Source organism: Xiphophorus maculatus, chromosome 22, assembly GCF_002775205.1.
Source record: "Xiphophorus maculatus strain JP 163 A chromosome 22, X_maculatus-5.0-male, whole genome shotgun sequence".
Classification (NCBI taxonomy): domain Eukaryota; kingdom Metazoa; phylum Chordata; class Actinopteri; order Cyprinodontiformes; family Poeciliidae; genus Xiphophorus; species Xiphophorus maculatus.
In genome coordinates this window covers 28,985,353-29,119,247 of record NC_036464.1, presented here as the reverse complement: position 1 = coordinate 29,119,247, position 133,895 = coordinate 28,985,353, and the positions used below count along the sequence as shown (strand labels likewise).

Sequence of the window (133,895 nt, the reverse complement as noted above, 5' to 3'; positions counted from 1 at the left end):
TGTTTAATACAGTTAATCTTACGACATGTGTAAAGGTATATTCAATACTCTTATTTGGAACAGGTTTCTTCTGAGCATGTGGGAGCTGAATAGCAGACATTCAAACAAAGCAGGGCCCTTTTCCTCCCCCGCTGACACACAAGGCAATAAAATTTACATTCTGATGGGGGAAGAGACTTTTTGGCGCCAGGGATCTTCCCGTATCAGACAGCGATGAGCACTAAGTGGTCCGCCCTTTTGCTTAGACAAAAACCAGACACCTTTGCCATAAATGAGGGGAGTTTCCAAGTTTCTCTGAGTCCCTACGGAGTTTCTAATAGGTCAAAGAACGGAACGCCTTGACTGCATATATTAAATAGGGAAACACCTCTTTAGTTTAAGATTCCGTGTTAGGAAAAAATCCAGGGAGAGAGACAGCGGCCGCTATTTTTTGCCTTTTTTGTCTTTGTTTTATGTTTGTCTGTCTTCCCCTTGTGTGTCTTTATTTTTATGAGAAAATGCATATCTCTGTACCTCTGCAGCTTTGTTAGTTGATTCATGCGTTACTTTGTGTGGGATTAAACTCTGTGATCTGTGACGTCAACACGCTTTGTTGTTGTTTCACTTTAGTACGACGCCGCCACTCGTCGAGGATCCTGGGAAAAATTAAAGAGGAAGAAGGAGCCAAAACGTTTTATCCAAAGCTAGCATTAAATGATCCTCTTTTTTAACAGTGTCAATAACCTTCTCAATTTTAAAAATAAAATTGTCTATTAGATCACTCAAAGATGCACAGGAGTGTATAGCAGTTGATGAAAAAGCCCGAATATATTGATCCGCAGTAGTTTCCGTAATGCATCTTTTTGAAATTACTTGTGTATAGTTGTCTTTTTGTGCAGGGAGTGTTGAGGAAAAATGATTATTTTTAGTGCTTAATACAGTTAATCTTACGGCATGTGTAAGAGGTATATTGAACACTCTTATTTTGAACAAATTTCTTTATTTTGAACAGGTTTGTGTTAAGGATTCAAAATTAAACCAGATGACCAAGCATTCAGACAACAGGGGCCAAATGCAGATCCCTCAAATGGGTCTCCCGCTGTGCTGCTAGAGCACAGGAGGCCATAAAATTAGCATATCCTGCAGGGCAGAATCACTGGAGCTTGGGGGAGAGAAGCCTGTTCTGTTCACAGCAGATCAAAAGCCTGCCAGAAACCAACATCTGGGATGGTGTGAAACTTAATACAACATAGAAGGTTGAAACCGCTAACATTTAATTTCTAAGACATTTTTCTAAGTATTAATACCATGTTTTTACTGAAGATTGTATTATCTCATTTTAAAACTACTAATCTAGCAAATGATGAATGTATTTGAAAATTGTACTATCTGTGACTATATCAGAATCAAATTGAAATTGTTTGAATGAAAATGTTTTGTTTAGTATTAGAAAATTGCTCAGGAATTATACCTCATTTTGTTCTGTTGATTTTATGTGTTATTTTTGGCAGGACTCAATCTTTTGAGGTGCTGACTGTAAAGGAGCAAAACTGGGGTTTGTAAAGATAACCTTTCCTTGAACCAAAATTACTGGATTTAAGAACCACAGGGGGTCAGGACGCAGCTGTTGGCTCTTTTGTTTTTACCAGAGAGCAAATGGTCTTTGATCTTTACCGTAAAATTAGGGGGAGTTTCTAAGTTTCTCTGAGTGTCCAAGGTAGCTTCCAGTTGGCCGACGAGAGCTACGCCTTAAGTGAATATATTAAAAAGACAAGACACACCTTTAGTATAAGACTTCGTGTCAGGAGTAAAAAATTCAGAGAGCTGCCATTATTTTTGCTTTTTTGCATCGGCTCTCTCCAAAGACGCGTCTTTGTTTTGTTTTTTGTTTGTCTTTGTCTTGCCTGTCTTTGTCTGTATAAGGTAAAGAATGCATATCTCTGTTCCTCTGCAGCTTTGTTGATTGATTCATGCGTTGCTTTGTATGGGATTAAACTCTGTGACGTCAACACGCTATGTTGTTGTTTCCTTGTTCCTGCACGCCGCCCGCTAGGAGGACCCGGAAGTTTAAGGAAGAGAGAGCCAAACGTTTTGTCCAAAGTTAATTTTAAATTATTCTTCCTTAATAGGAGAAAGCTGTCCCAAAAAATACAAAAGTGATCTGAAAATGAAATAATAAGGTCCAAAGTGTGTCCATGATTATGTGTGGGTTCCAAGACATGTTGGATCAGTCCGTAGTTATTCAGGATCTGGCGTAGCTCTTTACTGCCGCGATCCAATGGATTGTCGATATGAAAATTAAAATCACCAAGATATCCAAGATATTAAGACCAAGATGGCGGCGCATAAACAACGCGAGGCTCAGCGTCTCTCCAGAATCTGCTCTTTGGTGGGTTTTTTATCTATTCATGACTGGACTTTTTTTCAGAATTGCACAGCGTTGCTGCACTACAGCAGTCACGAACTTCTGGACCTTTGGAGCTACAATTTTGACTCTATGATCGCCGATCTCCGACTCATCCCAGAGATCTCCAGAACACCGGAGGCTGCTCGCTTCTCCCGGCTGGGTGGAAGTGTAAGCAGGCCGCGACGAGAACGTAAACAAAGGTGGGGTAAGCGTGAAGGGGTGCGAGCTAGGCTAAAGCTAACACCACATCGGCTCCCTTTACCCAGCATTTTCCTCGCCAATGTCCGTTCTCTGGCTAATAAAATGGATGAGTTACGACTATCCATCACGAGTGACAGACAGCTTATGGACTCAAATGTCATGTTTTTCACCGAAACATGGCTAAACAACAGCTGCCCAGACAATGCTATCCAGCTAAGTGGACGCCACACACACCGAGCCGACAGGGCAGCAGATGACTCCGGCAAGACCAGAGGCGGAGGTTTGTGCATTTATATTAACAAAGCTTGGTGCACAGACTCTGCTACTACCGAGAGTCACTGCTCACAGAATGTGGAGTTTTTAATGGTCAAATGCAGACCTTATTACCTCCCAAGGAAATTCACCTCGATCATCCTCACTGCCGTGTTCATCCCCCCGGATGCTAATGCCAAGCTAGCCATGAAAGAACTCTATGCGGCTATTAGCAAACACCAAACCAAATACCCCGAGGCTACTTATATTGTTGAAGGTGATTTCAATCACTCCAACTTGAAGACAGTTCTTCCCAGATTCCACCAACATGTCTCCTGCCACACCAGAGGAGACAAGACCCTGGACCATGTCTACTCCAATCTGGCTGGAGCCTACAATGTGACACCCCTCCCCAACATCGGACAATCAGACCATCTCTCCCTGTTCCTCAAACCTCGGTACTTACCACTCATCCAACTTGTGAAATCTACCGTGAGGACAATAAAGGTGTGGCCAGAGGGCTCAGACGCTGTGCTCCAGGACCGGTTCAGGAATACAGATTGGACTATTTTCCACCATACAGACTTGGATCAGTACTCCTCATCTGTACTGAACCATATTTCCACCACCATAGAATGTGTCGCCACCTGCAAACGCATTACCATGTACCCCAACCAGAAACCCTGGATGAACCGAGACATTCGTCTCCTGCTTAAGGCCCGCAACATCGCCTTCAGGTCAGGGGATGCACAGACTTACAGTGCAGCCAGGGCAAGAAGGCCAAACACCACTACAAAAGGAAGGTGGAGGATCATTTTTCTAACGCCAACCCCCAACGTATGTGGCAAGGCCTTCAGATTCTCACAGACTACAAGAACCCCAATACCACCCCCGCTTCTACTGATGTCTCCTTCCTCAACGAACTTAACAACGTCTATGCTCGTTTTGAGAGAGGGAATACCACAACTGCAACCAAAGCAGCTACCACCCCAGGCCAACAGCCACTGACTTTCCTCCCCACTGACGTAGGAGCGGCTCTGAGTAGGATTAAATCCCACAAGGCTGCGGGTCCTGATGGCATACTTGGACGTGTCCTCAGAACGTGCTCTGGGGAGCTGGCAGGAGTGCTGAGAGACATCTTCAACCTGTCCCTGGCTCGCGCTGTGGTACTGACCTGCTTCAAGTCTACCTCCATCATCCCAATCCAAGAATCCCAACCCAACCAGACTCAATGACTACCGCCCAGTAGCCCTTACCCCCATCATTACCAAGTGCTTGGAGCGGCTGGTCCTAGCACACCTCAGATCCTGTCTCCCCCCCACACTAGACCCCCACAGTTGGTGAGGATGCATACAGGCAGAACAGGAGCACAGAGGATGCAGTCTCTATAGCGCTGCACTCTGTCCTTTCTCACCTGGACAGTAAGAACACTTACGCCAGACTGCTGTTCTTAGATTTTAGTTCAGCATTCAACACTGTCATCCCATCACAACTCATTACCAAACTCACAGACCTCGGCATCAGTTCACTCATGTGTAACTGGTTGCTCGACTTCCTGACCAGTCGACCTCAACATGTCCGGCTGGACAACCACTTCTCATCCACCATCATCATAAACACCGGAGTGCCACAAGGCTGTGTGATGAGTCCCTTCCTCTACTCCCTCTTCACCTACGACTGCAGACCTGTCCATGGCTCTAACGCCATCATCAAGTTCGCAGATGACACCACGGTGATCGGCCTCATCAGAGATAATGACGAGGCCCTCAAGGAATGCTGTTTGAGACTACTGTTCTGACTGGAGGCTTAAGTTCATTACATTGACTCACTTCAACATAATAATAATTTCAGCTGATTGACAAAGCAGCAGAAGATCAGTATTCGTAGCATCAGTTTCATTATTACTGGTTAGTTTTCAGAGGACTTTAGATTAGGAAAATACAAAGACACATATTAGATCTCAGTTGCTGGGAGGCGTTTAATGAAGACTATTAAAATGTTTGTTTTGCTTTTATTGCCATGAAAAATAGACTGAGGATAAATCAGTAATAAATTCAAGAAACAGAGAATGTTTGAGAACAATCAGAAACTAAAAGATGATGTTGAAGGAATGGAGAGATTCCAGTTTGACTGGAAAGACTAAAGGAGAAGCAGAACCACAAACAACAGCTTAGATGCAGGAAATAAAAATATTTTAACAGAAAACAAAATCCAAATGGGATGTTCGGTTATATTAATCCTATAATTAAGATACAACACATTTTCTACTGTAGATTGTCCTACAGTAGAAAATGTAGACTAACAATTCTCTACATGAGTTCTTTGTGCTGAAATCAGAAGTGAACATGTTCTCCAAACATCAGAGAGCAGAGACAAACAGAAAGGCTCCTGAAGACAAAGTTCAAGTAGGAAATAAGCAAAACAAACTCACAGTTTGTTCAAATTATCCAAAGAGTTGACGGAGAACATCTGCATCACAGATTGAGACTCAGGTGATCTGCTTCATGGACGGAGGCGGAGCTTCACCCGTGATGGAGGTGGGACAGGTAGGAGGGAGGGCAATGGGAGCAGGAGGGGAGTTCCTGGAACAATGTGCCTTCAGGTTCCCGCATAATCAAATGTTCTTTTCCCTCCTTTTCCCATTTATTCTGTGGTTCTATTCTGATAGAGGACACATGGACATGTTTCTGCTTTCTGTGGCCTTGATTTGGACTCCAAACAGTCCCTTCATGTTTGTGTGAAGTCAGATGTGACTGATTTCTGATGGATCAGTTCTGACTCACAGTTCTTGTCCTGCTGAAAGCTCACGTCAGTTCCAGAGCATAATTTCTCCTGGATTTTAACTTCTTCACTAATCAGACTTGTAGACACTTCCCTGTTCCTTTTCATACTCACACATAAAACCCAGCAACATCTGGACTCTGAGTGTGACGAAGTCCTGCTTCTGTAGTGGAATCAAGAAACAGACTCAACCCGGTTTGTCTGTCAGCATGTTGCCACCAAAGACTGTAGAACCCATTATATACATGATCCATAACATAACCGTCCATGGTCGCTACTGACAACTAGAATCACCAGAATTCTGAGTTTATCACTGGTTCTGATGGCTCTAGAACACACTGAAAGGTCTGATATCAGACACGGTTTTGTGTGGTTTCACAGTCTTCTGGACCTTAACACAGTTAATTATCAATTAATTAAACCATCATAAATCTGCAGCACTCAGTAAAACTAAAGATTTTTTATTCACCCTAAATTAGTGAAAAAGGTCTTGGACTGAACCAGCCATCCCTGTTTCAGAGCACTTGTTGTGAACCGGAACTTCTGCTGTAAATAATACGTGAGTTTATTTGTCAGGAATTTGGTCCAGTTTAACAGAGGAAATAGAAAGGGACATTTGATGACCAGGAAGTAGAAAGTATGAGGCAGTTTGATAAATTCTTCATGAGAAAGGAGAGAAACTCTGATGAAAATGTTTCATAATTGTCTCATGAAGAGACATGCTGGTTGCTTCTTGGTGCAGCAACTAGTCAGACTGGACCAGTGGTGGAGAAAGTACTCATACAATGTACTTAAGTAAAAGTACAAATACACAGACAAAAATTTACTCAAGTAAAAGTCAAAGTACCACATTATTATTTTACTTAAGTAAAAGTAAGAAAGTACAAGCTTTTAAAACTACTTAAGTATTAAAAGTAAAAGTACTTGCCGACCATAATACCTAACGGCTTATATAATGTCATTAAGTGTACCTATCGTATTTAGTTTTAATAAATCAGTAATGTACCATTTTAATGAGCAATGCTGTTACTTGCAAGTTCATGCTAGCTTATAACAATATACAGTAATCGTATTTATTTACTGCAGTCGAGTTCAACAAAAAGCTTGCTAAGATTACATAAAACTTCACTAACACAAATTAATTTAACATCGATAGCATTTAGCAACTTAACTTACCTCAATATGTTTTTTCAAATTTGATGGTGAATTTTTGAAAGATAGAATTTCATGCTTTCGGGGAAGGCAAAGGCGGCATTGGAATCTCCAGGAAGCGTTTTTTGACCCAGTTATTTCAAAGAAATCTTTTTAAATAAGGCCATGGGTGGGGCAGGTCTTCTGGAGGATGACTATCCTTGGACTCCATTCTGGGAGTTAATGATTCTGCAGGTCCTGCGTACTGTGCTGCTCTTCTTGAGGGAGGGCCTAATGGTTATTTCCCGCTTTGGATTGGTTCAGCGGACTGATTCTGCTCTCGCCATTGGATACTTTCAAACTAACGAACAAATCAAAAAACTGAAATGCGTCTTGGATGTAACGTGTAACGAAACGCTATATAGAAATGTAGTGAAGTAGAAAGTACAGATACTTACTGTTAAATGTAGTGGAGTAAAAGTAGAAAGTATCCATTATTAAATCTACTTAAGTAAAGTACAGATACACGAAAATTGTACTTAAGTACAGTAACGAAGTACTTGTACTTCGTTACTTCCCACCACTGGACTGGACTGACTGCTCAGACTGAGTGAGAGTCAGAGCAAAGTTCACTTGCTGAGATTTGAAAACATGAGTCCTTCTCATGACTCCCAGTGTGAACACAAACACTTCTGCTTTTATTCTGCTGACCAGGTTCTATTCAGCTCTGATGGAGGCAGAGGCTGCTTTAACTGGTAAACAACAGGACTCTTCATTGGTGGGGATTTGTCTCCCTCTGGTAGTGAAACTATGAATTGTATGATGAACCCTAGAACTAGTTCTAGGGTTTCATTTATTGGGATATGAATAAAATTAAAATGAGCTCAGTACAAGAGCAGCTGAGATTACATTGAGTCATTATTTACTGAACAGAACCAGAAAAAAAACAACATTCCATCCTTGTAGATTCCTCAGCAGGTCAATGTTTAGCAATTGCAAGGAGTGACTAATCAGATGGAAATCTGCACTTCAACCATTTTTGTCCATGTAATACTACAAAACAATTAGTTTATGGTTTTATGGAATTATGGCAAAGAAATAAGAAACCACTAAAAACATAAACTAAAAGAAAATAATCTGGGAATTCAAAGTTCACGTTACATTGGAACTGCAGCAGCAGAGCAGAAATTAAAGAGGGTGTACTTACTTTTGACTATGACTGCAGTGATGACTGTTGGTTGTTGATGCAGTGCTGTCTGACATACCAGGGATCACTGCTTTCTGCTCCCTGAAACCCTGATAGGAAAATATTAGTAAATAAACTTTTAGACAACGTTAGGCAGAAACACTGAAACGATTTTGAAAGTGGTCGATGACTTACATCTTGAATCAACGTTAAGGTCTCAACCATAACTGACACTATATCAATGTTGCTCTGAATATGGATCTACATGTACATGCGCATTTAGATTGATTTTATATTGAATGACAGTTAAGGAATCAATATTGATTCATGTAAATTTTTTGGGGCCTGATAGGTCTACATCATATCATTAAACTTTTCTTCACTGGTGGTAAATACACAACTTTGTTGGCAGACAATGGGTATTATATCGTTCAAAATTATCTTACATTACCATATATCCCAAAATATGTGTAGACAAACTTAAAAAATGACAACGTGGCGTTAATATTACATTTTATTTAAAAAAAAAAACAGGCATAGATCTGTAAACATGTTTGATTTCTTTTTTGACTGTCAGAACAACAGTCTTCTGTCCACGGAAGAACAGCATCCATGAGGTTAAGCCTTGTACTGTATGAACCAGGGAAACAGAATGAGTTGGAGTAAGTTTGACTCTGGTTGGCATCATTTTGGTTCCTTGGGATGCTTTCCTTCTGCTCTGGTATACAGGGTCGGTCCAAGCCTCCATAGGGCCTTCTCTTTCTGCTCATAATGTGGATTGCTGAAATCAACAGTCAGATGATAAGAACATTCGCACAACTGCTGTAAACTTATTGCATTTCTGACAGTATTGTTTTCAATATATTCTATATGCATGTATAATATTTGTTACATTTATCGGTCCGCCGATTTCCTTAAATTTGGGAGATTGGTGATCGGCCGGCATATGAAGCTGATCTTATCCCCCGTTCTTATACACCTCAGCAAAGGTTTAGAAATCAGCCACTGTCCTCTTCTGTTCTACAGTTAAAAAGGTTTGACTGACAGACCAGCCCACCAGGTCATGTCTGCACGCTTAAAGTTAACAATAGTCACCTCACTGTTGCCAACTCAGTGACTTTCTTACTATATCTAGCAACATTTCAGACAAACAAAAATAGTATCAGCCAAAATCTTCAGGTAAGGCTTTTTAAAGCTAGGTAATCGGTAATCAGGCAGAAAACTACAATAGGTTTAGCCCTACCTAAGATAGAATACATACACACATATTCATGACATACTTTGACTGAAATAATTTCCCTTAGGCATAATTATGAATAGCTAAAAATGTTACCAGGTGAGAATGTGAACCGGTACTGGGCTGATTCTGAGCCTTCAAATAATTTTAATAAGAGAAGTTTCACATAATTTAGAAGTTGATGTAAAAATATTTGTTTTAGCCAAAGAAATGATCGTGCTCAGCAGCAAACAACATATTGCCTATTAGAGAAGCTCATTGATATATTAATGCAGTAGGCATGTATGCCTGATGTAAAATAATTTTGTCAAACATTGAGTAGTTTTAATTATTGTAATCAAACATTATCCAACACACCAACTGAACCGTATCAAGCTAAGTTTCTATTAGCGGCTCCATAAATCTTTCTGATAAATATTACATTATCAAAACACATGAAAACATACCTTTACCTTGGCTTTTTTTCTATTCTTCCTCTTTCTTTTCTCTGTCCCTCAAGGATAAATCCCTTTTTGCGACATTCTTTTGCTTAACTTCCATCGGTGCTTTGGAGGTTCGGGCTGCACTGCACGTTGCACTCCAGCTCATATTACCGGTGAAGCGTGACCTACTGCGGCCACTAGGGGGCCTCCCAAGAGCAATTTCTTTTTTCTTTTTGTCCCTATAAAGAAGGATTTCTACATACAGTATCAAATATATATTATTAAATAAAATAATCACATGTTTACAATGAAATCGTGTGTCTTTGTTATTAGAATCACATATAAATCATTATTTAGCATTATTCAGATTAGGGGGTGTTATGGATAAAATTATTATTGGGGCCTGCCCATAGCAATGCATAGGGATGTAATCCCTATGCATTGCATGGCAGGCACCTATTGTTCTACACCTCAAAATAACTGCCGCTTCCTACTACCGTTAATGCGGCTCGTACCGCTGCATGCCCCCTCACAATATATATATCAAAACGTGCGGCTCAATCCCGTGAGGGGAGCTATTACTTTTGTTGGCATTTCGAGTAACTGTGACGACATAATTAACAAAAAACGAGCCAAATTTAACTCAAAACAAAAGTCTAACTGACACAAAACAGTGTCAGTTAGACTCAAAATAGACATAGAATTTAGTCTGCCTCTCTGAACTGCTCTTTAGAACTACAATGACTGAAGGTTAGAACTACAACATGGCGGACACTGAGTGCCTACAAAAGAGGTCTGAGCTGAATGTCAGAACTACAAACATGGAGGAACTGTCAGTTACTACAGAGGAGGACTGAGCTGGCCTTTAGAACTACTTGTGTTTTGGGCATTATATAACTGATTTTACCCAACCATTGTTACACATGGGATTAGTGTGGCAATTTAAAATGAAGCTTACTAAAAATTTCAAAATAAAAGCCTTGAATATTTTTACATCATGTAGTTGCTCTTTTTGGCTTTATTTGACTTTTTCATCCAAAGCACTGTTACACATGATATTAGTTTAGCTCTTTGAAATGAAGCATACTGAAAATTTCAAAATAAAAGCCTTGAATATTTTTACATCAGATAATTGCTCTTTTTGGCTTTATGTGACTTTTTTATCCAAAGCACTGTTACACATGGGATTAGTGTGGCAATTTAAAATTAAGCTTAACAAAAATTTCAAAATAAAAGCCTTGACAATTTTTACATCAGATAATTGCTCTTTTGAGCATTATATAACTGATTTAACCCAGCAATTGTTACACATGGGATTAGTTTGGCACTTTGAAATGAAGCTTAACAAAAATTTCAAAATAAAAGCCTTGAGAAATCTTACATTAGGTAATTGCTCTTTTGAGCAATAAATAACTGATTTAACCCAATGACTATTAGACATGGGATTAGTTTGGACCTTTGAAATTAAGCTTAACAAAAATTTCAAAATAAAAGCCTCAACATGCCCCTGAGGTTAGTGCACCGCCACAGGCGGTGCAATAATATTATTCTGCATTATCTTTTTCTCTCAGGTCAGGGAACTGCCTTGGCAGCAAGGCAGTTCATTAGCATTAGCATTTTAGCTTATATAAGCTATTAGCTATTTATTTGACTTATTAGCCATGTTTAGTCTACTGAATGGAGTAATACCATTATAGAAAACATCCCAGTGATGTCCCACATGCTACTGACAGCAATCACGCTAACATTAGCATTTTTGCTAATTTTAGCTGATACACTTACTTTATCATACTGAATGGTGCAAGTCAATGTTAGTAAACATTCTTGTCATTGTATTCATATGATTGCAGCTTTCTTTAGCATTGATGCTAATTTCTAGCATCAGAACGCTGGGTCCAAACCGACGGGCACACTTTGGCAGGCCCCGGTTAAATTTCTTCAGGAATTTTCTAGTTCATAAATTATTATCCTACTAAAAAGAAGCTGTAGTGGCTGTGGGTGATTTGCTAATGGGGAAAGATTTTACTGTTCTTGTCTTTGTCTTGATTAACGTTTTTTATTATCTTAGCATATGTTTTTAGAACATATGCTAAGATTACATTGTCTTTTATTTGTCTTTTATCTGCTCATATGAACACGCTTACATAACCATAACATATATGGAAGCCCGTTTGCGCCACTCTGGTAAAACATAAATAAATAAATCATCTCATTATTTAGAGATCTCGAAATAATGAGAAAATGTATTTTAGATATAAAATAAAACCTGTATGTATGTATATATATATATATATATATATATATATATATATATATATATATATATATATATATATATATATATATATATACATATATATACATATATATATACATATATATATATAAAATGGTAATGGCGAACCAACCAGACATTGTCGTAGTGGATAAACAACAGAGGAAAGCCGTTGTGGTAGATGTAGCAATACCAAGCGACTGCAACATCAGGAAAAAGGAGAACGAGAAACTAGAGAAACACCAGGGCCTCAGGGAGGAACTGGAGAGGGCCTGGAAGGTGAAGACCACAGTGGTGCCTGTGGTCATCGGGGCCCTCGGGGCAGTCACCCCCAAACTGGACCAATGGCTACAACAGATCCCAGGAACAACATCAGACATCTCAGTCCAGGAATGTGCAGTCCTTGACACAGCCAAGATACTGTGCAGAACCCACAAGCTCCCAGGCCTCTGGTAGAGGACCTGAGCTCAGAGGATAAGAACCACCCGCGGTGGGTGAGAAGGGAATTGTTTTTTTTTAATATATATATATATATTTATTATTATTATTATTATTTTATTTTTTTTATATATATACAGTACAGACCAAAAGTTTGGACACACCTTTTAATTCAATGAGTTTCCTTTATTTTCATGACTATTGACATTGTAGATTCACACTGAAGGCATCAAAACTATGAATAACACATGTGGAAATATGCACTAAACAAAAAAGTGTAAAACAACTGAAAATACCCCTTATATTCTAGTTTCTTCAAAGTAGCAACCTTTTGCTGTGATTACTGCTTTGTACACACTCTGCATTTTCTTGATGAGCTTCAAGAAAATAAAGAAAATCCATTTTAATTAGAAGGTGTGTCCAAACTTTTGGTCTGTACTGTATATTGATTTCTACCACAACTGACATTAAAAATTAAAATATGTAACAAAATATTTTACATATACTGTATATTCACCCGCTTCAATTCAATATTAAATAGATTAGCTGGAAGAAATAAACATTCTCTGAAGTTCCTCGGCAGATGTAATCCTCAGGATTTTCCATTTCCATTTTGCTGCATTTACAGTATTTGACTTTTATAAGCCTTCCAGGGCCTACTGTTGAGAAGCATCCTCACATAATAATGCTGCCACCACCATGCTTCACAGCTTTCTTAATGGTCATCTTTTAAAACAACAGAAACTTCACGTTTACAAGAAAAGGAAACATAATTCTAAACGTTAGCAGCTTCCAGAAATGTCAAACATTAATTAAAAATTTTAATTCAGTTTTAAAACATGTGGAAGTTTTTTCGTTGCAGGTGGCACCAAAACTACCTTTTAGCTTTAAAAAAAAGATATGTTTAGAAAAATAGGAGCCAACACAAACAGGTAATGTCCAGTGATTGAGAAAAACTGCCCAACATTTAAATTAAATCTGAATCATGAATGAAAGGAAAACACCAAGAGAGAAACACAACATCCTGACATTCAGTGTAAAGCCTTGACTGGAAACAGAGAAACAACGTGTGGATCCTGGAATAATCCCAGCTTCTATCTTTAAAGGACTGGAAGAGGAAGAGGTTTCCAAGGAATTATTTAGGAGTTTAAAAAACAACAGAATCCATGAATCTGAAAAATGTGTTTCTGAGTGAAAGAGAAAGATAGAGACTGAACTATTTTTTCAAGAGTAACAATGTTTCTCTGACAGGAGGAGACTCTTTAGACTCAACTCAGCACAGAAACACTGAGGAATAAACCCTGAACCAAAATCCAGGATACAGAGGTTCAGTGAATGTGGTGTTGAAGGTGTGGAGGTGGGTCAGTGAGTCAGAGGAAACACTGTAGAAGGACAGAATGCCAGCAGGCCAGTCCAAATACACTGCTACTCTGTTAGAGACAGAGGAAGAGGGGGAGGAAATGTTTGTTGAATTGCTATTGTGACAGGCAGTATAACCACCTTTAAAGCATCTCAGACACCAAGACTGATCATTCCATCCAAACCAACAGTCTCCTTTCCTCTTGATTCTTCTGTAACTCACTGATATGTCAACATTTCCTCTCCTCTCAACTTCCCAGTAACATCGACCAGTCAGACCAGTTCTACACAGCAATTGTGCAGGATCAAATCTGTCTGGATGATCAGGATATGACTGAAACTCCTTCAAACGTGTCACCTCCCTGTTGTCTTCAGACAGTTTGAGGCTGTTGTTCACTGTGTTTGTGTCAATGGTGAGTTCACAGGAATCTGATGGAGAGAGCACACATGATCCAGCTGCAATTATTGATAATTTATTGACACTTTGATGATGAGAATAAGTGATGTGATGTTTGAAGATGGTTGCTGCTTTGTTGTCATGAATCAAATGAAACAAACACTTACACTTCCTCAGACCAGGTGTCAACCATTGGACTCCAGCAGGCTCCACCCTGAAAGGAAGAGGGAGATCAGGCAATCGGTCTCTTTCAGTATGTAGACATGGACATTACATGCCTCTCACACACACATTGTCCCACACTGAGGAAGAAACAATACAACATTTGAACACGTCCACTTGTAAAAATCCAAAGAAATAAAGAAGGTTTGAGAGCATACAGACATCTGGGCTATGATGATGAAAACATTTCAAACTGCAATGACTGTAGTTAGGGCAGTTGGTGCTGCTGTAGCACAAATCATTTCTCCAAACACAGGGAAAACCCCAACAGAGAGGAGAAAGGAAATCCCTCAGTAACAACCTGATGAAACACACTGACACCTAAAAATACATCAAGAAAGGAAATATTTTTGGAAACTCCAACTGATTTAATAATCACCATTGAAACACAATAAATCTAAACACTGGCACAATACTAGTCCATCCACATTCCCACAAAAATTCAACAAAGAGGTAACTTCTACATTTCTAGAGGACATAGAATATCTCAGCTCTGTTGAGGAGCTGGCCTGCCTTCAAACTGATTCAGTGTAAAAGAATTACTTTCAGATGAAGTCAGACTAAACTGTAGGATTGTTGCAATGTTGTAATCAGACAGACCAAAAAGAAAGCTTGAAGTTCTTCTCCTGTTCAGCTCTACGTACTAATGTTGGCCAAATTAAGCTTCATGAAGCAAGGAAGTTTTCGAGGTCCTTTTCTTTGCCCGAAGGTTCACTACTCACTAGTGACATCTGCTGCAGAAACTGACAGCCTTGTCACTCAGATCATATTTCCAAAAATTTGTAATTGCAATATTGTCACAACGTTTTTGTCAAACTTATGTTTAGTAAGAGTAGAGTCAATTGAATCCTATTTAACAGTAATGTTTTTAGTTATTAAAATTATTTGTAGCCAAACTAGTCCTGCTATATCTTGATTGTCAACAGTTGAGTTTTGTTTTCTTTTATGTCATAGACTGATTTGACAATAAAGACGTTTGATGTTTTAGTGTCTTAGGAGTGTAGTGCTTGTTTGTGTTTTGACTTTCTTTGCTAAGTTCTTTTTTCTTGGATTTCTAATTGGCTGTGATCACTTATATTTAGCTACGTGCAAAATTTTGCTCTTGGAACAACTTTAAGTGTGTTTCGGCTGTGCAAGACTGATGCATTTTTGCTTATCAAACTATAAATAATAGTGGAAATTTCCATAAGATGAGAAATTGGGAGGTGAAAGAGTTAATTATTTTTATTTAAGAAGAATCTTATTGTGAGCGGTCAACTCAAAGTATTCCCAGATGTCAAAAATTTTCCTCTTGCAAACAACCAAGTTTAATGCTGTTCAAAGCGCTTTGCATCACAAAATCACAAAAATATAAAGTTATTAAAAAACACAATAATCAACAATTGAGAAAACCAGTAATAAACATTACATTTTGATGAATGATCGATACACATCAAATATGTTGGTCAATGTTCCGTTTATTTCGGCCACTGCTGATGACAAATCAGATGCTCTGATGCTCGACCAAATTCCATACAACAACCCATGAAGCAGCCCGGTTCATCACACATTTATCTTGAAACTGACATGCAAAATGAAGCAGTCATGTGTCCCATGTAATGCGAGGCATCTTTTGTTGTCAGTCAAACGATTGACAACATTGGATCAGTACAACTCCGTTACTTTTCCATCAGCTTCAGAATCTCACAGGTACATATCAATGGTGACTCTCAAAGAGCTAAATTTGTGATCTTTGTGGTTCTCCAAGGTGTGTTCCTCCCTGCTAACAAGTTTCAGAAACCGCAACTAGCCTGCAACTCTCTGCAAGAAGCGATTCCAGTTTGTGGTTGAGCTCACGTAGCATTTGAGTCTGAGCATTCAGAGCTTCGCATACTAAATCAGATTGGTTCAGTTACTCTGTGATCCTTTTTTAGACTGAAGTTTCTGTCTGAGGTGAATTATGTTTATCTTTTAAACGCTTGCAACGGGTGCTTTTATTACATCCCTGTAGTATCACTGTAACTCTCTCTGCATTAGTGTTAGTCAGGTATGCCTTGATTGACTGCAGTTGGTCCGGAATGTTGCAGTTTGTCTTCTGACATGATCTCAAAGTTGTGAACAGACTCCTGGGTATATCTCTGACCTCCCAGCAGCTTTATGTGACCTCCACATCTCTTTAGATGTAGCAATATTTGCTTTTAGCTGAACCAAGTTCTAGGCTGGTTCACATATGTGATCGAATGTTTAGGGTTATAGACTCTAAATTGCTGAATTAACTACACCTACACAACAGGCAAGCTCTAACTGTTGAGGCTGAGATTTAGCTCTGTTTTACTTTGCTGTCACTTTTTTCTGTCCATAACTTTGAGAAATATTGCATCTGTTTTTAGTGCTTTAAATCAGATTAAACTCTAAATTGAACCATGGTCTTCTGTTTAAATCAACTCCCTACAGTAATGAGATACAATACAGTGATCATGTTAGTTATTTTTAACATGTTAAGTTATTATCAAATTCACTTTAAAGTTAGAAATTAATTCTTCCTCCTCTACCAGAGGCACTTGCAAGAGCTTCCTCCATACCTGAGAGTGTCCAGTTTCCACTGTGGATCCTTCAGCCCAGCTGACAGCAGCTTCACTCCTGAGTCTCCTGGATGATTGTAGCTCAGGTCCAACTCTTTCAGATGGGAGGGGTTAGAGGTCAGAGCAGAGGCCAGAGAAGCACAGCCTTCCTCTGAGATCAGGCAGCCTGACAAGCTGCAGAAACAAAAGATTTTGTATATATTTAGCTATTTTTTGCTGCTTGTGCTTATTACATGTCTGTGAGTTTTCTGCAGTTGACTTAAAATACTTTAACAAATTTTTCAGAAAACATTCAGCTTAAACAATCACACTGCATTTTCATAGGAAATTTTATTTTTCCTATTGAAAATAAACGTTGACATCTTTAATAGCTGATAATGAACAGAAACTGAGAACACTGTACCTGAGAGTTTCTAGTTTGCAATTTGGACTCTTCAGTCCAGCAGATAGAAGCTTCACTCCTGAATCCTTCAGGTTGTTGTTACTCAGGTCCAGTTGTCTGAGACTGGAGGACTGGGAGCTGAGAACTGAGGACAGAGCTTCACAGCTTCTCTCTGAAAGGTTACAGCCACTCAGTCTGAGGAGATAGAGAGAAAAATTGTCATTAAGTAATTCATCAAAAACCAATGTTCTCCTTGGAAAGATTGATGGAACTGCCTTATTTTACACATCTTTATGTTGTCTTTTGTTGTGAACTGGTTAATTCTAAAAGAATTGAAACAACAAAAATCAATATTTACCACTCCATTAGCAGATTTATCACTATCAAAAATAAATACAATAATAATTTGCATTCTTACAGAGCTTTGTTGGAGGCTTTAACCACTGGCAGCAGTCTCAGAAGAACCTCCTCTGAAGCAGAATATTTCTTCAGATCAAACACATCCAGATCTTCTCCTGATGAAACTAAGATGAAACCCAGAGCTGAGCACTGAGCAGGAGACAGTTCATCTGTGGAGAGACTCCCAGAAGTCAGTGATTGTTGGATCTTCTCTAATAGGGAACGATCATTCAGTTCATTCAGACAGTGGAACAAATTGATGCTTTTCTCTGCTGACACATTCTCACTAATCTTCTCCTTGATGTACTGAACTGTTTCCTGATTGGTTGGTGAGCTTCTTCCTGTCTGTGTCAGCAGACCTTGTAGGAGTCTCTGGTTGGTCTGCAGTGAAAGCCCCAAGAGGAAGCGTAGGAATAAGTCCAGGTGTCCATTTGGACTCTGTAAGGCCTGATCAACAGCTCTCTGATGGATGGACTTTGTTTCTAAAATCTTACATTTCAAAGACATTGTAGATGTTTGTGTTTCTTCCATCAGGTTGATCCCAGAGTTGTTAAAGGTCAGATGAACATGAAGAGCAGCCAGAAACTCCTGAACACTCAGATGGACGAAGCAGAACACCTTGTCCTGGTACAGACCTCTCTCCTCTTTAAAGATCTGTGTGAACACACCTGAGTACACTGAGGCTGTTCTGATATCAATGCCACACTCTGTCAGATCTGATTCATAGAAGATCAGGTTTCCTTTCTGCAGCTGATCAAAAGCCAGTTTTCCCAGAGACTCAATCATCTTCCTGCTCTCTGGATTCCAGTGTGGATCTGTTTCAGCTCCTCCCTCATACTTCACCACCTTCATTTTGGTCTGAACCACCAGGAAGTGGATGTACATCTCAGTAAGGGTGTTGGGCAACTCTCCTCCCTCACTGCTCTCCAACACGTCCTCCAGAACTGTAGCAGTGATCCAGCAGAAGATTGGGATGTGGCACATGATGTGGAGGCTTCGTGATGTTTCCATGTGGGAGATGATCCTCCTGGCCTGTTCCTCATCTCTGAATCTCTTCTTGAAGTACTCCTCCTTCTGTGGGTCACTGAACCCTCTGATCTCTGTCACCATGAAAACATTTTCAGAAGGGATCTGACTTGCTGCTGCAGGTCGTGTGGTTATCCAGAGGAGAGCAGAGGGAAGCAGTTTCCCCCTGATGAGGTTTGTCAGCAGAACATCCACTGAGGTGGACTCTGTAGCATCAGTCAGGATCTCCTTGTTGTTGAAGTCCAGAGGAAGTCGACTCTCATCCAAGCCATCAAAGATGAACAGAACCTGGAAGTTTTCAAAGCTGCAGATTTCTTTGGTTTCAGTAAAGAAGTGATGAACAAATTCCACCAAACTGAACTTTTTCTCTTTCAGTACATTCAGTTCTCTGAAAGTGAATGGAAATATGAACTGGATGTTCTGGTGGGCTTTGTCTTCAGCCCAATCCAGAGTGAACTTCTGTGTTAAGACTGTTTTCCCAATGCCAGCCACTCCCTTTGTCATCACTGTTCTGATTGGTTGATCTCTTCCATGTGGGACTTTAAAGATGTCTTCTTGTCTGATTGTTGTTTCTGCTCTTTGTGGTTTCCTGGATGCTGTTTCAATCTGTCTGATCTCATGTTCATCATTGACCTCTCCAGTTCCTCCCTCTGTGATGTAGAGCTCTGTGTAGATCTGGTTCAGAAGGGTTGGACTTCCTGCTTTAGCAATTCCCTCAAACACACACTGGAACTTCTTCTGCAGACTAGATTTAAGTTCTCGTTGACAAGGTGCAGGAATTGTTTCTGAATGAAGAATAAATAATTTTTATATATTTTAATTTAGAATGATTTTTCCATCAGATCCAATCTTTGCATAAATCCTCTTACTTCTTTGCAGATGGTCAGCCAGCTCCTCCTGCTTCATCGTCCTCAGGAAGTTCAGTGTGATCTTCATCACTGCCTCTCTGCTGCTCTTCCTCTGCTCGTCATCTTCACCTTCCACCTCCTCCTCTACATCTATTTGACAATCTGAGCATTCTGGGTCATCTTGACTCAAAACATTCTTGATCTTCTTCAGTTCATTCTTCACAAACACGACAATTTTTTCCTCCAGCAGCTGAAAGAAAATAACATATGAATGACACATCAGACTGAAATCATGGAACAAAACATCAAATCCATGTTAGACAGATTTGTCTGCAAGTTGTAGCATGGAGATGACTGTGAACAGAATCCATGGAAAAGCAGCAGTTGTACATGTGCAGACCATAAATATGGAGTCCAGCTGTGTTTGGTGCTGCTGGCTGGGAACTTCTGAGCTCTGCAGGTCCACTCTGTGGAGGAATCAGGAACAATTAGGAAGTCTGTAAATATTTACCTGACAGTTTTTACAGATGAAATCTCCAAGAGTGTCACAGTAAAACATCAGATGAACACATTACAAGGAAGTTAGAAAAGGAAGATGAAATGAAAAAATGAAAACCAGTAACACCAGAATTCACAATATATTTGTGAATATCTCAGTGCTAACTGGGAGGAAGCTGGATTTCTGTTCTTGGTTCCTGATCGTGGCCTGGCCTCTGTGAAACTAATAAAGCCAGGATGAACTGATGGCACAAGGGAAAGTTTGGCTTTATTTCTTATCTTGGATTTTTGAATCCTACTTAAGTAATTTAAGAACCTTGTGAAGCCAATAGGACCACATCATTTGCAAAAAGCAAAGATGCAATCCCAAGGCCACCAAAACGGATCCCCTCAACACCTTGGCAACTCCCAGAAATTCTGTCCATAAATGTTATGGACAGAATCGGTTACAACGGGCAACCTTAGCGGAATTTAACTCTCACTGGAAACTAGCCTGACTTACTGCCGGCAATGCGGACCAACCTTTTACACCAGTTATACAGAAACCTAACAGTCCACATCAAAGGGCCTGGTACCCCATACTCCCGGAGTACCACCGGGGTCCCCAAGGGACAAGTTCAACTACCTTCTCCAAGTCCTCAAAGCAGTGATTGTGCAAACTCCCTTACACCCTCCAGGACTCTCCACACAGAAATGTGGAAAAAAGAGCTGAGATCAGGTTAAACACATGTTAGAATGAAAACATTTCAGACCTACTCAGTTCACAGAGATACAGCAGTTAGATACAGCTCACCTCTCAGATGGTGGAGGTCCAGGAGATTTAAAGTTAATGAAGTCTTCCTTTGACGCATCACTCTTGAAGGACACACAGCTGGGTTCTGGTTTGAGTCTATGATAGATTATGACAGAAAAAAAAAACTAGGATTAAAACACACCAGCTTCTGTCCACATACTAGCCAATATTTACATTATAGACCCATAAGAGTAGGAACCTGGTTGAACAATGGGACAAATTGTCTCCAAGTTAAATAATGATTTCATGTTAATTGCCTCTTCAGGTTTGATGTAGGAGAACTCTGGGTAAAAACAGGGATCTACATAGATAACAGAGGTTCTGCTACATTTGATTGATTTTCACTAGATCCTGTCAGTACCTCCATAGAGTGAGTTGTCAGAAAATCAATATAAATATTATTCCATAAATGTCTGATCATTCATCATTCTTTCACTCATGAAAAATGTTGAACTCATGTTGGTCATCAAGATCCAGGAAATGTGTTGGAAGTTTTCCCAGATGTGTCCTGCTGTAACACAGAACTCTAACCAACAGGCTGGTGTCACTCAGCTGCTTCTGCATCACTGACTTGATGTTTGGAAGAACACACTGATACCATGCTGAGCTGCTCTGTTCATTCTGGATGAAGCACCAAAGAGGAACAGCAGCTGCTTCATCATCACGTCTGTTTTGGTTTGATATAGTGTGAATGTGTGTGAAAAGGGTTCTGGACACTTAGAGATGGTGATCTCACCTTTGACCTTTGCTCTGGCTCTCATCTTCATCTTCCCCACACAGAATGGTTTTCTCCTCTTTGAACTCACGCTGATCCATGTTGCTGAATTCACATCCACATCAGCTTGCACACACTTTCTACCTTCACCTGCACATGAAACACAAATCATTCATCTGCAGATCAACTCTGATCATCCTTTACATCAATAGCGCTGGAAAAAGATCAGCTGCTACTGAAGGCTCATTTTCCTGTCAATGACTTTGAAAAGACCCTCATCACGTCTGGCTGTGATCCTCTGGATGTTGGTCTGGATCATTTTTCCGCTTTTCTTTCTAAATTTCTAAAACCCAGCAGTTTATTGTTGAATTGATCTAATAATGTGAAGACATCACTTCAGCCTTGGTAGGTGTCCACTGTCCTCTGGGTTCCTGTATGTCTCCAGACTAACATGTGATTGACTGATTTCCTCAACATCCACAAACCTTCATGAACACAGAGTTCCTCCTCTGCCTGGAAGTCTAGAAAATAGCTCATTTGATTTCAGTTTATAAGAAACATAAATGGTGTTTTTCTTTCTTTCCTCCCTTGTGTCCTTGTTTCTGGTCTTCTTTCCTTACATTTGACTGTCTATCTTTCCTACTCTTCCTCCACTTTGTTTTAAGTTAATAATTCATTTACATTGATGAAAATGTACTTGTTCCACTGGCAGATTATTTCACTAATAACAAGACATTTTTTCCATTTTATAAGTGAAACAATCACCCAGAGAAGTCACTCTAGCCTTTTCTGGATCCAGACCATGGCCTCAGAGTTTGAGGCACTGATCCTCAGAAGATGAGTGTGTACCGCTCCAGTGAAAGCTGAAGATCATGATCTGATGAAGCCAATAGAACCACGTCTACAAAAAGCAGTGGCGAACCCATGGCCACCAAATTAGATTGATGGCCATGAGATCGCCACTAATCGACCTTAGGCAGTAACTAGAAATTCAGTTTTTATTTCTAATTCCTCTTGCACCTCATATAAGAATAAATGTACACTGTAAAAAATAAATTATTGAGCTGAAAAAGAAGATTTGCCCATATTTAACAGAATGGTGCCAAACCTTTTGGTTTTACATTTTTCAGCCCTTGTTAAAGGTCCAAACATCCAGAAGTACAGCAGGCTTTAATTAAATATTATTTATCCCTGTGAACTAAATTTATCTGATTGTTCTGCTGCTATTCATTCATTTCTACACTCAGCCATTCATCACTGATCAACAATCTGTTTCATTTCTTGGGTTCTGGTCCAAACTTTAGCCATTGAATCTGGAAGTTTTCTGCAGATGTTTCCAGAGCAACATCCCTGACTCCTAAAAAGATTTCTGGGTTTTCAAGAAGCTGCAACATTCTATAAGGTGGCCCAGTTCCTCCAAAATGAGTGATTTTCACCAACAAGGCCTATTGAAATCTTTAATTTCTCCATGTCTATCCCTTCCTGGGTTACTAACAACATTAAAAAGGAAACTCACTTATTTGACAGTTTTTTTATGCAGAAATCAAAGACATCAGAAGATCCCAGCTGGTGACAGATTTTTATAAGGTGGGTATCAAAGCCTGAGATTCTGAAACTGGAATCATGAAAATGAACTGACTCTAAACCGGTTGGAGGCTCTAGATTCTCTGTGTTTTCATGAACAAATGACTTTGTTTAAAAACATTTATTTGTTTTAAATGTGGATTTAAGGTAAAATATTCCCTACAAGATCTTTAAACTCCTCAGATTCTCTGTTTGGGAAATAAAATTCTAACTCATAATTCTCCCACAGTGGAACAAAAGACTGATCATTTTTAGGGGGGGGTTGGTCTTTAAATCTGACTATTGGAAATAATTATTGTTTTATTGATGGATTTATTAGATCTAATGTTAGCCTTTTGGATTACTTGTCTGTTTCATGCATTCCACTCTAAAATGTTGAATCTGAAGAGGTTTGAAGCTGTTAAAATTTCCTGGTCTGATTCAATTCACCTTCAGGTTTTCAACAGTTTTTTCAATCTTATCTCTGAGCTGCAGATATTTTACAGCTGCCATAAACAACAGGGTGGAGAAATATGTGGACAGATGAACCCGCAAATTATTTAATCACTTTCTACATTTATCAACTGGACCTTTGTTCTTAACCTGACAGAAACACGTGTTAATATGATCCATAAGGTTTAACTGGCTGTGAAACCTCTAAAGAGACAGTTCAGGTTTCAAGTTGACCTTTGAACATTTAGTAGAACGAAAGCAGGACCTCTAGAGCATGTTTTTGTCAGACTTTTTGGTTGGACATTTAAAATTGGTTTAACTGAACATGAAGGCCATTCCTGTCTTTAATCTAAATGTCTGTCTCCCAGACATTTAGATTTCAGACGGATCATTTGAAGCTATGAAACTTATTGGGTCAACAGAGTTCTAGTCATCTAAATATCACATCTAAACATCAGTTGTTCATCATGTTGTTTTTCTCCAGTTCAATAATCTGTAGATTAATTTTCAAACAGCAGAGATGAAACTTTGCGCTGAAATCAGAAACAAACATGTTCTCCAAACATCAGGGAGCAGAAAGAAACAGGAAAGTTCCTGAAGACAAAGTACAAGTAGAAAAAAAAGAAGCACACTTACAGTTAGTTCAAGTGGTCCAAAAAGTTGAAGAAGAAAATCTGAACTAAAGAATGAGACATAGGTAGGTTATCTGCTTTCTGGAAGGAGGCAGCGCTTCACCTGCGATGGAGGCGGGACATGTAGGAGGGTGGAGCAATGGGAGCAGCAGTGGAGTTCCTGGAAGCTTCAATGTTCAAAGTTTTTTTCTGATCCTCAAGGAGTCGTTTGGTTTCCAGCTGGCAGTCAGACATCAGAACAGAAAATAACACACACACACACTAAACACCAATTCCATTTCCTGGTTTCCCTATAAAAAGCTGAGAGCTGGTGGAATCAGCTCTCAGCTGATTCCCATGGCACAAGTTTTTGATCTCCACAAGGCTGCGCCTGGCAAGCATTTGAACCATCATGTCAATGTAAAAATAATAATAATAAAAAATAAATAAAACCATCCTGACTATGAGGAAAATGCGAAAGCTCCTCCACGGTCTGAACCACTGGCTCACTAACACACCGTTATTATTGACGTTCTTCTCAATAATCTTTATTGACCTTCCAGAAATGAAAGTCTTCTACGAGTGACTGAGTAGCTTGTTCCATGTTTACTCTGATATTTAGATGTTTTCTTTTTTCTTTGGTGATGATTTTTTTTTCTTTTTTTCCTCAAGTCTGGGAGGTTGTTGGAAGGCCTCTTTAACATCACCCTAATCTTCAGTTACTTCCACAGATTCAGATCATTACTCTGGTTATATTGCTGGTAATATTACTACCAGCCAGAAGAAATATGTTGATTCAATTCAATCTGCCAAGAGTATATATTTATATCTATATTTAGTTTGTTTCTTCCTCTGTGTTTTTGGTCATATCTCTGAGATTCTACTGTAGGAATGAATATTTAATATCCACATCTATGGGCTGTTTGAAGGTCTGTTAGTAATCAGCCCCAGCTGAATGGGAGCATACATATTTTTATTTCATAAAAACATTTTCGGCAATGATTAACACTATAATAATTGTGTAGGATTTCAGACATCACTAATAATTGTTGTGATGTCTCATAATAGCAATAAAGAATTAAAATATATACATTTGGTATTTTGTGAACAACTTCTACATATTTCAGACTGAACCAGATCCACTTTGTGCAATTTGTTGAGTTGTGCAGTGAATTGGATGGATTATTTTATACTGAATAAGCTGAAGATTAGAATTTTTTGTCATCCAAAACTCAGAATCTTGGTTAATGTTTTAAATATATTTGCCGTTTTGATGTAGGTGTGGATATTGTTGAATCAATCCTGTTTAACATTCAATATAATGACTGAACTTCCTTTCTGGTTGCAAGTTTAATTAGGCCAGCAAGTTGTAAAATACGTTCTGTATTAAGTGGTTCCATGTTCCATTTTATTCAATGATACTCTGGGTGCTGTGTGTTACTAGGTCTGTGTCGTTTAGTTAATTCTGGGAATAAGAAGAGTTTATTATGTCCAAAGATATGTTCAAAATGTGCAATGCGTTTAGAGATACATGAACTAAAATAGACGGGTTTACTCCAAAATGGTGTGTATGTTGAGGATGTAAAATTTGAATTAGTAATATTATTTAATTTCCACCAAGCTGACAGTGTTTCTTAATAGTTTAACTAATGATTGGAAAATGTGATGAAATCCTCCCACAAAATTATGGTTTTATTTTACATAAGCCATTACACTGCTGAGGTTGGGTCTATTTGATTAAGTACTGTAAATGATTTTGTATAAAATAATGAAAAACAATTGGTGTGCTGAGCCCTCCATGTTGTTTTGGGATTTGTAAGGTTGATAACTTTATTCTTGGTGGCTCATTTGTCCAACTAAATGTTGTAATTTACTATCTAAGGACATAAACCAGTCTGCAGTTGGTTGGATGGGTAACACGGAAAATAGTTTGTTCATTTGAGGAAGTATTTTCATTGTTATAGTTACTGCTCTACCAGAAAATGAAAGTGGTAAATTTAACCTCTGTTCCAAATGATTTTGTATTGATTGTAGAAGAGGTATGAAATGATGAGTAAGCAGTTCTGACAACCTGGGGGAAGATTTAATCTCCAGGTATATAATATGGCTTGTGCATAGTGTGATAAACATGCTTTGGGGTGTCTCATGAACTCTGGCTTTGTGATTTATGATCACTTTATGGTTTTGTGTACTTTTGGACTTTCATGTCCGGGTTCTAGTTCTGTTTTAAATTGTAGTCCCTGTTGTATTGTGGTTGTTCTCTTCCTTTTGTCTATCGTTAAACTTACTTCCTGTTGCTGAGTTCGTCATCTTTTTGCTCGGGTATTTTTAGTCATTATGTTAGCGTGATTTCTGTTTTCTGGAAGTCAGTGGTCTGTTCCTCAAATCAGATTAATCTCAGTTGTATCTGTCCTCAATTTGTATCTGTAATCATAATTGCCAGCATTTATTGCCACTCTCTATTTTGTCAGATTCTTCGTGGGAGGGGAAGTTGTTTTTTTTTCTTCTTGTTACCAGTCCCAGGATGTGCTGTAGTTTATCCGGTCCCAGCATTTCTGAAGCTTCCACTGGTTTCTCCCATCCAGCTGAACTCATGGAGTTAGTGGAAACATTTTAAGGTAGAATGGAATTGAACTGGATGAGATACACACAAAATGACTGGATTGTAAAATAGTTTTATTCAAAAGAATAAAAGTGGACCAAATTAATTTCCAGAACATTTTTTTAGACGCATAAGCAATACAGTGTGTTCTCAGTATAGAAGACATAAATCTAACAGACAGCATAGCAATGACAAAAAAATATGTTGAAATCAGATCAGGGAGGACTCATATGATACATAATGTGTTTCCCACGGTAACATAGTAGAGAAACAACAACAAAAAAACTTAGTAGAACAGTTTCGTGAAAAATATCAGTTTGGGGGTTTATCTTCAGAACATAAAACAAACAGTGACAATGAAAAGTCCAAAAGAGCTCAGGTTCTTGAGAGACTCCCATTTTTCTTCCGTCTTTACATAACAGCACAGTAATATTGCTTAGAATCTGAAGGAGGTTTTTATATCAAACGTAATGCCCCTTCATGGTCAACGGTTAATTATTAGCAGATTTCTGACAGGGTTATGACTAAAGTTTGTCATAGTGACATAAATGGAGAATCAATCATCACCCACATGAAGTAAAAAAAAAAACAAACAAAAAAACATACATTATTTTTTTCCAAAATCTAGAGCTTCTATAACCCTCAGCAGCAGCTTTACAAACATCTAGCCTGCAAGTGGCAACATAATGTACATAATGTGACCAAAATAAGAGATGTAAACTGAAATATTTAGAATACAAGCAGCATCCATCTGTCCATCGATAAAAACAGCTCCATCTTTCAACTTATCCACATCAGGTTATTGTGCTGATTAGGATTTACAAGACTTATGTGTAGCTCATATTCAGTACAGCATCTGTATGGCTGGGAAAAGACTGCCATCTACTGGCTAAACTGTAGCTGTGTATGAAACTGATGTATTAAATTTGGTAAGTATAGCAAAACTGTCTGTTCAGACAGACAGTCAAAATTACCTCTACATAATCAGACAGGAAGTGGGCTGTGTTTTTCTGTATTTACCCCCTGTAGGTTTCTAGAGATGATCTCACTGGGTCTGGCTCTGGTTTCTTCCTGTTAAAGGAGAGTTGGTCATTTCTGCCACATTAATGCAACATTAATGCTTGTTCAGTACCATTAATAATATTATTCCACAAGGAATGGCTCTTTGCCAATAGCCATGAGTCGGTCAGGCGTTAGCAATAACACCTGACCAACTAAATGGCATTAAAATTCAAATCATACTGTTTGGCGTCACAATTTTGATCAGATGGGACTGTCACTAAATCTAATCTGTCACTATGTTTGGATTGTATTTGGATAATTTAAATGAAATATTTCAAGATAATCAGAGGTGAATTGGAGCCGTGTGTCCTGCAGAAACCTTTCCCAGGACGCGAGTTGGGAATGATGCCACACCTACGTTACAATTCAACATATTTATTTTTGCTGCTAACTACCATTAGCTTTGTGAACAAATGTATATGTTTTAAAAAAAACTAAAATAACATGTTCACAAATAGAGGTTGCACAGACGTTAGGATGCACTTCTTACAGGCATAACCTGTAGGAAGTGCAAATAAAGGATTTACATTGGCCTCTCAACAGCACTACATCCCCCAGCAGCCACCTTGAATATTTAAAGTCACTGCTGCCTGGCAAGCCTCAACGTTCCCGTTGGAATTCTGACTCCAGGGGGCGCTCTTGTGGAAAACTGACATGTTTGCACCAAAAATGTTGGACACTATGGAGAGAACCTGATGGCAACGTGCCAAGAATGTCACTGGTGAGTAAAACTGGACGCAGTAATTACCTTAATGTAGACAATATAATGTGCTATTTTAGAGGTGTGTAAAGTTAATTGGTTTTTAAACATACATGGGATTAACACCTGACTGGAGTTTGTATCTGTACAGTCTTATATATAAATGACTGGAATCTGTATGTGGCACCACTTCAAACCAGTCTGGATTGCTAAGCCTTGTTAAACCTGTGACTCTTCCCGGGTTGGACGTTGTTATCCTTGTTGGCTATTACAGAAAACTCTGCCAGCTAACTCAGGATTACTTAATCTGAAACAATTTTCAAATCCTTTACAAAATCCGTTTTGTCTGACAACTTTTAGTTGTCACTGATTTTGATTTTTTTTCCTGATGCACTTTGGGACTTTTTGTACCTTTTTTAGTCTTTTATGTAACTGTTTTATAAGTACTAAATAAAACCCAGTATGCTGCAGTCGTGTGTTCATCTTCAACAGTGCAGCCGGATCTGCTGGAGATGAAGATGGAGCTTTGAAGTTTCCATCTCTTGATGTTGAGGAAGGAATGACAGCTGAGAGAACAAATGGCTCGGCTTCCAGTAGTTAGATGTTGCGTATAATGTTTGGGTTACTAAAGAAAACCTACTGAGCCAATGCTGATGTCCTCACAGTTACTTGCATCTAGAACACAGGTGTCAAACTCCAGTCCTCGAGGGCCGCTGTCCTGCAACTTTTAGATGTGCCTCTGCTGCACCACACCTGAATAGAATAATTAGGTCATTAGCAGAACTATGGAGAACTGATCTACACAAGGAGGAGGTAATTAAGCCATTTCATTCCAGTGTTTTGTACCTGTGGCACATCTACAAAACTGCAGGACAGCGGCCCTTGAGGACTGGAGTTTGAGACCTCTGATCTAGAACCTGGACCAAATAAGAGGTCCAGACCTACGCTGGTGACAGAGGGTATAAGTTGTGGCAGTTTACAGAAAATTGCTGGAGTGTCCAACAGTCAGCCTAAACAATGGATGAAAGCCACTCTACAGAACATACCACGTATGGACCTTTCCCCCCAAAATATTTGAGATTCCATCAAGACAAATTTGGCCCTGGTCCTAAAATAACTGCAACTAACTCACCACCAGTTTTCTGCTGGACGGCAGGGAAGAAACGACTAACACTGACTATTTCTTCCTGTGGTCAGCATTGGACAACGTAATGACAAACAGAGCAATGAAAATGGTTTTGCCCCGTTTATATATTTCATTTTGCTTTTCTGACACTCTTAAATGTTTCAGATCATCACACAAATTTCTATTTTGGATCAAGAGGATGAGCAAAAACAAACACCAGTGTAAGTCAGAGTTCGTGTTTCTACAGAATTAGAGAGAGACTGAACAAAAATGTCCTCCACTGGAGAGTTCAAAGGTCAGAACAACTGCTGATCCAAAAGAACATGAAGGTCTGTCTTACCAGAAAACATCTGGATGAAACCCAAGACTTTGTGGAAAATATTTTGTGAACTGATGAGACAAAAGTGGAACTTTTTGGAAGGTGTGAATCCAGTTACATCTGGTCTAAAACCAACAGCATTTCAGATTAAGAATATTGTAATGGCAGTTAAACACGGTAGGGGCAGTCCAAAGAATCTGGAGCTGGCCTGATTCCTCAAGACCTGGATGACTTTCCATAATTGATAGAATCAAGACTTTTAAGCTCTAATCCCACAGGAAAAATATCCAGGTATCAGTACGGGACCATAAGCCCAAGCACACTTCAGTTCTGCAGCCGAAAAATGATCCAAAGTACTGAAGCAAGGCAACCTCAGAAAGACATTAGGAAAACAAAAACAATGGAAGTTTTGGGGCGGCCTAGCCAAAGTCTGACCCCTTAAATCCAATTCAGATTCTGTAGTATGATTTTAAACACTTCAACATGGCTGAACGAAAATATTTCTGCAAAGTAGAGAGGGCTGCTATTCCTCAGTGGTGATGTTGAAGACTTATTACCAGTTATTATAAATACTTGAAGTTGATTCTGCCAAGCAGTCATTAGAATTAGAACCGGACCCGTTACTTCTCCACATGGGTCCAGGTTCAGTCATAAAGGAATTTCTTTCCTTTATGATTGAAATCAACATTTAAAACAGCTTTTTGAATTTACTCAGATTATCCGTGTCCAACATATTTTTATAATGATCTGGAACTTTTAATTGAGACAAAAAAGCAAAAACAGAAGAAATGTGTAACTGACTGCGAGGCCTCTGCCTCATAATCAAACCTGTAAAACTACTATCAGGTTAGTGTGGGGTGGTGGGTGCACTGATCACTGATCATGACCGTAAAGCATATTGTGGACAGCAACATGAATGGGCATTCCGTGGGATAAAATGCAAGTCTACTGAAATATTCTCACTTCCGAGCAACATAAAAAGTCCAGTTTTTGTGCAGCCTGACAATGCTGCTGAAGAATCACCTCCAGTGTTTTGTCTCTGAGGAGATGCGTGGATTTGTGCAGATGCTCGTTAGATCTTGCTGATGGGGCAGCCAAAGGTTCCGCCCTGGTCAGTGCAGAAGCAGAAGCTGAGGCCAGCTTACTCACAGTGTCTACCTTGGTGGATCGGTGCATGTGGTCGGGGAGCTGGACCACAGAGGAGGCCTTAAGAGTCAGCAGCAGGTTTCAACAAACAAACAGACTTTTTTTCTGAGGAGGTAGCCCTTCACGCTGCAGTGGCCCAAAGGGGATCTGATGAACTGCTTTCCAAACCGTAGATGGGGGGGCTTGCAACGGTCAAGGTGTCTGAGTTTTTCCTGGGTGGTAATTGGATCCACTCCGGACCTGCGGTCCAGCCCGTCCTCAAAAACGCTCAATTCATACGGCGCAGTGAGGATCGGATCGGTCACGCTGCTTTTGTTTTGGAATAAAATGAAGGTGCTCTGCTACACCAGGAAGAAGGAAAAAGAAGTGAGGTTATTATTTAAAGTTGGCTGCAATTTTATCATACAGTCGAGTCAGGTGCGTCCATGTGACGTCTGAGAGGTTCTGACCCGTGGAAGAACAGCAGAGGAGTGGAGAGGACAGAGCGGGGTCTGATGTCAGTTTTCAGCCAGTGACAGGGCCAGAGCCGCCTGAAGCGCTGCCTCTTCATCAATACTGTAATCCTGATGAAGGAAACAAACAACAGCCGTTAGCTGCTGCTGGGTACTTTGTTCAACATGAAACACTTTGTGTCATTTTCCTAAAACTAAAAGACTGTGGATTTCTGCCAATAACTCCCACAAAGACAGAAAACTTCAAAATTGCCAACTTGTGTGTGTGTGTTTTTATTTTTTTTAATTAGCAGAATATCAACAAAAGATTTGTGCACATTTATAATGGACACACAGCTGGTAAGTGACTATCTGGTGGGGAAGCCAAAGTGAGAAGTTCACATTGAATCATCATGAGTATAAATCTCATGTTCAGTGGTGATTTTTGATGCAGTCTGGAATGATTATATAACATATAATATGCAATGATGTTTAAAAGCAACAACTGGATGAACATGTTTGAATGGACAGATCAAGTCTGTTAACTACGGGGGGGCGATATGGACTTTGAATTTTATCCAGATACTTTGCGGTACTATTGTGATAACAATAAAAATTATGATAATAAAAAACAAACTTTTATGTCTTTCTTAGATAAATTTTTGGCACGGCCTTCACAGCGCCACAAACAAAAATGCTGTTCCTGAAAAACATTCCCATTAGAAATATGCTTCTTCAGGAGACTGCTTACTGATAAAAGTGAAATTTATATCACTGAATTACACACAGTAGCTGAATTTAATCATATTTTAGAATTTACTGATATTTATTGATACCCTTGTGGAACAAACAATGGAGAAAAAAAAGTAACATTTTTGTTTTGTTTTTTATTTAACACCAATAATTGGAATTTATCAAGACAACGACAAATCAAAATTCCAATCATGACGAGAAATTTTTCACGATAAGTAATAAACGACAACCAAACCTGCTGTTAATGTCATGACTCACTGTAGTGTGTAGTTTCTCTTTGTCAGCATATAAAGCATTTGTTCGACAGCTCTAATTGGACCAACCAATACTAAGTCAGAACCACAGAAAAATCCCAGGGACTCAGTGAAGATTAGAGATGCAGAATAGTAGATTTTCAGCCAAAAAACTCTTTTGAAAACCATAAATGTAAACAGTACAAGTATTAAGAGATTTTGTGGGGTTTTCCATAGAAATATTACAAATTGTGTAAGATTTCTTCAGGGAAGATAATAATTATGACCTTAACTGTAACTAATTTCATCACCAATTATGTCATTTTCTAGAATATGCTCATAGTCTACTGCAGTGTTTCTAAATTCTAGTCCTCTGGGGCCACTGTCCTGCATATTTTAGATGTGTCTTTGTTCCAGGACACCAGATTCAAATGACCTCCTCTGCATGTCATCAAGTGCTGCAGAACGGACCTGAAACATGCAGAAACACTGATCTACAGTAAAAACATGTGGCAGTGCAACAGCATATCCATAAAGCTGAGTTTAGAAAAAATATGCAGCAACCAAAAATAAATATTACATCAGGTAGGATAGAACTGGACTTACAACAAAGGTGTCGTATGAGAACTTGTGTCTGTGAAGAAGATGCTGCAGAAAGTTGGAGCTCTTATAGGTGGGGTCTTCCCATGGCATGGCTGAACACACTGGGCACACCTGTAGGGACAAAAACATGAGCGACCACCGGTCAGGTTGCTGGACCTGCTGATATAAAGTTCACAGCAGCATAACGTCATTTGGTTGGAACGAGTCGTCCAACACCGTTTAATGTCCAACATTTCTAACAGATTAGAAGAATCATCCTTTTTTTTGGAGGGGAATTTTTTTTGGAAACAGCCAATCAAATCCCATGTAGCGTATCTCCTCACCACTTTGTTGGGATCATTGCGGTGGTTTTCCATACAGTGCTTCACCAGTTCCTGCTGGTCCAAGTTTCTGGCCCCACAGAACGGGCATACGAATGTCGACCGGTTTGGAATATTGCTGCACGCCAAAAGACACGAATGCACAAAAAAAGTGTCAAATCATTCCTTAGAAGAACAGATGCTTCTTGAACCATCAAATGAACCATAAAACTGTGTGAGAACATGTGTGTACCTTGGTATAGGTTGGGATGTGGGGACCACAGGGACAAACTTGGGACAGTTGGCTATCTGCTCTTGTACTTTGGAACACGAGGAAATGTGGGACCTCATCTTTACCAGAGACACCTGTCAACAGACCCGATATTGTTACCTGCATGTCTGAAACGATGAGATCAGCTCCATGTCAGTCAGAGCAGATGGATAACAAAACATCATCAGTAATTCATGGGGAGATATACAGTGAATTAAGGACCAATGACATGACTTCTTTAACATGGAGGAGTTATTCTGGACCTTTTTGCTGCAGCCTCTGCAGGGGGCTTTGTAGGAGGCCAACTGTTTCTCCACATTGGAGGAGCGCTCCACTTTTTTGGGGTCAAAGGGCACACGACAAAGAGGGCAGAGGGGTGAGGCCACCTGAAGACATGGCTGCAGACATTCCCCACAGAACCTAAAAGACAAAGTCAAGAGACATCAGTTCATGGGCTTCACCCAGAGCTACTGTGTAGCACACTGGATTCAGTCCTATTGAAATATAATGATTTTACTGATGATCTCAGAGACATTTGCATTATTTAGATTTATTTTTATTCTATTTTCTCCACATTTAGTAAACGCTAGAATTAAACTGTCCTAAGATTCCTGTTTAGTTCTTCGATTTGCTTTATAACTAGACTCCTGTCGATTTATTTCTGTCTGTAGAGATCAGAACAACAAACTCTAATAGCAGAGTTATTAAGAGAAACAAAAGAGAGAAGAGAGAACCACTCAGAGACAGCGTCCAGAAATATTTTTTCTGCGACATACTAAATAAAAACATTCTCATACTTCCATTTTAACCTTTTAATTTAAAAAGTGTTTGTCAACCATTTACTGATCTTATAAAAGATTGTCACATTCCATGTAAAAGCATTTGCATTGTCTATCCTCACAAATACTAAGAAAGTACAGATGGAAGGTGATGATGGTGTTTCGGGGGTCAAAGTTCAACACTGACAGCAATTACAAGAACAAATCTCTGCTGTTAGCTTTGTACTTAGATAGTACTGTAATACAGAGGTTATAAAATCATCTGTATCACAGTAAAATCCTGCAGCACAGATTAATGCAAGAGCAAAAACCGTCTGTGTTCTGTGACTGTTGGTTTCATAAAAAAATATTAAAAACTTCAGTGACAAAAGGACATTATAAATAAATTTCCATGACAGCATCATTTTCCCCCCCCAACAAGCAATCTGAAGATTATGAGATGAAGGAAACCCGAAACTACAGCCACGGTTCTGAATATCCAGTCCCATCGAGAAGCTTCTCTCATCTTTATGAAGGCAGAATTAGATTAGAGCGAGCCGGAAAAGTATAAAAAGAAGAATACTGACACATAAAACATGAAGCTATATTGGTGGCGACATGAATGCAGGAGACATTTTTAGGTGATGTGGTTCATTGTGTCTATGTAACCTTTTTTTATTACTGCAGGTACAATGCCATATTGGGTATTATAATAATACTATAGCAAAATGCATACAACAAGGCATGTTAAATGAGGATACTTTACAATAATTCATATACAAAGCATCATATATGAATGCAGAGGTTTTCTCTATATCTTTCCTTGCTCCACAGACACAAATCATAGTAACAGAAACATAGTATTAATTCTAGCAAAGCTGAATATGAATTAAATTAGGCTTATTTAATCAAAAGGGGGGAAAGGGCGGTAATAATAAAAACAACAACAACAGCAATAACACAAGCAGGATGAGAATATCACACAAAATAAAAATAAAAACTTTTTTTAAACGATGACGAGGAGTAAAACTATATATTTATATTTATTGAGACATACTTATTTATTAGTATTTTATTTATGTATTTGACTTACCTTCGAGAGTTGCTATTTTTAAACTTCGTTATGCTTTCTTTCTTTAAAAAAAATCACAAAAAAAGAAATTTGGATTCTGAAAAGAGTATTCTGATGCTAAATAAAAAGATGATAAAAATTCTAATCACAATATTGAAAGTAAAATCCTCCAAAATCCTGAGTTAAAATTAGCTCTGGAATAAAACAGACAATAACTAATATCACCAATTAATAGCACCCACAATGACCGGACAAATTTACTTAAGTGGTGGCAGAATAACTTATTTAATCATAAGTGGTGACCAAACAGGCCTGTTGATAAATTGTCCGAGAGGTTATTGCGATAAACTATTGTTGTTTTGAGATCCTTTTAAAGTATTGTTATGGTATATGTGTTTTATTATGCAAGGACACATTCTGAAAGATCAATAAACTTCTAATGAACATTTAACACTGGAGCTGGGAGACATTTAAAATGACCAACATTTTAATAAAGCAACAGAAACAATAAATAAAATTAATGATGAAGTCTCTATAAGCAAAATTGTCTTTCAAAATAGGGCTAGTTGAGACCAAAGCACCAGACTGAAGACTTTTGTTATCCAATTTTTGGTAGAAAGAGAGAGAAAGTAGAAATTAAAATGATTGAATTTGTTTTATCATGCGGTTAATTGATTTATTGCGACAGACCTAATTCTAACATGACATTTCTTTTTTCAAAGTGGTTGAGCAGGTTTTTTCATGCAGAATCCCTAGTTTACCGGGTCACATTACAGCTTTGTTTTGGTGATAGTTAAACTCAGTAGAAGCTGCCTTCTGGTATTTTAATTGATGTTTTATTAAGCCATAATGTGAATTAAAGTCAGAGTTTAGTTTTTTATTTTTAATTTTTGGGCTGCAAATGTAAAATGTCAGGTTGATGTTTCAGACTCTTCTTTTTTGTTTTGTTTTTTTTTTTTTAAACCAGAGCTCATTGCTCAGTAAGAACAGTCAGTAAGAACAGTCAGTAAGAACAGTCAGGAGTCCCTGCTGTATTTGAGTGTTTGTCATCCTGTGCTCATCCCGGTTCTATCAGAACCTGGTCTGGGACTTGTTGAAGCCAAATGATGAAATGTTTGGACCACAAACAACACGGCGAGTAACCGTGGGAAACGACATCCGGCCTCAGACCGTGAAATAAGAGCAGGGTACTTTACGTGTGTCCGCAGCTGGCGATGCTGACGGGTTTGTGGTAAACCTCTAAGCAGATGGGACAGGAGAACTGGCTCTCTACGGCCTCAGGGGGGGCTGCTAGCGGGCCGGGGCCGCTGCTGGACTGCTGCTGCTGCTGCTGACGAAACTGGGTGCTCGCCGACACAAAGCTCCGAAACATCGCCATCATGGAGCCGAAGAGGAGCCGCAGTTGTCGACAAAAGCCTCACCAGGGGACTAACAGTTCAAACTAGCTAGTGCATATTCCGTACAGCGGATGGGGGGAAAAAAGGGTCCCTCTACTACGGCTTTTTCTAAAAAATAAATAAATAAATAAACGAGAGAAATGTCTCCTCTGTTGTTCAGCTTTACTTCCCCCTGGCTGGAGAAGACATGCCAGAGAAGTAAACATTGGGAGCAGCGCTCGCTGGCGACTGAAAGCACGACGCCGTGATGCTTGACCTCAATTAAAACCCTCGACCCATAAACGTGTGGAGCGCAGGGAAAGCTGCATCCAGATGGCTGTGAGATCCGCGCTGGCGGCTCCAGAGACGCGCTTGCTCGCGAGGCTTCGCCGTGGCGCTCCGCGCGCTCAGCTCCCTGGAAGATGAAGTCCCGCGGATCATCTGCTGGCAGCGGGAGGTGGATCCGAGGAACTGCAATCCCACAGAGCAGTTCACCCAGCAACAGAAACACCAGGCAGAAAACATCAGGGTCACTTCTGAGCTTCAGCCCCGTCCTCTGTCCAATATGTCCACTCTGTCTCATATAATAGTTTTAAATTACTGGCTCCAAACTAAGAGCCTTATCCTCTGTTTCCAACTTTAGCCAATACACATTGTAATCACAAAGTGCCAGATAAAACTGATATTTACAATTGTTGCTGACGGGGCAGAATTTTGGAAAATGTACCTTTTTTTAGCTTATATCATGTTATAATGTTATTCCCTTACCTCTGCTGTAACATAATGAAAAAGGTTCAAAGGGTAACAATATATTTATGAGGCTGTACCTGTTTAGGCAAGTAAGCTGTTTTATTTTGCTTCAAAACATCCCTCTGCCTTTACTAACAAAATAAAGGACCACTTAATACAGAAAAGGAACAAACATGACACTGATTTAAATACTTTTAGAAAAGACATATAAAAATCATGGTTGTGTATTAGCAGCGGGTGCATATGGAAAACAGGAGCATATGGTACGCCTTTATTTATATCCACCTCCTGCCTCACCCTGAAGTCCACTAGGTGGTGGTATTGCACCACGAGCTGGTTTACAATCTTGAGGAAAACTAACAGAAGAAGAAAGAGGAGAAGGTTAGTTGGAGCTGTGGTGGTTTGTAAACATCCCAACTAAAACAGAACGAGCTGCTCGGATCACTGGAGGAACTCACGGCTCGTTCTCCCGAGCTGGAAACACGTCCATCCGAGCTGCGATGTGTCAGGTGGAAGAAGAGTACCACGAGCAGCTGGAGCGCGTGGATACGCCCAGGTGAGCGGCATAAACCTCCACGCGCCTGGAGGACACCGCACAGAAAATGCTGGTATTTAAAGAAGCTGTTTGGCTTTTCAGCGAAGCAGCAGAACTTTATGAAATGAGTAAGATGTTTTCGAACGGACAGGAACTATAATGTGGTGAAAGGAGCTGCAACCATTTACTCTAAAAGGACCAACAGGAAAGTTTCTGGCAGTGACACTAATGTGTCTCCAGATTGTTGTGATGACAACGATATATTTGTTCAAGGGCTGGGAAAAAGTTGTTTACCCCCTGTGGATTTCTTCTTGTTTAGACTTCTGTCATGTCTTTTTGTTCCTAAACGAAATAAATATTGTTTATATTTTCTCAGGTCATCTTTGGCTGAAGTTAGAAATATTAGTATCAGACGTTGTAGTCAGGAGAGTAAAGTTATTAGGTAATTATGCCAAAACATTTAATTCAGGATCTCACAGGAACAAACCCTGGATGACTCAGTCTGATAACTGACTGCTAATCCACCTCATTTGCTTTTGCCGTGCCTCTTTAAATCTCTGTCTGATATATAATTTTCAGAAACTGTGACTGACATTACAAAGTGAATACAAAGACAAATGGTAAAAAGATGGATCATTAATTTGATGTATTATCTGTTCCACTCTGTATGGTATTTTAGCGTGTTTCTAAAGCATTTTATTATGTAACTTCTTTAACCAAACACAGTTTTTCTCTCCGCTGTTAGTGCTTCGAAAAAATGTGTCAAATGCAAAGAGGAGCTGGCAGCTGTGGTCATCAGAGCAGGAGATTCATACTGCAGGTAGGACATGACACTGATCAGGAGTCACTGCACACAGCAGCATCACTCAGCCACTGTAGTACAGTGAAAACCAGATTTATATAAGACTGGGAGTAAGTGATGCCGTTTGAATCACTGCAAATGATTTAATCTGCAGCCGTTTGTCATAATAATTAGAATCTATAAGACGGATGTTGCTCGTATCAATGAGAAAAGCTTTGAAATTGTTGTGCTTCCTGTCTTTTTCTCTCATTCTGTTTGTTTCCTAGGAACTGTTTCAGAGAGAGCTTCATCCACAAGTTCAGAGCCATGCTGGGCAAGACCCGGGTCATCTTCCCTGGAGAGAAAGTGAGGAGGTCACTGCATCCTGCTCATCTCGACTTGGATGGTTTTAAATCCAGCTCTTCTATTTAGTCAAGAAGATGTTATTATTATTATTATTATTATGATTAAAAACCAGAATTGTTATTCAGGCATTCCATCCACCAAAAGACTTTGGAAAAAGAAAATGGCACGAAGGCAGCGATTAGGTTTTAACTGGCTGAGGTCAGACCTGCTGAGTCAGGTTTTCTAACAACTATAACACACATATGCTAATTAGTTCCAATTTTATGTTTAGCTTCTATAAATATGCAACAACATCGAGGATGATGAGAGATATAGAAAATGTTCCCTAGTCATGCATAAAACTATAAGGCCTCCTCTCACATCTGGAGGTACCAGCAGAACCGAGTCGGTCCAAACTGAGCTGGAAACTGTTCTGGCAGCTGTAGTGGTGAGTTCAGTGGAAGTCGTGTCTCTGAGCGTCTCCTCTGTCTGCAGGTGCTGCTGGCGGTCTCCGGGGGTCCTTCTTCCTGCTCAATGCTCAGCCAAGTCCAAGAGGTGTGAACGTGTCATTCAGCCTTTTCCCCTCACATGGTCCTGGGTTTGTCTGGGTGAAACCTGGTCGTATCGTAGCATCCGGCCGCTCTTCACTGTCCTGTCAGCGCAGGGGTTTTAGGCTCTGACTGGATTAGTTTTTTATTATTATTATTATTCCAGGTTTGCATCGACATGAACCCAGCATTTTAGCGTCCCTGAAATGCTGTTTTCCAGAAACCAGTTCCAGAGTGAAAAGGTCGGCAGGAGGCGTTTGCAGACAGATCTCTTCATGTATAGTCCTGGCCCCATGCATGCTCCAGACTCAACATGAACCTGTCACTACACTGCAAAAACACTAAATCTTACCAAGAATCTTTATCTAGTTCTACTGCAAATATTTTAGCATACTTGAAATAAAACAAAGTCAGTAACTTTTCAGCAAGACATAGGAGTTTGTTTTAAGTCAATAATTATTAAATGTAGATTAAAAAAAATTGTTCCACTGGGAGATTTCTTCACTTAAAACGTTGAAACATTTTTCCTGTTTTAGGTGAAAAACTGAAGTGTGTAACCTGTGTGTTCATGTCATGCTGTGTCTCCCTCTCAGGGTGTGAGTCAGAACGCTCATAAAAAGCTGCGCTTCCTCCCTGGGATCGTTTACATCGATGGTAAATGAAATCATTTCTGTAACTCCGGTTATTTCCTCTCTGGCTGAAGGAAATCTGTTAGACTCATCTTCTTTGGGCGTGTGTGTGCGTGTGTGTGTGTGTGTGTGTGTGTGTGTGTGTGTGTGTGTGTTTTCAGAGGGTGGCGCTCTTGGCCAGCGTAAAGAGATGAGACAGAAAGCAACATCTGAGCTGTGTGATATGTTCAGGTCAACCGGTTTCCCCTTCTACATCCTTCCTTTGGAGCAGGTCAGAATGAGCGCAGGGACAGACCTGTTTCCACGGTTACAGATAGGCCTGTCACCATAACAAATTTTGCTGGACATTAAATTGCCCCAGTAGTTGCAATAAATGATGATATTGTTGTTTGGAGACCATTTTCAAGTAATATAATGGTAATGGCTTAATAATGCAGGAACACATTCTCAAAGATCAATAAACTTTAAATTCTAACGAACATTTAACAATGGAACTGGAGGACATTTTAAATATCCAAAATAAATAAACAAAGCAACAGAAACAACAAATAAAATAAATTGTGAAGTCTCTTTAGTTTCTGCGTTTTCATCCCTTCTTCCAGGTTCTGGATCTCCCTGGATCTGTCCTGACTCCCTCACCGCCGTCAGACCAACCAGGCTCCGGCTACAAAGCAGCTGTGGATCTCTTCCTGCAGAGTGGCGGCAGCGGCAGCGATGGAAAGGCTGAGGAGCAGGAGGGTGTGTCGCCGCCTGCTGTTCAGGAGTCACACACACGGCTGCTGCAGCAGCTGATTGGCTCGGCTCAAACCCTGACAGCCAAACAAGACCTGCTGAACACGCTCAGGTTGGATCACCTGGAATTCTCCTGGATTATTCTTAAAACATACATCAGCAAAGTGTAGCATGTTTATGTTAATTAAAATATTACTTGTTATAAGATGGCTTATTTTCCTAGAAAATGTTGTTATTGTCTTGACTGAATAATAACTGTCATTATTTAGTTCAAAGATTATAAGTCAGTGGGCAACTGGGATCAGGACAGACCCAAGACTTTTTGGGGCCCTAATCTGATTTTAATTCGAGGCCCCCATAGCAACATGTCAAAAGCAGATATTTCATTAGTCCTAGGCTATACTGTATACCTACTATTATTAGTAATTTGTAATTAGATGACATTATGTCTGTGTTATTATGGCTATTGATTTGAACCTTATGATGCTCTAATTAATTATCATTTTGAAATGCGGAGTGATATTTAACTGTGGCATACGAATTGAACTATTTGAAAGGAACATCTGCAGACAGACGGAATTTACAGTAAACAAGTTAGCAAGTTTAATATCTTTTGTTTTTCAAATTTGGAACATTTGTGTAAAATGTGCTAAACATTTGCAATCCATCACTGCAAAATAAAATGAAACGGTGAGTTTGGGGGCCGCTGGCTGGCTTTGTTAGCTGCAATTAATCGTACAGTTTTGGTTCCCAGTCAAACTGAGTCTACCAGACTATCAGGTGTGAAAACGGTCTAAATCCTTCATTATTTTTTACAATTAGTGGCATACAAAAATGTAAAAAAAACAATCAATAAAAATACCCCCTGGATGTATTTCTATTAGCTACTGCGCAGATTAGCTGATGTTGCGGATCGTGCAGCAACTCCACGTCCCGTTCTCTGTCCTCCATTTGTTGAAGCATCAATCATCCATCCTGACTGGCTGACTGACTGACTGACTTTCCTCCTAAAGGCAGCACCTGCTGGTGCACACGGCTCGGACCAGAGGCTACAGTAAGCTCATGCTGGGAGACAGCTGCACCAGACTGGCTGTGAAGCTGCTCACCAGTATCTCACTGGGCAGAGGAGCCCAGCTGGCCCAGGACACGGTGAGTACCGGACCACTATCGGACCACTTTAGATGGAACATATCTGATTTTGTTTTTTTTCCCAGGGCTTCTCTGACTGCAGATACGGTGATGTAACAGTAGTGAGACCCATGAGGGAATACTCAGCTAAAGAAATAGCTTACTACAATCATATGTTCAAGATTCCATCCGTTGTCGTTCCAAACCTGGACACAAAGGTGAGGTACCGTCTGATCACCGTCGCTCTCCTCTTTTTGCTTCAGAACAGGACGGCTCTGTTTCTGTCCCGATTATCTGAGGCAGACATGTTCTTCCCTCCCAGACGCCAGACAAGGCCAGCATCCAGCGCCTGACCCAGAGCTTCGTCACCAAGCTGCAGGCTGACTTCCCCTCCACTGTCAGCACAATCTACCGGTCAGTCTGGACGGAGGTCCAGCATCGCTGCACTGCGAAAACACTAAATCTCACCGAGTATTTCTGGTCTAGTTTCTAGTCCAAATATCTTCAAGTCAAACAAAACTAACTTACAAGTAACTTTTCAGCAAAGTTCAGGAGCATTTTTCAAATCTGTAATTTACTAATATTTCACTCATAACAGTGGAAAAAATGTCTTGTAACTAGTATTTCCTTAACCAGTGTTATGAAATCACGGACTAAAACAAGCGAATCACCTGTGGGCGTTGGAGGAGCTCTGAGGTTCGTACTTTTGGCAGTGAAGTGTGTGAAGAAGAGCAGAGAACGACAGACAGCTCAGCTGAAACGTCTCATTGCTGAGAGAACACAAACGGAGCAACATCTGGACTGGTTAAGGCGGCATCGCAGCTTGACCTTTTAACCCTTCGTGTTTTCAGGACCGGGGAGAAGCTGCAGACGGCAGGCGGGAGCTCCTCCGCCGCCGAGGACGCCGAGCGGTGTGTGCTGTGTGTGTGTGGCCTGGACACCGCTGCCGGTGAGTCACAGCAGCAGCATGTCTTCCGTTATCACTGTAACTTTTTACATCTTGCTCTGCAGAGCAGTGGCATGCTCAGACATTTTGGGGATCAGGTGCTCACATGGAACCACTGGCGGACTTGAGGCTCAGCTTGAACATCATGTCTATATACCTTTGTTCAAATCAATATCCATGCTGTCTGATGTAGATGTTTAATGTTCATCCCAGAGGAAAGAAATCAACTCAAAACAGCAGGATGAAAAGGCAGAAGTAATGACATGTCCACAAGTACTCAGCCTTTGCTTAATACTTTGGCAGCAACTCCAGCTTCTTCCGGCAGATCGTTTCATTCCTCTCTGCGGTTCTTCTGCCGCTCAGTGACATCCGCAGAGTGGTTCTGTAAATAAAAACAGAGGCTTTTGTTCCAAACAGATCCTTCTCTCACGTTGTTTCTGATAGGAAGTGATGGGTTTCACTGATGGCGCTGGTCACCACTGGCCGAATGAAAATTGTTCTACATCTAAATTTGTCTGTATGTGTAATTTTGAGCTTGGCCGTAACTCCTGGACTTGACGTTACACACACCTCATTTCTGTGCATTCAGAGCCACGTAACCAGATAAGAAACGTTCGTCTTTAACTTGAGAATGACGCTGTTTCCAGGTTCCATACGGAGCTCTGGCTCTCCGCTGACAATCAGTGAAGTTTGTGTTTTCTCCTGATTTTCAGAAGAGGCTTCAGCGCTCCAGGCCACGCTGATTTCAGAGCAGCTCTCTCGGAGCTCAGGTGCAGTAATCCATCAGGATCACCTTAGATCCTCTTACTGATTGTAGAGCAGGTGTCATTTCTGGTGTTGTGTGTCTTCTGGGGAGCAGTTAGATCAGTCCTATGACTAATATGAAAAATATACTCTATGACTAATAGAGTGTGTTTCCTTCTTTCCAACAGTTTCAGTGAAACCAGAACCACCTTCTACTGTTGGACAGTGTTGCTCCTCTGAAAGACCCTGTGGGGGGGCAGAAGGGGCTAGTGACTGCTGCAGGTCTTCAAGGTAAGAGTTGATTGTTATTTACTAAAATCTGACCACCAGGACAGGAGGAACACCTTGGATGCAGAACCAGGTCTCTGTCCCGTTCTCTCAGCCTGTCCAGGTTGTTGAAGGACAGGGACGAGGCAGTTTACGACACTTTAGGAGAACCAGAACAAGTTCTGTGCTGCCCTCCTCTGAGCTCTTTGTCTTCCAGGGACCATGAGGCCGCTGAGCTGAGGAGCCTGCTGTGCTACAGCTGCAGACGGACTGTCAGAGACATGGTGAGTGGAAACTGTCCCACAAGTGAAGGAACCTGATGGAAGTTCTGTTTGGTCCTCTCTGTCTCCTAATTGGTGAACCAAATGGGGATTGTACTTTTCCAAAGTTTCCCCCAGAAAACTTGCCAAGCCTGGTGGTAGAGGTGGTAGGGTCAGTAAGTATTAAGAAATGTTAAGTTACAAAAATTTGGAGGTGAATAATAACATTAAGGGGACGGGGCAATTGATTCTCACCATCTAAAGCCCAGTTGAAGGAGTCAACTGTGTAGTAAATGGTCTGAACTCAGACAGCACATTTTCAGTCATGTGCAGACTGGTAGACAACTTGGTGTTAAGTGCCTTGCCCAGGGGCAAGGCACTTAACTTGCCCCTGACTACAACCTTCCGATTACAAGACGACTACTCTACCCACTGAGCCACAGACACTACATAACTAGCTATAAGTTTAGCTTAATCCGTCTTTACTGTCACCGTTACTGGTGTATAAAAAAATCCTATTTAAAACAAACAAACGATGCTCAGCCTGGAGGCCCGCCAGGCTTATAATACAGTGTGCGCCACCCAGTGTGCTGTGGTGGCGCAGCGGGTTAGCACGCCCCACGTTTGGAGGCCTTAGACCCGCGGACGTCGCGGGTTCGACTCCCGGTCCCAACGACCTCTGCCGCATGTCCTCCTTCAAAAAATGGCGCCGGCTCAGCTGGCTGCCTGCAGACACAGCTCCTGTCGTGTGCTGTAACTGCGAAATAATTTCCCTGCTGGGATGAATAAAGTAAAAATTATTATTATTATTATTAATAACTAAAGATCCAGAAATATGCTGGTCTGGTCTCTGTTTCTCATTTCTATGCAGGAAGGAGGATTTTCATGAAGTACCAAGATTTTCAGAATGATACATTAATGTATAATGTATAATTAATGTAAAAGTGTTCCAGTCTTTTTTTCAGTCCATTTTCTTTTCTGTTTTCCTCACAGTCTTCAGTCACTCATCTCCCTCAGTATGTCCTGTCAGAGGTTCAGAGGAGACAAAACCGGTGAGACATTCAGCCTTCACACTTGGTACAAGATGATCAAATGTTTTATCTGGCCTACTTTAATCCCACACTTCAGTCACTCATCAGCAATCAGGCAAACTGTTCAGTATTCAGACTGTTTGATGGTGAACTGCAGGACTCAAAAAATGTTTTCAGTCCGGAATCTGATTGAAAGGAATCAACAGTCTCTCCAGATCTCAGGTTTGTTCCAGAGCGGAGAAGCAGAGAAACTAAAGGTTTAATTCTGGTTCTGGGAACACTGACTGTTCAGGTCTACATGGTTCATACCTGATAAACTGACTCGATGAATATAGAGGAGTCCTTTGGATGCACAGAGATCTAAACTCTGTGTCTCCTACCACATTGTGTGCTACTACATCAGCATACATGTGGTTTAAGATGTTATAGCACTTTATAATCTTAGTTAGTGGAATCATATCAATTGAATAAGTGGCCTGGGTAATACACCCTTGAGAAACCCCAGATTTATATTTAACTATTGACTCAAAAATAATTCCTGCCAAATTGGATTTAAACCAGTGTAGCATCAGACAACCTGAACCATTTTCCAGCCTTTTAATCAGTACATTGTGATCACTGAGATCCAGTAAGACCAAGACAGAAGTTCTAGTCCCAGGTTAGTTTTATTGACGATCTGGTAAGTGGAACATTATTTCAGCTAGTAATTACTAATATAGTAATTATTATAAAGTACACTTATTGAATTAATAATCCTTTTAACAAATAAATGAATATCCATCTGAACATTCTGCATAACAGTATCTTGGCTGCATTGTTATTGCTTTATTCTACACATCATTAGGAAATGTAATCCAGTTTATGAAGCTGCTAATGAACTAAGACCTTTAGCCGATTTACTTGTGTACACAGAACAGTTCTCACCTTCATCTTTTGCAGGTCTGCAATGAAAGAGCAGATCAGCGAGTTTCTGCTGGACGATGCTGATGAAAACGATTAGAGGGACAAGATGCTCAAACATGCGTTAATTTTTTATTTTTAATGGTGGAACTTCTTGTAACTAGAATTTCAACATTTGTATCAATAAAGAAAAAATATCTCTCTGAAATCAGCCTGTTTCCTAACTGCACTGCCTTGAATCACTCATAACTTTCAACGAAAAAGCAGTACACCATAGTTTTACACCTATTTTATATTTTATCACATTAAACCACAAACTTTGGTGTTTATGATTTCAACCCAAAATTATTCATACACTCGGCAGACTTTATTCTTTTCGCTGAATTGAGACATTTGATAGGAAACAGAATTGCTCAGAGGCTAAGGTACCAATTTAACAAAAATAAAAGGTTAATTATACAAAAATGCCATTTCTACCCCACTTAGAAGGGAAAAATTACATTATATCAATCAGCCTAACAGCAAATTCACTGATTTATCTTTGGCAATTGGCTGAAAAGCCTCTTTACAATCATCTAATCTGCTGACTCCAGATTCTCATCAGGATTCTGGCTGGGTCACTCAGACCCAGCCAGTTGCAAAAACTTCATTGCAAGTTTTTCCACTTGCAATGAAATCACAAGTTTATTTTCACTTTAAGTCAGTCAGTCAGGTATTAATCAGTTTTGGCTTAACTGAAGGAAATCTAACTTTAAGGGGAACAAAATCTGCTCTTTAACAAGCAGCATAAAAACAGTCTTGGATCATTTGGTGATTTTGCAGATATTCTAAAATAAATAAGAGTTCAAGTCAGAGTCAACTCAAGGTCAGGTATTTCCATAGACTCTGGTGGAGCCTAACAGAAGTACAATTTGACCCACAAGGGATTTTTTTTAAAGAACTATTTCAGTTATTAGACAAAAATAAAAACATTGGAGAAAATCACAGAAGGTGCATTTTTATTGAGATATTAGAAACTTTAGGTCTGCAACAAATCCCACACAAACATACAAGTATTTACAGGTTATTAGTTCACAGAGGGCATCAATGTGTTTCTATGGAGGCTCTACATGTTGCTGATGTTAGCAGCTGGCAGAGTGGATTTGTCCAGGTCATCGAAGTACGGATGGGTCAGGGCCTCCCGGGCAGAGATCCTCTTTGGTGGATTGTAGATCAACATTTTCTGTCAGAGGAGAAAACAGACATGGAGGGTAACATTAGGATTCAGGTAGATGAGGACAGCTGACAGCAGATACCTCACTGTGGACTTTGGCTTTATGTTCATTCCTCTCCCTAAACGAGTTTTTTCTTCTGTCTTTAACTGGATTCATGTTCTAACTGAACTTCGTACCACACAAACAGTGGATAACTGCTTGTCCAAGCACTCCAATGAGTTCATGTTACTTATGCTAAATTAGAACTGCGAGACTGTAGCAGCATCCAGAAGATTCTCTGCTGTAAACATTTGATTGTCCAGCTAACAACCGGACTGACCAACTTGGCCTGTCACAATAACAAATTTTGCTGGATGATAAATTATCCCAAAAGTTATCGCAATAAACAATAATATTGCTGCTTTGAGACCATTTTCAAGCAATGTAATGGTTTAACAATGCAAGAACACATCAAAGATCAATGAACTTTAAATTCTAATGAACATTTAACACGGTTTTAAATATCCAAAATAAATAAAAGAACAGAAACAATAAATACAATGAACTATGAAGCCTCTAAACAAAATTCTCCTTCAAAGAATGAGTCTAGTTGAGACCAAAGCACCAGACTCAAGACTTTTATCATCTAGTTTTTGGTAGAAAAGAGAAAAATAATAAATTATGCAAATGTGAATTGAGCTTGTTTAATTTATTATGCATTTAATTGATTTATTGTGACAGACCTATGAGCAACTACACTGCCACTGTCTGCAGACATGCTACTCTCTGGACAGGTGAGAGTGCAATAGAGCCCTTCACTGTGTGTACAATCATTAGGCAACTGAGTATTTTGACCACATAAGTTTTAGGCATTATATTTTCTAAGATGGAATGGAATCAAGTATCATCCAAGAGGAAACAGACGATGTGTTTATCAGAGAAGAAGCTCTGGGGAAAATCCTAAACAACTCTGATATCATTGAATCAGTACTGAACACCTCTAACTGCAGCTTGGCTTGTATTTCACTTGAATTATCCAGGATGCGTGTCGCACAAAAAGCACTGAAATCATTTATCATACTCTCATTTTTTTTTTTTAGAGGGAACAAGTTGAAATTTGAACAGGAGTGTGTGCAGTGTGTGTGTGTGTAGAGGATCCATTGCCCTCACCGCCAGCAGGTCCAGGCCGTTCTTATCCAGGTTCTTCACCATCGACGACAGGTTTCCTCCCTTCCATTTAGGGAAAGTGCTTTTGTAGTCAGGCAGGTTCTCCACATCAGGCCAAACATCATTATTCGGAGTACCCAGCGTTCTGAAGAGAAAATGCAACTGAAAATTGATCAATAATATCAAGAGTTGTTCATAATTTTACTCTAAAACACGCTTTCCAGCTGCTCGTGTGAGTTAGCATTTTATTTGACCTGCAGTCATTTCTAGGGCTTAAAAATAACATTGGATTTTTTTTCCCCCAGCTATTTTTTCCCTGAAAAAAAAAGAAGAGATAAATATATGTTAATAAATAAATAAATAGTAAATCCAAATGGCAGAAAATAGTTTCAAAAAGTGACTTGTTTCAGTCATTCCTTCTGGGAGTTGTACAATGAGACCCTTTGAGAAGTTTTGTTTAATTATGAGAATATAGTCATAACACTGACAGGAAAAAAGAGAGGCAATTTTACAAGAAAAAGTTGTTTTGACTTTTTTTGACTTCCTAAAGTCTAATGTCAGAAGATGCTTAACATTGCTCATTTTAATTTTCTGTTATTTTTTGTGTTGGAGTTCTCATAAAATTACTACTTTAGTCTTCTAGTATTATGACTTTATGCTCTTAATTTAAAAATAAATAAATAAATCTCAGCTTGGCCCTAATATTTTGTCGTAGAGTTGACCTGAATTCAAAGTCCAAATAAATAGCAGCTGTAAAACTCAAATCACTCAGAACTATGGGAACCCAAGAAAAGCATTTGTGTGGGAGAAAAAAAACAAACTTCCCAAAATTAAATCCTCAAAAAGATGAAAATTGAGTGAATCAATAAAATCAATGTATCACTCAGCTCTAGTTTGTTTGTTCAGTTTCCCTGTTGAATGACCTGAAGATCCTGAAGAGCTGGTCGATCTCAGAGTCTCCGTGGAAAAGCGGCTTCTTGGTGGCGAGCTCAGCGAAGATTGTTCCGGTGCTCCAAACATCCACAGGGGTGGAGTACCTGGGAGAGCCCAGCAGGACCTCTGGAGCCCGATACCAAAGGGTCACGACCTGGAAGCACACAGTTTACGATCAGAGAAAAACCCTCGGACAGGCAGAGTGGGTCCAGTTCGCTCGACGCGTCTCACCTCGTGGGTATAGACCCTGACCGGTACACCAAAGGCCCGGGCCAAGCCAAAGTCCGCCAGTTTGATCACGCCCTTGTTGTCGATCAGGAGGTTCTGGGGTTTCAGGTCCCGGTGGAGAACCCGGCGACAGTGGCAGAAGTAGATTCCCTCCAGGATCTGGTAAAGGTAGCTCTGGGGAAAACCCGACAGGGAGATGCAAACAATCAGGAAGACGCGTCACTGACAGCAGACTGTGGTCAGCCTGTCAGGACGTACCTTGACCAGCATGGGGTCCATGTACTGGCCAGACGGGATGGAGTCCAGGTACTTCTTCAGGTCCATGGACAAGAACTCAAAGATGAGGTAGAGACGAGACTCCTGCATCAGGACGTCCAGGAGTCTGTGTGTACACACACACAAAGTTGAACCTGGGTTTGTGCCAAACTTCAGCTCAGGAATTCTATTTGTTCTCATGTCAACAGTGAGATAATCAGAATTATTAAAAATCAACTTTTATACTTTTTTTTTTTTTTAAACAGAGGTTAAATAAACTAATACCTTTGAAGTTTAAATGTATTTTACTAAAGGTATTCCTCACTAATAAAACAGTTATGTGTAGGCCTGTCACAATAAATTCTCCCAGAAATTATTAGAATAATTCTATTATTAGAAATGAATTATTGAAATTATTGCAACAAACTATAATATTGCTGTTGGAGCCCATTTTCATGTAGTACAATACTAATGGCATATCAATGCAAGAACACATCCTCAAATATCAATAAACTTTCAATTCTAATGAACATTTAACACTGGAAGACATTTAAATATCCAAAATAAACAAACAGAAAACAACAAACAAAATGAATTATGATGTCTCTGTAAACAAAACAAATATCCAGAGCAGAAACCGTCTGTGGCCCTGTGGAAACTCTGCTCTGCTGGCAGGATGTCAGATTTGAACCTAGAACTCAGTGAACCAATAAAGCAGCTTTTTGCTGATGCTGAGCTTCATTGTGTACCAACCTCCTCTGGCAGAGTCTGTTAAGCTGCATAATTAACCTTATGAAGAATTTGTAGAAGACGCTGTAACTCCATTAACATTTGAGTGATGAATCTGAGCCATGTTGGCATCTGAAGAGGTGACCCAGTGACACCGCCCCACATCCCCCACAGCGGTCACATCCTCCCTCCACCCCGTCCAGCTGCAGGCGGCGTACCGTACAACGTTGGGGTGTCTGAGCTCCTGCAGCAGAGACACCTCTCTGACAGCGGTGCTGGGAACTCCCTCCTCCTCGCTCTCCAGACGGATTTTCTTCATAGCCACAACTTGTCCTGTGGACTTATGTCTGCCCTTATACACCACCCCATAGGTCCCTGGAAAACAAAAGACAAGAAACAGTCACACACAGGCCTGGTCTCTGATCGAAATTCAAATTCTATTGATCAAAACAAGTCAATTATTGCTTTTCCTGACAAGATCTGATTGCATGTTCAAGGTTTCCCCCAGTAACTTGCTAAGCCTGGTTGTTTGGTGCTAGGGCAGTCATTCATGGTGTTTTTGAGTTAATTTTTTTTTAATTGACAGGAAATTTGAAAATATCACTTGACAATTATGTGTTATTGAAAGATTAGAAGATTAATACCTGAATACCAACTAGAAAGTCTTAAAAAATGCTAACATTTTAAAAAGACTTAAATAAATAAGCAATGCTTAGCCTGGTGGGGGCACAAGTAAAGCCTGGTGGCCTGCCAGGCTTATAATACACTGGGGGAAACGCTGCATTGAGATTTTATGAAGCATATAAATCCAGTCGGATGAATCAGATGGAAACACTTTGTGTCACTTGCAACGAGGACAGTCGCAATGAATCAAATAATCGCATAATAAATTAAAACAGACAATTCCCATTTGCATGATATATTGCTTCTCTCTAATCTCTCTTTCTGCCAAAAATTAGATGACAAAAGTCATCACTCTGGTGCTTTGGTCTCAACTAGCCCTTTTTTTTTGAAGGTGACATTGTTTACACAGACTTCATGATTCATTTTAATTGTCGTTTCTGTTGTATTTATTTATTTTGGATATTTAAATGTTTCAATCAATCAAGTTTAATTGGACAACACATTTCAGCAATAAGGCAGATCAAATATCTTTATTTGTCACCAAATTATTTCCAAAGTTAGCAAAAACACTAATTTGCTCGGTTATTAGCAGAACTGTGCCCACCACAATGTCTGCCAGTTTCAGTGTGAAATGTTCTTTAGAAATGAAAGTTTATTGATCTTTGAGAATGTGTTCTTGCATTATTATGCAATTATATTACTTGAAAATGGTCTCAAAACAATATTGTTTATCCCAATAACTTCTAGGACAATTTATTGTCCAGCAAAATTTGTTAACATGACAGGCCTTAACAGAAGGTCCTTCTGATAAACCAGAGGGATTTTCTGCCCGACTTACCAACAGTGGTTAGTGATTTAACACCAGATAGTCTGACTGTCTTTAAGGACAGCAGTTCAACTCTGACACTCTGATATGACAAATGTAAACTTTTACTTTTTTTTTTTTTTTAGAAAAATAAGACATGTATACAAACCTTCTCCAATCTTCTCTATTTTCACATAATCCTCCATCACTGCATTGAAGAAAAGGGAAAATGTGTCATTTAGGCAAATACCAGTGATTTCAGGATGTCTCATCAGATACAAACCGTTTCAGTAGCTCAAAGGTTTAAATTAACTCATCCGACAACAACATTCTGACTTCACCGTCGACTACAAACATGTTCATCCATGCAGACATTTTTCACCTCCTTACCTACCGTTAGCTTACCCAAAGCTAAACCGTAACAAGAACAACCTTTCTCCGCTTTTAAAACCATTCTCGGACTTCTGACCTACTAACAACAAGTCCATGTCTAGCCTCCAACTGATAAACAAGGCAGTCACTCCTTTGTAAATATGACAAAACGAAGATAAAAACCTAGTTTCGTAGCGTTTTGTCGAGCAGCTCTGTCTTCATTAACCGACCGTCGCTACTGGAATGCTGACAAACCTTTTTGAATAAACCGCAGCGCAGGGACATTTTAAAACGCACCAATGAGCTCACTCGATACATTTGAAAACGACCAATCAGAGAGCGGAATACTTGCCTGTTGGTTGAGCGGGAGACGACGCGCCGACCTAAGAGCGTTTGAAGGGGTGGATGTGTTTACTGACTGTGAGATATTTATACTATTTAACAATTTTATCATAGAAAAACCTTATAAAGCTTAGAAATCCGAATAACGAAGTCAACTTAAAACTAAGTGACAAAGCAGGTCATTTCTTTAGAAGGTTCATAACAGTCTGGTAAATAGAGAACCCCAGCCACCCTGCTGGGAATCAATATTAAATGCTTATTTTGCCTGAACTCAACCTTGTATTGTTTCTTGTAGTGATGTGGCATACTGAATTAAAATGTCCAAAACTGAAGACGCCAGGCAAATGCATCAGTTTACTGATTTATTGACATCCAAACAGGCAGCCTACAAATCTGTCTTCATCATTATTTCCCGCTAACCATAAAGATGTCTAAAAACAAAAAGCCTGCGTTATAAAGTAAAACAGACCTGTGAAAAAAGTGCACCCTCTTACAATTTATAACATTACCCCAAACCAAAAAAGAAATATATATACTTCTCTGATTATAGTTAGCAAAACCTGAACTTAAACACAGAAGTAGTGTGTAAAAACTGAGAAACACCTTTTATTTTAATGTAGAGTTTAAAATGTCTTTATTGCCATTTCACAGTAGAAATCATCCCACGACACGATACAGAGAGGAAACGATAAACAGCATCTTAATCACTAACAGAACTCAGAGATCATCTCTAACTAGGCTGTGGAGGCCTTTGGCCACTGCTTCACAACATCCAGAAAGAGTCCAGTTAAAGTTTCTGGCTCACCACAAACTTTAACTGGTAAGCCAGTTAAAAGCTTGTCTGATTGATTGATTAATCAGCCCCTAATCACCCTCCTCCTTCTTGGAGCAGCAGAAAGAGTGGAAGCCATTTCTCAGACTGGTTCCTAGGTTTCAGAGGACGCTTCCTGTTCAAACCAATCCAACAGTGGCAAATTAATTTACTCTGGGTTTTTACTACACATTTCACTGATTGTAGTGATTTGTTAGTTGCTGAATCATAAAACAGAAATGTGTTGCCCTGTATAACAAATCAAAAAAAGATCCGACATCATGAATACCCAACTTTTTCTGCACTTTATGTAAACATGTCTTCATCTCTCCCAGGCAGCATCACCAAGGTGACGAGGAGGGAACTGGTAGATGCTGGGGTACTGCGAACTTGTATCCTGGCTCACTCTGCAACACCAATTAGCTCATCGCTAACACGATCTAATGTCAGGTCCAGATACTGACTAATAGCTTTCATTCCAACTTAAGAGTTCCCACCATCCAAGCAGCAGTGACCACTGATAGGATGAGGAACACTGAGAACATCCAACACAGGAAGGAAGTGGGATTTGCTGGATCGCGCTTCACCAAACATGGATGAAGCATTCGGCTTCTGTGCACCACAAACACTGCATTGCTTTAAATCAAGGCTAAAAACCCACCTGTTTTAGAGTTGTTTTTGAACCATAATAAATAAAACATTGACCAACACATGTGATGTGCATTGATGAATTCAACGATGACATTTGTCAAAATGTACTGTTACTGGTTTTCTCAATTGTTGACTATCGTGTTTTTATGACTTTGTACTTTTGTGTTTTTTGTTGTAAACGGCCCTGTTGCTGAAATGTGCTATGCAAATGAACTTGACTGATTGAGTGACAAACAGCTGACTGAGAACCTACCAAAGAGTTCCATCACCCAAACCCCTATCCCAGTTATAGTTATAGTTAGATTGTTCTGTTAAATGTTTTTATATATTATTTAATATTCTTTAAAGCACATCTATGAGTATTATACTTACAGCCATTAGAAAAACTGAGACAAAAACATATATATAATAATGCAATAACAATAAAAAATGGGGATCGGCTCAGAAATTCAGAAATACCCTTAAAAATAGTTTATATATATATATATATATATAAAGTAAATGTTGGCCACATCTACTGTCACAAAATTCATTTTGATGAAGTGAACACCTGACTGTTTACGTGTTAACACCCGAAGTATTTAATAAATGATTTTATCAATCATTTGATGTACATGAAGGCTAACGATGGCTAATTTTCAAACTGGCATGGAGGTGGAGCATCTGGACAGTAACTGTCCAGAGCTGCTGCTGAATGGACCGGATCCTGCATTACACTGTAAATATGTTTTATATGCTCCATATCCATGTTTGTATCGAAACACTTTATATTAATATAGAACGATCCTTTATTGGTCCTTCAGTAGAAACATTGATTTGCATCAACATGAAATCAACAGGCAAATGGAAGAACAATAAATATAAGCAATTATAATAAAATAAAATTAATTACATGACTGAGTCAGAGGTATATAACATGTCAACACTTATACTGTTATCTACAGTGTCACCAAAAAGGGAAGTGATACTTTTATGTGATATATGTTTGTAAATGCACTACAAAAAGACTAAATCTTATCAACAATTTGACTCATTTCTAGTGCATATATTTTAGTTCACTTGAATTAAAACAAGGCTAACTTACAAGTAACTTCTCAGCAAAATACATAAGCCTGTTTTAAGTCAATGATTCTTAAAGCAGGAGAAATGACTTATGTGAAATAATCTGCAAGTGGAACTAGTTCTGTTTTCTATCAAGAATTATTGACTTAAAACAAGCTTGTATATTTTGCTAAAAAGTTACTTTTAAATTAGTTTTGTCTAATTTCAAGATATTTGAACTATAAATTAGACCAAAAATACTTGCTAAGATTTTGTGTGTTTTTGCAGTGCGAGGGCTGCTGTCAAGAATTGTTCTTAGTATCTGTACTGCAATGGAAATCTTTGTGACACCCCAAGTACATACAGAGCATTTTAGAACCTCATCACATCCAGATAAAAGTATTGGATAACCTTCTTATAACCTCACGTCATTCTGCACCATGTTTAAAGTCAGGGTTAAGATCAGCTGGATCTGACAAGTGATAAACACCAAACCAACAACCTTTCAACACATGCAGCTGCATTTCATCTGAACACTCTCTCTGGGTGCAGAACTCCTTCCAGTAAGTGTGGATTTGAAGTATTAAAGGGAGACTTTAAAAATGTAAAAACCAAAACTTTTTTTATGACCCATTAGAGGGCGTAGCGCTGTATTGTTCTATTTATGTCAGGCAGCATGGGAGTTTAAATATGTTGCTGATGTGCAGAACAGTAACTGTGGCGACTAACAAATGAGGTTTCAGGCTTTAAAGGGGCAGCACTGTGTGGTTTCCAGGTATATAGTGCCATTTTATAGCACAACCAAATAACTATGTTACCTTCTGTTGTTATAAAAATGCTGCATCAAATATGACTGAGTTTGCAATTTAACGCCTTGAAATCGGCCCTCTGTCTCTCTCCTGCTCTTTCTGAAACACCGCCAACAGGAAATCATTACAAGGCACCTGTATTAACACTTCAACAATGTTTATACAAGCATTGTGCAGTTCTACCAGGTGTTTGCTAGTTGCTGCGTCTGAAGGAGCTGCCTGGGGGAGTTGGGTCGGAGGGCTGCTCTGTGAGGCAGAGCCTTGGAAACTGGGAGGAGGAGCTGCGCCACGAAGGCGGGGCTAGGTCCATCCAGGCATTTTGCACAGCAGAGCGGTTGCCATGGAAATTAAAAGATTTCTCAAACATGCATAAAAGAATTAAGGCAAAACTCCAGGTATGCTTTGATCAGGGAATAACATTAAAACATGAGGTAAAGTTGAAAAAAGTCCATTTTACATAATACTGCCCCTTTAAAGCAACCTTCCCACATATGCAGTGATGTGTTCAGATGTGCCACAGAAAACGACCATCATAAAACAGCCTGTACATTAATCAGCATATATTTGTTGGGATTTTTATGGTAACCAACTGCAGCCGCTCTGCTTCAGTCTGTCGCTCTCACCTGCAGATGGAGTGAAATGAGAAGTCCTGCTCATGAATACCTGAGGACTCATGAAATAGCTATGGCTAAAATTCTCATATGATTCTGTAAAAAGGCAACACGTTGTGTCAGAATGATCACTTTGATATATTGAAACGTTTGCCTCTAAGTATCCAGAGTGTCCTACATCTTCCAGCTGATCAGCAGTGGAGGCATCTCATGCTGACCAAACAGCTGGGAAACATCTGTAGCTGCCACCAAGACGAAAGGAATACAGAACATGCACCGTTAAACACTGGATGAGAACTTAAAGCTTTGTTCCTACTTACTTAAACTCTTACAGTGATATTCAAAAGCACAATGGATTTATCAGGTGTCTTAACAGGAAATATTCTTAAAGCGTGTGCATGAGTAACCGTGAGAGATGTCAGATCCACGTTCAGGTAGAATCCAGACTCCAAGACAGAAGACCAACAACAGGTCAGGTTTTCCCTTCATGTTCCAGACAGTGGTAAACACACCCTGAGGTGTTTTCATTGGTTCCCGGCTGGTCAGACCCTCTGGTCAGTTTGTTCCTTCACTCTCTCCATTTCTTTCACCGACCATCTCAACATCACCATCGTCCAGGTAGCTAACCTGCAGTGTGGCTCTCCGTGGTTCTGCTGAGTCTTACTTCCATCAGAGTCACACATCAGCAGCCTGTAGCGCTCTGTTTGTGCTCGACAGCCTTTATAAATGAGACGAGGTGGAAAAACACAGTTTCAGTGTGTATGGGTTGGATCCATCTGCAAGACAAGCAGACACAGATACTTAGATACAGAATTGAAAAACAAACTCTGAACTGTAGTGCTCATACTGGCAGCATGCTGGAGCAGCTCTGTTACTTTAACTCTGATTTCTTCTCTTTGCAGGTTTTAGTTCAGAATCATTCTGGTTAAATCATTGCTTGTTTTTATTCCCTCTGGTTCTGGATGCTCCAGATGTGTGACATGTGTGGGGCCTTAAAATACATTCACAGGTGTTCCCCCATAAGCTTGCCATCATTATGGGTTTCCCATCCTGTCATAAAGTTAAAAATGCTATTGTACTAAATGCGGAGAAGATGTATTAAAACTGAATTTGAAGGCAGTTAAAAGAGTTTGTCTAATACGGTGAATTAAATGTAAGTGATGCAACCTAACGATTGTACTTAGTTATTGAGGATTTTTTATTTGACATATTTCAGGAAGTAAAGTCTGCTATCTAGATAAAACTGTAACTCATCCTTATTACAGACTGGACTCGGTCTTTGTTCAGACTTCAAAGAAACAGAGACAGACTTACTTGGTATCCTAATCTGGTAGTGATTGAGAACAGTAAGAGCCTCCACAGCCTCCGTCTTACTGTCAAACTCCAGCAACCCAGAGATGGTCTTAGAGGAGGCTGAGAGGAAGATGATCAGACACGTCACTTCACACAGGAAAGTCCAGACAATTCATATACAACTAAAAAAACCGCACAAGTTTAAAAACATGCAGCAACGTTACATGAACGCAATAATATGATCTACTTACGCTTGGCGTCAAACATCTTGAATTTGATGAAGCCAGGCACGCCGTGCTCCCTACACAGCTGCCAAAAAACACATAGTTCCAAATAAATACAAACATGTGACTAGCTACCACCCAGACAGCTTGTTGAAGCCCTGTTGAGCCATGAATCCCTTTAGCTTTCAGTAGTGATGATGTCATTTGTTTATTTACAAATAAGATTATTTCTAAAAATCCTAACACTGTTGCATGCAGATGTCAATGACAGTAACAGCTGCTTATGTGTCAGCTGGTTCTGTCCTGATGTGGAGATTCTAGACATGAAGGTCTGAATATGACAATAATGTTTCTCACTGTAGGACGGTGGCCTCCTCCACTGTAGGAAATGGTTTTCTTATGATGTGAAAAAGACTTTGCCCCCTTCTGGGTTACCTATTCTTTCGCATGTTTGTGTTTCAGAATGTCAAACCAAAACATATAAAAACTGGCTGAGTCACCTTTAGCAGCTGCAACCAAGTGTTTATGATAACGTGCAGTGAGTTTTATATACCTGTAGAGGAAGTTTGGCCACTCATCTTTGCAGAATTGTTCTTTCAGCCATGTTGGAGGGTTTTCCAGTATGATCCTGCCTTTTTAATGTCATGCCACAGCATCTCAATAGAATTCAGGTCAGGTCTTTGGATATGCCACTCCCACGTCTTAATTTAATTTTAATTCAGCCTTTCAGAGATGGAAACAATGAGTTTTGAATCATTATCCTGCTGCAGAAGCCAAGTTGGTTTCAGCTTGAGGTTACCAGCGCACGGCTAGACATTGTCCTTCAGAATGTTTTGGTCAACAGCAGAATTATATGGTTTCATTTATCACATCAAGTCTTCCAGAACCTGAAGCAGCAAAACAGTATGTTTTACCACTGCTATGATCTTTTTCTGAAATGTGGACTTATTTTTACGCCACATGTAATGGGACACACACCTTCCAAATAGTTCAACTTTTTTCTCATTAGTCCATAGAAGGTTTCCCCAAAATTCACAACTTTGGAAATGTTTTCACCATATGTGGATAACGGCTCTCACCGTGGTTCACTGGAGACTCAATAGCTTTAGAAATCGCTGTGTGATCCTTTCCAGACTGATGGATCTCTGTTATTTTCTTTATTTTTTGTTCCTGCATGATGACAAGCTTTTGAGGGCCACTTGGTCCACTTCAACTTGTCATCCAGGTCCTATTGAAGTGACGTCTTTATTGAGAACAGGTGTGACAGTAATCAGGCCTGGGTGTGGCTAGAGACAGTGAACTCAGGGCAATCACTTTGCCATGCAGGTTTGAATTATTTTTTTCCCCTTAATAATAAAAACCTTCACATAAAACCTGTATTTTGTGTTTACATGTGTTGTCTTTGACTAATATTTAGATTGACTTGATGTTCTGAAACACTAAAATGTGACAAACATGCAAAAAACCGGACATCAGGAAGGGGCCAAAGATTTTTTTCAAACCACTGTCTCTCCCCATCCCAGCCTGTCCATAAGGACACTTAGATAAAGAGTTAATGAGTTTGTTGGCAAGGACATTTTCTAAGATTTTATGTAGCAGTAAAAAGTTTAGATTTACTAAGCTACACTAAACAAGCTTCTACCAGACACAGAGGTGGAGGGCTGATGATGTGGGTCTTTCATACTCCCACCAGGCCTGGCCACCTTGAGAACACCGAGTCGATCTGTCCAGCAGTAAACACTAACATTCAGTTTAATGCGTGCAACGACCACAGATGGAAAGGCGTCTATCTTTAAAGCAGACCTTAAGGCAAAGAGTCACCATATGTGTGACAGCGGTATGGTACCTTGAGCAGCTGGTCCTGGGATATACAGGGAGGAACGTTGTAATAGTGTAGCACAGCAGACGGAGGCTGGATGATGTTCTTGGAGGCTTGTCCGGCGCTGCTGAAGCGGTTATTCCTGGTCATGGCGAAGTCCTTGTAGCTGCTGCTGCCATCCTCTAACTCAAACACCTGGCTGGGAATCACTGCGTGTTGCTTAGAGACACTGCACCCAACAACACAACAACATTCTCATCTGTCCACTTATTACAGGCTGAGACATGCTAATGAACATGAGTGGATTAGAATTCCTCTCACCAGACATTAAGTCTTTTTCCAAACAGCTTGATACTGTTGAGGTGTGTGATGGCTCGGTCCACTGCATACTCGTCTCCCATCTCCACCAGCGCCGTACCTGGAACGCTCTTCATAAACTTCACCTGGAACAACACACACACACAGACAAACGTCTGTAATGTTAAAGTCACAAAAGAAGCGGAAGGGCTGCAGCACATTTCAAGAAGTGTCAGGTATACTAGACACAGGAAAAGACAAATAATGTCTGGACAGGAAAAGGACATTTTATGTAGTGGTAAAAAGACATTATCCTAAGAAAAGTTTCCTGTTTTCCTGAGACACAGCATTGGTGTTCATAAAGATATTTTCTAATGAATCTTTTTTGTTTCATGAAATTTCTGCTACAAAGTTGACAGTTTGGAGAGCTTCTGTCTGTCGAAACTAAAAGATATTCTTTTCCCAAAGCAAAAATCACAGTAAAAACATTTCTTTGTGATTTAAGAGCTAACATGAATTAAAACAAACCTTCAAAAGAAAAAAACATTATAGGAACACATGTATTCCTACCTTTTCTATGTTACCGTAGAGACAGAAGAGGTTGAAGATGCGGGTGCAGTTCATCTTGGATGGATGGAGGCCGCTCACCATGGCTACGGAGCTGGGGGTGTGGCCAGAGTAGGACGGGGAAGACTGGGGCAGCGGGTAGGAAACCATGTCTGGGACATCCACTGAGCTGAGCTTGTACCTGCTATTGCTTGTCAGAGGCAGCAGGGGGCAGGCCAGGCCTAAAGTAACAAACGCATTAGCCACAAAATGAGCCACTGGTTTTAGGGTTTTACTAAACCATCACTGTCTGCTTCTGTTGTTTAGATGAGCTACACTGTTTTAATCCTAATAATATATTAGCCTGAGAAAAAATCACACATTTGCCTCTTAAATCTTTGATTATATACAGAACTTGGTAGAAGTATTCACACCCTCTTGAACATTTTCAGATTTAGTCAAGCTGATATCATTATGTTAATAAATGACTAACATGGTGCCAATGCTGATGCTGATGCAGATATATCGAGCATCACTACTTCAAATATAGTTTTATTAGAAGGAACACTGATCAGTACGACGGCATATTAGAGCCAGCGCAGATAGAAAAACACAAGAGGGGTAAGTGTCTGCCAAAAAAAAAAAAAAAAGCTCAGAAATTTTGAGATTAGTTTTAGAAATTTTTGAAAACACATTTAATGGAATGAATGTGCTTGAGTAAAAGGTGGAATAAAAATGTTCATCCTCATCTTGACCAGAAAGTGAAAGGTTCTTTCTCTTCTCTGGTCACTGAAGGCAACATGGCAAAAGAAAATTTGCAGTTCTGCTAAACTTCTGAATTTTATTCCTTTCTGCTGAATGAAAGTTGTTCACTGAAACTGCTTTTGTCCACAAACTGATGTGAACACATCAGTCAGATGTTAAGAGATGATGAGAGTGGGTGTGGAAATCTTACCATAACCATTGTCAGCATAAGATGATGGGTGTTCTCCTAAAATAGCCTGCTTTTGTCTCCCTTTCCCACGTTCTGAAACATACAAGCGAACACATGGATCATTAGAAAGTCAGCACAGCCCTTCCTCATCCGTCTGAGACCAATACATCTGCTGCTTTCAACAATTCAAAAACTGGTTTTGTGAAGACTGATTTAATATGGAGCTTTCCTCAATATAGATTAAACCCTGTGTGGCATTACTGCTGGAATTCACTTCTGGAAAACATTCTTCAGCATAAAAATCACTCAATCATTTAAATTATAACAGCAAAATAGCTTCAGTTCAAAATTATTATAATTTTTTCTCATTCCAGCAGGGAGAAGAGGTAACTCAACAGCTGGTAGAGAAGACACATTGTCTTGATTTTAAATCATCTACTCGAGATGATTTAAAGTTTATCCTTATTTATTCAAACAACATAAACTACAGAAATGTTGTGTGAAAAATGGTCTACTCCATCATTCAGTAGACTGTAAAGCCAACTTTATCTGCAATAATTCAATAATTAACTTTGGACTCACACCTTGCTGTGTAAATGCTAACTATAGCTGATAAATCTGAGGCCTTGTAAACATGTAGCCAGGCATTTTAAAAATGAATATCTCTGCCGTATAGTTTTAAAAAATTATACCGTGCACATCGGAGCAGATTCAGAAAAGTTTTCATCCACATGAACTCGAACAAGTCTGCCCCTGAGCTTTGTTTTAAATATGCCAAACCTATAGGGGGCAGTGCAGCACAAAGGTAAAATCTGTAAGCCAATTAGATTACTTCAAAACAATCAAAACTTCCTGTTAAAACTTAAACACAGTGTCACAAGGATTGTTTGTGTGGACAGACATATAAGTTGAAGTACCTTAAAATAGCATATGATAACATAAAGTTCATAAGACACAAGACAATGTCGATTGGGAATTATGTCAAAGCAAAGTATGTGGATATATTGGTGTATTGTTTGTTGCAGACTACAATACGCGGTGGCACATCACCAAATCTCCGTTTTCCCATGTACACACGCAAACACAAATACTGAGTTTTTTTATTTTATTTTATTATTATACGCTCTACATCTTTACATGACCTCTGCTGACAGTGTCACTCATTGCTGCAAACATCAGTGTCAGTATGATGAAGATGAAAGAGAAACAGCTTGTCTTACCTCGTCTGACCAAGTATGGTTTGGTGTAGTCCCAGCTCTCATTATCATTCTTTATTACATTCAGACGTGTTGGCTGTTGACACAGAAATAAGACATATTAAGGAACCATGTACTGCACATGTAATTAACTTTTGAAATCCAAGCCTGGGGCGTTAGGGTACAGTGACAACAGGTAGAAGAGGGGCTCTAGAGACACTTTGAGGCTCCGGCTGTGCCACCCACAGCAGTGAAACAAAGGGAGGAATGAGGAAGACGAGTCAGGGTGTGTGTGGATATGAAGTCATTGTTCTAAGCTAATACAGGCACAGTCATTATTTTTCATCTCACTCTACACCTAAAATAGTATTGTGCAGCAAATGCTGCAGCTTTGGCAGTGCGGTGTAAATGTTACAGCTTTAGCTTTCGTTCTAATAATTTCCATTTAGGTTTAGATGACATCTGATGCTTATTAATACCCTGGAAACAGTCTTAATAGATATGGATGTTTTCAGGCACACCAGAGTTCCCCCAGGAAGTACCAGGACGGAGAGGAGACAATCCTCCTTATCATTGTCTGGAAAATTATTTATCCAGCAGAGAAAAATGTAAGAACTACAGTTAACAGCATAAAGTTAAGTGAAGCCATTAGTGATGAGTCATGATACGACTCGTGTATTATTGCTTCTAATCGAAAAGTGCCGTTAAAGACCAATAAACCTGTGTGGAACACATAGAAACCTGAACTGGTCTGCTGATACTACCCATAAGGTGAATGTGCATCAGTAAAGGTGTCAGTGGATGCTCAGTTTTAACTTTAACTTATAGCAGTCATGCTCTGTATGTAATTGATCAGAGGATTATTGCCGTATGAGTCAGTGTGATTATTATAATCTCTTAATAGCTCATCATGCTGGTGATTACAAATCCCGGCAGGTGCTTCAACAATCCTAAATCCTGATTATTAGGGTTTGTTTATTTTTACCTATGAGATTAAATGTTTTGGTTTGCATCAGATAAATATAAATTCTTTTAATAGATGATACTTTAACACATTATTAATAGTCCTCAGAAACCAATGATGAAAGGCTTTCTTCTATATTTGACTTCATGAAAAAGTCAATTATGGATTTAGATATTACTTTTATATTTTGTTTGTCTTCTAAAACTTATAAAATTATAATTATGTCAATTATTGAAGCTTTATCATACAGATTTTTGTCTCACATTGCCAAGCAGTATTAGTGACAGCAGACTTACAACAGGAAATCAGATTTCTGAAACTATTTCATGTATTAATGCTAGAAATGTAGATGTGTTTATGGGAATTTGTGACCATTTTTCAAGAAGTGCATTAATGAGATCAGACAGTGATGCCTGAGATGGACTGAGTCTCAGTCTTCGCTCTATTTTATCCTAAAGGTGTTCTCTCAGGTTGAGGTCAGGTCTGTCAAGTTCTTCCAGACCAAACTCACCTTGACGAACAGTGATGATATTCACACACACTCCCTGATTATGGAATTCTCTCCTGTTGTTTTGACATTGTGTCAATTCCATTAATTATTTTAAACTGTAGCTACAAACTGCATTGCATAAACAGGGTTTTAATTTAATTTGATATTATGTTTGATGTGTGCTTCCTCTGTGTTTTGTGGAGCACTTTATGATTTTATCTGTGAAAGGTGCTGCGGTTCCATTGGCAGATTATTTCACTTATAACATGAGAAAAATGTCTTTTTGTAAGTGAAATAATCCGTCAGTGGAACTAGGGCTTTTTCATCCATATAAAGAAATTACTGACTGTAAACAAGATTCTAAATCTTCCTGAAAGTTACTTATAAGTAAATTTTGTGCCATTTCAAGTGCACTAAGGTATTTGCACTAGAAACTAGACCAAAGATTTTGTGTTTTTGCACTAAAGGCATTTGATGTCCCTTTTTTTGAGGTTTATGAAACAATAAAAATAATTTTAGAATCAGATGCCTTGATGCATAAATAGATACTCTTATAATTTTATTCTTCAAACCTCCACTGGAGAACCTGCAGCAGATCTTCGTAGTCTAAATTTTTGACTGTCGAAAAATGCCAATTGACCGAGTCGATCAGAATTGCAATCAGCAGGTCAGACCAAGCTGGTATCAGCCGGTAAACTGATACCAGCTCGGTCAGCAAAAGCTGCTGATGTGTTTTCTGTTTCTTACCCTTGCATATTCAATCTTGAGTGTACAGCAGCCAGCATAAATGTCAGCTCCATTTAGTGCTGCTTTGGCCTTCTGGGCACACTGAACTGACTCAAACCTAGAAGAGTCACATTAAGGAACACAAACACGACAACGCTGCCCAATCCCGAGCATGCACATCACATTTCATCTGTTAGAGCCTCGTGTTTAAGTGCAGCTACTAGAGTCAGAACAAATATCCCCATGCAACGGAGCAGCAGCTAACAGATCTCTGTGTGGTTTTAAATGGATTATGTATAAGAGAAGGTGAGAGCCAGGGCCGTTTCTAAAAGGGTGTGTTTGAAACGTCAGACAATAGGTGGAGGAGCTGTGACTCAGACGGGTGTGGTTTGAGCTAAACCGCCAGAAACGGAAAGAAACAAAGATGGCAACATCAGGAAAAAAAAAATTTCCGCCATATTTTTGGATGAGTAGAAGACATTCTATGGCCCCGCCCACTTAGATGACCAAGGCGTGTAGACGCAGTGACCCTTGAGGAAAAGGATACTCCACCATGGCCTGGATTCCGTTTCTCTTAAAGATGACAATCCTCAGCACGCTGCCTATAGGGTTACACACAGTGTAGAGAACATCCTGGACAAAAACACAAAGAAATTCTTCTTTTAGCTCCACATACATTAGTTTAAGAAGAGCATAAATAATCATCACTAAACATAATGTGTTTTGTTAAAACATAAGTAAAAAACTTCTATCAACATTTATAAGTTGTTTTATTATTACATTTTTAGAGTTGTCTGTTTCATTTCTTGTCATGAATACGCATCTAAGTTAGCATAAAATAATTTAGATCTTAATCTGCCAGGGTATGAATACTTTTGAGCGGAAATTATGAATATGATCTTCTTCAGACTCCAAAATATACACAATAGATTCCAGTTGTTCTTAATAATACTACTTTAGTTTGTTGAAGTTTGCAGGTAGGTGCCTTAAAGTCCCACCACAGAATTTAATTCGAATTAAGATCTGGACTTTGACTAGGCCAGTGGTCTAGTTGTTCTGTCGTAGAAGTGTTGCTATGTCTGGGGCCTCAGCTGAAACCAGTCCAATCCGTTAGCCCTCTACCACCATGCGAAACACTTGGTATGTGATGTTTACACATCGTATACGTTTTGGTTTGTGGTCCTACATCTCCACCTTGGTCTCATCTGTCCTCAGAAAATTGGTCCAGAAGTCTGCTTGATGGAAATATCTATATTTCCATAATTTGCTCCATGTCTTACCTTTCTCTCTCCTCCCTATTTCCTGTCCATCTCAGTACAATAAAGGCCACTAGAGCTTAAAAATAAGGTTTCCCACTTTTAACTGAGCCATCTCACTGCAGAATGATGGACTTACCGTAGTTGAAAAATGTCAATGTACCGGTAATCATTTCTAATGTCATTGCTGATGTCTTGAAGCTGCTTATGCATTTGTTTTTAAAATAACATTGATGCAAAAGCAATGACAATATTAACTGTCTGTTTCATCTTTCATCTATATAGTGAGCTTAAAAATGTATTAAAAACTGAAATACACACACAATCATATCATGTGTGCGTGTGCGCACGTGTAGAGGTGTACTGTTAAAGGTGAACTGGAAACAGGTCTGAGCTTGTCCATCTGACTCATCACATGGCTGTAGGACCAGCTCCTTTCCCAGACTGAACTATTGTTCATCTCCTCTAACCAGTCAGTTCAACAAACAGTTGTGAGCTCTCTCACCACCCCGGGTGTGAAGAGGATCGCTAGCTTTTCTCTAACCACAATGCTTTCCTTTCCTCTAACGTTTCTTTAACAGATAACAACACATCATGCCTGACTTGGTCCAACACATATTATGATTTTCCAGAATGCAGATGAAACCCTGTAGATGGTTCTCAATCAGCAGATCTTGTGTCTGACGAACAGAAAGTGCAAAGTTTGTTTTATCATGTTTGTCTGTGTCATATAGTAACATGCAAGTGTTGAACAGCTAAGTAATCTAAACCGGTTCTGCTCTTCCTGTACAAGCCTCAGAAAGTCCTACACACAACCGCCATTGCCTACAACTTAGGCTCTTCTTTATCACTGTGTAGAGAAACAACAACCAACCAGATGTGATCAGAGTGAGTGGTTTCCACTTGGTGTAATGCAATGTCACGTCAACCAATGTGAAGATATGCAGTCTTTAGCTTAATCTGCTGAGAAAATATGGAGTAAATTCTTAGCATGTTACTAGGCAGTCAGGGACTACAACCAGCTGAATCTGACTCACTGGACTGTTTCAATCTTAGTCGGTTCCAAAATTGTGCTCAACAGTCGATTTACATTTTAGTATTAATCACTGGCTAAAACAGGTTTAAACATCCTGAAGGAATATCAAACAGTTTTTCCTCAACCCTTCTTCCTTTAGAGACAGACAGTGATGCTCTTCTACATTAACTACTGTTTAGCTTCCTTATGCCTCCACGCCTTTAATGTCCTGCCATCATCTGCTGCTGTCTCCATAGCGCTGCTGTCATCAAGACTGCAAACGCTGCACAGCTTCGCATGCAAACACAAATCATCTGTCACACAACTATATGGTCACTGATCAGAGTGGGAGTACGGTGAGTGTTCTGTGGCACAAGTCAGAAAACAATGTCTATTGGGTGATGCTTCCCTAATGCTACAAACTTATAAAAGCTTCAAACACTGCTGTAGAGTTAAAGTAATGGTAAAAAGAATATCTGAAGTTGCTTTTCCACAGGCTTGGTTTAACTGGTTCTGCCCCGGTCTGCCCAGGACCGGGGCAAAACTGCAAGAACCCTGTGTGGTTCTTGCAGTTATTGTACTCACTTCAAATATTGCCATAATTGAGTGTAAGCAATTTGATTATCAGCAGACTAGATTCCTTGATAAACTGCAAACACCAAAGAACATCTCAACCACTGCAGTGGAGCTACTCAACTTTTGAAATGCAATGTGATTTTGCAATGCTCCCAGCAGCATGTCTCTCTGAAGAATGGTCAGCAGTGAAGAAAAGAGAAATGGTCCAGCTCTGGCCAACATTCTATCAGAGTTAGAGGTTTGTACTGTTCTGGAAAGAAACACCAGAACTATATAATATTAGTTTGGTATGTGTGTATTTTATTTTTTCTTTGGATTTTTCTTTTCAATAAAGTTCATGTATGGATATTGCTTTACATAGGTTGACTGCATAACCTAAATTCAAAAGGTTGCATGTTTAAAAAATAAGAATAAAACGGCACAATGTAGAGAGATTTGTCCACATTGCAAACTAATCAGCTCAACTGAATTGTTCTCATTATGTTTGGGCCAGCAATTAATTTCTAAAAGACTAAATTAAAATATATGAGTTTATTTGAGTCCATCCAAATCTTGAGGTTCTCCATTGCTGAGTGTCACTGCAAACATCATAAGAGCACCAATCACAGCTCCTGCACACTCACGGTCCTGCTCATATTCACTCTTTGAACAGTGAGGAACATACATAACTCAGACTCTCCACGCTGGGCTCAAAACGAACCAGAAATTAACAAGTCAGAGTGACTTTGACGTCTGTCTACACACTCTGTACACTGTAGCTTCTCCAGTATTAAGATAGATTATTTCGTAAATAGTAAGTGTGAGAAGCTGTGACATTGCGTGTGGTAGCCGATGATAGATTGTAAAAGTTCATACCAGTGCCAGAAGTAAAACATAAAAATATGTTTATAAAAATATAAAGGTTTGTGCATAAACCTTTATAGCGCTTGTTTACATCATTTAAAGGCACACAGCCTGTTCAATGTAAGCTTTATAAGGTGCACAGTGTACAAAACAGTTTCATGTAAGAAAAGCATGTGTTTTAAAGAGGAAAAATAAGAAGGAAACAAAGAGACCCAATAAAAATTATGCCAGAAACAGTACAAAATGTACTTTTATTTCCTACATGTACAGTCTAAAGTCTGAAGATGCATTTTTTTTACTGAATCAGACATGAAAACCTGTGAGACTCAGAAAAAAATACAAACTCCAGGAACAGAAAGACATCATCCAGGAAGATATTTAGACCATCCGACTCTTAGCCAACGGCTAACCCAGATGTTTGTCTCTAAGGTTCCCAAAGGCCCAGTTACGTACCAGCAACAGTCAGATATGACTGTATGTGTTTGAAATGAAGGTGTGTATGATTACCGTAGTGATGGGGTAGAGCGGGTTCTGGATGGACAGCAGCAGAACCTTGTTGCCGCTGTTTGGGTTGTCAGCGTTTGTTGGTCTGGTGATTCGCTTCGATGTGGAGTAGTTAAAGTAAGCCTGTTGTCCTAGTTAACACATCAGTCAAAACACAAACACATCAGAACAATTGGACCCAAGTCCATTATCTTTAAACTGGTTGGTAATTAGACATGTGAATGGTATATGGACTCAATTTACCAGGAAAAATGCAAAGTTTACTGATTTACTGTGTAGTGTCTTTGATGACTGTAATTTTGCGTTTTATGATGTAAAGCACTTTGAACTGCTGTGTTGCTGAGCTGTACAATACAAGTAAAATTGATTGATTGATTAATTGATTGAATTTACAAAGCATCTTTCCAATCATACAAACCACTCAAAGTGCTTTACACTACAGACTCATTCACCCATTTTCACTAACACGCACAACTGATTGGTAGGCAACTTGAGGCTAAGTGCCTTGCCCAGAGGCACACTGACATGTAGCAGGAGGAATCAAATCTACAACCTTGAGATTGCAAACCTCAATCATCACCATCATCCAGGAGTAATCAAGTTAACGGTCCCTCTGACAGAACTTAATCTAAGAAAATACAGAAATACCTAAAGTTGAAGGCTAACAATTGGCCAAAGCTGACTTGTGGTCCTGGACATATACTAAACATCATTCAGATTATTCAGATTTCCGACTGGATTAGACCATTTCTCTCCACAAATATGCGAACCATTTAGTGTTAGTCTTAAATCTCCCTTTTACAACTCAAAATAAAGAATTGCAAAAGATTTAAGGACAACTGTGCGCTTCATACAAGCCGGAGTTCTCCAAAAATATCCCAGCAGAGGAATGGAAGTACCTGCGATGTACACCGGCTCCTTGGCGCCACAGGTCACACAGCGATCAGCACTCTCCACTGCAGAGAACTCCACCAAGGCCTGACGCTTGAAGGGCATCATCATCACATAGCTGGAGAGAAAAAGAAAGAAATATATGGATAGGAAATGACAAACACACACTTCGCTCTCAGATCTTTTCAATTTCATTACATTTTTCTGGATTTCTGCAGGAAAAAGTCAACAACATCTTATGCAAACATCTCAGAATGAAAGACTTTGTATTAGTGACCAAAACATTTGATTGTGCAACGGCTGGCAACAAAAAGGAACTGCTCACTCAGTGTGTGTTCTGTTCAGCATGCCATGTTTCTCAATAGTTAGAGAACTGCTTTCATGTTTATCTACTTGATTATTAATGTATTTAATTGTCTAATTTTGATCTGCAACAAAGTTAGACACTCATGGTCTGTCTGAGGACAATCCAACAACAACATGAACACACAACATGGACGTGATGCGGAGTGAAGATCAGTTCAGTCCAGAGCAAGGTTTCACAACTAAACAGCTGAGAAACAATAACAGGAAATGCATGATCTGCTAGGCTCATCACAGTCATGGAAGGATGTTTTTATAAAAGTGACTTTTATAAAATCATGTAATACCATTGTGTGCTACAGCCTTTCAGCATTCAGAAACTTGACAGGACTTGAGAAGACAGAGCAGGTAAAAACCATTAAAAACTGGATTGAATTTAAAGGTGCTACTTTGTTATATCTTTTATTTATTGGTAACTATAATAGTTTTTTATAAGGAGATGGGGATTCTGTTTTAAGCAATTAGACTTGATAAACTAAACATAGGGAAAACCTCTAATCCTTCAAGGTTTAGTTTTCTTTATGGTCGTCTCAGATAAAAGGGCTGTTTAAATAAATCTAGTTTCTCAACATTCACAGTTCATACTAAACTGTGTGCATCATTTTATTGGGCATATTTTTACTGTTTTACTTTGTAATTTAGTTGAGTTATATTAGCTTAGTGAGTCTGTATAACTGGAAAGTTGAATCATTTTGGATAATAAACTTATATTAAAGAGAAGTAATCTGTCATTATTTTTCTGTGTAGAGCTGGTGTTGGACTTTTAACTTCATCGATTGTTATTTTAATACCTAAGCAGGTATATAGAAGCAATAGCTGAAATTGAACTATTTGGCTGTTATTTTTCTGACAATCACCTGGTGCCCCGACAAGGTAATTTTGATCTAAATAGCTAGTTTTGTTAATAATTGCCCTGTGTAATTATTTATAATTATTCATAGCCAAACCAGAGCCTATTGCTGCACAAGACAGTAAGCAATAATACTCAGTGTATTTTACTAATATCATGGAGCTAATCAATGTTGAAATCTTATTTTTGATACCAACATCTTTGCATACTTTAATAATGTGGTGTTTTCTTAATGCTCATATTGTAAAACAGTAAACCCTTTCTCCTCCTTCTACATGATGCAATGTTTCTAAACTCTCTGGATAACAGACATGTTGGGCCCAGATAGCTCTCATTCTTCTTGTGCTTTGTGGTTATTTCATGTTTAAAACTAGTGTTTGGCTCTGTGAACCAGATTTTAGCATGAATGTCAAACCGCTGTTAGAGCACGCAGACAGGTTCATGCTGTGGCATGTCTCCTCTAGAAGTTGTTTAAAACGTATGTTTTAATGTGTAAAAGATTTATACATAATTAATTGCTTTCTTTTCTTTTATATAGAGAGAGTCCGTCCAGAGCCTTTGTATTCATGCATTTCTGGTTCACCTGTAAATCTGATGCACAAGCAACATTTGCTAACAACAGCGATTGGTGACAGAAATGCTTTTCTTAGCCCACTGGGGGCTCATTTTTGCTACAAAAACCAATCTGATAGGACAATAGAAAAGTCTATTGTTGTGTTCAAGTTGTGCTAACCTAGCTGTTAAGCTATACAAGCCTAAAATATCATATCAATGTAGAACATGTAGCAGCAGAACAGACGTCCCCAACACTAATGTCAGAGTCCACTGTCCACATTCCAAAAGACGTTCCACGAATAACCAGGAGTTACTGAAGCACTGGGAAGCTGAATGAATAGAATAACATGCTGCACAAGTCTGATGGCTGAAGAATCTGAAGAACAGATTAAAAATAATACATATCTGAGCTCATATGTCTATTTATTCAATTTAGCCGCAAAAGGGGTTTTTGAATTGAAAACTACTAAAGTTCATAAAGACACTTCCACACAGAGAATGATTGTATAAAACTAATTTACTACAAAATGATAAAAAGGAGACAAAGTAAAGAGAAAGAAGGTCATCAGTGTAAATGGGCCAGTCGGCTCTCCCTTCTGCCAAATCCAACTAATGTCCCCTTTATCCACCGGCTCTACTTCAGCTGCTCCACAACACAATTTGTGAATTCACCCGTTCACGAGAGACTGACGAGTTTGGCTAATGATTTTTGGTAATCATCTGATGCTCCAACTTCTTTCAATTACAAGAACCTTTAACTGTATTAATAATAAACTATTGATCCTAATTAGCTGCATAAGTCGAGCACCGATGCAAACCCTGTTGCACAGCAGTTGTCTGTGCTAATACATAAGATGTAAAAGACTGATTAAAAAGACATATCACCTCTGCCATTGAAATAATTAATTATAATGGTCATTATATTACAGGTGAGGAAAAACTTGTTTTGAAAGCTGTTAATTATAATCCTCAAAGAGAAACTGGCACCAGCTAGTGTTAAAGATGTCCGGTGTTTTTGCGTCCAGCTGAAAGTGGGGGAGCGGCTGAGTCAGTCTGTGAAGTTATGCAACACCTGGAGTAGACCAAGATGTCCAGCTGGCACAGACCATAACAAAACTGAGCATTTGAGTAAATCTCAGATATTAGTATTAATATTAATGACTGTAGCTGTCTTTAGTTTTTTTTATCCATTTCCTAACAGAACTGACTGGTCAGTGTTTTCAAATTAACTCCAGTTGCGAAGCCTTCACTGAGTTGGTCCTGAGAAGCTGCCCAGCTGAGGTTGCCATGGTGATATATCAGAAATGGATTTATTTATTCATGGAGACAACCTGTAAATGTCAGGGTAACAAGTAAAAATATTGTAATCTTATTTCTTATTACATATTTCCCATGCTTTATTAGACATAGATAAAAATATGTATAAAAACATCAGAACAATTAGAAGGTTTGTAGCTGTGAAGCCAACATGAAATATAACTGCTGTGATGTACAGAATCATTAATGAGTTTTTTCTCTCTCTGGCACACACACGCATATTTGTCTTGCTATCTGTGTGGGGATTTTCCACTGACTTCTATTAATTTCTATAGCCTAACCCTATCACCTTAGTCCTAAACCTAACCCCTAACCCAAAAAAAACATTTCTCCTTGTGGGGACCAAATCCTGGACCAAATCCTGGTAAAGGACCAACTCACTGCTCCTTGTGGAGCAGTGAGTTGGTTATGGCTCTTAATACACACACGTGTGGACACATACTGCTGATACATCTGATTACAATATTCGTTTAATTATATATATAAACTTAAATATTGCATGAGTCTGTTTTTTTTGAGTCCTTGTGGAGTCCTGCTCCACAACATAATATAAAACACAGAAACAGTGGATGCGTTCTCACCATATTGGTCCGAATTTCTTCAGGGCGTCGATTAGGTCTGCTTCTACCACGGCCTCACAGAGACCCCTGACATGAACAACCGGACTAGGAGAGATGAGATGGGAGTCTTCGCCATTATCCTGCAACACAGTTAGTGATACTCACAGTAAAGCTAGTTCATATCATGCTGTATCATGCTTGGCATCTTCAGTATCCATTTTCTGACTTTATTGGCACAAAATAAAATGGTCAGCAAGACAAATAAAACACCCGGTTCAATTTTCACTTTCTTGTAAATAATACGTGGTCTGATAGAGATCTTCAAAGCTCTGTCAGCTTTGAAAATCTACAGAAGTTTTTGACTATTGTGCTGTACAAAACAGCTCAAGATCAGTCTGAGTAGATAAAGTGTCTATAAATAATCAAGTATTTCCTCAAATTCTCAAATAAACTAGGTCTATGCTTTGACGAGGCCGTTCTTCAAGACTAATAAACACAAAATGAAATATTAGCAGAACAAATTATACAGTGATATTGCCGCTCAGGAAGACATATGAGGAGGAAAGAGGCGTAGAAAAGGGCGGTAGGGTGGGCGAGTGTCAGAGCCTGAGATGATGTCTAGACCTGAGCAAGACCTTTCAGAACAGAAGCATAAATCCAACATGTGCTTAGACCTACTGTAGCTTTAAACTAGACAAAGTGATGACAGACCAAAGGGCTCTAAACAAACCGAGACCCAGGTCTGTAGACCTAACTCTGACTGCACATTCATACCTCCCCAAATGAACAAGACTTTCTAGGAAAACGAGCTACAGTTTGATTAAAGTGGACTAAGAACGGTTGGTGTGAATGCATCCTTAAATGAAACTCCAACCTTACAATGAACTGACCAGACTCACTCAGATTCTAGATAATGTCCAGGGACTGAACCAAGAGAAAGATTCAACAGCTGCATGGCTATTTAGGAAGAGCCGCGAGTCGACTTATGCACAGGTCACTTCCAACGGGATTCTATGGTCCGCTGCACATGATGGGGATTTCCTAAGGCTCCCACTTCAGTCTAATGGACGAACTCAGTATGTCCATACTACTCTAAAAGTTCTCCAGGTTACACTTCGAAGGTACTATTCTGTATTAAGTTTCTCTATCCAACCAAACAGGAGGAACTGTTCGTGCAAATCTCTGTTAGAGGCAAAGCGCCAAAGGCAATTCTTATCTGTTCAGCTATGAGTTTTAGGGCAGGTGCAAGTTTTAGCAGTGCAATGAATGCTGGAAGATGCAGTCCGATTGTTTCGTATAAATAGATGGATGTCCAACACCCACCTGAGTGGGGGACAGCTTCTCCAATGTAGCCGTGGTCTTCTTGGTTGCTTTTCTGACTAATGTTCAGTCTCCTTACCCAGACTGTCAGTCCAGGTGGACGTCCATGTCTTGGTAAGCCTTCAGGTGGTCCATCCTGTCTCTATGTCCAGATGATGGATCGACTCTGGGAAATGTTCAAAGTTTGGGATGTTGTTGTAGAACCTAACCCCGCTTTAAAGTATATAGGTGTATCAGAGTAAAGCAAACGACAACTTATACGAAGAGCTGAGCAGCATCTAAAGCCATCAATGAAAATCTCTGGAAAACTCGACCAAATCTCTCTCTGCAAACAGTTTATCTAGTGCCCTCTAAGTGAACACACCACACTGAATGTCCTCTGTGCAGTTCTTGGGAGATGCACATGGCTCCTCTCCTTGTCCTTCATGAGGAAAAGCAGATCAGAGTCTGTTGCTTCTCACCTCCTCCCACTCACCCACTGTTCAGCAGCAACCTGTGGGCAGAGGATGGTCAAAGAAGGCTGAATTTAATCCGTAGAAAGAAGCTTTGAAGATGCCTCACCATAACAATTTTTATGCCAGAACAGAATGCTTGACAATATATATATACTGCTCAAAAAAATAAAGGGAACACTTTAAGTGTGAAACACCTGTTTAAGTGTTCCCTTTATTTTTTTGAGCAGTGTACATGGGAAAACATCTTCCCCAACAACATGGTGAGGTCTATTATTCTTAGAGGATAATCCTCTAAGTGATCCAAACCTGGCACTGATTCACTCATTATTGGGTTTTGAAAAAAAGGGTTGCATTGGAAGTTGTTAGGCCTCATTGGTTTCAGTTCTGATCAGTCAGGCTGAGGTTTGAGACCATAGGTCAGAGTGAGAACAGCTAAAACCACTAGATTGCACATGTTTAAAACGGCACTAAAGAGGACATCCTGTATGTATTATGTCACCTCGTTCTTGGTGTATTAGTCTCATCACTAGATAATCTTGATCAACACATCTAAACCACGACTGTTGACATGATGACAAAGTATTGAGCTGAACTTCTTTTGTTCAGAGTGTTACTAGTTCAAAGTCTCTGTTCCCTAATAATAATTTATGCTAATAATAATTTATGCGGTAAACTGCATGCAGGACGTTGAAGTATCTTCAAAAATCCAGTGTCAGCTTAAGTGCAGCTGCTGTGACAATTGGTCATCCCCTCAAGTCATGAATGCCTCGGACCAGTCAAAAAGCACCATTATGTCTGTGTCTCGGTTGAGTCATTTTGAAACCAAAGTAAGAAATGAAGCCAAACACGTTCAGTTTAATTCAATTTCTATAGAACTAACTCACAAGTATCGTCTCTTTACAAAAAAAGCCTTTTTGATTCAATCACTCACACCTTCCAATTGAATCTTGTCATCAATCAGTGCAGTTAAAAGTTTAGAGAAGAACTGAACACCAAAAATTTTGTCCCATAAACTCAGTTCATTGAACTTGTTTTAGAAAGTCACACACGTCTCTTAGTTCCCCAATTGACTGTACAGGTCAGAGGTCAAGTAACAGGCATGAAATCAAATGAATTGTCTGAAGACCTAGAATTTCTCTCTGCAGCAATCCACTAATCAGGCCTGGATAGAAGAGTGGTTGAATGAAAGCAACTCCTTTATAAAAGGCTCATGGCACCCCGACTGGAGTTTATCAAAAAGTACCTGAAGGACTCTCGGACTAGAAGAAACAAGATTCTCTGGTCTGATTAGACAAAGACTGGTCAGACTTGAATCCAGCTGAACATCTCTGGAAAGGTCAGAAAATGACTGGCAGACGTTTCCATCCAACCTGATGGAGCTGGAGCAAAACTGCAGAGAAGAACGGACCAAGCTGCCTAAAGATGGATGAGCTGAGCTGATAGCATCATGTTCAGAACGACTGGCGGCTGGAATTGATGCCAAAGGTGGATCAATAAAGTAGTACTAGGCAAAGCTGTGAATAGTTATGTAAAAGTGATTTCTTGGTTTTATTTTTTAAGAAATTTGCAAAAATCTCAAAAACCTTTTTCCACATCGTCATACTGGAATTTGTAGAATTTCGAGGAAAGAAACTGATATGGCTGTAACACAACAAGACGTTGAAAAAGTGAAGCTGTGAATACTTTCCAGATGAACTGTATCGCTGATTCTGAAAAGCCTTCAGGAGGAACTATTCACTGCAACTGGAGGTGAATCCTGACAGTCAGATTGTATGGAAAGCAGCAAGTCTGAAAGAACTACAGTTAAATATACTCTTAACCTTTTGTGATAAATATAGATCAACTTGATGTTACACTAAAATAACAGGTCTACAGCTATGTATGATGTAATACTGTCTCCTGAACAGTAAGGTTATTATCTGGTAATAACAGTAACATTACTGTGGAAAAAGCCACCAAAAACAAAACATTTTTTTAATTCAACTAAAAAAAGTACAATCTGACACTGAAGATTTTAAAACCTTATCCCTGAAGTAAATGAGTCCATGTTTGATTTATCCTGTTGATTATTTTACTCAACTAACAGCTAATCACCCCGTAGGAAAAATGGCACGCGGGAGGCCCGTTGCAGGTTAAGTGGTTAAAACATTTATTTACTTTTGCGAATTCAAATTCCATTACGTCATTCAAATCACAAAACAGTTATGTGATATGCTCAAGAGAAGTAATCTCTGATAATCTGATAATCAATATATTTTTAAAAGTAATCTTTTTGACTCTTGAATGTCTTTACTGTGAAGATATACATCTGTCTTTTCTTCAGACACACACATTTGCTCCATATCATCAAAACAAACAAACTTGAGCCAATCTGGGCGTTACAGGATTAAGTCATCCTGTGGTTAATGACACATCCAGCATCACTCTGCTCTCCTGCTGCTTCACTTGTTTTGACTTTATAAGGTGTGAAAATGTTATTATTTTAATTTTAGTGACATGCCTCCTCTTTTTCACGGCTAACAGTGTGCATGGTACACTAACAGGCCATCATTTAGTTTGTACTTAAAGATGGAAATATGATCTATATTGTTACTCGGTGTTTTTGGTGAATTGGTTCAGAGGAACTTTTCAGCAGCTTTATAGCCAAACCCAGATTAGAGCTTGGTTTCTCTCCTTCCTTCTCCAGTGAAGGCCAGGCTGCCTGCCAGGTATCTCCTCTTTTGGGCTCTACCGCGGAGCCTAGACGCGTGGATGCTGACTCCATCAACCTGCGGGATGATGCAGACAGACCCCCTCCATGGAGCAACCAGTGACCGGCAGCTTGGAGAGACTGCTGAGCGGAGCTCTCTGACAACCCCCCCCCCCCCCCCCCTACACACACACAACAGCAGCAAACCAGAAGCCACGCGCACGCGCATGCCAGCCTCTGCGGTGCTGCTCGGTTCCGTCAGCTTAGGTAATAGCATCCCTGCTCTCCTTACCTTTCGCCCTGAACCGAACTGCCTGCCGCTCCATCGGGCCCGACTGTCCGTCTGTGCCTCCCCGTTACCTGGCAGCGACCCGCTGTCCGAGTCCTCCCCCTCCTCCAGCTCATCCTCCGCTCTGTCCTCCTTCTCCTCCAGCGGCGGCTCCTCCATTTTCAGCCGCTTGGCAGCTCTTCCGTACTCCCCTTCTTCGCGCTGACCGCCTGCTTCCACCGTCGACATGTTCGCGGCTTGCGGTAGAGCTGTCAGGGAGCGGGGAGGAGAGGCTCTGCTGTCCGTCGCTCCTACACGTCCATTCCAGTAGTTGTCCGTGTCTCCACTGCGAGCAGCCTCCCGGCCTGCGCGTCTCCGTGTACCTGTCCCGCGTTGCGTCACCGGTCCGGGCTCCTGTCGGATTCACAGAGGATCTGCGACGCCACAGATTTCTGAGTGTGGAGGTGTGAGGGGTCCGCCACATCCCGCCCCGCGCGCTTCTTATTATTGGAGAGTGTTTTCAGCGCACTGGAAACACGGCACGTGATTGGTCGACGACAAGGCGTCAGCGTCTCCGAGTCCTGCAGCGGGGGACTAGAGACAGGGATGATGGACAAAGATTCAGAGGCGGACAGGAAATAGCAGAGGAAGAAATCAAAGGCATGACACTTGTGTTGTTGTGATAAACAGTTCACTGAATCATTAATAGGAAGTGATCCATTTAACTACATTGCTCTAAGCATAGAATCATTTAACTTATGTAAGGAAATGCTGGTGGATCAGTATTAACCTAAACCTACCTTCATCGGTATTAACCAACGAAGGATGTTTTTTTTTTTTTTTTTTTTACATAAAATAAATACTGATGTTGGACTTTTATCAATTTATTTGAAATAAGTTTTTTCGTTCTTTTTTTTGTTTGTTTGTTTGTTTGTTTTTGTTTTTAGATGGCAGGGCCATTCAGGTGATTCTCCCTGCAGATTACTGATCCCTTTCTGGCAGGTTGGGGGCTCTGAGGGAAATTTTTTCTTTTTTCTTCAATCTCTTAGATTGCTTTGGGTTTTTTGAACAAAGAGAAACCAAATAACTTTACTTTCTCAAGTGGAGCATTGGAGGTGTTGATATGATTCCCCAAATAATATCCAAACCGCCTTTAGTTGCCATTGAGGGCGCCCACTCATGAGAACAAGTGAAAGTGTCCACGTTGTCTAAAAATCTTGATATTGATAGATTGTTCTGGTGTTATGGGTTCAGCTGTAAAGGTTATCTGTCGTCTGTCTTTGCAAAACAAAGAAAGTATGAACGTGCATGTGAAAAGAGAACAATACCAATGTGAAGCAATCCAGTAACTCAAAGCTGTTGGGAAACCTAAGGGCAGAATGCAAGCATTGCCTAAGCATCTTAAAGTGATACAGTAAGTGTTGACAGACAAAAGAAGTAATTCATATGGTTTTCTGTTGAAACCAGTCCTGTACAGTATGGGTGATTGCTCCAAATGTTTCTGGGTTCAACCCTAACCCAGTACCTACGGTGCTGGGTTAGCACCATAGATACTAACCCAGGTACCAGCAGATTTAGTACTAGGTACTAGTACTAAATGAATCTGCTCCTTCATCTAAAGTTGTATAGACAACATTTTATTACCAGGTAAGAAGTTAATGATTTCAAGAGTCTGTTGTGTGTGTTTGCATGTGTGTTTTATTTGCCAAATACATTGTCATGAAGCTTACTCTGTGTTGAGCGTTGGTGATCCATTTGTAAACAGCACTATTAATAAAAAATCGGCTCTTCCTTCATCAGTGGCCTGAAAAAAAACATCTTAATGATGAAATATGAGAAGTAGGTTATGGAATTGCCAGAGGGATTCGTAACGGGAACGTAGTGCCATTCTTTTCAGGAAGTGTTTCATGTCTGAGCACCCCATTCAGGGAGGATGTGTTTCAATGGGAAATCCTCACTCAGAGTAGCAGCTCAGATCCCAGTCTGTCCATCCTCCAAGTCAGGCTAACATGGCTGCACTGCTGCACAGATTCAAGTCATTATTGTAGTTCTACTTTCTCAACCTGCTCAAAACTGTTGCTGGTCTGGATGAGTAGTTTTGGGGCTGATGGAAAGGCAAACACACCTGGCAGCTAACAGAACAATCGGATGCTGAATGAAGGAAACTAACTAGCTGATAACTGCTGGGGAGGTGATTAGTGACATGGGAACCAGCTGAGCACAGAAAGGGCAAAAATACCTAAGAAAGAAACACATAATGCCTTAAAGGGACAGTATTATGTATTGTCCAGTCACATAGTGCCATTTTATAACACAATCAAGTAGCTATGTTAAAAACAGTTCAAGAAGTGCTACATATATCAAATATGACTGAACAGAATTTGACTTAGTAATTTAATGTCTTGAAATTGGGTTTCTGTCTCTTTAAAACTCCTGTTCTTTCTGAAACTCCACCTTCAGGAAGTCATTACAACATGGCTCCTCTGTTAACCCTTTACCAACTTTTTAAAGAAGTAGCTCTTATAATGAGCTCAGCAGATGTGCAGTTCCACCAGGAGCTTGCTAATCCCTGCTGGCTAGTCTGAAGGAGCTGAGTGGGGGAGTTATGGTGGAGGGCTGCTCTGTGAGCCCTCCACCATAACTCCACCTCTGTGAGGCGGAAGCTTGGAAACCACAGCTCCAAAGAGGGGCTTGGTGCTTGGAGGGGATGTTAGGTCCACACACACACACACACCCACACGCACAGATGACAGACTTGGAGAAAATAATCTAAATGTGAATTCAGAGAAGTTATGTTAAAAATCAAAAATTACAGACACATTTTTAAATAAATATGTTGTCTCTGAACAACTATGGACTTAATTGGTAGAGCAAATATGATTATAAAATTAAAGCATAACACCAAGATATTTCAGATGGGATTGCTAAGCATCCTTTGTTTTTCAGACGCTTCCATATGTAACAGTAAAAGTGGTTTGTTGTTATATTGGTCTTAGTTCAGTTTATTACAAATGGAGAAAATGATGAATCTGTCATTTGTCTAAGTTTAAACATTACTGACATAAAATTCTTATCAGATGTTAACAACCATATTAATAAGCACAAAAAGGAAATCTGAGTCACTCTCTACAATAACTCTTTGAAGAATGTGAATTAATATGAGTTACAACATTTAATTACATTTAAAGATTCAAATCCATTTGACATGCCTACGCCTGTCCTTAATCAGGCTATTCATGCTGGAAAACCCTTTAACACCCCAGACATCTAAATTAAATTTAATGCCTGGTACTTTTGCAAACAAGGAATTTGATGTAGAATCAGACATGTGATAGGAGGAAGCTGAAATCAAGCCTACAAATTTCCAATTGCAAATCGATAACTCTATCGACTAAGCCATCGATGCCTCATAGGTCCATCAGTATGTAACGTAAAGACAAACTGTTGGCTATTTCGCAGCATGAGATTCAGACCCAATACATCTTAAAACCCAAACTGCAGCTTTGTCCTAAATAGTGAAGATGATACTTTACATCAGTAGTCCCCAAACTACGGCTCGCGGGCCAGATGCGGCCCGCCTCCACATTTGGTCCGGCCCCCTGAACAATACCAGAATATTTTCATATATGTGCATTTTTATTTGATAAGTTGGACTTTTGCAATAAAATAAATGTTCCTTAGTAATGAACTTTATTTATTATTAACTACTAGTTAGTAACTATTTTATACATGCATATAATTGACCCTAACCCTTTTTTTTATGTGGAGAACCCAGTGTTATTTGGTTATTATTTATTTCATAAATAGTGTTATTTCCTGACTTTTGTTCTCTGAAGAATCCAGAAAAGGTTATTTGATTGTGCTTTCTGAAAAACAATACATTTTTATGTTTAGCACTCTTACAATCGTCACACTTTTTCTGTTACAAACTGACCCCGGCCCCCCATCAGAGAAGGGACAAGTTATGTGGCCCTCACAGGAGAAAGTTTGGGGACCCCTGCTTTACATATTGTTAGCTCACTGTTCGGATAAATAATTTGGTAATGATCAGATGAGCAAGGGGACATTTTGCAACCTGTGGTTCCAGGTCCATGCTGCTGCTGCTGCCGCAACAGCAAAATATGGCTGAAAGCTGAGCACGATGCAGGGCTCCACTTCCTCCCGCTGCATGAGTTCAAAGCTCTCTGTTCCTGTTTCATGACAATGACAATGACCAACACACACTTTGTGAGAATAGTTTCTCATTTTTTCAGGACTCTTTTGCACTTCTCTAGAAATGTTTTTCAATTATATATATATATATATATATATATATATATATATATATATATATATATTCGAGGGGGAGGTGGGTGCGTTTATCATGACATTTGCCAGTTACAAGTTATTTCAGTGACCATTGAGGAGTTTTCTGACATCAAAAACGTAGTATCAAACAAATATTACATAAGAAAATATCACAGCATTTTTTTAAATTATGATTTCATATAAGGGAAATAAAATTTAACCAGGCTATGAGGCTAAAATAGGTGCTCTATGAATAATTAAACAAATTTAAAAAAAAGACTGTTTACCAAACGTGGCGTAGTGACACTTTTCCCGGGAAACCTTCCCTTATCAGTGTATTTTAAAGCAGATTCACAAGAGTGTATACTCCACGAAACAGCGCCCTCTTCAGACATGAGACATTAAATACATGTCTAGATTTGATGTTTGTAATACAAAAATTAATTCTTGCAGAATTTTTTTTCTGAGAGTCACTTTTGATGTAGTGTTTCTCATCGTGGGCCTTTAAATGACTTATTTTAGCTTGACTTATTTTTAAAAGCAATATTATGTGAGCAAATTTGGACATATTGTGGATTTTCTCAAATAAGGTTAAAACTAAACATACAGATATCAATATGCATGCATATGTTGTAGTTATTGCTAAAGAAAACCCTACATTCATAATTTCTTAGAAAATTTGAATAGAATATTTAATACATCTTTAATAGTTTTAGTTCCATAACTTCAGTTTATTTATTATTTATTTGACATTGGTTGTTCTACTTCTAATTGCTAGTGATGTAATCAAGTGTGCTGTACAAGTACAGCATTATCAAATACATTTGTAATTCAGTATATTTATGTCTGTGTTTAAAACAAAGTTTTAAGTCAATTCAGCCCTGTTTTCACTTCCAGGGTGCGTAACAGATATTGCTTTGGAAAGTGAAACCAAACCAATATCTGGTGCATCATTATTAACAACACATCAAATGTGTTGCTGCACATGGCTTAAAAATGATGTATTTGTGTAATAGCTAACAGAGCTACTTCACATAATCACATAACCAGTTTAAATGACAAAACTTTATTACAATTTATGCTGAAGAAATTCACATCAACAGCAGTCATAAAGCAAGCTTTGACCTAGATATGTGTCAGAGGTCAGCGCTGGAGTCCTGACTGTTGCTCAGACGGTGGTGAAGGTGAAGCGAGTCACATGATGGTATTCATCCCCGGGACGCAGGAGGCAGTCTGGGAAGGAAGCCTAAACACACACAGACACACCCCTTTATACCACATACACACACACACACACACACACCCCACCACCTTTGGCCTGGCAACACAGACATGACTTAAGAACACACGTTTTTGATTAAACCACATATTTCGATAGAATGGGCAGAAAGAGCAGCGAGTGTTAGGGAGGTGGCTCTCTTCTTTAAAAAGTGGACAGATCCTTTTGTATAACCAGGAGAATCGACTGAAAGTGTAATTATTCATTCATCTAGTTTCTCCCTGGTTATTATTAATGTCTTATTCATACATTACAGGAATGCTACGTTACTGCATTTCCAGCAAGAAAAGTGTTATTTTCTTATTCAAAAAAGTAATTGAATTATTATCTTATTTTTGTTTTTAATGTATTTCCAATATTGTGTAATAAAAAAAGGCTTAAGTGGTTAAATAAAAAAATCTGCAGGAGATGCCAATTTTTTAATCAGCTTATTTGAATTGTCAGAATAATTGATAGAATAATTGATTACTAAAATGAATCATTAGTTGCTGTCCTAAATAACAGTAATAACTTTGATTTATTACTATAAATAAACAGTAATATCGGTTTGTTCCATTGAAATCAACATATTGATTTCAATATGAAATCAATATGCTGCTTTCTTGACCTTGCCAAGAATAGCAGCAAACAGAGAATAAAAAACAAAGGAAAAAGTTACAGTTATAACAGTTCTGCTATATGTTCCTAAATTTAATCATTGGAAGTGATTCTCCACCCAGCGACATACCTGGTTAACAGCATTGGGCCAGTTTTGTGTCTCTAAACAGAAGGCGCTGTGCTTCCCATACGTCACTCCACCCTTTCCTCTGATGGAGCCGTCCAGGACATTGGCGGTGTAGAACTGGACTCCTGGTTGGCTGGTTGACACCTCCAGGACACGCCCACTGGGGGGGTGAAGCACTCTGAAACGAGGAAGAAGGTTAACCTTCCAGAATCAACTAAATGAATGAATCGGGGACATTTTTTGTTGTGTGATCATGCATTGTGTGGAAACCTGGCAGCATGTCTTTCTGTCCAGTCATCTCTGGGTGAACACAGGCAGAAGTTGTGGTCAAAGCCGAGGCCAGGAACTTTCTTCAGCTGGACACCGACAGGAACCGGCACCCGGAGGTCAAAGGGTGTGTCCTCCACAGGGCGGATCTCTCCTGCCAACAGATTGCCTCTGACTTATTTTTCTTGAAAATCATCTTTTTTGAGGGGGGGAGGACGTAACAAGAGAAAAAAGTATTTTCTCTTATTCATGGATTTTAAAGGGAAATCAAAAATGACTAAAACTGGTATCAGCAGGTCAGAACTTTACAAACATCAGCCTACAAATCTTCGATTGGTGAATCTCTAATAGCATTCCTTCCATTAATCCACTATTGTCAGAAGTACAGCAGCTTAAGACTAAGGAAATAGACTAGTTTATGTCAGGGAAGGACTGACGTAGGCGCTCACCTGTAGGGATTGATGTGTCATCAACAGGCAGGTAAGACTGTGCACTGATAGACACCTCATGATCATAGATATCTGCTGCTCCCTTCATCCAAGGGATGCAAGAACACAAACACACAAATATAGAAACAATTTATCACCATATGTAGCAAATAGTGTTTGTGTCAAATGGTGACTGTATGATGTGTGTGTGACATCGCTATGCATTGAGTCGGGAACATTGATGGTGGGGAAAATGAAACCGTCAAGCAAAGAATCTCAAAATATGAACGCGAGGTTTTGCTGTTAACTGTCAAAACTTCAGCAATAAGGTCCAAAGGTAAGAATCACATTTTCACTGGTCAGTAAAAGATTTGAATGAAAAAGCAAAAGCTGGATATATAGCTCAGTTATGCTAGCTTGACTTTTACAACCTTATCATGTATTTTTAAAAGTATGTGGTTTGTGTCGTGTCAATTTATGTAATTATGTTACCTTCAGTTGTCATAGAGGTGCTATATATATATCAAAAATAACTTTAAAGAAATTTGACTTTGTGATTTAATGCCTTAAAATTGGGACTCTGTCTCTTTAAAAACGCCTGCTCTTTCTGAAACTCTGCCTTCAGGAAGTCATCATAACATGGCTCCTCCATTAACCGTTCAACAACGTTTTTACCAGCGTTGCTCTGGGAAGTAGCTCCTATAACAAGCTCAGCAGGTGCACAGGTCCACCAGGTGTTTGCTAATTGCGGTTGGCTAGTTTGAAGGAACTGAGGGAAGAGCTGCTCTGTGAGATGGAAGCTCCGAAGCTGCTGGTCTGAGGAGAAGCTGTGTTTCAAAGGCGGGGCTATGTCCACCCAGGCGTTTTGCACAGTTGAATGGTTGCTGTGGAGATTAAATGAGTTCTCAAACATGCAGCACTCCAAGTGTGTCTTTGATGCGGGAATAACATTTTAACATGATGTAAAGCTGAAAAAAGTTGATTTTACATAATAAAGCCAATTTAAAGACCGCCAAAATACACAGAGACTTATGTTTGTAATGTGATCGAATGTGGCAAAGTTTCCGGGGTGTGAATGATGTCAAGGTCTTACCTGCCCTGATAGGTTGAAGTAGGAGTGGTTGGTGAGGTTGATGGGGGTGGCTTTGGTGGAGCGGGCTCGGTAGTCAGCGGTTAGAGTTTCCCCCTAAGCAGAAAACACAAAACAAACCTCACTAACACAGGTGCAAAATCAACTCAGTAAAACATTGAGGCAAGTTGAAGATGATATTTGGAAAGTTGAGTCTGGGAAACTGATAACCGAGCAGCTGTCCAGTCCGGGATGTTTTCTGTCCCAACCGGTCTGCTTCCTATAGAATCCCCCCTTCAACCTTCTCGTTTTCAGGAGTAATGATCTGGAAGTGCAGCTCCATCTGAAGCTGATAGTTCAGCAACAAACTTCTACTCAGTTTTGTTTTTAATGGTCTTCTCCTCAGATGTAGATTTTTAATCTTTATTTATTGTTCAATTAATCTACCTCTAGTGTTTTCAGCAACGACTTTCTAAAAATCCTTCTTCCTCTTCTAAAATGATTGTTGCTATAAACTTCACAATCCTTTCTACACAAACTTGTTTTTATACATTCACCAGAAAAGAAATGAGGCAAATGTTCTGATACATGGTTCTGATGCTGAGACATGAGTATGTTTACCTGTAGAGTGTAGGAGATGGAGACCTGAAGCTCACCAGGGTAGCCCTGGTCTCCATCTGGACTCGTATGACTGAGGATCACACCACCTTCCACTTCTGCAGCAAGCCAGACTTCCTGGACAGAGAAACCCAGAGAGGAACTCAAGAGAAGAAGTTTCCCTTTCGAAACGTCCCCATAGGACAAGCAAACACAAACAGTTGCCCCACATCTGGTCCTTAAGGTTTTTATCTCCTGGATGTGATAAAAAATCTCCACCTACAGGAAATAAAAAGCTCCAAGAATTGGAAGAAAAACTGGAAAGCATTCTTGACAACCTGTTGCTTCAGTCATTTATCAACACAGTTAAGCTCTCAAGATATAGAAATCCTCTTAAGTAATTAAACAACATGTCAATATTAATCAATGTCCTACATTAAACTTAACACTTCCTGGGTAAAAAGGATAAGCATTTTGGTTGTTTTAATAATGATGTATTAATCTAATATTGCGACATTTAGCTAACAGGGTAATGTGGGAAATTATTTCTGTTTCCTGTTAGTTTTGTGTCTGACATGGAGAACCATTTTTTGTCACCAGCAGTAACATGACCACACATATAATGAAAATAACTGCAATTACATAATCAGTTTTAGCTTAAAAAAACAAAAACAATGCTATTAATTATAACTTTTGTCAATGCACCGATTGGAACTTACAGACCAATTCCTGATTTTTGTAAAGCGTTGGCCTTCAAATTCAAATTTAAACTCCTAACTTTTAATGTAAGAAGAAATGTCCAAAAGGCAGCCAACATTCCCAGATCCAACATGTTCCATAACCAAAGTTAAAGCGCTAAGGTTTCTGCTAAAACAAAGCAACTTTGCTTTACTCCGTTCAGATCTCCAGTTCTCTGCTTAAAGTCTTATTCATGTCTCAATATTTGAAACACATTATTTTCTTGATATAGCTTCACAATTCTCTGAGGGATCTTTATTCAAACGCCTCAGTAACACCAAAAATATCTGGAGAGTTTTCCTGACTTAGTAATGGCATCGAAAAACAACCTGGCAGCTATAAGGATGGTGGGAGGTCAAAGGTCAGGCCCAAGCTGGTTTCTCTGAAAAATTTGGTCTCCTATTTCTTTTATTTTCAAAAAAAAAAATTAATGGCGGACAAACTCACTGTAGCTATCCTGTTATTGGACGAGGAAATGCTTCACATTTTCTCTGAACCCACCTTGAAGTGTTTCGTTGAAGGGGCTAAAGTTTCCAGTCCAGGAACAGCAAACACTCCCCAAGGGTTCGTCTTACCTTGTTGAAGCCACGCAGGCCTCCATGCAGGGCATTTGGTCCATTGTTGGTATCTAGTTGGAACTCTTTTCCTTCCACCACAAAGTGTCCTTTTGCTATCCTGTTAGCCACACGACCCACCAAGGCCCCCAGATACCGTTTATCCGACACATAACCTGACAACATAAAAATAGGATTGTTCACCTTTATCAAAGGTAAGTATGCAGTCACTTCAATTTCTCTTAGCTTTTCCAGGCAGGGGTCCCAATCAAGTTTCAAGCTAACTTGACTGGTTAGCTTGATCAATCAAACAGACTGTGAACTTAATACAGCAGATCTAAAGTTAGTCACAACTGACTATTCTGTTAAGGGTTGGAAGAAATGTGTTGTAGGGGGTGGGAGCATGTCTGACATTTATCATCACAAAGTAATGATAATTATCATTTTTAATTTGACAGTCAGAGAAATCCATTGGAATGCATCCTGAGGTCAGAATTCTGATTTGGAAAGTTCCGGTTCTCCACCAAACTTGGTGTTGAAATCAAACATGGTTGTTCCACAAAGTGTGACAGCTGTTCATTTTCATTTCTGACAAACCCTATACAGATAAATTAGTCCCAATATAACTATACAACAGCTATAGTCATATTCAATAATTGGATTATTACTCTTTTGGTTCAAAGTTAATAACTTCAGTTTTGTTTCAATTCAGCTGGAGAAAGTTATGGCACGTCCACACATTTATCTTTTCTAAGCAGCTGTTCAGTGATTGGAATGGGTACCGACTCACATGGTGACATCATAATGTAGAGCTGTGTATCATCTGCAAAGTTACGGTAGCTAATATTATTTCCTGTTATAACCTGAGTTAGTGGGAGCATATAGACATTAAATAAGAGGAGTCCTAGGATTGAACCGTGGGGTGCGCCACATGTGACTTCTGTCCCCCTTGATGAGAAATTACCTATTGAAACAAAGAAATACCTTTTCTTTATGTAAGATTTGAACCAGTTGAGTACTGGACCGGACAGTCCGATCTAACTCTCCAGACATTTCAGTAAAATGTCAAAAGTATTCTCTAAAAAGTGTATTTTTAGAGTACACTTCTTAGAGTGCACTTTCAAAAGTATATTTGAAACAATTAAGTAATGCCGTGTTCGTATCCTACGTCTGATGTAATGATGCTGAAGCATTATTACATGCTAGTTGGTACAGGTCCTGTACCAACCATGACGCTGTGGTGGTGCAGGGGTAGAGCACAATGCACATAAGGAGACCTTAGTCCTCAGCACAGCTGTCGTACGTTCGATTCCAGCCTGATGACCTTTGCTGCATGTCTTCCATCTCTGTCACTACACATTTTCCTGTCTAAATACTCTCAAATAAAGGCTACCTGAGTACAAAAAAAATAAATAAAATTCCGGTAAAAAAGAAGTCATTTATTAGTTTCCTTCATTATTTGAAGTAAACTACATGATTTGAGTAAGACCAACTTAAATTTGGTCATTTTAAACACACTTAATGAATTTATTTTTACAACGAACTCAAGGGAAGTTTATTTATATAGTCACATTCCTGTAAAGTCAGTCTAGACTGCTTTACAGGAAGCCAAAGATATTAAAAAACCAAAAACTTTGACACTTTTCTCTTTAAAGAGCTATAGCTGCATTTATCTAGAAGTGTATGCTTCAGTTTGATGCCAAACTGAACCATAAAAACTCCAGATCCCAAAAGAGCTGCACAGTTTTTCCCCAGAGACTTTTTTTTATTTTATTTTTTGCTGATGTTCTCAAGGGATTTTAAGAATGAGCCTTGCTGAGGTTTTGGTCTTTTACTTTGTTTCCATACACTTTCTGAGTACAGTTTCAGTCAAGAAAAACATCTTCAGAAATAATCACATCAAACTAAATTTTAAAAATACTCATTTTTTGTTTAGCATCTATCCTGAAAATCAAATCTGTTTGAATCCTCAGGTTCTATAATTTATTATTTATCAGAACAATTTTTTCAAACATTGAATATTTTATGTCTTACCTTCCAGGTCATCGTAGCCGAGGACTACATCCTCCATCTGCCCATGTTTCCCTCTGCAGGACACAGACCTTATAATGGCACCCAGGGTCAGGACCTCCACCCGCACCTGGGGGGACTGGAGGGTCCACATATCCACATTGCCGAGGCCAGGGACCTGTCCCCACTGCTGATGGCTGACCTGAGTCATCCTGAGTCTGACCCTCAACATGGAGGGAAAGAAAAAAACAATGTCCATCTCCTTAAAACCATCCATCTTTTTAAAAATATCTGTGATTTCAGTTCAATTACACAAACTACAACCAGACCTGACCGTGGAATATAGAACCGCCTTTACCCTCTGGGGTCCAGGGCATTTGATTTACCTTTATATTTCTCCATAAAAACCATTAATATCGCCTGGTGTGGAGTCGGTTTTTTCACACTTATTTTTTTCTTTTGGGTATACTGTTATTGCACATTAGACCTTTAGTCACATAAAAACATCAAATCTCAGTTGGAAAACTTTTTCTTTTCTCACTGTGAATCCCACAACTATTTACAACAAATTTTTCTTATAATTTAGAATGCAAATGTATTCTGTAAATTTCAAAAATGTATGTAAAAGTATTGCAAGCAACACAGTTTTGTGAAATTATTAGCATGGAAATGAAGACAATTCCTCATTTGTTTGTGTGCAGCTATTTGCAAAACCCCATTGGCCAAAAGACTCGTCTCACGTTTACCAAAAATATCTAGATGAACCTCCAGAGGGATGGGAAAATATTCCCATCCCTCTGGAGAGACAAAGCATGTGTGTCCTGTTATGTCTGGAGTAAAACTAACAGCATTTCAGAACTACACACCGAACTCCAGACATGGTGGTGGCAGGTAATGGTCTGGAGCTGATTTTCTGTGTTAGAACCTAGAGTCAAGCAATTCCTGCATTTTTTTTTTATATGTTGGAAGTGTTTGGAGGGAAAAAAATATCTGAGCTGACAGTTTTGACCTGAAGGAAAAACAGAAATGTGTATCAGCCAAGAGAATAGAATGTACATTTCAAAATTGGTCCAACAGTAAGTATTCCTTATATATACGGTATTATATGATTTGACATATCTGTGCTGCAAGATTAGTTTATTTCTAAATTTGAGGCGCAAACATTTAAGTGAGGTGGTTATTTTTGTTAAAAAATAAGATACAATCTGTGGCTGCTGTGCGAACATCTCTGAACATCTTCTGTGGAAATGTTTGCAGACTCCAACCAAGACAGCTGGAAATTTACTCTGGGATAACTATCATTTTGATTTCTGTTAAAACAACGTTTATTTCTCTGGAGCAACAAAAAAAAAGTGTTCCAGCGTGCCAACTGTAAATAATTTTAAGAAGCAGCATGAAACGGAATTATTTCATAGTGTGTTTGTCCTCTTCTACTCTATGTTCACCAGGCTGTTTATTGAACTTCGGTCATATCTGCTGGTTGTCACTAAATCTCGTCGCGTTAAATGTCCTGTGCAGAAGAACCACCACTAAATGGACGGTCAGGTGTGTCGCTTTGTTTCGTACACCCACAAAGAGCGTCCCGATAAATTCTGACTTAAAAGTGGAAAAGGTCGCTGACCTTTAATCGGGGCTGGGGAGCAAAGTTCGGGAGAACACCTGACCCGACTGGACGGTTCCTCGTCAGAAACTCAGAGCTGAAGTCCAGCTGAGAGCTGACAGGCTACCGGTGAAACTCTCACCAACTTCTCCTTCACTGCTAAGACTCAAGCTGAAAACCAGTGTGAATGCTCTGCTTCCGTTCGCAGTCCCTTACCTACAAACGCGTCACCAAGTCCGGGAGAGAAGAAGGCGCGTGAGACGTCAGATGAATGCGGAAGTCATGTGACTCAAGGGGCGTGCCTCAAAGCGTTCTCTCCTCTCCATAAGAATCTCCATAAGACCAAGAATCTAAATGTGAGAAATATTCCGAAGTACAAAAAAAAAAAAAAAAAAAAAATCTACTGAAGGTCATAGTGCCACAGTCAATATGACTAAGTTGTTGAATATTTTCATTTGACATCGCTTGAATATGGCTGAAGATGTTAGAAGGTAAATGCTTAAAAATGCCAATTTATCAAATTGGTCGGGACTTAAAATTGTAGTTATTTTAGGCCAAAAACATATCTCATTATTTTGACATTTAATTATTTTCTCGTTCTACGCTGGATTTATGTGACCTGTCAGCCTGACCCATCACACTCAGTGGGCAGCAATAGGAACACTGTTATACAGAGGATTCAGTCAATCAAATGTCTATTTAACAAGCCACGGTGAACGTTTCACGATGTAGCACATGAAGTATGAAATAGAGACTGGATCTTTAAAAAATCCACATTACCTTGCATTATTGTTTAAATTTTTTTTATTTGCATATCATTGTGTGAAATAAGTGTTAGATACTTATTGGGAAAACCCAATTAATATTGGTCCAGAAACCTTTGTTTCCCATTCCAGAGACCAGATGTTTCCTGTAGTTCTGGACCAGGCTTGCACTGCAGCAGGGATTCTGGTCCACATGCTCTGTCTTAAACTGTGGGCTAAACTTTATCATTCTGCGTTTTTCTGACTTATTTGTAACTGCTGTTGCTTCCTGTGATTTCTACAGGGAAGTTTATGTTTTTAAGAAACCCTTGAATTATTCAATAAACTGTAGAAATGCACATGAAGCAGAGGAAGTGAAAGCAAAAGTTGAGACTGGTTACAGATTCTGAGGAAGTAGAGCAGGTCATGAGCTCATGCACCAAAAACCATGAAATTAACATTCAGGTTCTCTACTCTGTTTATTGGAATCATTATGAGTCAAACCATCAAAGGAACATCCCACTATTTTCTCCATGGAGGTCTTGAGTACCACTATATATCAGTATTAAGTTATTGTCCTCTTATGTCAAATTTCCTTGCAGCAAGGTGATAAAAAAAAAAAACTTAAGACACCCAAAAACAGAGTCAACAAAACTACAACAGAACAAAGACAGATGGTGAAATGTATTTATGACAATATTAGCATATTTTAGAATAATCACAAAACAGCTGTTTGTTGATTATCGAGCGTAAAAGAAAACGGATTTCTCTTTCAAAACCGAGTCTCCAACATCCTCATGCTCCAAAAATGAACTGTCATCAAAAAGCCGTCACCAGAAGTTCAGCAACTCTGAAATGTATTCAAACCTTTGTTAAAAAAAATAAAATAAAACAGGTTCTTCTATTTTCCTTTTATACATGTGCAATATATCTACTTATCCACATAGTTAAAACTAACATAATAAACTAAAATAATATTATTATAAAGTTATTTTACTTCAGTAACTCAGTTCACTAAGTAAAACACATTTCATAGATTAATTCCACACAGACTGATGTGTTCCTTCAACATAAGCAGTGCATGTTTCCTAGTTTTGTTTTTAGGCGCAGTCTGCAATCAAACATGTTGTTCCTATTATACACCACAAGGTGGCAGGATGGCAACAAATCTGCGGCTCCTGGTTGAATATGTTCCGGAAGGTAAAGAGTGTAACGTGCTGTGTAAGGACAGTGAACATAATCCACAAACAGTTGTAATGATAGCAGAGTCCATCGGATCATAAGACAACATTCTGATCTGAAGTTATTCAAACCTCGAAAAGAAAAGAAAAAACTTTTCCACACGTCCCGTCGAGGGCTCCATAAAACCTAATCTCAAATGGAAAGGATGTTATTTATATATTTTTTTAAAAGTTGAAGGCAAAACCTGCTCACCCTCCAGCAACATGCTGGACTGTAAGAGCTGTTTATGCTGCTGCTTAGGATGTGTTCGGTTTTCTTTGTGCATTATAGCGAGACATTTATTTTTAATTTCCATTGACTCTGGGTTCTAGTTCATCATTCAGATGCAGCGTTGCAAATTTAGTCATGCCATGTTGTTTTAAGAGAGAAAAGGTTTTCTCCTGGCAACTCTGCCAAACAAGCCATGTTTGTCTGATCTTTTTCTAACTGTCGTGACTTCAATATGTAACAAAGGCCTGTTAGTTCTCAGAGCCTTTGTGTTTTTTTTTCTTCTAATTGTCAGAGCATTTCATGCTCCAGTCTTACTGCTCCTGGGAGCTGTCCTGAACATTTTGCCCTGCTAAATAATCCATTTCTGTGGGATGATGGGCTTAACTTGTTTGGAATATGTTTAATGGACCACAATGTTTAATGGACCATAATCATTGCTGATTTAGGAAAATCAGCAATGATTTTCCTAAATCATTGCTGATGTCCTGCTTGCCCCAGAGCAGCAGCCCTCCTGCTGCTGGAGTGTTGTCTTTTCAAAAATAACAAGGCTTCCTGTCTTTAACTATATTTGGGCTCGCAGTACCATCTGCATCCCAACGGTTTCTTTGCTGAAAATACATTCTTACTCTTTTTGTCTTGACATGTGTCACTTCCTGGTTCTGTCAGTGCACACAGCTGTAGAGCTGGTCCCGTCACCCCAGGCTGCAGAGCTGTTAAAATAGCAGGATCCACTCAGGATCCAACAGAGGGTCCTGAACACACATCCTCACATATATTTTTATTTTTTATTTTGATTTTACAATGACAAAAAACCCCATTGAGATTAAGAACCTATTTTTAGATATACCAACAAGACTAATGTCTGAGTTCAGGCTCACTATACACATCACACACTCTGCTATTCCTTAGTAGTCCCAAAACATACATTAAAATATTCAGAGCTTAAATCTATACATGAACAACATAAAATGAATACAAAATTAAAGGGAATAAAAAAAATTAGAAAATATAAATTAAAACTAATTTTTAAAAAAAGCAAAGAGCCCAAAAACAATAAAACAGGCCAGATTATAAGGATGACTTTTAAGATCAGTCTTTTCAATTCAATTCAAGCTGCATTTCCATTACAAACATATGCAAATCTTTGTCGATATTTTGCTAATTAAAAAAAAAGGACACAATTTTGCAGTTGCGGTGTTTCTATTAGATAATGAATTAAATTAAAATCACACATAAATAAGCTTGTTCAGACAATGAGTCATTAAAATGGGCCCCAGGAGTCTCCACCTATTTCATGTGGTCTTCTTCTTCATGGTTTGTGGCAACATCCGGCTGCAAAATAAGCCAATTTCAATATGTCCAAAGGAAATGAACACCGTATCGCCTAAATTTTTCTTGGAAAAACTTTTTTTTTTAACTGATGTGTTTACATTGAGCAAATTTATTTTCTAAATGTCCGTGGAAACGCAGCTATGGTGAGGACGATGGACCTCTGTACCCAAAGTGGAAACAGGTTCCATTAGAGAAGCATGCCACAAGCTTTTTGTTAGTATTTGATTTTTCTTTATTCTGTAAACAAAAGTGCTTGTTATTACTTACATTCTTAATTTAAGATAACACCAAGATCAATGTCTTGTTTAATACCCTGGATCTTCTTTAAGATCCAGAGTTTATGTCTGAACACCTAAAACAAAATATGATTTTTCTGATTAACTGAGTGACGGTGTGAACAAACCATGCAAACAACTGCAAACCAATGGGACTAACTGTTTTATTGAAGTGGTTCAGTGGTTACGGTTTGGTCACACAACAGATGTTTGGCTACTGAGTTCAAACCAACATTTCATAGATTCTTGTTTGTGCTCGTGGTTTTTGGAATGTGCTTTCAATCCATCCGGCACAAAGGCTCTTAAATGCACATTCATTTCAATGAAACAATCACTTCTATAATGCATCATAACACAAATAAACCACAAAATATGATCCGTTGCTTAGTTAACAAATAAGAAGAAAAACAATTCCCCTTAAAAATAAAGAGAACTGAGCTGAATTGAGGTGAAGGTCAGCTGAAACACATTAGGTTTGTCTCTATAAAGTGCATATATCATCATTGCTCTGACAAAACCAAGAAACCTAATATTTCTAAAACATAAATCATGGTTTTCAAAGTGGCCTAGTCACTTTAAAACTGACTTTTCAGATAAAAATATAGCTGTTTGGGTGATTACTTCCTTATTAAAACAGAACGTTATTACCATTTATGAAGGATGCCATGACTGTTGCAGCACCGTAAAGCCTGTCTGTCTCTATGGCTGTAAACAGACAAATTATTTTCTCGATCTTTAAAAGACCTTTCTAATGAGAATATGTCTAATGTGCGGCACTTTCACTACAAAGACCCTCTATGAACGGAAATGAACGTTTTGACAGCTGCATTAGTTTAGCACAGTTAAGCTATCATGACTGTAGAGATCATATATAACCTCCTCAACACTTGTTAATGTCATGTGACACGCCTCCACACACGTGAGTAATAACGCTGTTAAGAACGGGAGCTGAGATTACTACATCGATATGAATGAAGTCGGAATTGTAAAGTTGGATTAGAATTTATTTCACATGCAGCCATTCGCCTCTTTGGTGAATTACAGGCAGAATGAGCTCACCATAAAGTGCTTTAAAATCCCTCCACAGAGTGCCAGTTTGTTAGGTCTCCAATCCACTGCCATCTCCTGACTTGGATAATCATCATATTAATCTTAACTTTATGAACTCATTTCAGGTGGATACTCAGTAATCACTACTTCTGTCTTGGGTGGACATTGTTGTTTTGCACACTTGCTCAGCTCTATTCTTTTTTCTTATGCTGATATTTTTCCATATAACTGTTTTGAGCACCAACCCTGAACAGAATGGAAAAGGAAAGGTTGCACAATAGCACACATGCTCTTTCAGAAACTGATTTCTTTTAAAGTAAACCTTTTCTACATCTTGTAATATGTACACATTTGTAATTATTTTATTTCACACACTCGCGTATTTCTTTCTTTTACTTATTTTACTATTTACATGTTTATGTAATATTGATATAGTGGAATAGTATTCCATATATTTCACTACTATATATCATATGCTTGATTTCAGAACTTTACTAATAAACAGACGAACAGAAATGATCATCTGTTCTCTAAATGAGCGCATCCTTTCAGCAGCTCACTTCCTCTCACTTCTTCTCGTCTCAGACACGGCTCCACCGCGTCAAAAAACTCAACATGTGTGTCAGGAAAACATTTCAAGAACCTCACAGAAGATTCCTAGAAAAACAGGAAGCAAAATGTGCATAACAGTTGGTCCTTGTCTCCCACTGTAACAACATACATCATGCTAGCACTAAAATATATTACTTATTACAAAATAAGTGACACTTTAGAGTCCAATTTGATATTTAGTAGCATCTGTGCTGTCTGGATGACATGTTATCAAATCTACACACATTCATAGAGCCGATGAAAGCCCGTGTTGCTGCTGGTTTAGCTGCTGTCGCTGAGAAGGGTCAGTATGGAGCTAGCCTGCGTCGCCAGTTTGCTGCTGCTGTCGTCTGTCAGTTTGTTCAGACTCTCCTTAATATTCACAAAGTTGAGTTCATCTGTCATCACACCTGCAGCACAAAATTGTGCAGTTTTGTGCATGATTTTGAAAAACAAAACAGAGCAAAAACAAGTGCAGGACCAGCTGAGCAGATAAAAATGCCAATAACCTCCAGACACTGGCAACAGCAGCATCATTTCATCATGATGCTCAACATGTTGAACTATGTTTTTTAAAGAATAGTTTTTAATTTTTTGACAAGTTTAGGCTTTGTTGAGTGTCTATGAGTCACTAATTTCTGAGAGTTTTCTTTATTGACCTCTGTTTTGTTAAAGATCCGGATAAAGGTTCAGACCATAGACGCAAGCTAACGGCTAATCAACACTGTCCAGCTCCAAAGCAGATTTCTCCTACATTAGGACGACTCTGACCGGAATAAATATTTTATTATAATTACATGGTTATTTATATAGAAGATTGTAATTGCTAAGAGATGGTTTGTTCTTAAAACATTTTTATGAGAAAATGTACATTATTAAACCTTATTGGCAACAGAGTACAATACAAATAACCTAAGACTCCATATGGAAATAATGTAATGCAAACATGGCAGTACTTCATTTATAATGGGTGGGAAGAACAAATACTGTAACGTACTTTGAATGCACATGAAAGTCTTGTATCATAAATAGTTTACTGTACTTGCACTGTCCTAGTCACCTGCTGGTATTTTTAAAACCAGTTTGAAGCTTGAACTGAAAGGTAAAGATGCAAAAACGTGACAGTAAAACTCTCAGCTAGTCTGGCTTGTGTGGAGGTTGATTCCCGTTTCACCAAGCAGAGCATCAGTAATGTTCTGTTGTGGTAACAGTTTGAAATTTGGCTTTGGAGAATGAAAAGTGTTGTAAAAGCAAAAACGTACCGGAGTTAGCCAAGGTGCAGATGAGACCCAGAGCACTAAACTTGACCTCGACTGCCCCCAATGGATCGTCCAACATATTTTTCAGCATGGGTAGCAGCTCTGCCTCGTTAAACGGATCCCTCATAGACTCTGGAAGTCATGAACAGAAACAGAAACAGATGAGTAAAAGCATTGTCCCTGAGATGGTCAGAAATAACTCAGAACCAGAAAGATTAACCCTAATCTGAACCGAAGCATATTGGAATACCAAGGTCGCTGTTCGTAGCGATGCAAGTCTTACATTCCAACATCACAACCTCCAACCGTGATGGGAAAATAAGCAGCTGCCCACATGGACAAGCCAAATGTTTTCTACAAAAAATGTCGTCGGATGTGAAAAAGATTGAGTTATTTGGCTGCGATAACAAGAAATATGTTTAGGTAACGGTTTATATCTGAGAACATTATGGCACCTGTCAGGCATGACGGTAGATGCATCATGCTGAGGGGTTATTTTGCTGCCAATGGTTCTGGTGAATTGGGCTAATAAAGTTAGAGGACTACCTCCAAACTCTTTGATTTTAGCTTAAAATCAGCTGCTGAATGAGTTTCTAAAAATGATTCCCTTTGGCTCTCCTGGCCTTTATTATCAGGAACCAGACAGGAAATGGGCAGAGGCAGAACTGGGGGAAGACCTACAGCAAAAGACGGCTGCAGCAAAATTATATGTTTTTTGCAGAATCCATCCACTCTGAATCAAACAAACTTCCCACATAATATATTTGGGACTCAGTTCTTCTATCAAAGGATAGACACAGTTAGCATTTGGGGCATTTATTCATAAACCTTACATAAACTCTGAAATAGCTTACCAATGTCAATAGCAGATGCTATTGCAAGGGCAACCAGGGCTTCATTCTGCATGATAACGTGCTCGCTTGTTGCCATAGAGATAAGGTGCCGAACCCCATCTGTTCTAACCACAGCACGGACAACTTCCTGTTCGAGAAAGGAAATGAGTCCAACATTCAGAGACAGAGATTCCCTTAGAAAAGTTTAGCATTATGAATGGAACCAAGTCCAGTCAGAACCAAAGTCCATCCAGACCCAAAGTCCATCCATAACCAAAGTCCAGTCAGAACCAAAGTCCAGTCAGAACCAAAGTCCAGTCAGGACCAAAGTCCATCCAGAACCAAAGACCTGGTCCAAATAAGGAAGCTCACAGGACTGCGGCTGTGTCTGATCAGGGCCGCCAGCAGTCGGCTGGCCTCTCCTCGGACGCCTGCGTGGTCTTTGGCTTCACACCACTCCATGATTCGCGCCAGCAGCACCGCATCTCTGCCCAGCTTTAAGGCGGCTCCCTCTGAAACACACAACATAAGGTTCAAAATAATTTTAATCTCTTAAGTCTTATATGACTTAATCGTAATTTGACTTTGTATTTTAATACCTTGAAATTGGGCTTGTGTCTTTAAAAAAATCCTGCTCTTTCGAAAGCTCTGCCTTCAGGAAGTCATAACAACATGGCTCCTCTTTTAACCCTTTAACAACGTTTTTACCAGCATTGCTCTGAGAAGTAGCAATTGCTGCTGGCTAGTCTGAAGGACCTGAGTGGGGGACTTGAGCTGCTCTGTGAGGCAGAAGCTCAGATGTTTGGATACTGCATCTTGTTTCTCCTCTGGTTCAGCTGTTTTCTCAGTTTTTCTCTTCTGATCTTCATAGCTGCAATATTCTGACTAACTCTGTTCTTAGTCCCAGATCTGCCCAGAAACAGAAATAGATCTGTGCAGCCAATAACCTGCAACTTGTTGTAGGAGAAAATCTGACATCCTGTTATTTAATTTATTCATCCCAGCAGGGAAATTATTTTGCAGTTACAGCACACGACAGGAGCTGCGTCTGAAGGAGGACATGCGGCAAAGGTCGTCGGGAGTCGAACCCGCGATGTCCGCGGGCCTAAGGCCTCCAAATGTGGGGCGTGCTAACCCCCTGCGCCACCACAGCACGCCCTTTTGCAACTAGTATGTGAAACAATCCTTTTAGATAACTGATTGAATAAAAAATATTTCAGTTCCTATGTGAAGTCATTAGAACAAAACAACAAACTTTACACTTAAGGTAACATAAAATTTAATAATATACATCATGGGGTTTTAGGCTCCTGTTCATGTTGGGCCATATCAAGATCATGAATGTCCTTAAGACGGTATCGGTAAAACCCATCAAAAAACTCCTGAAATATTAAATAGCTGCTTCAGCATTTGATAAATACTTCTTAAAGGTAAATAATATAACTTTACCACTATGACAAAGTGTATTTCATATACATATTAAAGCTTCTGTTACAGTGTGGGGGTACACAAAGGAAGGTAATTATGTGTTAGTGAAATTTTTAAAAATAGCTCCTGCTTATTCGTTTGTTTTTAAAACCCAAAAAGGTATTTACTTTTCCTCTTACAGCTTTAGCCACATCCATGTGAGGCTCATTGTGTTTTCATCCTCCTGGTACTTAGATTAGAATGGAGCGCGCCTCCATTTTCAATGTTTCAAAGGTTTGGAAGGTCTTTGTTATCACTCTGTGATAATCCAAACAGAAGCAGGTAGTGACTCTCTGTCTAGTAAGAACAGACCAGACTGAACAGACACTGGACATGTCTGCTTGCTGTGCTCATTCTTGCAAGAATCAATAAAGTTTTGTTTGGGTGAAAATCACCAATCTCTGTTTGGTAACTAATCATGACAGTTCATTAGGAGAAATTATTTTTCTCCATTTTAATTTTTATCCCCATTATTATGCTGTTAGCTAAAACTGCCATGAGTGCTTGAAAACCTATATGCCCTTATTAAATCAATATTGTGCATTGTACCCAGTGCAGCAGTCCCTCACCTTGCCCGTCCACCATCATGCGTAGTGTGCCCAGCAGCTTGAACTGAACCGGCGGCATGTCGGTGCGCAGCAGAGACTTGATCCTCTCAGTGACTCCGTCCTCCAGCATCCTCACTTTGTTGGTGGCTGGAAGACAGACAAGGTGTGTGTTGGTGTGTGTTGTTGCTTCATTGAGTGCAGACCATGTGTTTGTTCTTTAGCCACTGAAAAAACATAACTCAGATGTGACCTAGATCCCTGATCAACAGATTCCATCTTGTTTCTCCGTTAAAAGTTTCATCTCAGTCCAGGCAGTCATTATGGCTGCCTTGGGTTTCATATTGATTCATCCTGGTTAATACATTCTGCTCTGTATGTATGACCTATGACCTCCCCTTGTCCTCCACCCAATAGCCTCAATGTCTTTATCATGTATAGAAGTGATGCTTGTTCTTTTTCTGATCAGTTTAAATATTCAATGAATAACTTTTGTTTAACTTTTGTAAAAGATACTCAGGCTCCCTGTATACATTTTTATGTTTTTAAATTGAGTGAATTTTAATTTTTCATTTTTCTTTCCAAGTTAGCCTTCTAAAAAGAGCAACAGAGCAATATCAATGCCTTCAGCATATTTTCTGATACTGCACCTATTCAACGTATAGCCATAAAACTCCATATTGTAATAACACGGATTCTGAATTACAACTGAATTACTATTTCTATTGATTCACATTTTCTTCTGTTAAAACCGTATGTTTTATTGTTTTTGAATCGATGCAAATCTTTCTTGTATTTTTGATCAGTTTAACATTTAGCAAAGCTACTCAGTTTCATCTAGTTGACCATATTATGGAGGAACAAAGCATGTTCTTCCATGTTCCTCCATGTTTTATGCTGTCAGCATCCACATTGTGTGTTCCTGCACAAATGTTACGTCAGAACCATAATGTTACTGTTTTGCTTTGAAGAGTACCAGGGATGGCCAGGTTTCTGAGCGCGCTCAGTCCAGCATGTTGAACAGAGACGTCCCCTTCACCTACATGCTGCTCCATCAAGGTCAGGATGTGTGGAACCACACCCAGATCCAGCATCTTCACACAGTTACTGTCTGACAGAGGCAAAGCAAGTTCAAAACTTAGAAACTAATCCCACAAACACCTCAGTCTAACAACATTTCAGCTGCTCACAGTTAGCAAATGTGTAATTTTGAACTATTTTTGTTGTAATGCTTTAATTGATATTATTCATGCAAAAATGAATAAGCAAACAAGAGTTGGCACATCTCTGTTTAATAAAACCTCCACAAAGGAGGTTTTAGTAAACATTGCTAACAGGAATACATTGAAAAAAGCCCTCCTTTTTAATCTATAATTAAAAATAGAAGATCGTGGTAGACTTGACAATTTGTCTCCTAGCACCAGGTGCTAAGTGTTGCTCACCATATTCATATATAATATCATCTAAATAGCAATTTGCTCAACTGGAACCTTGGCAGAAGTGTCACAGAGACATTACTGTTTCCCTTAGTGAATGAAATCATCATTTGAAAACTGTTTGTATTGACTGTGGTCACCGTTGTCATGCGAGTGTGTGTGTGAATGACTGGATGCAGTGTGAAGCGCGTTGGGGAACTCTGGACTTGAGAAAGTACTGTACAAGTTCATTTGTCTGATATTAATACTGATTTGCTGATCTGAAACTGGTCTAAAGATCAAGACTTGTTTTTACAAGTAAAAACACAAGAAATATGTAAAGGGGCAAATGCTTATTTGGTTGCATGGCACAAACTGTGCATCTCCACAAATGGTGAGTTAAATTCCTCTCAGCAATGTAAACCTCAACATTTATAAGTGTCTGACATCATTTTGGTTCTCACTCTACTTGACAGAATGAGTATTAAGTTGAAGCTGTTTGGTTTATGCCAGGAATTCAATCAGTTCAAATGAGCTCTATAAATTCTGGTAAGGGCGCAAGAAAGGCTGTTCGCCCAGGACGCCAAACAGGCCAGGTCCGCCTCTGCCTGCACTTCTTCATTTGAGAAAAAATTATGAGTTCTTTTGCTTTCTCTGCACTTTTTCCCCCTGACTGCTGTCATCAAAACTAAAGGTCGTATTTTGATTGCAAACTTACAATAGTAGCAATCTGATGTGAAAAGAGCCCAGAATCCTCCCAAATATAATGGTGATTATATCATTTCGACTATTTGCTTTGTGAATCAGAAAATGACATGATGCTGGTAAAGGAGGCAAATGTTTATAGATTAGGAGTTGAAAGAAGGCACAGTGAAATAAAAGTGGATTTACTGCAGGATTAATAACCTGGAGCATTTGAGAGTAAATCAAAGTAAAACTTAAGGGGGATTAAACAAAAGTAGACCCTTTACATGGCTGTAGTTGTTAAAGATCATCCATTTACACAAGACACTCAAATCTTACCATTTCTGGCAAAGTTGGCAATGGCCAGCGCTCCTGACAGCTGGAGCTGGGTGTTGGAGCTCTGCAGCCATGACAGAATATCCTGGTAGACCACGCCTGACCCCTCGCCAAAACACTTCTGCATAGATTCATCTGAAACACACACACACACAAAGAAAAACTAATGTTTCTGATGTTACATGACACCCTATGAATTTGTCCAACAAACAGCATTTGTCTTTCAGTCTATCTGTGACACAATGCGTCTTTAATTTCTGTTTCATGAAGCAGTTAGTTAAACAGAACTCACTGTTCTGTGTTGTGTTAGACTTTATTCATCCAGATGGTCCAGACTGAACTACGCTCAGTGCAGCTTTCATCTTAAACCATCTGAGAAAAACACCTTGCACATATCTTGCATAGTTGTTGGTAAGCTCAGTAGCACTACTCCTCCCACTCACCTCCTAAAAGCAGGGACACGATCAGGTTGGAAGCAATCTTGATGCTGCAGAGGTCATGGGGGTCGGAGTGTCCTTGTAGATCTCGGATCATCAGTGATAAAGCCTCCGGTACTCCTGATTCTGCAAACTGCAGCTTCAGTGCATCTGGTGGCAAAATAGACCAGAAAGCCTGACATGATGTGTATGACATGGAGCTGTATATTTATTAGTCTATCTGTCTACCTTACCTTGCCGTTTGCATCGGATTAACATTCTTTTTCTGAGTCTTTCATCATTTTTGAGCAGTGTGCTAATACCAGTTTAATGTGATTCAAGTAAATGTAAATCTTGTTATTGATATAGCAGACACTAACAAGACATGCCATCTAAAGGCACTTTCAAACACAAAAGTTTTAATGCAAAAATCTATAGTCTACTGAAATAATCGATCATTTCTCAATGTTGTTACACCACAACAATTCAATATTACGTCACCTAAACCCCACCCCCCAGCCCCCCCTAACTTCTCCTCATGTCTTACCACTTTCTCCCAGTGAGCCCAGTATTTCCAGGATGACATGGCGCCGCTCAGCATCAGGAGCCCGTTTGAGCTGAAGAATGAGTGTGTTTGCCACATCCTGCTCCACCAGGGCCTCCCGTGCACAGTCTGCAAACACAAGGCTCCATAACAAATGACGGAGTGGCCTATTAAAGTTATCCTTACCATATTATGCGCTTTTTGGGCCGAGGAGAAATCAGAATAAAACTCTGGGCTTTGGCAAATATGGCTGGATGCAAGCTTTTCTTAGATACAAATCTCCCATGTCATAGGCAGCAGTGTTGTAGTACTCGAAAACGGTCTTGGTCTCGAGACCGGTCTTAAGACCATTTTTTGATAGTCTCGGTCTTGTCTCGGACTCGACCACATTTGGTCTCGGTCTTGTCTCGGTCTCGGACATTGAGGACTCGGTATTTTATTTCAAGACCGGTCAAGACCACAACTGTGAAAATAACGCTAAATCATCAGTATCAATTTCTTTAAGATCCTTCTTTTTATTGGATGCACTCCTGATTCAAATCCAAGCAATAACCCGTCTCATTGGTAAAAGCATGTTGTTGTTTTTTTAACTGCTGTCGCCCCACCCCCTTTCACCTTGAGCGCGGACTGCAGCACTTCGATTGAAAGTTACAAGTGGTTGTCTGAGAAGGGGATAAGATGTCAGCCAAATCATCGGTTATAAAATTTGGCTATTTAAATCACAAACAATACATTTGTAAAGCAACATTGAGAAAAAAGCATACAGCGCAATGTAAGTTCTGCAGTGCTTCACTATCAGAGACGGTGGGGACTACGTCCAACTTTTATCGACACCTTGAAAGAAAGCACAAAGAAAGGTAAGCTGTGTGTAAAAGTGATATTAGGAAAGCTAGCAAGTTAACGTAAGCAATTTCCTCGGTATCAAAATTATTCTACCCGGCCATCACACAGTTTTTATTTCAATATTAGCTACACATATTAAGTTAGCTAAAGTTATATATGTATGCTTTATCTTTTAGGGTGAATGTTCTCCTTTCTTATCCGCTATTTGCCACCTAGCTTGATGCACAAGTTGTCACCTAGTAGTGTTTGTGAAAACATGTCGGACATTACTGATTTAATTTAAAGAAGTGTTGATTCGTGTTGTGCATGGACAACGCTGTTTCAATTACAGCTTTCCTGAACATGTCTCCGTATTTCTGTCGGCTTCATGAGTGGATTGCAGCACATAGGTGGAAGCAGAGCAAAAATAAAAGTCTGAATAGATAATCGTAATATATTTTGGTTCTTGTTCAATACTTCTCATGAAGGAGAAGACTGATGTGGAAGTCTCTACCTATGTTTATTAATAACCATAATAAGGTGACGTACGTAACCATGACAGAACAATGGTTCGTAATGGTTCTGTCAATAAGTCACCATGACAGAACGTAATGGTTCGTAATGGTTACGTTCTGTAACGTAACCATGACAGAACGTAATGGTTCTGTCAGCATGTGCTGGCTTGTGCTGGTGGGTAACCCCAATGTCTCCAAAGCCATCATATATAATTTATTAATGTGCCAAACCTGATATGCTTAACCTTAAATAAGTTGTATTTTCTTGCATTGGTCCTACAATTAACATTATTAAGGGAAGTAAGCAAATGCAGTTAACCTTGAGAGACTGAGTCGACTGGACATATAATAACATCCTGTTCCTAAGTTAGATTTTTTCTTTCTCATGAAAAACAATTATGAGACAGTGAATGAATTCATTCACTGTCTCATAATTATGAACTAAGGTCAATGTAAGTTACATTGACCTTAGGAGCTGGATATAGCTCCTGACATTGAAGATAAGACGTGGAGGTGATGCTCTGTTGTTTGGCTGTGGGAACTAGTCTATAGATATAAGCAGAGAGTGAAGAGACTAATATGCCTCACCTTATGAAAAATTAATAAATTAGTTGCTTTGTATGGATATAGGCAAATTACTTTTAGAAACCACATTGTTATGTTGCCATTTACAATTTCAGGTCAATAAGTAACTTTTTACCAGTTCACTCTCTATGGTTCATACCATATCAGTCATTTAACTTACTTGTTTATCCATTTCAAAAATGTGATGGCCAAAATACCATTGATTTGCATTTTGTTTATCTACATGCGTTTCTAGTAACATTACATTACACATATTTGACATGTATTTGTAAACAAACCATCTGATCCAGCAAAAGGGTCTTAGAACTGATAAAAGTCAGTCATGTTTTTGTGCACGTATTTCAATGGGGTTTGTATTTCTGCAGATGGCAGTAGTCGCTCAGGGAGGAAGTGAAGGAGATCAATCTTTTTTTCAACAAATTATCTGTCTCATAACATATTGTCACAACTTGGTGATAGATATAGATTTATTTAAGAAAAGTTATATAATGTAGCTATAATCTGTATACGAGAGAGAAACGAGAGAAATGATTGGCATTTTTTCAGTTTTACATATTTGCACATGGTTTTGAAATAGCACATTTAAAAACAACATAAATGTATGTACTGTTCATGAAAGGCAGAGAAAATACTATTTTGATCGACTTTGATTGTTTGAAATTCTGTGATTACAACATAGAAGTACTAAATAAAGATGTTTATGTTTATTCCAGTTCTCTGTGTAAAATATCTAGGTGTTTTTACGTGAATGTGGGTCTTTTAGATCAATTTTAGTGATTTTGATCATGTTTCACATTTTATTGTCACATACTGGCGCTGGTCTTGGTCTTGACTCGGTCTCGACTTCCCTCGGTCTTGGTCTTGACTTGGTATCGGACCCTAAAAGTCTTGGTCTTGTCTCGGTCTCGATACACTCTGGTCTTGGTCTTGTCTTGGTCTCGGGTTAGGTGGTCTTGAACACAACACTGGTAGGTACATTGTGTGTCACCTTTGCTCGTTTTCCATCTCTTGCCTCTCATTTCCTTTAGAATTTACAAAGTAAAGTCCATGAATGAGACAAAGATCAGACCTTGTTCACAAGTTCTTAGTTACTTTATGTTTTTACAGTTCTTGAGTTGATATAACAAATACTGCCACTCTTATTCTTTTGCTTATCATAGAAGCTACAAAACCTTAAGTAATGATAACGATGGTGACTTCTGTGAAATCAAGAAATCAAGATGATATCCCAGCAAAAACACAAACTTTGTGCAGCCACCAGCTGCAGGCCCCCCAGACTTAATGTGACCTTCAGATCAGATCAAGAACAATGTGTAGAGAGCATCATGGAATGGCTTTCCATGGGTTTTCCATCCTTACATCACAGAGTGTAACACCAAGGACAGGAGCAAAGTACACTGCCACCAGGCTCCATTGACACTGAGTCAGAGTGGACAATGTTCTGTGCCTACTTTGTCAAGGCAGATTACCAGCAAAGTGGTCAGTGCCTGTCTGGGCTTGAACCTGCTAGTGAGGGATGCTGTCAGGCTGGAGAAGCAATCTTATCAGGTTTTTAGGCCTGTGAGACTCCAGAAGCAGCTGATGGGTACTAACATTTCAAGCACAAAATGGCTCTGGTTGTCGCTGATGCAAATCTCAGGCATGGAAAGAGTTTGGACAGACATGGATAACAACTTCTGGTGGAGCGGTTCACAGCTGAGTGTGAAGCTGCCAGGATGAAGACCAGTGCCTCCAAAATGGAGGCCATGGTGTTGAGCTGGGAAAGGGTAGAGTTTCTTCTCCAGGTTGGGAAAGAGGTCCTGCCCCAAGTGGAGAAATTGAAATATCTTGGTGTCTTGTACATGAATGAGGGAACCTAGCGAGAAATCGCTAGGTGGATTGGTGCAGGGTCTGCAATGTAGTGGGTGCTGTACTGATCTGTCGTGGTGAAGAGAGAGCTGAGTCACATCTCTCTATCTATGTTCCAACCCTGAAAGCAAGATTGCTGCAGAACCAGTTGAGTTTTCTTCTTAGGGTGTCTGGGGGCTCCATAAGTGAAAAAGTGAGAAGCTTGGTCTTCCAGGAGGGACTTAAAGTAGAGCTGCTGCTTCTCCATGTCAAGAGGAGCCAGTTGAGGTGGCCTGGGCAGCTGGTTAGGATGCCTCCTGGAAGCCTCCCTGGTGAGGTATCCCAGGCCTGTATCACCAGGACAAGACCTAGAGGAAGACCTGGGACATGCTGGAGGGACTAGGCCTCCCTGCAGGTTTCAGAACGTTTTGGGGAAGCTGGCCCAAGTGGCTGGAGAGGGAAGTCTGGGTCTCATTACACACACTGCTGATCCTGAACATGAGGAAGGTAAAGGACAGATGGACTCCTAAAGCTTGTAATGAACCTTCCAGGGAAGAGCTGAAGCATGTAGCTGCAAATTAAACCAACGGCAAATCAAAACAAATGATATGTCTTAGTGGGAAGTTATGTCATTTCCCTTTGGGATTAATAACGATTGATTGATTGATTGATTGATTGATTGATTGATTGATTGATTGATTGATTGATTGATTGATTGATTGATTGATTGATTGATTGATTGATGTTTGTAAAGGCAAGTATCTCAGCAGTTCTGGCAGTATATTCCATGTAACTTCTGCAAGCTCGTCGTCACTGTCTAGGTCCACACACAGATATTAGGACAACTTAAGTTATTGCAAATAAGATAATTCCAACAATGTTTTTTTTATTGGCATTTCGCGTTAGATATTCACATCTACAGATTGTGAATAATGGTTCATTTAATTACCAGATCGTGTCTGCCTAACTACCTACACATTTGAACAATTGTCTAAAGACAGGTGTAACTACTGAGGGGCTTTCATGTAGGTGGGTAATACATATGTAAAGAAGAGTGGGAGATAATCACCCATATCAGCCAGATTACAGAGAGCCAGCAGGCAGACGTTGACCAGCGGGTCATTATCAGGGTACTCCTTCATGATGGACACTAATCTGGGGATTACACCACTCTGGACTAACTGGTCCTGCTGATGTGCTGAGGAGAAAGTCAGACAAGGAAGGTGCGTAAGAATGTAGTAACAAATATGAAAATCTATATTTATATTAGAAATTGAATTATTAATTAATTTTATGAATAAATATCTTGTCATGTACTTCTTTCTGAAATCTTTCCTTCTGTCTGTCCCATGTTTTATTGCACCTTATATTATATTCTATGTGATGGAATTTCACTTATCTGTTCTTGTAAAGAGCTTTGTTGTACTGAGACCATGGTAAACAAAAAAATCTAATACTCTTAATTCTCAAACTGCAGAACTAAAATGTAAAGTGTTGAGTGGGTCAAAGTAAGTCAGACTAGATCTGACTAGATCTGACTGGCACTGTGCTGTCAGATCTACTCACTGTTGTCGAAGCAGATGCGCCCGATGGCCCTGCCAGTGTTCAGCAGCATTTCCTGGTCGCTGCTGTTCAGATGAGGAACCAGAGCCTTCACCAGGCCCGCCTTGATGCATGGCTCTCTCACAGTGGCTGCAACGTAGATGGCCGACAAAGAGGCATGGAGACTCTGCTCTTATAGCCTTTTTGTTGTTTGAGTCTGAGACTGAATCAAGACACTAGTTTTACATCCATTACAAAGAGGTCAAAAAGTTCAAAAAGTTTCCTATGCATTGTTTTACTTTTATGGATATGAAACTTAGCAAGAATCAAGATCAGGTTGATAAGAAATATGGGAGAGGAGTCTTTCATCTTGGAAATCTTCGGTACCAAACAAAACATTTTGAAAATAGAAAAGAAAATCTGGTTTCCTATTCTTGGATAGCAGAAGGACAACGTCTCTCCAAAATGCAACACAATAAGTTGGGAGCTTCTGGATGCCAATATATAAATACATACACATGTTCTGCTTCCAAGGAAACGGTTTGGTTCAGCTTTTCTGCTTAAAACCTCATAAACCCTCAGTAAACCAACTAAAATCTAATTTATGACAGATAGAAAATTTGATGCAAACTAAGTACTGCATTACTAGAATAGGATAGAATAGAATAGAATTTATTGTTTGTCACTGTACATAGAATATTAAATCTAGCTCCAAAACAGTGCAAACAATGTAGGAACATATATACAATATAAACATACAGTAAATATGGTGACATTTACAATATTGAATCAGTTAAATTATATACACATATAACCATCATATAATTTAGTGCATGTTGGCATTCAGGGTGTTCATTGTTTTTGGGAAAAAGCTGTTTTTGTTTTGATGCATCTGTAAATGAAATACCATGAATGGAGGTAATGGTCTCAAAATCTCTCCATGGAGGAGTCATTTTCCAGCAACAAACATTTCTAGATACAACAAGGAAAGTTTTGAGCTTGAAAAGTTGAAAATTGTCTAGAAAAGACCAAGAAATATTTAGAATCAACTCAGAAATTTTGCAGGGAAAAAAAAAAACCTTGGACATTTGAAAAGTCACAAAAAAACATATTTCAAGATTATTTAAAAAAAAAAACTTTTTAAATGTATAAATTTCAGAGGTTTTCAAAATTTCTGAGATTAACCTCAATATCTCAGAAAGTTTTGGCAGAAATTTACTCTTGCCTTTTTTTTCTTTTTCTTTTTTACCTACAGTGGCTCTAATATGCGATCTGTAATGTACGATGGTGCAGTAGGACCATTATAGACAGAACAATACTAATAGGATATACTGTATATGTCATGATCAATTTCCTTCTCATAATTTTAACTTGCATCTTTTTTATGTTAGTTAGTACAGATCATAAAAACGTTTTAGATCGAAAAGAAAAAAATGACCTGGTTAGTAAAATCGTCTTGGTGGAAATCCAGCACTCTTTATATGTGATTGTTTTTTACTGATTGAGCTAGTACATGCAGAGTGACATGCTGCCAGAGCATTCTGGGAGTTTTTATTTTAACCCAGTTAGCCTGTGTTGGGGCAGCATTTTACTGGGGAACTTGGATTGTTGATGTTTTATTTTTTTTGTGTCGGTGTGTAGCAGAGACTAAGGGAGCAGTAACAGCGTACCTTCTCGTGCCATTTCTGCCACCAGCAGAGCCACCTGGCAGCTCAGGCTGCTCCTGCTCCGTAAGGCCTGAGCCAGCGTGGGGAGAATCCCACTTCTCACTATCTCAGCAGCCGCATCCTTCTCTGTGGGCAGGACACACAAAGCTACTTTTTCAAACGTAGTTCTTTTTCCTCTGACACCACCAGCCTCTCCCTTTCGCAAGTTACTTTACATGCAGATTAAAATGTATTAAGGAGATGCCATAACCACACATCAGTGAAATTCTTTCTGATTTGTCCCCTGTTAGCCCTGCGTAAGGTGAGGACTTTTTTTTTTTTTTTTTAGCTTTTGTAAGCAATTATCACTGAATATTATCTGAGCTCACTCTTCTCCAGCAGAGCAGTCAGGACTGTATCCAGATGAGGCTGCAGCTCTTCTTCGATCAGCTCTGTGCTCACACTGATGGCCTTCAGTGCCTCGTTTAGAGAGTCTGCAGAATAAGTGCAAATGGTTCGTCAGATCAGAGTGTTTCTGTAATGTAAAATACATTGGTCTTATTCAATTCACTTCCATTCAGTTTTATTTATAACAAATGTCTTCTCAAGATACTATACAAAAAAAACAATTTTATTCAGTCATACATACATTAACATTTTTTCTAGTTATCAAACAGTACAGTAGGTTCAATTAAGTAAATGATGGTTTAATGATGAAACAACAGAAATCCAGACACCACAGCTGAGCTTAGAGGCAAGGAACTCCACACTGGTTAACAGGGAACTGACACGACATGCGACTACGACTATAGACACGACAATAGACGAGGACCAGACAAGGAAACAAGAGACACAGGTGGACTTAAATACACAGAGGGTAATCAGGGCACACAAGACACAGCTGGGAGCAATCAAGAGTAGGCGGGACAATGCAGAGACTCAACAGAACACAGAGACCTAAAAACACACAGAAAACCAAATTCTCACAGAGTACTCATAAAATACATGCAGAACTACCTGGGATGTAGAGATAATGGCTGTGATACTGATAGTTCCCAAATCCAGCTGTTTTAGTCACTTTGCCAAATGAAGTCACTAATGTCAAGACCAAGAAAACCCACAACAAACCTCAACACTCAGAAGCCGTACTCGCAACAGGAAGTGGAAAAATGAGTTCATAAGCATTTGTGGCAGAGTCTAGATCAAAGACCCTGCATTGGTGGAAAATCTGCTCCAATGCAGAACCAAAAGTTCAGAGGAGGAAACAGCATGGAGGGGTTGGCACCATGAACAGGCCCATGTGCCTATTGAGTTAAATCACATGTCAAACTCAAGGCCCGGGGTCCAAATACCGCCTGCCCCCCACCCTCTCTGCTCCTTAGCTTTTTATGTGGCCCCCTAAACTTCAGGTGCTAAATTACATCAATCAGTCCCTCCCCCTCAGTTTATTGCAACTCTGCAACCGCAGAAATTCATGCAACATTCTCAGATCCCTGCAGATTTACACGCTAATGCATCACTGTGGGTTTATTGCACATTTTTTGCAAATTCTTTTTTTTTTAGATATTGGCACCAACTCCCAACTCCATTTGGAAGTATTTCCACCTGGGGAAGACAGCATAATTGATGTGGCAAGTAACAAAGTCATATTTGACGTCATACTGAAGTGCAAATATTGCAAAATGCCTTGCAAATATTTAAATCATCACCAAAAAAAAAATCTGTGTCTGCAAAAAAAAAAAAAAACAGCAACAGCTGCGAAATCCCAGAGGTACTGCCTGATGTGAAAAATCTTTCAATGTTATTTAATTTCAAGAAGTACTTATTGAATGCAGTCAGAACCACGTATTAATATTTTAACAGCTTAATGGGTTTCATGAATACATATTTGGCACAACTGGCACTTGAGAACAATCATGATCTTAATAAGAATTCAAGTGAGTTTGACTCCCCTGAGTTCAACACTTTATTTCCTCCTGCACAACGTCAGTGAGAGGAAAAGATATGACATCACCATCCGCTGCAGAGCGGAGAACTTAAAGGAGATCTGACGCAGGCAGCCTGGGCAGCACAACAGACCCTGTTATATAAGCTGGAGGTGGAACAAAGATCTGGGGAATCTCATTATCAGACAGGACAGGTCTAATGCCTGAGAGCTGAACCAGCTACGCAACCAAACATTCCCATTAGAACCAACCAACCAATGATGGTTGATATCTGACACAGACTGGAGGAGAACCTCTAGGATCTCTGGCAAGATGAAGACAGCCTTCATCAATGCCTTTGCCAGGGAAGGTTCACCTCCCAGCAAAGGTTGAGGGACAGAAAGGTACCAGGTTTAACACCAGGTTTAACAACTCAGAGGAAATCCCTGGGGTTCACGTTAGCAGCAGCTACCTCTTGGTTCAGAATGTGTGTTGGGAAAGTTGGGAGATGCGTAAGGAAAGTTGGGAATGTAGCAACTTGTTCACTGTTTTCTGTGACCTCCAACTGACTGCATGGATTGTTGAAAACAACAAGCAGGACGGATGTTTCTGTAACACCGATGAGTTGTTAGGTCATGATATCATATCTAACTGCTGAGATATGTCATTGTGTGAATGATTAGAAAGCAACTTGCAGTGTTATATTTTCTGTTTTATTGTATTATTGGGCTGAATATTCATTTAGTAATTTTCAAGGGACTGCAGATGAGAAGTGGCTTATGCTACAACCTAGTACAGCAAATTATAATATTTATGTTTGAACTGACCCTTTCTAAATGAAGTTTTGTATTATTATTATTATTATTACAACCAAGTCAGCTTAAATTAGCCTAGCTAGGGTTATCTAACCTAAAATCATGGAATAAATCATGGATAACCTGCATGCAGCATTGCATCGTACACAGAAACACACACAGAGAGAACGATTTGCAGACAATAATAACTACAGCTAATCCCTTCAGACCCGACTAAAATAGCTTGAGTAGAGGGGAGGGGCGCTATTCACTACCTGCTACGTCAGGACCTAAACCCCACGTCTTTTTGTTTTTGTGACCAAGTGTGTGTGTGTGTGTGCGTGTGCGTGTGTGTGTGTAGAAGGAAGAGGGAAGTAGAGGGGTTGATTTACTAATCAGTCTTCCTGGGATCTTCCAGGAAGCCCACCTGGTGTGGGGGCATGTGTGTGCGCTTGGGTGTGTGTGTGTGTGTGTGTGTGTGTGTGTGTGTGTGTGTGCGTGCGTGCGTGCATGCGTGTGTGTGTGTGTGTGTGTGTGTGTGTGTGTGTGTGCGTGTGTGTGTGTGTGTGTGTGTGTGTGTGTGTGTGTGTGTGTGTGTGTGTGAGAGAGAGAGAACTTCTTCTACTCTGCATCATGTCAGCATGCTCACAATAACTCAGCGGAGCTACTCTCTATGCAGCTGGGGGGAAACAATGGCACAGAGCTGTAGAGTCTAATCCAATTCATGTCAGGCATTACTTAGCTTATCTGAACGCCTCTCCTTCTACAGGAACTAGATGCTTATCGTTAAGGATATTGATGAAAAACAGAAATATTTCGGGACTATTTGAAATGTGTTGGCACGATGCACAGAGTCAAACTGTCTGGGTTCAGTTTGTCACATCAGCTGTTAGCAAGAAACCAGAAAAATCCCCAGCACAGAACAGGCAGCTGCAGTATCTATCTATCTATCTATCTATCTATCTATCTATCTATCTATCTATCTATCTATCTATCTATCTATCTATCTATCTATCTATCTATCTATCTATCTATCTATCTATCTATCTATCTATCTATCTATCTATCTATCTATCTATCTATCTATCTATCTATCTATCTATCTATCTATCTATCTATCTATCTATCTATCTATCTATCTATCTATCTATGCATTCATCACACACACACAGGAGGATGTTATGTATGGAGCTACTCACCCACGTCTGTCATGGCTGCTAGTCGGCAGACTCTCTGCTGGCTCTCTGCTTCTACTGCTACTGTTGTGTGTGTGCGCGAGTGTGTGTGTGTGTGTCACTTGGGGTTGTGGCTAGGAGGAGAGCAGCACTTGCATATTAAGATCAGGCTTTGACTGCTTTTGCCTCAACATTTCTCCTCGTTTTCAGTTCTTATTTTTTGTTTGTTGCTCAGATTTCCTGTATCCCATAATAATCCTTCTGTCCTTCGTCCTCAGTGTCTCATCTCTGCATCTGCAGCACTCAGCACCACCTCAGTAAAAATCCACCTTCCTAGGAACCTTTATGTTGACACACCCATACAGTGAGGTTTGAGACCGGGTTCTTCAGAGGATTAGATGTTGCAAAAGTCACCAGATCAGAGGAAAATTATATTTTTTCTCCATCTATCAATTGTCGTCCAGGATCAATATTCCTGCTTCTTTTTGTTCTTTTTTTTTTGTTGTAGCAGATGGCTGTTTGCACTGAGCCAGGTTCTGCTTCCGCTGGACGTTTCTTCCTGTTAGCGGGGAGTTTTTCCTCTCCACTGTAGCGACATGTTTGTCCAGGAAAAGTGAATGCTGCAAGTTAGGGACCTGATGCAATCAACTGGGTTCCCTTAGAAAGGAACTTAAGTTAATTTGAATATTAAACTGAGCTTAATGCTTTGATGGATAACTAGGATTGATTGAAATGCATGATTGGATTTCTGATGATGCATTCTGCTGTTATCGGAAAAGCTGATTTTCTGAGCTCACCATTGGAAATACAGCAAGAACAAGAAACATAATTTCATTTAGGGAAGTTGGAAGTTTCAGAGCAACACAAGTGTGTTATTCAGTGTACATGAAGATAATGAAACACACAGGTATAAGCTGCTTATCAGAACCTCTGATGATTTATTTTATTATTCATCAGTGATGTACAGTTTCTATTAATAAACACTTCTTTTGATGCACATATATGGAGGGGCGGACACTAATATTATGTTAACCATTGCTCAGGTTTTCTTGCAATCTTTACTTACCTCAGGTGCAATAAATCCACCTGCATATGCATAATGCTGAGACAGCTTTTTGTTATTAGTCACAATTTATATTTATTTATGTATTTTTAAACTAGTAATTTACATTTAAAATCTAATTTACTTTAAAGTAATAATTTTAGACGTAAAAGTACACACTGGTATTTTATATGGATTTAATGGAAGTAGACAAATGACGGTCATGCTGAGCGATAGTGAACATCTTTTAGATCAGGTACTTTGGAAAACAAATACTAAATCAGTTTCATTTTATTTCGGTAAATAAACAATTTCACACATAGAAAACAAAAACAAAATACTACTTTACAAACCCATAATTTAACAAAAAAGAAGTAGGCTGAAGCCAAGGCTTAGGCTTGCCTACTCTGTAAAATAATTTTTCATAAGCAACATTACATAATTACCTGACTGATAAATAATTGTTAGGCTGTATAAACCAGAACAGGTTAATCTGTGAGTTCCTATTATAATATTAAGCCTAGCTGTTTCAGTTTAGTGGTGTTACCATCTCACAACTCAGTGATAAAACTCCAATATTTTCCTGATTCAAAAGAATCCTAAATATTTCCTATACTTAGAAAATAAAGACCATTTTTTGGCTCTAATGTTTGGCTAATGCCTCTCATATCACGCTGAAGAGGGCGCTCTTTCACAGAAAGCCATACTTCTCCAGACGAAGAAGAAGCTGTTACGACACTGAGGTCCGCTTTACGGATAACGCGGCTTTTCTGGCTACCTGGTGCTGGTCCGGTGGTCTCAGCAGATGAAACAGAATTTTCCAGTTGTTTTTAGTCTCTAAGTTTAATACCGGAGCCCAGAACAGCAGCTCCTCTTCTGTCCGTCCACCGGTTCTGACCCGGTCCGCCCGCCGGAGAGAAATGGCGGCTCAGGGAGGAGTTCTGTTCCAGGAGAAGGTCAGCAGGCTGCTCAGCAGGGAGAACGGGAAACCAGTGCTGAAGCCCAACAGACCGCTGGTCCTGAAGGACTCTGTGGCCAACAGGAAACCCAAGAAAGGAGGTAAGAATCGAGCTGTGAGCGGCTGTTCCTCTGCTGTCTGGTCGGGGTTAAAGGTCAACCTTTCTGTCTCCAGAGGCGTCCTGCATCACTGAGATGTCCCTGCTGATGGCCTGTTGGAAGCAGAACAACTTTGTGGACAGCCTTTGCTCTAATGAGGTCAACACCTTCTACACGTGTGTTCACAAAGCGGAGGTGAGTCTGGTTGTTTTGGTGTTTCCATTGCAGTTTTTGAATTACATGCATTTCCATAAGACTGAAAAACAAATTAATCGTAGTGCAAAAACTTGATCAAAAAACATGTTTCTTTTCTTCTAAATTCCATTAAGCAAATTTGTTCTCATGATTCCAATTCGATGGAAACGCAGCTAACGTCTTCAGTCAGAGGCTTCCTCAGATTCGTTGCAAGACTGTCTGCTACAGGAGATCCTTCCAGCTCACAGCATCACCATCCACGACTCTTTGAACATATTTGGATGTAGAGTTATGATAACATTTAGCTTCCGTTTGGGATAAATAAAGTAGTTTTGAACCATCAGCTGCACTCCCCTTCCTCACAATCAGAACCTCGTCTTTTCTGAGTCGTATCAAGCTTCGCCTTTGCACAAGCAGTTTCTCTGTTTTGTCTTTGTTAAATTATCAAATATTAATGTATATATATAGACAGAGAGAGAGAGACAAGTGATCAATATCAGTAGAAAATACATCTGATATATTGTTCAGTTATTTCACTGAACTTACATCCAGAACCGCACAGCATTCTGGGAGATGTAGGAACCGAAAATTCTTTAGCCACTCAACCCAAGTAACTCACTGCCTCACTTTTTGGTTACTTAGCGACAACCTGATCAGTAACACAGAGGTCTTCATCTGTCTGCGCTCCATCTGTTCCTCTGTATGTTGAGGACGGACCTACTGGAGTAACACGGTGTTTCTGTTTCCCAGGCAGCAAGGAAGAACAAGTCTGAGCAGAGCAACGTCACCGGAGGACGTCTGACACCGAAACAAGCCACCACTCTGCTGAAGAGGTTTCCTAACCTGAGATCTGAGACCTAACAGACATGTCAGAGTTCTACGTTTGGATTCTATTATGTGTTGCCTGGATTTCCCCTCCGTAGTGATGATCTGTTTGTACATTTGTTCAATAAATTGTTTAATTTACACAAATATCACTCCTTCAGTTTGTGTCTCATAGTATAACAGATGGCTTTACGATACAGCTCAGAAAACTGGACCTGAACTCAGTGATGTAATCAGAAGGAACTACACGAGTAAAGTGTCTACCACCCACAGAACTTTCCTTAAATTCTTATGTTGACCATCAGGAGAGACCGAATTTAATATTGGATAAAGGTTTGGGAACAAGGGCCAAAGCTGGCCGGACATCTGGAGAAAGCTTAGATCCTTCAGCGTTTGCATCTTTTGTTGTAGAGAGAACGTGTTCTGTTGGGGCATCAGCATCAGAACCAGGGAGCTACACAGCAGAGACAGCAGGTCACTGCTACCATCTGAGCTCAACAAGCTGATACAGAAGGCTGGTTCTGTTCTGATGACGACTGTGGAACCTCTAGTATGATGATGCAAAGAAAGATTTTACATAAAATTAAGGAAATGATGGACATTCCTCACCATCCTCTTTATGAGACTGTATTAGAAGGGGTGGAAATTAAAATTATTTTTTAAATTTCATCAGCAGGGGTGGAAATTAAAAACTTTTACCGGCCACTCAGACATTTCACCAGCCACTGTTTTTTTTCTTTCAATTACAAACCCCACCAGAACAAGCAAATGGCATAAAATACATGATTTATTCTTAACTCTATGAAAACCAATTTACTGACAATAAGTTTTCCATACATATGTACAGTAGACTAATTTAACGTAAAGCATTTATGTTAAATTAATGCTTTCATTTAATTTGAGAACATGAAGGAGAGAACGTCACACATTCTCACCTTGCTAAAGGAGTGAAACCAAAACACTGACATGGTCACCAAAAATAAAGAAAACCAACCATGGATTTTAAGGAGATTTTTGATATATCAGTTCAAACTTTGCAGAGACAGCTGTGGGTGTTTTAGGGTGTGGGGCCCAAACTGGGCGCTCCTACAGCTCTGCTGGGTGAACGGTGGACAGGCGACAGTCGCACGAAACGTCTGGTTCTCACAATAAATAACTTGAGAGCGAATGAAATACCGCACAATGCTTTATTACAAAAATCACGAACATGTTTGTGTTTCTGCATCAGGTACCAAAGCACAGTTAGACACCAATAGTCACTCTGTTTGATCTCACTGCTAAAGATATCAAAGACAACATATTTCTACAGAAACACTGGCAGGCAGAGTGGGTTAAAGCTAAAATTAGCTAAAATGCTAATGTTAGCTTAAGTTATATCATTATCACATTGGCTGCTGCTCCCCTTTCTGATATTTCTATCCATCATTAAAGACCCTGAGGGTGATGAATAAGTGGACGGATGGAGGAATGAACAGATGAAATGAAGAGAATAAAGTCACAGTAGTGGGAGAACAATAACAAACAAAAATATGTTAGCTATGTTAATGTTTTAATGCTTCAGGATAGTCAAAGTAACGAGGGACGACCGGAAACGGAAGCAGGGAACGTTTTCTTGAGGCCCTGGAGGAGCTACTCCTCAAACAGAGGAGGAGGAGCGAGCTTCAGGTGGAAACTCTCTGGCTGGGCTGGAAGCAGGAAGCCTGCTTTCTCACTGCTGTGGCCGTGCGAGACCTCAGAGAGGATGGACAGCTGGAGGACAGAGAACACAACGAGAAACAGCGTGGTTACACACAGGTCGTCATCTAACAGGGAGGAGTATTCCAGGTAAAGACAAGTTTCACTTATAACATGGGAATATTGTCTTATTATAAGTGGAATAATCTGAGTGGAACTATAACCTTTTCATCAGTATTAATAAATTATTGATTTAAAGCAAACTCCTATTTATTGCTGAAAAGTTAACTGGGTAACACACTTTATTTGACGGGGTGTGACACTGTCATAAACATGTCATAACAACAGTCATGAACATGAAGGAGTCCTTATGGATGTTTACAACTGCTGTCATGAAGTGTCATTCAGTGAATAATGACACTTTTAATGCAATGTTGCACTAAAAGTTGCATTAAAAGTGTCATTATTCACTGAATGACACTTCTTGACAACAGTCATAAATATTTGTGGAAGCCTTCATGTTTATGACTGTTGTTATGACATGTTTATGACGGTGTCATGTCAGTCTTATGAACACCCCTTCAAATAAAGTGTTACCGTTAACAGTAAGTTAGTTTTGCCTTATTTCAAAAATGAAACACAGTGACCTTCCTGGTTTCCTTCTATGAAACCTTATTATTATTACTCATAATTTCTATTTCACTTTGGAAAGCATACTTTTCCATGTTTCTCAGTGGGATTTTGACAACAGATCAAATCAGTTGTCATGACAACTGTCAGTTTTGATATATGAATGACGCTAAAGCAGCATTACATATAACAATGTCTACGTGTTTCTAGAACTGCATTTCCATTACAAATATACACCAAAGTTTGTTGATATTGTGCTAGTGTCGAAAAAAAAACAACACAATTTTGCAATGGTGGCGATTCCATTAAATAAGATTTTAAATCACATGTGAATACGTTTGTTTACGCCACAATTCATTAAAAAACATGCCACAGTTGAACCCCTGCCCCAAAAACGTGTAAAAAAAGATGAGTTTTTTTGAAACCGCTGTGTTTCCATTAAGCAAATTTATTTCTGTAACTCCAATTTGTACGACAGTAAATGGAAACACAGCGGCTGTTGCATCAGTGAAACAGAGACAGCAGTGGTTCTGTACCCTGGACGGTCCCCTGTACAACCCTCGCAAGTGATCCCAGGAGAGCTCCTGCTGCACATCCAATGTTGCCACAGCAACCACCTGCAACACAGCGAATAATCGCACATTGGGCTGTTGTTATTAAACACTAGTTTCACACTGAAACAAGAATAACTCATGGATTTGTTCCTGCCATGTTAAATCACTGCTGTTACTCAGATGCTTTACTTGTTAGAGGTAAACCAATAGAAGCAGAGCACTAAAATAGACAAAGAGATTATTATTCCTTGCAAGACTTTAAACCAGAGACTTATTGCAGAATGACTGCAGCGCTCAGAGGATGAAGGTTTGACAGGGAAGCGGTCGGTGTCTTGTGCAGACAGGAAATGATCCGGCTTACCTTCTTCCTGTGAGTCTCAGTTCCTTTCTCATGATGTCCTGATGAAAATCGAGTCTGGAGCCCAGAGAGCACACACACACACACACACACACACACACACACACACACACACACACACACACACACACACACACACACACACACACACACACACACGCACACACACGCATACACACATAACACACAAACACAAAATGATAATATCAAATGACACACAGTAATTCTAGTCTGCCCGGCTCTAGTTTATCCTGAAACCAGAAAACCCCAACAGCTCTGGAAGTTAATGCCAACTGATGTTATATTTAATGACAGTAAAAAATTTTACAGGCAGATGAGACAACATTTGAGTAAACTGCAAACAATGTAAGTTCCTGTTTGTGAACTCAACATATTACACTTGAGTTAATTATGTGTTTAACATAAAATTACACATAGTCTGCCATGTCGTTTCTTTTTTTTGTTTTTTTGTGTTTTGTTTGTATTTCATTTCTAAAAATCCTTTTAGTGACGTAATGAAGTGATGTGTGAACCACTGTAAGAATAGCGGCAGCATTGCTGCAGCTAAAATGGATTCTAAATAAGTTAAACTTACTATGACCTCTGACCTCGGACTGCTGTAGGGAGGACAACTATTGCTCAAAGCTATTTCATAGACTGTCAATACAAAAACTCAACATTTTCCTTAGCCTCAGATATTAGCCACAGAAATAAACCACAACGAACAAATGAATTCGCTGCACACTAATAGAGTAGCTGTCCTCAGTTTGGGTCAGCTCATGGCGTTTGGAGTTGTGCTTTATAAACTTTTCCTCGTGATTAGCACAAACTCACTGACCTGGGCTAGAGACGCGCTGCGGCTTCTGTTTGGCTCAGAACAAGCCCCGCCCCTTCCTCCATGGCTGGAGGAACACTTGTAGCACCTCCATGGCTGCTGCGGCTCTGAGGCCGCGCCCCACCCACAGTCCTTCTGCTGCAGGCACTGCAGGTGGTACAGGTGGCCGCAGCTGGAAAACACGCAGAGGTCAGAGGGAACCTTGTAAAGTATCATCCAGAGAGAGAGGTACATAATGCCCCATTATGTAATAGCACTGCAGTATGTAATAATAATGCTTGAGTGTGTAAGGTGGAAAACAGATCTACATTAACCATTCAGACTACAAAAAACAAAAACCTGTCAGATGGCTTCACTATCCATGAAATAATTCAAAAACAGTCCAGATAGTTTGGATGCATCAGTCTCTTTCTTTTTTTTCCTTCTCACAAAAAGATTCAGTTTGTGTCTTAGAGGAGAGAAGGCAAAGCTCATGTTTGACTTGTTTTGCTTTTGGATTTTTCACATAAGTTTGCAGTGCGTTTGTGTCCTAAAGAAAAAATACATAAACTTCAGATATCTCACAAACGAGATACTAGCACACATGGAAAAACCTTACAAAAACCTTACACTGTAGCAAGAAAGACTTTCAGTATTCAAGACGCCGCATGGACTGACTAATACAGTATTGTGCGGTAATGCAAAAGAAGCACAAAAATTCCCCCGTGTCCCTTAGGGGCCTCTGTAGTTTCCAGTGTGGAAGCAGCAGAAATAATCAAGTGGTTTTCACTTTGCAGTCACAGACCGTGTTACCTGAACACGATGATCTCCTCGGACGCGTCCTGCTTCCTCTTGTAGTGCTGCAGGCAGATGTTGCAGCAGTCCTGACGGGGATGAAGCCCTTTGGTGACAGCGGAGCGGAGGTGTGCCAGGGACCAGTGGAGGTCGTGGTTCAGCAGATTTGTTGTTGTTTCAAGCAGAGTCTGAGAGACAGGCACATTTCTTACTGCTTCTTTCACCAAAAGGTGTCTACTGAATGCTATGCTTTAATTATTATTTTTTTTTGTCACAAAAATGTTTCAGATCATCAAGCTAATTTAATATTGGATAAAAATAACCTGAGTAAATACAGAAAGCAACTTTTAAATGATGATCACTGTAGATGTTTTATACAAGCCAGCTGAGACCAGATATTTACGTACACTGAATAAAAAGATGTACATATTTTTTTTCTCAATGTCAAAAGTTAAATCAGACCTAAAACAAAGTTTTTTGTTTTAGGTCAGTTTGATTTACCCAAATTATGCCGATTTACTAAATGCCAGAAAACGTGTTGAGAACCCTTTTTTGGAAATATTTTTCAGAACTTTCCTCAAATTCAAAAGCTTACGTACATTTGGTATAAGTAAACTTTACCAAATGCATGGTTTGCATTTAGCAAATATATATAATGTTGGTGATTTTAGCTAAACTAAAACAAGAGTGTGCTCTGATTTAACTGCAGACAGCGAAAAAAGAAAAAAAAAATGTGTGTCCAAAGTTTCCCCCAGAAAACCTGCTAAGCCTGGAGGTTTGGTGCTAAGGCAGTCATTCATCCAGCGGCCCTTTGTGTTTTTGAGTTACATTTTTTTTAAAAGTTGACAATATTGAAAATATCACTTGATAATGATGTGTTGTTGAAAGATTAGACGATTAATACCTGAACACCAACCATAAAGTCTAAAAAAATGCAAACATTTTAAAAAGACTTAAATAAATTAGCAATGCTTAGCCTGGTGGGGGCACAAGTAAAGCCTGGTGGCCCGCCAGGCTTGTAATACACTGGGGGAAATGCTGGTGTCTTTCATAAAAAAGATACACACACACAAAGTATCTGGTTTCAGTTGTAGTCCACATGTCCCTGAATAAAGACATGTGGACGAAGCGTTACCTGTTCATAGGTGAACGTGTCCAGCATGCCCAGAATGAGTCCCTGGATCTCCGCCAGCTTTCCTCTTCCATAAACTGGATCCTGATTAAAACCATCCAGCAACACAAGTTAACATATCAACTGGAATTCTTGATAAAAATGATCGGATGCTCCACTAAACGCTGCATAAGTAACTAATACTGTGGGCTTGACTTAAAAGGAAGTAAGCCAACAGTGCTTATAAAAAGTATTCATCCCCTTGGATGTTTTATCCTTTTTATTGATTTCACAAATCAATTCATTTAAAAAAAAAAACACACATTAAAGAACTTATATGTCAAAGTGGAAACTGGTTTCTACCAAATGAGAGTTAAATAAAAATATTTGACAAAAAGTAAGTGATTTCATAAACACTTCCCCCTTTGAAGTGACTGACCGAACTTAATAGAGGTCCAGTCAGTTGTTGCTAGCACTCTGAGAGCAGTGAATGTATTCCCTCAAAGGAAACGTCAATTTTGAACAAACTCACGATTTTGATCAAACGTTTTTGCACAAGAATGAATTGGTTTAAAATGAGCCGTATTACAATTGGCGTTTTCTGCAAAACTGCAATGAAAACACTTTTACTGAGACCCAGACTCCCTGCTGGGATACTGCCTGGGAAGGAGGTGAATAATTATGCAACCAGTTATTTCATAGTGAACGTTTTAATTTAATTGTCATTACTGTGAACAAATCAGTTTTCACTTTGACGTTAAAGGTTTTTTTGTTCATTTTCTTTGACATAAAGTCAAAATGTCTACCATGATTGATTGATGAAAGCAATAAAAATGGTAAAACACCCAAGGGTATGAATACTTTCAATAAGCACTGACTGTGAGCGAGTGCTGACTGCTGGTGAAGCCTACCGTTTCCCTGGTTAAGACAACATCTAATGTTAGCGTGTCAGGAGCCGACCAACGCAATTTCTTTTGTCTTTACTGATTGTTCAAATACATTGTTTCATTCGCTAATCTATCATCACTGACGAATGACATATACTCACCTGTAGGATCTGCTGAATGATGGCAGGAAGTGAAATAAAGCTGCTCATACAGTTGAGAACCTTCAGGGTCATCTCCTTCAGCCCTGGACGAAGGACAGTAGCATGTCATGTTAAATGACATCTTACCGTCATTAAACTAATCACAACAAGCCTTGCTTCTCAAACAACAGAAACATATCATCTCATGTTCAGGTTCTCCTCTTCCACTAGTCTGTCCATGCTATCTCCAGTCATGTTAGAACATACAGCTGTAGCTGACCTGAAGGCTGAGAGTCGTAAAAGCGGCTTAGGACCATTTGACATAGCCTGAACAGAAACATGGCGGTCATCTGCTGAGCAAATTCACCTCAACAAAACTTCATTAATCCCAGTGGAGATTTAAATAAATAGTCATCAATGAAACTCAGAACGGGTATTATTTCTTTCTCTCTTTTTTTTAGCAATCACAAGATAAACTAACAAGAAGACAATGGAGCCTGAAATAGAGCCTTGATGTATCTCTTACATCCAGAACAAGGGGGTTCACAGCTACTTTCTCTTACTTTGGGAGCTTATATTTGTAATATTCTGCAATAATGGTTTTTAAAAAATTTTCTCTAATCGTTGTCATTTTAAAAGACATGCTGTTTTTCTTTAGACAATCATATAGAGATCTTTAAAGTAGAGCTGGAGCAAACATCGGGATATGAAGAGCATTTAGCGCAACATCAAATTCTGCCACTTCTTGTTGAACCATTTAACAATACTGACATCTGCTCCACGAGTGCTCCGAAATATTAGCTGAATTATTAAGCAAGTAGTTTGTGTTGCTGTCCAAGCATTCAACATGCTGAGGTGAGTGAATCTTCATCAGTGCAGACAGAACGTCTGATTAGCGTAGCAGGAGGTTAAGCAATGTTACTATTGGGTCCAGGGATCTAGCCCTGCCTTCTACAGGGTCAAATCAGTGAAAACTCAATGCCGGAGCATTTTTACGTTTTTCTCCACATAATGTTTGTGCAATTTTGAGCAAAAAACTTCAAACTATTGGTGCAGGTGTGCATATTCACCATCTGAGATGTGTTTATCGCTGAGCCCCATGACTTCCTTCTGAGAGGCCATCATGGTGTCCAGGAGTGGAAACCACAGATCCTGTGAGAAAAGAGAACCATCAGCTGTAGAGATGTAGCTCCCTCAGTTCCCCGCCACAAACACTCTGCTCACCTTCCTTTGCTCTTGATCAAGGTTCTGACAGTTTCGATGACAGAAGAGAATCATTTGGTTGAGTGAACTCTTCACCGTCGTCAGTGTGAATTCACCATTCGCTTCCTCTTCGTCCCGTCCGTCAACTCCTCCTCCAATGCTGCCGCTCATCTCTGCAGCGAGGACATCCAGTCTGTCCTTCAGGGTCTTCCAGGGGAAATGCAAACATTCAGTGAAAACAGCGGCTAGCTAACACACCACCCTATTTAATTTAAAACTCCCACCTGAAGCAGCTACTTTCAGGAAAGTGGGAAAAGTGAATTCATGAGTACAATGATATGATCTGTACCTGCAGCAATCCAGCAAATGCTCCAGGAATATCTCCCTTCTTCTCCAGCAGATAAGCCTTGGCTTCATTACAGTGGTACTTCTCTGTTATCTGGAGACAAAGTCATGGACTATAAAGAATGATCACATCCCTTCCTGCTTGATTAACAGATAGAGGCAGTATGAAACGGATGGGAAGCATTTCTTTTGCAGAGAGACTACTGTGAAGTCCAGACTGATGATTTGTCTAGCTCCCCCTACTGGATGATTGACACCATTCATTAGATACAACAGCATCCAGGGACAGTCTATCAACCGGCCACATTTAGAGCCTCTTTACATGAAGTGCTGCTCTCCTTGCCATGACAACAAGAACGTGAAACACTCCCAGAAGTGGGAGTTGAAGCTCATTCTGTCAGGCATTCCCACCAGACCCTCACATTACCTTTAGGCCTGCCAGGTCTGAACACTATCCTCCCTCACCATCTGAGCCAACTCACCACTAGGTAGTAGTCAGTGGACATCTCTGCCCCTCTCTTCACCCAAGTGTCCGAGTTCCGCAGATCTCGGACACTTGGGTGTCTGCAGCCGCAGATCAGATGAGACTGATCTCATCTGATCTTCGCAGTTCGACAGTTAGGCCGAACTGCGGCCTAACGTTTCCTGGTGCAAAGGGCACATATGGACACCCTTAAGCTTGAACATGGTGTTTGCTATGGACAAACCATGACAAGAACAGAAGTCCATCAACAGAACACTGCTCAGGTTCCGATCAGGGAGGCCCCTCCAGGTCTTACTGTCATTGCCCAAGTGAGTGCTGAAGTCCGCCGGCAGAACAAGGCAGTCCCCAGGAGGGGCATTCACCAGTACCCCCTCCAAGGACTCCAAGAAGGGTGGATAATCTGAATTGCTGTCAGTAGCATGAGAACAAGCAGTCAGAACCCGCTCAACCACAGGTAGAACCAGATGAAACCCGAGATGGAGGGCAATGAATTTACCCAACTCCAGAGTGACAGAGTGTCCAACCCCTTGCAAGGAAACTGGTTCCAGAACCAGGGCCGTGTATTGAGGTGAGTCTGACTATTTCTAACCAGAACCTCTCAACCTCACACATCAGCTCAGGTTCCTTCCCCACCAGAGAGGAGACTTTCCATATCCTGGGAGATAGCCGAGGATCAGACTGCCAAGGGCCCCACCTTCAGTAACCCCCATCACACATTGCACCTGACCCGCTCAGTTGGTGAGCCCATAGAAAGAGGGACCCATGTTTCTTCTCTGGGTTGAGCCCTTAGGTATAAAAGAGCTCTGTAAGCTACCCCACCTCGAGGCCTGACTCCAGAGGGGGGCCTGGTGGCCCTTGTCCAGGTGAGGAGACCCTGTATCTAATGTTCCATCTCATCATAAGGGGTCTTTAGGCTGTTTTTTTAAAAGCATTTATTAAGAATTTTGTAAATTCCAACAACATTCTAGAGGCATAAAAACAGTACCTGTATGGCCTCCTCAAGCCTGTAATGCTGGGAGGTGTGGAGGAACTTCAAAAGCTCCTGTGGTTCAAAGCGGCACATCAGATCCAGCAAAAGCTCATAAAATTCAGACTCCAGAGGCAGCCGGGACGTGGCCTGAGATCCTTCCCTGAGAGAGAGAGTGCAGGGACAAAGAGTCCAAGATCAGGAGGGACAACAGGAGGTCTGTGGTTATCAAACACAAGGGGAAGGAAGCAAACCGTACTGAGACTTCAGGAGGCAGCGGAGGAATTGGAAAAGTAGACTGTCATCCTGCAGAGACACACACAGAGAAGCCTTCTGAAATAAACCACTTTACTATGTACAACTGCTTAATTGCTTGTTAACACTGATAATGAATAAGCCATGATTGCAACTCAATGCCTGTAGGCCTCTAAAAGAAGTGAAGACGACCTTCTGAAGTTCAAACTGAGCATCAGAATAAAGCAGGTGATTGAAGTAAGTTTGAATGCAGCATGGTTGTTGGTAGCAAGCTGGTCAGTCTGAGTGTTTCAGATCATGCTGATCTGCTGGGTTTTCACACAGACCGAAAAACAGTGAACATCCAGTGTGATGCAGCTGGAAGAACAAAGACAGCTGGGTGATGTCAGAGGAGGACACACTGATGGCTTTGAGATGACAGAAAGAAAACAAAAGCTCCAAAAACTGCTGGTTACAACCAAGATCTGAACAACACCATCTCTGACTGGTGTCACTGTAACTAGCTATACTTACGAGGTTACATGTACTTGAGTACTTGAGTTTTGGAGAAAATGTACTTTTAAAAGTATTTTTTTTACTATACAGTGCTTTTTCCTTTTACTTGAGTAATATTTTTACTCAAGAAAGAGAAATTTTACTCTTCCTTGGGCAAAATTTCTTGATCCTCTACCCTCTGCGAGTAAACTTCACAGAATGAAACACATGGAGTTTCATAAGTTTTATATTAAAATAAACTGATTTGGATTTTTTTTTCATTTTGCTTAATTTAGTAATTACGTTATTTACATTAATTATTTTCACTTCCGTCTCTAAAATACCAAAATTTCCACCTTACTTTATATCTTGATCCGTTTGTTGATGTAGATCCTAAATATTAAATGACAGATGTTCAGATCAGTGACTCAGTACTTGAATCACCTTTTTATCAAACATTTTTTACTCTTACTAGAGTAATTTTTCCCAGACTACTTTTTACTTGAGTAAAAATATGTTGTAGTAGTACTATTATTACTTGAGTATACATTTTTTAGTACTCTATCCACTTCTCGTTACTGTATCCATGACAACACATCTTGAGAGTTTTGCTGCTACCAAGTTGTGGATTCAATTTAAACCTACCTGAAATATATTAGTTATTCTCTGCAGCAAAATGTAGATTTGAGCCTAAAGTTTGATCTCAGCTCTAAACCTAAACATCACACTGAAAAGGATGCATCTAAAAAAACTGGAATTGAAAGCTGTTTGTCTGAAGTGATGATGATGTGTTGTTTACCTGCAGCTCAGAGATGATGGTCTGCACCTCCTCTGTGAAGTGCCACACCACCAGGTCAGCTAATTTACCAGGATCCAGGCTCACCAGCTCCTGTTGTATAATACGACAACACACCTGCTATAGAATGACTGATGCAAATACAAAACAAGATGAGGCCGTAGAACATGTTCTGTCCAGCTCATGCATCTCCCTGAGAACGAGCTGCTGGGAGACGCCGTCTCTCCTCATTACAATCTGACCAGCAGCCGCAGCGCCCCTGACCTGCATGTGCTGCAGCACCTTCTCCTTGACCTTCAGCTTCTCCTCAGAGCTGTAGCCCGGCATGGACATCAGGTTGTGGATGTAGCTGAAGATTTCCGCCTAACATGCAAACACAACAGAAAACTATAAAACACTGATTTCAGTTAGTTATCTCATTATTGAAAAGCAAAAAAAAAGAAGAAGAATCCAATATTCTGCACAAACAGCACATTTACCTGAAATCTGAAGCTAAACCTAGCAGGCATTTGAATTCCTCCATATTTTAGACTCAACATGATACGTTAAATACCATTGATATAATGTCTAATAATCAACATATTATTTTAGCAGGAATCATTTTTGCTTTGCTAGATTGTAAATATGGTACAATGAGAATGTTATACTTCTATTTCAGTACACTTAAATAATAATAATTAATGTGGGTGAAAATGTGTGAAATCTGTGACACTATGTGCGACCCAAACACGTCGGTACCTTTCGAAGTGGGTCCTGTAAGTAGCAGTCCACGATGCGGTCATACAGATGCTTTTTCTCATAAAGGAACTCACAGATCTGGTAGCTGGAGGGCAGAAGGCAGACAGCATCGTGTAGCAGAAATAACCACTGGTGAAATGGAACAATGGGATGTAATTCTGATTTCTTCACAAGTTAAAGCTGCGGAATGTCACTTTTATAAAAAAAAAATATATATTTTTTTTACATATTTGTTGAAACTGTCACCATGTCATGACAGTCTGGTATGAGACAGATAGTCTCTGAAAAAATTTAATTCCTCTGCCTTCTCCCAATGCTAACTAGAAACAGCCAATCGCAACCAGCATATTAGCGCTGTCAATCACAATCTCATGTGGCGCCGCTCATCCACCCTTTTCCTCCACCCTAAACATGCTGAAGTGATTTTCATGTTTAAACGGCGCTCTTCAGATGTAGATCACCATGTTCGATTAGTTGCTTACAACTTGGCTTTCTCTGCCAGCATGAAGAGCCGTTCTTCGTTGAACTGGACCACACCCCCGACCTGCAGCAGCTCCAGCAGAACCTAAGCAGAGAAACAAACGATACTTGTCGGAGTCTGTCCAGCAGGTCGGCGGGGAGATGAGAGTCACGCTTAATAAATGACTTCAAGATAACCAGAAACGCCAGTTCACCCTCTGGACTATCTGAGAACGTAACCATCTCTTCCAGGTAGCTGGATTCTGACTTAATAAATCTGAAACATAACTTTTGACACCAAACACCTTTGTTTTTCTGTAAGTCGGAACCAATGGCCCTCTGTTAAACACAGGAAACAAGATGTTCCAGCCCAGCAGAAAACAAAGAGTTCTGGTTCTGAGCTGAGATAAGGAGAGAACGTGAAGTTCAGCTGAGTTCCACATTGCTACAATAACTGCTGCCAGCTGAGAAAACAGCAAGGTGACCGCCTGCCTCTTCTCCCCTCTCCCCACACCGGCCCTGACCCGCCTCTCAGAAAACTCTGTTAGGACAACAAGATTCATTTCCCATCAGGACTCGCTACATGTTGCTGCTAAAAGTACCAGCAGCAACAAGAAGCTGCTTCAAAGACCATGCTGGTACTGAGCTTGGTTAGCTCGGCTGGACTGACCAGAACCACATAGAGAACCTATGGAGTCAGGAAGAAGATGAGAGACACCAGAACCAAAGAACATGGCATGAAGTTCTCTATCAAAAGCAACCTGGACTTCCAGAACCTCAGCATAACCACAGGCCGGTCTCCTCCATGACACGCTGCACTGATGAAGGAAGTCATGCAAGTTATAGAAATGAACAGATTTTTCAAAAACCTGACATTTCTTTTCAAAACATTGTTTTTTTTATTGATCTCATGTAATGTTCTAATTTTCTGAGATAAGAAATTTGGGGTTTTCTTATCCAAGTCAGAATCGTGAAAATACAGAGTACTGAAGACCTGAAATATTTCACTCTATGTGTGAGGAATTTATATAATGACTTTTGAAATGAGAGATGAAAAATATAACTCTTTCATATTACATTTTTGGGCTGTGCCTGTGGAGCACTGACTGAGTGAGCTTTTTCTGTTATTTTGTTTATTTACTTTGGATATTTGAAACGTCTTCCAATTCTTATGTTAAATGTTCATTACAATTTAAAGTTTATTCGTCTTTGAATGTGTGCTTGCATTATTATGCCATTACCATTATTTTACCTGAAAATGGTCGCAAAACAACAATATTATTGTGTATCGCAATAACTTCTGGAACGATTTATCGTCCAGAAAAATTTGTTATTGTGACAGAACTAGCTGTTTCTACATCACATTGGTCACATGACTCAGAACATGACTCAGAATGATTATCTGGTGTGGTACATTTTCATGTTAAAAACAAAACAAACACATGAAAAGCGTTCTGACGGATTGTTCCTGCATATTTTTAAAAACATACAGTGTGTGAGTGGCAGACACGGTTCTACGCTGACATGTACCTGCTGCCGTTCAGTATGTCGGGAGTCATCGTCAGGGCAACACAGGAACTCCAGCACCTGAGGAGACAGACGTCCTTCAGACACAGAGGACAGACAGAGACACAAGGAATTCAACACCGTGCCTGTCTTCCATCTCCTGTCACCGTTGCAGATGAATGTCTCGGCTTCAGACATTCATCTCATAAAACGTTTCTTCAGCTGGAACATTCTCAACCTGTGAGGTTATTTTGAT

The 133,895-nt window shown here is 39.6% G+C and overlaps 10 protein-coding genes across 20 annotated transcripts in view; 2 read left to right on the top strand and 8 right to left on the bottom strand.

Annotated features, from left to right (window-relative positions):
* Window positions 1-12,750: 12,750 nt before the first annotated feature.
* Window positions 12,751-16,982, bottom strand: LOC111606697 (neoverrucotoxin subunit alpha-like; the record flags this gene model as incomplete). Its single annotated transcript, XM_023327840.1, has 3 exons — window positions 12,751-14,097; window positions 14,233-14,279; window positions 16,849-16,982. Coding segments are annotated over 3 exons (696 nt in total), but the record flags the coding sequence as incomplete, so codon positions are not given.
* A 409-nt stretch (window positions 16,983-17,391) lies between these two features.
* On the bottom strand, window positions 17,392-24,238 carry LOC102231458 (NLR family CARD domain-containing protein 3-like; the record flags this gene model as incomplete). Its single annotated transcript, XM_023327856.1, has 7 exons — window positions 24,162-24,238; window positions 21,531-21,659; window positions 20,795-20,890; window positions 19,904-19,970; window positions 19,525-19,753; window positions 17,649-19,440; window positions 17,392-17,425 (listed from the first exon to the last, which is right to left on the bottom strand). Coding segments are annotated over exons 2-7 (2,298 nt in total), but the record flags the coding sequence as incomplete, so codon positions are not given.
* A 5,095-nt stretch (window positions 24,239-29,333) lies between these two features.
* On the bottom strand, window positions 29,334-37,293 carry rnf166 (ring finger protein 166). 2 transcript variants are annotated; one of them, XM_023326947.1, is made up of 7 exons: window positions 36,708-37,293; window positions 33,945-34,101; window positions 33,664-33,776; window positions 33,435-33,549; window positions 33,115-33,222; window positions 31,541-31,654; window positions 29,334-31,429 (listed from the first exon to the last, which is right to left on the bottom strand). In XM_023326947.1, exons 1-6 carry the CDS (start codon window positions 36,890-36,892, stop codon window positions 31,589-31,591), a joined length of 744 nt encoding a protein of 247 aa, XP_023182715.1. In that variant the 5' UTR covers window positions 36,893-37,293; the 3' UTR covers window positions 29,334-31,429; window positions 31,541-31,588. The 2 variants fall into 2 exon arrangements, with proteins under 2 accessions (XP_023182715.1, XP_023182714.1); XM_023326946.1 differs by having other exon boundaries at window positions 29,334-31,432; window positions 36,708-37,292.
* A 698-nt stretch (window positions 37,294-37,991) lies between these two features.
* Window positions 37,992-46,691, top strand: ctu2 (cytosolic thiouridylase subunit 2). 2 transcript variants are annotated; one of them, XM_005812094.3, is made up of 16 exons: window positions 37,992-38,193; window positions 38,918-38,992; window positions 39,241-39,319; window positions 39,794-39,853; window positions 40,440-40,500; window positions 40,637-40,746; window positions 41,078-41,319; window positions 42,221-42,356; window positions 42,422-42,553; window positions 42,658-42,749; window positions 43,187-43,284; window positions 43,995-44,051; window positions 44,214-44,316; window positions 44,510-44,576; window positions 45,546-45,604; window positions 46,523-46,691. In XM_005812094.3, exons 1-16 carry the CDS (start codon window positions 38,138-38,140, stop codon window positions 46,581-46,583), a joined length of 1,488 nt encoding a protein of 495 aa, XP_005812151.1. In that variant the 5' UTR covers window positions 37,992-38,137; the 3' UTR covers window positions 46,584-46,691. The 2 variants fall into 2 exon arrangements, with proteins under 2 accessions (XP_005812151.1, XP_023183554.1); XM_023327786.1 differs by having other exon boundaries at window positions 39,241-39,327.
* A 773-nt stretch (window positions 46,692-47,464) lies between these two features.
* Window positions 47,465-53,050, bottom strand: cdk1 (cyclin dependent kinase 1). Its single transcript, XM_014473715.2, has 8 exons — window positions 52,973-53,050; window positions 52,587-52,625; window positions 51,207-51,363; window positions 50,263-50,386; window positions 50,008-50,178; window positions 49,767-49,930; window positions 48,847-48,988; window positions 47,465-47,705 (listed from the first exon to the last, which is right to left on the bottom strand). Exons 2-8 carry the CDS (start codon window positions 52,621-52,623, stop codon window positions 47,589-47,591), a joined length of 912 nt encoding a protein of 303 aa, XP_014329201.1. The 5' UTR covers window positions 52,624-52,625; window positions 52,973-53,050; the 3' UTR covers window positions 47,465-47,588.
* Window positions 53,051-56,473: 3,423 nt separating this feature from the next.
* On the bottom strand, window positions 56,474-79,793 carry hnrnpll (heterogeneous nuclear ribonucleoprotein L like). Its single transcript, XM_005812080.2, has 14 exons — window positions 79,030-79,793; window positions 74,295-74,413; window positions 70,637-70,746; window positions 69,741-69,868; window positions 66,091-66,176; window positions 65,565-65,661; window positions 63,388-63,460; window positions 62,189-62,260; window positions 61,258-61,475; window positions 60,712-60,833; window positions 60,418-60,619; window positions 58,599-58,656; window positions 58,369-58,467; window positions 56,474-57,830 (listed from the first exon to the last, which is right to left on the bottom strand). Exons 1-14 carry the CDS (start codon window positions 79,252-79,254, stop codon window positions 57,775-57,777), a joined length of 1,665 nt encoding a protein of 554 aa, XP_005812137.1. The 5' UTR covers window positions 79,255-79,793; the 3' UTR covers window positions 56,474-57,774.
* Window positions 79,794-84,337: 4,544 nt separating this feature from the next.
* Window positions 84,338-92,866, bottom strand: galm (galactose mutarotase). Of its 4 annotated transcripts, none has more exons than XM_023328091.1 (9): window positions 92,775-92,866; window positions 90,983-91,182; window positions 88,970-89,124; window positions 87,681-87,794; window positions 87,084-87,176; window positions 86,012-86,093; window positions 85,566-85,716; window positions 85,299-85,473; window positions 84,338-84,538 (listed from the first exon to the last, which is right to left on the bottom strand). In XM_023328091.1, exons 2-9 carry the CDS (start codon window positions 91,167-91,169, stop codon window positions 84,461-84,463), a joined length of 1,035 nt encoding a protein of 344 aa, XP_023183859.1. In that variant the 5' UTR covers window positions 91,170-91,182; window positions 92,775-92,866; the 3' UTR covers window positions 84,338-84,460. The 4 variants fall into 4 exon arrangements, with proteins under 4 accessions (XP_023183859.1, XP_005812138.1, XP_023183860.1 ...); XM_005812081.3 differs by having other exon boundaries at window positions 90,983-91,176; window positions 92,775-92,853; XM_023328092.1 differs by lacking the exon at window positions 92,775-92,866 and adding an exon at window positions 92,580-92,739.
* Window positions 92,867-96,508: 3,642 nt separating this feature from the next.
* LOC102228753 (rap1 GTPase-GDP dissociation stimulator 1-like) lies at window positions 96,509-116,457 on the bottom strand. Its single transcript, XM_005812082.3, has 14 exons — window positions 116,356-116,457; window positions 112,827-112,931; window positions 112,462-112,584; window positions 110,816-110,941; window positions 110,319-110,447; window positions 105,504-105,629; window positions 104,984-105,127; window positions 104,544-104,675; window positions 103,082-103,216; window positions 102,130-102,255; window positions 100,466-100,605; window positions 100,115-100,241; window positions 99,264-99,392; window positions 96,509-98,411 (listed from the first exon to the last, which is right to left on the bottom strand). Exons 1-14 carry the CDS (start codon window positions 116,366-116,368, stop codon window positions 98,284-98,286), a joined length of 1,683 nt encoding a protein of 560 aa, XP_005812139.1. The 5' UTR covers window positions 116,369-116,457; the 3' UTR covers window positions 96,509-98,283.
* A 1,644-nt stretch (window positions 116,458-118,101) lies between these two features.
* On the top strand, window positions 118,102-119,596 carry chchd1 (coiled-coil-helix-coiled-coil-helix domain containing 1). Its single transcript, XM_005812083.3, has 3 exons — window positions 118,102-118,432; window positions 118,506-118,624; window positions 119,375-119,596. Exons 1-3 carry the CDS (start codon window positions 118,294-118,296, stop codon window positions 119,483-119,485), a joined length of 369 nt encoding a protein of 122 aa, XP_005812140.1. The 5' UTR covers window positions 118,102-118,293; the 3' UTR covers window positions 119,486-119,596.
* Window positions 119,597-120,614: 1,018 nt separating this feature from the next.
* The window catches only part of vps8 (VPS8, CORVET complex subunit), a 33,933-nt gene continuing 20,652 nt past the window's right edge, over window positions 120,615-133,895 (bottom strand). For 3 of the 6 annotated variants that reach the window (XM_023327611.1, XM_023327614.1, XM_023327612.1), the window contains 17 exons: window positions 133,664-133,720; window positions 132,157-132,239; window positions 131,675-131,759; window positions 131,201-131,299; window positions 130,940-131,029; window positions 129,671-129,741; window positions 129,430-129,574; window positions 127,965-128,054; window positions 127,637-127,822; window positions 127,483-127,564; window positions 126,434-126,516; window positions 125,410-125,490; window positions 124,293-124,462; window positions 123,504-123,672; window positions 122,669-122,722; window positions 122,290-122,370; window positions 120,615-121,198 (listed from right to left, as the gene is read on the bottom strand). In XM_023327611.1, coding sequence (XP_023183379.1) covers window positions 121,079-121,198; window positions 122,290-122,370; window positions 122,669-122,722; window positions 123,504-123,672; window positions 124,293-124,462; window positions 125,410-125,490; window positions 126,434-126,516; window positions 127,483-127,564; window positions 127,637-127,822; window positions 127,965-128,054; window positions 129,430-129,574; window positions 129,671-129,741; window positions 130,940-131,029; window positions 131,201-131,299; window positions 131,675-131,759; window positions 132,157-132,239; window positions 133,664-133,720 — 1,746 coding nt within the window. In that variant the 3' untranslated portion in view covers window positions 120,615-121,078. The remainder of the gene's footprint in view (window positions 121,199-122,289; window positions 122,371-122,668; window positions 122,723-123,503; window positions 123,673-124,292; window positions 124,463-125,409; window positions 125,491-126,433; window positions 126,517-127,482; window positions 127,565-127,636; window positions 127,823-127,964; window positions 128,055-129,429; window positions 129,575-129,670; window positions 129,742-130,939; window positions 131,030-131,200; window positions 131,300-131,674; window positions 131,760-132,156; window positions 132,240-133,663; window positions 133,721-133,895) is intronic. The other 3 variants (XM_023327613.1, XM_023327615.1, XM_005812095.2) reach the window with 1 other exon arrangement.

What these genes read in the sequence shown, in the direction of transcription:
- LOC102228753 (XM_005812082.3), bottom strand. An exon ending in CTGTAATCTGGCTGATATGG is followed by an intron (nt 105,630 to 110,318) that starts GTGATTATCTCC and finishes TTGTGTTTGCAG; the next exon opens with ACTGTGCACGGGAGGCCCTG. An exon ending in AGCATCTGCTATTGACATTG is followed by an intron (nt 99,393 to 100,114) that starts GTAAGCTATTTC and finishes CATGACTTCCAG; the next exon opens with AGTCTATGAGGGATCCGTTT.
- rnf166 (XM_023326947.1), bottom strand. Translation starts at nt 36,892, where the DNA reads ATGATGGCGATGTTTCGGAGCTTTGTGTCGGCGAGCACCCAGTTTCGT. An exon ending in ATCGCCAGCTGCGGACACAC is followed by an intron (nt 34,102 to 36,707) that starts GTAAAGTACCCT and finishes TTTGTCTTTTAG; the next exon opens with GTTCTGTGGGGAATGTCTGC. An exon ending in ACATCCCAACCTATACCAAG is followed by an intron (nt 33,550 to 33,663) that starts GTACACACATGT and finishes TTTGGCGTGCAG; the next exon opens with CAATATTCCAAACCGGTCGA.
- chchd1 (XM_005812083.3), top strand. Translation starts at nt 118,294, where the DNA reads ATGGCGGCTCAGGGAGGAGTTCTGTTCCAGGAGAAGGTCAGCAGGCTG. An exon ending in CAGGAAACCCAAGAAAGGAG is followed by an intron (nt 118,433 to 118,505) that starts GTAAGAATCGAG and finishes TTCTGTCTCCAG; the next exon opens with AGGCGTCCTGCATCACTGAG. An exon ending in CGTGTGTTCACAAAGCGGAG is followed by an intron (nt 118,625 to 119,374) that starts GTGAGTCTGGTT and finishes TCTGTTTCCCAG; the next exon opens with GCAGCAAGGAAGAACAAGTC.
- cdk1 (XM_014473715.2), bottom strand. Translation starts at nt 52,623, where the DNA reads ATGGAGGATTATGTGAAAATAGAGAAGATTGGAGAAG. An exon ending in AATAGAGAAGATTGGAGAAG is followed by an intron (nt 51,364 to 52,586) that starts GTTTGTATACAT and finishes TTTGTTTTCCAG; the next exon opens with GGACCTATGGGGTGGTGTAT. An exon ending in AGACACCCCAACGTTGTACG is followed by an intron (nt 50,387 to 51,206) that starts GTACGCCGCCTG and finishes GTGTACACACAG; the next exon opens with ACTCCTGGACGTCCTGATGC.
- hnrnpll (XM_005812080.2), bottom strand. Translation starts at nt 79,254, where the DNA reads ATGTCGACGGTGGAAGCAGGCGGTCAGCGCGAAGAAGGGGAGTACGGA. An exon ending in GGAGCCGGTGTACATCGCAG is followed by an intron (nt 69,869 to 70,636) that starts GTACTTCCATTC and finishes TGTGTTAACTAG; the next exon opens with GACAACAGGCTTACTTTAAC. An exon ending in CAAGATGTTTGACGCCAAGC is followed by an intron (nt 58,468 to 58,598) that starts GTAAGTAGATCA and finishes TCTTCCTCTCAG; the next exon opens with CCTCCTCTAAGACCATCTCT.
- ctu2 (XM_005812094.3), top strand. Translation starts at nt 38,138, where the DNA reads ATGTGTCAGGTGGAAGAAGAGTACCACGAGCAGCTGGAGCGCGTGGAT. An exon ending in GACGGACTGTCAGAGACATG is followed by an intron (nt 44,577 to 45,545) that starts GTGAGTGGAAAC and finishes TTTTCCTCACAG; the next exon opens with TCTTCAGTCACTCATCTCCC. An exon ending in GTTCAGAGGAGACAAAACCG is followed by an intron (nt 45,605 to 46,522) that starts GTGAGACATTCA and finishes CATCTTTTGCAG; the next exon opens with GTCTGCAATGAAAGAGCAGA.
- galm (XM_023328091.1), bottom strand. Translation starts at nt 91,169, where the DNA reads ATGACTCAGGTCAGCCATCAGCAGTGGGGACAGGTCCCTGGCCTCGGC. An exon ending in CCATCTCCTACACTCTACAG is followed by an intron (nt 87,177 to 87,680) that starts GTAAACATACTC and finishes TTTTCTGCTTAG; the next exon opens with GGGGAAACTCTAACCGCTGA. An exon ending in TGACACATCAATCCCTACAG is followed by an intron (nt 85,717 to 86,011) that starts GTGAGCGCCTAC and finishes ATCTGTTGGCAG; the next exon opens with GAGAGATCCGCCCTGTGGAG.